The 102,104-nt window shown below is 36.8% G+C and overlaps 3 protein-coding genes across 6 annotated transcripts; all 3 read left to right on the forward strand.

Annotated features, from left to right (window-relative positions):
- The first annotated feature begins 10,043 nt into the window (after positions 1-10,043).
- oafa (OAF homolog a (Drosophila)) lies at positions 10,044-29,770 on the forward strand. Its single transcript, XM_048160837.1, has 4 exons — positions 10,044-10,798; positions 25,296-25,430; positions 25,753-25,933; positions 28,039-29,770. Exons 1-4 carry the CDS (start codon positions 10,568-10,570, stop codon positions 28,305-28,307), a joined length of 816 nt encoding a protein of 271 aa, XP_048016794.1. The 5' UTR covers positions 10,044-10,567; the 3' UTR covers positions 28,308-29,770.
- A 1,302-nt stretch (positions 29,771-31,072) lies between these two features.
- tlcd5a (TLC domain containing 5a) lies at positions 31,073-37,416 on the forward strand. Of its 2 annotated transcripts, none has more exons than XM_048161786.1 (3): positions 31,073-31,661; positions 34,262-34,472; positions 36,234-37,416. In XM_048161786.1, exons 2-3 carry the CDS (start codon positions 34,277-34,279, stop codon positions 36,764-36,766), a joined length of 729 nt encoding a protein of 242 aa, XP_048017743.1. In that variant the 5' UTR covers positions 31,073-31,661; positions 34,262-34,276; the 3' UTR covers positions 36,767-37,416. The 2 variants fall into 2 exon arrangements, with proteins under 2 accessions (XP_048017743.1, XP_048017742.1); XM_048161785.1 differs by having other exon boundaries at positions 31,076-31,677.
- Positions 37,417-40,524: 3,108 nt separating this feature from the next.
- Positions 40,525-99,541, forward strand: arhgef12a (Rho guanine nucleotide exchange factor (GEF) 12a). 3 transcript variants are annotated; one of them, XM_048160080.1, is made up of 41 exons: positions 40,525-41,265; positions 41,782-41,947; positions 61,624-61,718; positions 65,081-65,137; positions 67,910-68,008; positions 69,318-69,367; positions 69,572-69,629; positions 69,710-69,882; positions 70,034-70,108; positions 70,601-70,711; positions 71,262-71,369; positions 71,509-71,637; positions 71,720-71,818; positions 71,899-72,009; positions 72,941-73,039; positions 73,517-73,559; positions 75,506-75,611; positions 75,729-75,854; positions 76,408-76,440; positions 77,026-77,143; positions 77,849-77,948; positions 80,398-80,613; positions 80,708-80,843; positions 82,386-82,421; positions 82,810-82,952; positions 83,109-83,255; positions 83,338-83,423; positions 83,533-83,658; positions 86,653-86,767; positions 89,195-89,295; positions 89,725-89,802; positions 91,037-91,112; positions 91,192-91,359; positions 91,446-91,533; positions 91,627-91,704; positions 94,029-94,108; positions 94,196-94,381; positions 95,891-96,091; positions 96,269-96,486; positions 98,549-98,624; positions 98,735-99,541. In XM_048160080.1, the coding sequence occupies exons 2-41, from the start codon at positions 41,916-41,918 to the stop codon at positions 98,743-98,745; spliced, it is 4,188 nt and encodes a 1,395-aa protein (XP_048016037.1). In that variant the 5' UTR covers positions 40,525-41,265; positions 41,782-41,915; the 3' UTR covers positions 98,746-99,541. The 3 variants fall into 3 exon arrangements, with proteins under 3 accessions (XP_048016037.1, XP_048016036.1, XP_048016038.1); XM_048160079.1 differs by having other exon boundaries at positions 40,527-41,265; positions 96,266-96,486; XM_048160081.1 differs by lacking the exon at positions 65,081-65,137 and having other exon boundaries at positions 40,528-41,265; positions 96,266-96,486.
- The last annotated feature ends 2,563 nt before the right edge of the window (positions 99,542-102,104 follow it).

The raw sequence follows: 102,104 nt of genomic DNA on the forward strand, positions 1-102,104 counted from the left end.
CGAACCACTGATTCGATTTGTAAAGCTCCGAAGCTTCACAAAGCAGTGTTTTGAAATCGACCATCACCAGATATTGTTAAAAAGTTGTTATTTTGGTTTTTTTGGCGCACAAAAAATATTCTTGTCGCTTTATGATATTAATATTGAACCACTGTACTCACATGAACTGATTTAAATATGTTTTTAGTACCTTTATGGATCTTGAGAGAGGAAGTACCATTGATGGAGGCCTCGCTGAGCCATCAGATTTAATCAAAAATATCTTAATTTGTGTTCTGAAGATGAACAAAGGTCTTATGGGTGTAGAACGATATGAGGGTGAGTAATAAATGACAGAATTTTCATTTTTGGGTGAACTAACCCTTTAATTACTGAATAAAAGTGTTAATTTCTTAAAACAAAAATCGTATACTGACCCCAAATGTTTTTATATTGTTACTGTTTTATAATATATATAAAATATCAAATTAATTATTTTATAATGTAATATTATATATGCATATATGTATGTATTTGTATTTGTACGTATACACACACACACACACACACACACATAAATACATATGTGTTTAATATTATAAATGAAAATATAAAATTATTTAAATCTTTTTTGTTTGGTCTCAGTGAAAACTGTGAGACTTCAGCTTTAGCTACAGTATTAATGTTCCTGAGCTTTGAAACCCATGGAAAAGTCCTTGGGATAGAGTTTCGTCTCTGTTTTGAAGGCCTAACACAGTTGTCACGGTGTGCTGAAACAGGGAATGTGACGTGCATGTGCGGTGCAGATGTTGGATTCTTGGTGGAGATGAAAGTGAGGTGGCATTGGATATTCTGTGCCCACTCAGACCTCCCTGAGCTGTTTACTCACACGCCCACACGACGGATCCAATCCTCATTATAGTATGACACAATGAGAGTGGGTCTACAGACATTGCTTATGGTCTGGATTGAGTCCTGTTCTCCATTTGTGCTTTTACTCCAGGGGGTGAAGTGCTCTCACAGAAGCACACATGTAAGGGGATACCCCTCCATCCAGGATCCACAGACCAAAGCTGTGCAGACAGATATTTCCACCATATGGAAGTGACTCAAACCAAGCCAAAATAACTTTTTTATATATAAATCCCTCTTTATGTTGCTCTGAAATAATGATCAAGCTCCAGAATTCAAATCTCATCCATGCTGCATGTGGAATGAGCTGTCATACAAATATTCTTTTTCAATTTTTCTGCCAAGTTCTGTAAATGGAGTTTGTGAATCATGTTAATTCAGTGATTTCACATATAATCCAATGAAAAGTTATCCAAAGAACATGATTTATCATCAAGGGACATCTTTTGTTTATCCGAAACAGATTTGCTGATGTCTGAAACAGGAGTATGTGTTTTTAAGAGCTGGAGAGTAGTTCCATGTGCAGCTCTTATCTCCATCAATGTCAATACTTTAATTATAAATCTTCCCAGCACCAGTGAGAGGATTTGAATGCCAGCACAAGTTTTGTTTGCAATTTTATGCTGGGCCAACTGAAGAAATCCTTACTGTTGAGCCTTATTAAATAATTACATTAAAGCGTATGACACTATTTGCTCTCAGTATGGCACTTGTTAACCTTAAACCTCCCTGATCCAATGCAAAAATCTCCTTTGTGGTGTAACTCCTCTGTGTGAGGAATTCTGCATTAGAAATCTTCAGACACAAGCACAAGTTTAACCCAAATACCACACAAAAATTCTTGCCAAGCATCACATTCTCAGGACATTTTCTTAAGACAAGCATTTCTTTGTTGTTACTTTAAAAGAAAAGGAAATAGGTGGCAGAATGCCTTATTTTTATATTGTTTCCTAAGTTATTATGTCATTGCAACACCTCTTTGTGGATGTTTAGAGGAATTCAGTTTGAATGAATGCACCTGCAGACCTTTCAGTCTTTACAGGCTCATTAGACAGAGCATATCCGTTAAGAGACAGTCTGGGTGAAAACATACAAGAAGTCTTTTATGTGAAGGGTTACCTGGTTGTCACCTCATTATGGGCTATGCCTACACAGGCCTTTATTACATACATGTGCATGTGTGAGCTCTAAATCTTTGAATAGGGACGAATGCACACAGCAGGGAATGATGATTCTAAGGTGGTATAGATGACGATTACAATGGAACAAAAACAGTGGCTAGACTCGTCAGTGCATGTCCTACTCATCGTATTTCTGTCATTGCTCTACGTATTGAGGCAACAAAAACCTCACACTCATGATCAAACACACCAAACGCCTGGCACGCAAAAGCATTGGTATTGATAGGGACAATGTTGGGGAACTACTTTGAAACTGCAGTTTTTGAAGTAGAAAAAGTAAAGCTAACCTTTTGAAAAAGTGAGAATATTTCAGAAATAACTCAAAATCTATTGATCAGAGTAGCCTATTTGTCTGGCACATGAGAATCTCAATTAGGGTTACTCCATTGTACATGAATTGAAAAATGTAAACTAAACACATCTAATAATAAACACCCTAAAGACAAAACATGATGAACATCAGAATTTAAAGGTGCCCTAGAATTAAAAATTGAATATACCTTGGCATAGTTGAATAACAAGAGTTCAGTACATGGAAATGACATACAGTGAGTCTCGAACACCATTATTTCCTCCTTCTTATATAAATCTCATTTGTTTAAAAGACCTCTGAAGAACAGGCGAATCTCAACATAACACCGACTGTTACGTAACAGTCGGGATCATTAATATGTACGCCCCCAATATTTGCATATGCCAGACCATGTTCAAGGCATTAGACAAGGGCAGGACATCTGGATATGCACAGCTGAATCATCAGACCAGGTAAGCAAGCAAGGACAATAGCGAAAAATGGCAGATGGAGCAATAATAACTGACATGATCCATGATTACATGATATTTTTAGTGATATTTGTGAATTGTCTTTCTAAATGTTTCGTTAGCATGTTGCTAATGTACTGTTAAATGTGGTTAAAGTTACCATCGTTTCTTACTGTATTCATGGAGACAAGAGCCGTCATTATTTTCATTTTTAAACACTTGCAGTCTGTATTATGCATAAACTTCATTCTTTATAAATCTCTCCAACAGTGTGTAATGTTAGCTTTAGCCACGGAGCACTATCAAACTCATTCAGAATCAAATGTAAACATCCAAATAAATACTATACTCACATGATCCGACGCATGCATGCAGTATGCATGACGAACATCTTGTAAAGATCCATTTGAGGGTTATATTAGCTGTGTGAACTTTGTAAATGCACTGTATTATAGACGAGAGCTCGGGGGGGCAGGGAGCACACGATTTAAAGGGGCCGCAGCCTGAATCGGTGCATAGTTAATGATGCCCCAAAATAGGCAGTTAAAAAAATGAATTAAAAAAAATCTATGGGGTATTTTGAGCTGAAACTTCACAGACACATTCAGGGGACACCTTAGACTTATATTACATCTTGTAAAAACTGGTTCTAGGGCACCTTAAACTAAATATATATTTTTACAAAAAAGATGTAAATACCACACAGGTACTTTTGGGTAGGGACTCAAGTGAACTTGTGAATTGTTTTGTTTAATTAATTGTACTTCCCACTGCTACAAATGAATCAATGATTCGTTTATGAACCGAACTGTAAGGTGCAGTTACATTTACCTTTATAGCAAAATTCCATGTGTGAAACGCATCCATCTCAATAGGAATCTACACGACTGAGAATTTCGAATGAGGGATGCATGAGGCGAAACATTTCCAACACTCGGATTTCACACTGGATTCAAGTTTGTTGAACTTTGAACATGCAAATTCACCATGTTTACCAATTTAAAGATGCTTCGTTTGGAAATGATCTCTAAGTAAGTGGTGCTTCATGCATCGCTACACTATTGACAATGGAACTACTAATTTTCGTCTAAATGAGCGTAAAAATTGTTTGCGTAATCCACAACAAGAATCCATGCGATTGGGAATTTTGTGTAAAAAAAGTTTTTCATGTGGATTCACTGCACTGACAAACAGAAAGGTGTTTGGTTTGAAAGTGACTTCTGTGTGAGCTGTGCTTCATACATTGCTACTCTTTTAACAATAAGTGTTGGGAAAAGTTACTTTTAAAAGTAATGTGTTACAATATTGCATTATATTGAAAAAATAACTAATTGTGTTACTTTTTAATGGAAAGTAATACATTGTGTTTCTTTTACCTTACTTTTTCTCACCTGGGCTGTGCTTGCTTGTTTGATGAAATTCCATTATGGCAAATGTAAAGACCCTTTCACACCAAAAGTGACATGAATAAGCCTCCGGCTTAAGGAAGTGCAACCTTACTCTCAAGATGGGGACAGTAGAGGTGTCAAATGGGAAAACAAAGTAACTTGCATTACTTTTTTGAAAAAGTATGGGTGAAGTCAGCTAAAATGCGCCACGTTTTGGTAAATGACTTATAATCAAATATCAAATAAATCAAATCAAATAAGCTATGCATGAGATCTAATGATATTTTTACAAATTAGCTTGGGTCCCTTCTTGAGCCATGGCACAACTTTCAGGTAAAATGGGCCAATATAAAAAAATGAGATCACAGGTAATTTTGGCTGAAATCATTTTATTTTTAACAGTAAATTGACACTATTGTCTTTAGTGTGCCATAGCAACAACACTATAAATGCATTTAATTAAATATTTTCATTAAAAAATGCAATTAAAAATGAACTGATCATGTTGTACAGGTGTGTTTCAGTGCATTGGTCTTTTATGCGCATGTATGTGTGTACGCTTGTCAAATATCTGTCAAACGTTAGAACATCTTTGACACACACACACACACACACACACACACACAAAAAATCACTTTAACATTTCCTGTAGCTATAGGTCTTAACATTGTACTGTACTGACATCTTCCTTTCTTTCCCTTTCTCTTCTCTCTTCTTATCTCTCTGTTTCCTTTCTTTGCTTGTCCTCCTGCCACACTGTCTGCAATGCAATTTTGTTTTTAAAGCCTGTTAAGATTTTATATGGATACTTCTAGGCCTATAAACCTATTTTCACCTTCAATTTCTGTGTAAAAGTGTGTGTGTGTGTGTGTGTGTGTGTGTGTGTGTGTGTGTGTGTGTGTGTGTGTGTATGCAGCCCATTTTAGCTGAAAATTGTGGCCCATTTTAGCTTAACCAGCCATTTCTAACTAAAATGACCTTTTTCACAAAAATTGAAGTTTCTTTTTTAAATTAAACTTTTTTATTTGAAAGAGCATGTCAAAACATTGTCCATAAACCTTTGCTTTGTTGGTAAGCTTACTTATAATTGCTTTAGTACCCTTATTAGTGATGAATGAAATTGACTATGTCAGGCTCACTTTCCTTACAATTTCTCTGACAAGCTTCATGTAACACTCTGCCCTGCCCGCCTTAAAAAACAAGTGTTGAAGCAACAATACAAGATCAGTTATTGTGATTGGCTGTAAAAATGTAAAGAACTAACTCAGATATTTTGTTGTAAATCTAAGAGTAATGTGTTACTTTACTAGTTACTTGAAAAAAGTAATCTGATTACATAACTTGTGTTACTTGTAATGTATCCCAACACTTAACAATAGACAATTGACCTTTTTTTTACCATACGTGGCCTTCACATTTCACTTTCACTTCATTTTCAACAAAAGTTGAGCATGACATATTTTTCTGTATTTTTATTACATGCTTTAGTGGTGCCAATGTACCCAGTGAACAAAGGCCTGTTCCAGTGTATGCAATGCTGTATGTGTGTATGCGTCTGATAGCTAAACTAGCAAATGTCTTGTTAATCATTCACATAAGTATATAAACTATAACCTTACCACAAGATGCCAAATGACACTTTGTACCAACTTGGAAAGATTATAGACGCATGATTTGCTTTCCAAAAAAAGTAAAAAAATAAAATAAAATAAAAAATATGTAAAGCAAGAACATTTAAAAAAAAATATATATTTTTATTGAACTGTCTGGTGGCAGATACAAAGATGTTCTAATTCTAATTTAAATTAGTGCTAAACACATTTTTTGTTCCAGCCAATGTTGATGCAAACATACAAAACAAAGTGAAGTAACAGCTGGTCAAACGGCAGTGACTATAATATCCGTTCTCTCTTTTACCTCCTCCAAAGCTGTAAATGCTTTAGTTTAGCCAGTCACAAAAGGACATGTTTACCTGAACTTCACTCCAATATATCACCTGTATTGACCAGTGTCCTGACCCAGCTGACAGTGTTTACTCAAGACCACAGGCTGTCTATTTGCTTTCTCCACCAGTGCAGCTCTCCAGCACATGTGCCCAGTGGCGATGTGCTCCCTGAGGAGGTCACATACTTGGGCCACCCAGCAAGAAACACATCACCTGGAAATAAGAGCTCTGATGAGCCACAGCTGGAGGATCTTCTCCTCGAGAGGTTCTTCACTGTGTAATATGCCACTTCTAGCACTGTAAACATTTCCAGGTCTGGTGTATGGAAACCATTACTCTAATTTTGTTAGAGCTCCTCTTCAGATCATCAGTGTGAAATAAAAATTCACTACATGTGATTTATGCAGGACTTCTCCAATCATTTAGTCCACTTAAACCCCTCCCCTGCAAGTTCACATTCATCTGCCTCCTCTTTTAAATGCAATGCCCACATCGCAAAATCCAGTCATAGTATTTCAAGATGAACATTTAAAGGACTGAAGCAACTTGATTACTTAATTAATATCCATACATCATTTTATTAAAATCATGTTAAAATGTAAGTATCATATATGATAAAACAGACTTTTGAGGAACGTTTATTTTCTTTTATTATCTTTTAATTATTGTTATATTGCATTGCATTACTGTATATGTTTTGAACCCCACAATTAAAACGACAGAGTTTTGATCATAAAACTCACTACTCTTGGCACCGCTATATAAAAATTTGCATTTTGGATCATAACTTTGGAACCCCAAGGGCAAGAAATGAAATTTTTCCCCCTGAATCCCTGAGTCAAGCCCTACAAATATATTTTTTCATTTCTGTCTATAAAATTTCTTCCCACCATATTAGATTTGATTAAAAATGCCCTAGAATTAAAAATTGAATTTATCTTGGCATAGTTAAATAACAAGAGTTCAGTACATGGAAATGACATACAGTGAGTCTCAAACACCATTGTTTCCCCCTTCTTATGTAAATTTGATTTGATTAAAAGACCTCTGAAGAACAGGCGAATCTCAACATAACACCGACTGTTACGTAACAGTCGGGATCATTAATATGTACGCCCCCAATATTTGCATATGCCAGCTCATGTTCAAGCATTAGACAAGGGCAGCCAGTATTAACGTCTGGATCTGTGCACAGATGAAGCATCAGACTAGGTAAGCAAGCAAGGACAACAGCGAAAAATGGCAGATGGAGCAATAATAACTGACATGATCCATGATATCATGATATTTTTAGTGATATTTGTAAATTGTCTTTCTAAATGTTTTGTTAGCCTGTTGCTAATGTACTGTTAAATGTACTGTTAAATGTGGTTAAAGTTACCATCGTTTCTTACTGTATTCACGGAGACAAGACTGTTGTTATTTTCATTTTTTTAAATACTTGCTGTCTGTATAATTTATAAACACAACTTCATTTTTTATAAATCTCTCCAACAGTGTGTAATGTTAGCTTTAGCCACGGAGCACTATCAAACTCATTCAGAATCAAATGTAAACATCTAAATAAATACTATACTTACGCGATTAGGCATGCTGCATGACGAACACTTTGTACAGAACAATTTTGAGGGTTATATTAGCTGTGTGAACTTTGTTTATGCACTGTTTAAGGCAAGCGCGAGCTCTGTGGGCAGGGAGCGTGAGCATTTAAAGGGGCCGCAGCCTAAATCGGCTCATATTTTAATGATGCCCCAAAATAGGCAGTTAAAAAAATTAATAAAAAAAAAATCTATGGGGTATTTTGAGCTGAAACTTCACAGACACATTCAGGGGACACCTTAGACTTATATTACATCTTTTAAAAAGACGTTCTACGGCACCTTTAACTCCTCTTAGGCCACTTGTCTGATTTTCACCAATACTGAAGGTACAAAGCAGCTAGAGACAGTGCTGAAAAACAGTTATCAAAAGAACTTTGATTCATTGAAGCTTTGTAAAGATGTAAGTTAATTAATTGGAGAGGCAATGCCCCTTTTTACAGGTTTTAAATGCCCAAGCTTAACAAAACTTGACAAAGACAACAGGACATTCTGAGGATGCAAACCTAGTTTCATACAATTCTGCCAATAGTGCTACAACTAAAAACAATTATAACTCCATAACCGTATGATCCATGAAGTCGAAAATTGGTATAATGCATCTTATTTGGTGTATGTCCTAAAATATCCTCCAATATGACTTGGATACTTCAAAAAACATGGAAATTAACAATCAAAATTAACAATCAAAAATAACAGCAAATCTGAATAGAATACAGTTACAAAAATTTATATATTTGTACATTGTGTGAAAATCAATATATGTACCAAATTTTGTGAAAATCAGCCTCAAGGTGGCGCTATAAGTAACATTACAATTTAACAATTAAAGGATTAGTTTACTTTCAAATGAAAATTAGCCCAAGCTTTACTCACCCTCAAGCCATAGGTGTATATGACTTTCTTCTTTCTGATGAACACAATCAGAGATATATTAATAAATATCCTGATGCATCCGAGCTTTATAATGGCAGTGAGCAGGATCAACGAGTATGAGCTGAAGAAAATGCATCCATCCAAAGCAGAACGTACTCCACACGGCTCCGGGGGGTTAATAAAGGCCTTCTGAATTAAGTGAAGCGATGCGTTTGTCTAAAAAAATATCCATATTTAACAAGTTATGAAGTAAAATATCTAGCTTCCGCCAGACCGCCTTCCATATTCAAGTAACGAAGAAAGTGTAAACTGGCGTCGTGTCAATTACACTTTTTCCATAAGTTGAATAGGGAAAGCGTAGGACGTATAGCGTAAGCTTTTTGAACTGCAAGAGTTTTACATTTTCTTCGTTAGCTGAATACGGAAGGCGGTCTGGTGGAAGCTAGATATTTTACTTCATAACTTGTTAAATATGGATATTTTTCTTACACAAATGCATCGCTTCGCTTTCAGAAGGCCTTTATTAAACCCCTGGATCCCTGTGGAGTGCACTTTTATGATGGATAGATGTGAATGGAAACACTTTCTTCAACTCATACTCGTTGATCCCATTCACTGCCATCATAAAGCTTGGATGTGTCAGGATATTTATTAAATCATATACATATGATGGCTTGAGGAGCTTGGGCTAATTTTCATTTGAAAGTGAACTAATCCTTTAAAGGGATAGTTCACCCAAAAAGTGAGAATTCTGTCATTTACTCACCCTCAAGTTTTTCCAAACATGTATGAATTTCTTTCTTCTGCTTAACACAAAAGAAGATATTTTGAAGAATGTTCAGAAACCAGTTGATGGGCTCCATTGACTTCTATTTTTTTTTTTCCAAAGGAAGGCAATGTGTGAAATATTCCTTAAACTCCACAAAATAATCAAAATTCTTCTGAATTATTACTTATAAGCCCTAACTATAGAAAATCAAATTTTTATGATTATCTAAAATCTGCCATTTTAATTTATTAAAAAACCTACACCTTTTCAAACTCCTAGGCTTTCTGTCAAACTCTCACCAAACTTTAAACACATCATCTTTAGACCATGCTGGCAAAAAGCTATCAAATAAGCTATTTTAATAATAATAATAATAATAATAATCAACATTCTCATGACTCAATATGACCAAAATGTCATTCTGAGCAAACATGCTTAGTTTCATGAATTTCTTGAACAGCAAATTCTAAAGTGACCATATAAAAAAAAAATTATAAAAATATACAAGCATATTTTCTAATTTGTTAATGAATATGATCTATAAATCACATGAAGAGTTTAGGAATATATCTGTGAGTTGTGTATTAATCAGACGGTTATTTAAGAGGGCGCTACGCCTTTAAGAGTTTTCGAGCGCTGCCTGCGAAACTTTGGGAGCCCGTTGGACTGCTGCACTTTGGATAATGAAGGAAGTGACGAATCCGCAAGACTAGTAGAGAGAGGCAAAACTCCAGAGGAGAAAAACAGAAACCAAGATTGAAGTCAGCGTGAAGCGCAGTGTACTGAATGAACGCGAGCGTCAGCGGCAGGAGCACGAGTCGGCAAGAGATCCCGAATCAAAGTTCCCTCAATGAGAGAGAGGCGCGAGACGAGTGCAAACACCAGATTGATCCGTGTGTGACGCGGCTCTCTTAAATGTTTATTTACCAAACGTGAAAAGTCTCTGGACCTGTTTTAAAAGACTTTATGAATTCATTTGTATATCCAGCTTCCAAAAAATATGGATGAAGTTGTGAAAGTGGAGCGGCTGTGATGTTTTGAGGAGATAGCGGAGTCTTTCTGAAGAGTCTTGTGGAATGAGGCGAACCGCATCAGCGACTGTTACTCCAGTGGATTCTCCTTCTGAGCTCGGAGTTTGAGTTTTAGGATTATCTGGAATGTTTGCGAGGTGGATTTCACCGGGTTCAGTTCGGTTAACTGTGTTGGTTTGGCTGCTCACGCTGTCAGTAACTCTCGGGTCTGCTTCTGAGCTGAAGGTTAGGGTTCGTTTGGCCGATGGACAGATCACTGATGAACTTCTGGAAGCGGACAGTGAGAAAGACTCCATCACTGTGGAGTTTAAACAAGGAGATGGGACTCTTATAACTTTTGTGGCCGATTTCAAACAGGTAAGTTGAAAACTGTGGCCGGGATGTGTTTGTATAATCAGATTGTCACGTAATGTCACAGAAGTGTGTTGGAATGCTGGACTTTTTTCATGATTATTTTTCCCCCTCCATTCACAGTGGGTGAATGTCAATTCCTGCATTTAACATTTACATTTAACAGGCCTAAGTCTTATTATATTTAATGTTAAGAAACACTCTGAAAGACAAATTCTCTATTAATTGACAAACTTGGTAAACAAAAATGCTGTGTTCAATATCTTAAAATACTCTTAAAATTATTTTAAGAAGAAGTTGTGAATGTGATTTTGGAGTTCCTCAAAACTTTTGCACTTTTTTATACAGTTAAATTAATATTTGTTTAGTTGGCTGGCACTCTAATCCAAAGCAAATTACAGTGCGTTCAAGGTCGGCTATCTCCTTGACCTATTAGTTTGGATGATTTTACCTAATTTTCTAGCTTTACTAGAAACATTTTTAGTAAACGGTTACATTTAATTAGTTGGTTGGCGCTTCATTCCAAAGCAAATTACCGTCTATTCAAGGTGTCTCCACAAAACCCATGAGATTTGGATCCTTTTACCTACATTTCTAGCTTTACTACATTTGTCATTTACCAGATCATCTACAGTGATAAAGCCTCAAATTTTGGTGATAAACTTGTAATTTGAGAAGTGGTTACTTTTCCTTCCTCGTGCCATTAAAGACAGTGTCTCTGTGTTAAATCATCCACATTAGTGATGAACTTCTGACCTGAGGTCAGATTCTTTCACTGGTGATCATACCATCAGGATTAGCCGTGGCACTGTCACTGCCCTCATCCGCCTCAGTTCAGTCACGTCAGCAGCCCTCTGCCCCTCGCGTCCCCTGATCCTGCACAGACGTGGTCAGCGTGGGGGTTTGGATCACATTTGGGAAGGCTTGAACTTTTCCTTTCCTTCTTTTTATCAGTTCCACTGGCGGGCCTGTCTCCATTCTTCTCGCATGTGGTTCTCATCTTGTGTTTCCCCTGTATCTCAGGGATTTATGGAAAGTTGAATTAATGATGACTTCCAGCTGCTGTACTGGATTTACTACACTGAAAGGGCTTTAACAGGATGGAGGAAGACAAATATTCATTCATTAGGAATATTACTGAATGAAGTATGGTTATTCTGGCACCCTCCTAATCAGGTGCTAAGTGAACCCTCTGGATTTGATTTCCAAAGCTGTAGTGTTTTTCTTTTATTATCTTTTCTTTTCTACAAAGGCATTTGATGGCAGATTTGGCGTAGCATAGCTCTTTGTTTCTTTCATTTATCAGATTGAATGCTGCTTTGGTTTAGTTTTCTGTTGTTGCGGAATTTACATGGATGAAATGCCAACCTTGGCATATTTTAGACCAGATTCAGCAAATGAGTATTGTATTATTTATTTTTTACTTGCTTCTTTCTTACTTGGCTACACTTCATAATAATAATAAAAATGTTTCATTTGTTAAAGGGTTAGTTCACCCAAAAATGAAAATTCTTTCATTTATTACTCACTCTCATGCCGTTCCACACCCGTAAGACCTTCATTCATCTTCAGAACACAAATTAAGATATTTTTTGATAAAATCCAATGGCTCAGTGAGGCCTCCATTGACAGCAAATTAATTTACACTTTCAAACGCCCAGAAAGCTACTAAAGACATATTTAAAACAGGTCATGTGGCTACAGTGGTTCAACCTTAATGTTATGAAGTGATGAGAATACTTTTTGTGTGGCAAAAAAACAAAATAACGACTTTATTCAACAATATCTAGTGATGGGTGATTTCAAAACACTGATTCATGAAGCTCCGAAGCTTTACGAATCTTTTGTTTCGTATCAGTGGTTCGGAGCGTGTATCAAACTGCCAAAGTCACACGAACCATTGAAATTTTGAAACACTTATGATGTAACGAAGCCTCGTTTACTGAAATCACGTGACTTTAATGCTCTGAACCACTGATTCGAAATCAAAAAAAGATGTGACTTTGATGGCATAACTGGACCAACTAGTGGACTGATCTCGTTGCACAGCATCTGAAATCCTGTTTTGGTCATTCTGAAATGTCTGAGCAAAGTCTTTCGCATAAAAATAAGTCTACAGGCTTTCATAGACAACTTAGGAAGTCGAAGAAGGTCTTGTTTTTTTAAGTTTCATTACAAGCTCTTCGCACATTGGCAATGAAAAGTCGATTAATGCATGAAAATCCTGACATATAGGCCCTTTAATGGACCCGAGCTTATATGAACTAACAATGAACAGTTGTATTTTTATTAACTAACATTAACAAAGATTAATGAATACTGCAACAAATATATCGCTCATTTTTAGTTAATGTTATTTTATTTTATGCATTAACCCTTTTTTTTCCACTTATTGTACCACTTTTTTTTTTTTTAAGTATATATAAGTGTTTGTTTACATGGCATCATTAAGGGGTACTTTTAAGAATGGAAAGCTTCTGACAATTGCAAGTTATAATGTCAGAATTGCGGGATATAGCCCTAAACTCACAATTGCAAGAAAAAAAGTCAGAATTGTCACAAAGTCGCAATCACCTTTTTTTTTTTCTTTTTTTTATTCAGTTGCGGAAACAAGCTTTCCTACTCAGATACAGTTTACCCATCTCCACAGGTTATATAACAGTGTGTTGTTTTGTTAGTGTTCAGTTCCAGTTTCAATGGAAATCAGATGAGATGGGAATATCACGCAGATCTACAAGGAAATATGTCAGTGGTTGTGGCCATTTTTTTTTAAGCATACATTTTCATAATATAAAAAAAAGTATATCTAAATAACAGACTGGCCTTTTTTCCAGTTTGTGTGGAAAAAGTGTGGGCTCTATGAGGCTCTTTTACCATTTGGCCTACTTTGACTGTTTCAAGCTGCAGTAATTAGAGTAACACATCACAATCCAGCGGTGGCTGTTATGTGGAAGAGAAATCCTATGTGTGATCACATGAATCTTTCATCTCTAACACAAGCTTTTCTATTAAACAGTTCCGTTGTCTTTCTAGTTGTATTGTGTTTCTCAGCGCTCTGCCTCTGCCCATCGACAGCATATGCAATGGAGAAGATGAATTTCATATCAACTCGCATCTGATGCCAACCGAGGAGCCTCGCGGTCTGCTTTTATGCTCATCTCCCTATTGGGATATCTTTGACCTGCTTGGACACAAGCCAACCCTCCTCTTTACTTTGAAATGTTATCAGCCCATAACGTTTGAGCTAGCTGGAAACTTTATTGTGTTAGATTCAACTTTAGGGCAATCGTTTATTGTCACTTGTGTCAAGAACGTGTTGTGTTGGCTCTTGTATTAGCAACTCATCATAAGTTCAGTGGAATTTTGAAGTTGTTTCGCTTTTAAATTTGTCGTTTTGTCACTTGTGGGAACTTGTCTGTCTTTTATGTCCAAGTTTTTCAATCAGCGTGCTGGGTCTTTGGATGCCATCCAGTTGTGTGAACCTGCCCAGTCCAACCTGTTTCAAAATGTCCCACTGATTCTGAGACATGTGAAATGGAGGAAGTGACCTTAACTACACGCCGCACAGGCTTGAACAACCACTCTCATGATGACACAATATATGTCTAAAAGATTTATGTCAATATGAATGACAGACCACACCCGTTGTGTAGACTTTGCTGTTTTACATTACAATAAAGGAACTAATACGTTGCATGACTGGTGCAGTATAAATATTGCATTGCAGTGTTCTGGATTTAGAGATGATTTTATTCATCAGAACAACACATTTAAGAAAATGGGGGTTCTCACTGCACAAAAGAGGCTGCTTACAAAACTGTGTGTCGTGTATCTGATAACTACAGTTCAGTTCATGTTTTCATGATCAAGTGTGTCTGCAACAGGCAGGACATCTTTGGCGGCCCCTTGGCTAAAAGCTGATGTCTTTATTCAGGCAGATGTTGACCTTTTGAATGCTGCTGAGAAAGAAGAGGCCTCATTTACCCACAGACACTGTTATGCAAAGTGCTGAACCGTTCAATCAGTTGATCCAGAGCACATTCGAGCAGTGTTAATGTTAAAATATTTTGAGCACTGGGAAACAGAAATATGCTGATTTTTTTTTTTTTTAACCTTAATTTTCTTGCGCTTTCAAGTACAGCAGTCTTCTTTTAGCACAGCAGTCTTTTACTGTGTGTTGCGATTTGGTAAAACTCTTGATTGCAGAGCACAGATTGCATTAAAAAATCCCTGTGTGGACTGTCTTCATGTTTCATAAATCATCACAAGCAAATTTCATATCACTTTGATTGCTGAAGATTGCTTTCTTTGTAGCTTAGCTGCATATAGTGTACGTACATAATCAACGTGGTAATTTCTTCCTCAGTCACTGGTTTGAATGATACACAGGTTTACAACTTTTTGCCAGTGGCGGAAGAATTCAAACCATAAATATGTTATGTAATTTAAATATATATTATTTCTTTCGCTAAAAACATGAAGATGTGATTTTGTTCCTCATATTTCCATTTTGGTGGCTTATTGCAAGCAATATTCCATATTTTCCATTCTGAATGAACTTCTGGTTGCACATTTTTCACTGACTAAAAAGTGAGAGAACGTGAGCATCTCGACATATGTTTTACCATTTATATCACTTTGTTTTGAATCACTATTGAAGCATTAATCTTTCATTAATCATGTTATGTTCATAATAAAGTATGGGGAACAATTATCAGTTTTTAACTAGTTGCTTATTAGCCTGCATATTGGCTGTTTATTACTACTTATAAAGCACATATTAATGCCTTATTCTGCATGACCATATTCTATAAACCTTAATCCTACCCAATATCTGAACTTGAAGGATTAGTTTGGGTAAAAAATTACCCAAAACTCTCTCGTCCTTCACTGTCGTCGCTCCTCCTTTTATGCTTCCGGAGCTCCTCCGTGAGAAATTCGAGGCCGGTGCACCTCCCAGGTGAAGCTCATTAACTCTCGCGCCACCGGCCTCACGCCGTTCCCTCACGGCTCTCGCCCGCCCTGGTCGCCACATGTAGTTTCTGCCAGACCGCCTTCCATATTCAACTTACGAAGAAAGTGTAATGCCTCTCGCAGTTCAAAACACTTATGCTGTGTCCTACGCCTAAGAAAAATATCCATATTTAACAAGTTATAAAGTAAAATATCTAGCTTCCATATTCAACTTAGGAAGAAAGCGTAACTGATGTCGTGTCAGTTGAATACGGAAGCTAGATATTTTACTTTATAACTTGTTAAATATTGATATTTTTCTTACACAAATGCATTGCTTCACTTCAGAAGGCCTTTATTAACCCCCAGGAGCCGTGTGGAAGTATGTTTATGAAGGATGGAAGCACTTTCTTCAGCTCATACTCGTTGATCCTGCTCACTGCCATTATAAAGCTCGAATGCGTCAGGATATTTATTAATATAATTAAGTAAAGCTTGTGGCAATTTTCATTTTAAAGTGAACTAATCCTTTAACCACTTCAACAACTACCTATTAATAAGCAGTAAATTAGGAGTTTATTGAGGGAAAAGTCATAGTTAATAGTGAATATGTTCCCCACACTAAAGTGTTACCATACTCACCAAAGCTGTTTTTTTATTTGCCTTAGGCACTTGGTGAGTGTTATTTTGGACCCTGCTACCAGAATTAGTTTGCATAGTTAAACATCCTTTTTATCATTCAGGAAGAGCTGTTAAATCCACTCCAAAGTGACAGCCACATGAGAATAAATAACCCATGATCTGTTTGATTCATTGCTTTATGAATCAAGCCTTGGGTTACATCAGTTCTTCCTAAGTCAAACTTTCCGGTGAAAGACATTGTATAACCCAGGGTTGCATTTTTGTTTTCTTGATGAGGCATATCTTCATGGAAATGAGATGTACTTCCTCTTATAGTTTAAAGGAACAGCATGAATCGTCCCTGCTACGTTTGGGTCTTGTCTTTTCTTCTCCCACGCTCTGACGTCTCCCTCTGGGTCTTGTGCAATACCTTTGACTTGGTATGGGGTGTTGAAATATTGGCGTAATGTTTGTAAAGAGGCATCAGCTTCAAGATCTTGATTTATTATTAAACTCTTAAGCTTTTGTACCAAATCCAGATGTTTGGTTAGTTTTACGATGGTTGTGGAAGAAGTTAACAGCCAGTAGGAGGTAACGCCATGATCTTGACTAGAGCAGATGCCAGATGAGCATAAATCAGTGAGTGTGAAGCACAATCAGACAGCTGAAACAGGGTAAAGACGTCCCTACCCCGCTCAAGTTAGCCACATGCCAAATAGGAGTCAAAGGTCACACGGAGACAACCCGGTGGAAGCAATGGTCTTCCATTACCATAAGAGCCAAGTGCCTCTATTTTTGCTATGCTGTTTGGGTTTTGGTGTCATATTAAGAGGAAATCTACTTTAAGATGTTGCCAAAACAGAATTGCTTGTTTCCTTCTTCATTGACTTTTTAGTGCAATACATGTAATGTTTTTGTTCTTAAGTGTGTAAGACCTCAAATTCCTCTTGTACTTAACCACCACAGGCATTTCTCCCACGCTCTGTCTTTTGTCCGAGGTTGCTGTTCATCAGAGCGAAAGGTTAAATGCTGGCATGCACCTGTGCCTTTTCACCAGCCTTCTTATAAAACCAATTAAACATCTCTGCCGTCACATAACGAGCTGTAATCCAGCTAAACTGAAATTCTAGATAATAGCGTTTCCGTAATTTCTCCTTGAAGAGGAACCACATTTACCATAAACATTTTGCATATCTGTTTCTTCTGGAACATGTCTGCGTGCCTTGTTATTTGTTTGTATTAATCTTAGGCTAAATCTTTCCCCTAGTTACCTTTAACTGCTCGGGATGTTTGGTTATATGCAAAACCGTTGATCTTTGAAGTCTTGCCAATCTGGAATTTTGTTTCACAAGGGAAATTTCAAAGCATGCATACCTGCATTCTGACTCAGCCTTGATTATTTCTGTCTAGTGACTTGGCTTAAGGGAAAAGTCACCAAAAAATGAAAATTGTCACCACTTATGTCTCACCTCTCATGTCGTTCCAAACCTGTATGACTTAATTTCTTCTATGGAACAAAAAAGAAGATATTTTGAAGAGTGTTTCAACTGTTTTTGTCTATACAATGAAAGACAATGTGGTCCAAAACAACTTTGTTATTACTCATGCCTTGGAAATGTCTTGGAAACGTACTTTACTCAGTTCAGTACTGGCGAACATGCAGTTATGTGGTATTAAAAGGTTCTCAAGGGAGCTTTAAAGTTACCTTCAAATGTCTTTGCTATTAATACAGATATGTTGTGACTCAGGTAGCAGCAATAAACATGTCAACAGTTGAATGTGTGCTGTTGAATTTACTAAACTGCTGGTCCTCCAGAAAACTGTTTTAAAAAAGAGTGTTTATCACTAATATAGCACATAATGAATTGCATTAAGACAGATTTTCAAATATATGGTGCGTGAAACCTTGCATTTACCTACCCATGTTTCGGGCCTAAGGGTAAATGTTGTGGAATTTGGAGAAGGATCTCTAATATCTTTCATCTAATCAAATTAGTTCATAGATCTGTCTGTAGTTTACACACATTTTGAAATGCGAGTCAAAAGCTGCTAAGGGGTTATTGGATGTAATAAATCATGTAAAAATGTATCATCTTTTATTGGAAAATTAAACATTTTATCAAACTTTGATAATTGCCTTAATCTTTTAAACAACTGAGAAAATAGTATTCAGACTACATTTTATAAAAATCACCTATCTGTTTTATAATATATATTACATCAGCATACGAGAGTCAAATTAGACGACTACAGAGACTCACGATAACTCATTTAACAGTTAACAAAAAAAATAAAATAAAAAATGTAAATTTATTGAAAATATTCAAATCAGAATATGTCAGAATCAGAATGCGGAGTTTTTGCATAAAAATTGTCCGTCAAAACCAATACATGTTGAACGAAGTTCCTGATCATTCTGATTCAATTTCAGTAAGTGAAGAACAAATTTGTACTCATGTGAGTTATGTATTATGCACATTATCATCTCTGACAGACAGCAAGTTGAAGTCGCTCAGACCGCCATTTTCTCGGAAAGTGATGACGCATCCGGTAGTGTTTTCCAGGAAATGCATGTACTTGCTGGACCTCTGCTTCTGTTAAATACTACCGTGTATTGTGCACGTTATTTTTGATGGACGTATAAGGTCCGTGAGGGGTGAACTATGAGACTTTCGAAATTATTTTTGCGTAGTTCATTACACATATTTTACGGAATGAAGTTTATTTTGTGGCTTAAATAAATTGCATTTTACTCAGAGACATGTTTGGCTTGTCAAAAATGATACATTTAGCTGTTGCTTTTCAAAGTTAAGTTCATTTTTTACCAGGAAAGGAGTGGTTTTGATGCACAAGTTGTTTTTATTGTCTCTTAAAGGTGCCATCGAATTGAAAATTGAATTTACCTCGGCATAGTTGAATAACAAGAGTTCAGTACATGGAGATGACATACAGTGAGTCTCAAACACCGTTGTTTCCTCCTTCTTATATAAATCTCATTTGTTTAAAAGACCTCCGAAGAACAGACGAATCTCAACATAACACCGACTGTTACGTAACAGTTGGGGTGAACGCCCCAATATTTGCATAATGCCAGCCCATGTTCCCAACATTATGAAAGGCATTACGCAAGGGCAGCCAGTATTAACGTCTGGATGTGCACAGCTGGATCATCAGACTAGGTAAGCAAGCAAGGACAACAGAAAAAAAAAAGGCAGATGGAGCAATAATAACTGACATGATTCATGATAACATGAAATTTTTAGTGATATTTGTAAATTGTCTTTCTAAATGTTTCGTTAGCATGTTGCTAATGTACTGTTAAATGTGGTTAAAGTTACCATCGTTTATTACTGTATTCACGGAGACAAGAGCCGTCGCTATTTTCATTTTTAAACACTTGCAGTCTGTATAATGCATAAACACAACTTCATTCTTTATAAATCTCTCCAACAGTGTAGCATTAGCCGTTAGCCACGGATCACAGCCTCAAACTCATTCAGAATCAATGTAAACATCAAAATAAACACTGTACTTACACGATTAGACATGCTGCATGACGAACACTTTGTAAAGATCCATTTTGAGGGTTATATTAGCTGTGTGAACTTTATGCAGTGATAGAGTCGAGAGCTTGGGAGGGGGCAGAGAGTGTGCGATTTAAAGGGTCCGCAGCATGAATCGGCGCATTTCTAATGATGCCTCAAAATAGGCAGTTAAAAAAATGAATTAAAAAAAATCTATGGGGTATTTTGAGCTGCAACTTCACAGACACATTCAGGGGACACCTTAGACTTATATTACATCTTGTAAAAAAACGTTTGATGCCACCTTTAAAACAAAAATCTTTTATTTAAACCCATGAAAATGCTGATCCTGTTTTAAATAGTGAAAAATAAACTTTTTTAAACTGTTGTTCCATTATTTCCCCTTAGAAGATTTTTGACTTTGAGATGGTAATGCAGATGTTAATAATGCATGTAATGTGAAATCTTAAAGTAGATACCCTCTTGTTTTGCACAACATTTAGTTTTCTCATTTCTCTTGTGTAATTCGTGTTTATGTTTTGTGCAGAACAAAGTTTTTTTTAATGACAACGTGCATTATATTGCAAACAGGGATCTTAAGCAATTCCACTTAAGACCTCTTGGGTAGATAATATTCATGCCAGTTGTTACAGAAGAAAGCACTCGCAAACATAAAGCAACCATCTTTATTGTGGCAGAACAAAGAGCATGTTTTTGACATGTTTTTTAAAATCATTCATCAATGTCATTGCATAGTAGTGTGGCACAATTAACAAAAATACATTTTATTGCTTCTGTCGTATAGTTGCTCGTCTCTAGAGATGAATTTAGAGGGTGTTTTATGTTTGAGACACAAACAAACATGAAGTTGGAAGGCTAGTGTTATATAAACTACCACAATTTCAAATCCAAGCAGCGATCGCTTGAGTTCAAAAACTTCCAAAACAAAGCATAAAGCAACGAGAAATTATGAGCTTCCCGTCTTGTAGTGTGCACTTGGCTTTAGTTATGTTAAAGAGACCATTCACCCAATCACATAAATTCATTATGTACTCACCCTTATGTCATTCCAATTCTGTTTGACTTTATTCTGTGGAACACAAAGCAAGATATTTCTAAAAAGAAAAATGTTGTTTTGGACTCCACTGACTTTCATAGGATGGAAAAAGTTTCAAAATATCTTTGGTACAGCAAGAACACAAGCCAACCTTTCATCTATGACTTTATTGTTCTTGATAATAAATCAACATCGGCTACGTCTGATTTTTATGGCATAAGCAACATTTGGAACTGACTGTGAAAGCATTGCCAGACTTTGCGATGATGCCACTGTCAGACGTCAACAGCATAGACCAAACAAACACGCCATGATCCTGCAGCAGGAAGCAGGACCAGGAGCAGAAGCTAATGTTTGCTTTGACTTCAGAGATATATTTCTTCAGGACTGTCAAAATAAACTCTTCTGCACTAAGATTTATGTTTAGTCTCTAATCTGGTCATTTGGCGGACCTGGGCAAGGTTGGAGGTTGAATGAATGAAGAACTGAGCTGAGGATCTACATGACTGAAGTATTTACTCACAAACCCGGCTTAGACATGTTCCTGCATGGAGGGGGTCAAACAGAGAATTGTAACAGGACCCCAGAGGAAAGCGAAAGAGATACTCACCTCAGATAATGAAAGAGGAAATTGCAGAGCAAAGAAGATAAAGAATAGTTGTGAAGAGAAATCAATGATTGAGCTACTGATATCATCAGCTTGCATCAGAAGATGTGAGTGGTTTACCTGTACAGTGTCAGCTCGCAGGGTTTCTCCCTGTCGTCATCAAGGTGTTTGCAAAGCAGTGACGCCAGCACTTCCCTGTAATTAAATTGAGTGCCTAGAGCAGTTGCCCCCCCTCACCCCTCTCTCAATTCCTTAAACCAAACCGACTTTCTGCCGACTGGGAGGTCCTTCTAGTGCCAGAGCTTAAAATAACAACTGCCGGCTCACTCCCCCCCTCTTGTGTTTGCTGATTGTTCTGTCACCCATGCGGTAATTCCACCAGGTCTGCCTCCTCCGTCAGTTTAATTACGTTCCTGCTGCTTCGTCCTCTGAAGAGCTTCCATGCTGAACAGTTCTTCATTGCGCTATAGTCTTAAGTTATTATTGGATGTCTGTCATTACATGTACTGATTTACAGATTGGGATTTGTGTACTTATTACTTGTTCATTTTGTAAAGTGTCTATGTAAACGTAGTCTCACGTAGCCAGAACTTCAGACTGACGGCGGATGGTCTGGACTCTATCGCACATTGCATTGGCCAAGGATTACCCAAGAGGACGTTTGACTGACATGTAACGCAACCAATCATAGTTCGTTTGGTTCCACGTCATTTTAGGGGGCGTGAAAATAATATAAAGTCGATGTCCCTACAATAACAGACCGGTGTGCATCAAATAAATTATATATTTTAAGAACGTTGTGCAAGTTTACTGCAACAATGGAGTCGTGAACTTTACATACTTTTGAAAATTCAGCGTTAAGTTGATCCTGGTAAGCGCTCATTGTTACAGTTGTAAACACAACGGCGTTCTTCTTCCACGAGGGGGTTTGGCGTCAAGGCATTTGTTTCCAGGTGGACCATTAAAGAACATGACACACACGTCTCCCGGACATCCTCCAGAATTCAGCCAACCAGGTGACGACTTCGAAAATCCTGAAGTGTTTCATATGCATCAGACGTTCAGCCAACGGTCCGTGGGTGTGACGTCTGAGGCTGAGACTAATGTAAATGTAATGTAATGTCTATTGTGAACATAAATAAGAGATGCTAGTACATAGTAGTTGCTAGTACCTAGCATTTTGAGCACTGTTGAGCGGATTCTTTAACACCTCTGATTGGCCATTGTGTTTATGCACTCAACAGATATGTCTGTGATTTGCTATAATGATCAACGCTTCAAAAACTTGTAAATAGACATCTTTTATGCTCTTCATTGAGCACTTACACAGATACACATGGGAGCGTTTGAAAGCGGGCATCTATCATCGGATCCCTGTTGAACGCGTGAATGCAATGGCCAATCAGAGGTGTTTAAGAATCTGCTCAACAGTGCTCAAAGGAAATGCTTGGGGCAAATGTTGGTATCGTCACATTTTTTTAAATTTTAGTACCAACTTGGTACCGAAGTCAGTACTTTTGACAACTCTAGTACATATTATATATGGTAGTACTTGAACCACTTATTGTTACTTTTCCTAGAAAAGTCTTAGCCTAAATGAGGTGAAGCATTGGGAAAATACACTACCGATTTTTTTGTAATGTCTCTTATGTCCAAACATTTGCTTTGATGCTTTGAACAAAAATACAGTTAAAACAGTAATATTGTGAGATGTTGTAATTTACATGGCACCAGTGTTACTGGCCCCAAATGTTCTTGTATTTATTTGTCAATATGTAAAGTGATTTATTTATACTTTTTTTTGTCTTTCTTTTATTTTTAAATACCACTCCTAGTCCTCCATTAAAATCAGTTAATTTCTTCTCAAATTTTTACAATGTTTTTGTAAGAAAAACGCTTTTCATTTGGATTGGAAAGAAATCACAAAAGGCAATCACAAAAACATTAATCCGGACACATTTGAAAATGGCATTTTCATTTTAAAATGCTAAATTCGCCTTGAGATGATACAGATGGAACAGACAATCAAGTTCTCATTATTCTTCTGGCAGGATTTTTTTTAGTTTAGTATCTCACCATTCACTGATGCATTCAGGTCGCACTCAATTACCATTATATGTTTGGTCTAAAACTCCGCTGCCCTCATGTTTTCAGCAAATCTGAATATATTTATTCATCTTTACAGGACTGTGATATGAAGAGTGTACAAAATAACAATGTGAAAGTGAATAGCACATAACGGGCACAATACTGGGTAAAAACAGATATCGGTACAATATGCGTTACATGACTAAACCTGTCATCATTTTTGAAAGCTTCTGTTTTCACAGAAGGCCAAAAGGGAGAGAAAAAGATGCGTTTTCAAACTAAAAAGTATTAGTGTGGACAAGATCGAAGTTTGTCTGCAGAACTGAATTGACCTCCTCAGGGAAAACTATACAAATAAGAGAGCATTGTAATTCAAGTAGAATATTAGAGGAGGTGAATGATTCTTGGCTGTCTATCTGTCACAGGCTCAGTGAGACTGCAGTTTGGGGGTTGACCAACTCTGGAAACCAGATGGAAGGTTCTAGAAAGAGAATGAGATGAGAGCTCCAAAGCTAACAAAGACAGCTTTGGCTTGTTTATTTTGATTGTTTGAGAAAACCTCCTACTTTGCAAATGAAACCCTGAAAGCTTGCTCCCTTCTGTCTGCTCGGTGCTCGATACCTTACTGTGAAAAACAAGAGGAGGAGGAGGAGGGAGTGAGGAGAATGTGTGTGTCTTCTGCTGGCAGAGTCATGAGGATGCCAGAGCAAGGAGAAGCTGATGAATGGGTACACAGGTTAATGGCCCTGCTCTCCTCTCTGGGGTTTCCCATAATGCCTTTACATGGAAGTCTTTATGGGCACGGGGGCACTGCCAGATATTTGGTCTGGTTGCTAACAGCAACTCAGTCATGTGCTGAAATATACAGTGTGTCTCTGTTGTTCTGGGCTGAAACGCTATAAAATGTTGTAATGAGGATCTGACTATAAGCTTGAAGGTTGACGGCTGACATTCAAATACTAAAAAGCCAGAATTTAGGAGCCCAAATGAATAAAATTGATGTGTATTTGATAGGGCTGGGATCTCATATGAGTGACAGGGTGTCCCGCCCTCGTGCTAGTAAACGTCGTCAGAGAAGAGATGTCACCGCAAGAGGGAGGGGAAGTTATTTTGATTAAAGGTTACAAGGGCAGTTGAATTTTTTTTAAAAATAATTGTGTGCACGAAGAAATCATTTATAATATACACTGAAGTATTCCATAAAAAATAAGAGTTGTACATTTTGATTTCGTGGTCACTTTAATAATCCCAATTATTTTATTTTATTAAAAAAAATTATAATCGGAATTATTATTCACAATTGTTTTCATTTGCAAATTATTATTTTTTTTTATAATTTCTTTTATAATTAGTAGAGATGCACCGATGCTACATTTCTCCACCGATACAACAGCCGATTATTCAAAATATCTACCGATAATTTGATTTTTATTAAGGAAAAAAATCTCTCCCAAATGATTCAGATGATTATGCTTAAATAATCGAGAGAATCAGAAATCGTGATCACAATTCATATATGATTAATCATGCAGCCCTAGTATTTGATGCCATACAAGTCTCCAACTCAAAGAGTTCAGTATTTGTAGTTATAATGTAACATTATGTCTTAAGGAGTGGCACAATTTAACGATGACTGCATGTTTTTCTTCTCAGGATGTGAAGATCTTCCGGGCGCTGATCCTGGGAGAACTGGAGAGAGGGCAGAGCCAGTACCAGGCGCTCTGCTTCATCACAAGACTCAACCACAATGAGATCATCCCCAGCGAGTCCATGGCCAGACTGCGACAGGTCAGTCTGCTGCTCCCAGGCTCCCTCGGTGGCTGATGACGGGGCAGGGAGAAGTCATTGGGGTGGAAAGTTTGGGAGTGAGGGAGCAGATCCGGGGTGTTAGAGTTGAGCTCATGGGTTAACTGTGTTGCATAGGAGTGTGATGTTTTAAATTTGAGATCTCCGAGGAAAAAGGCTGTAAAAGGCCTTTGATGAGTAGTTCCTGGGAGGGCGGCCAAGGTCCTAAATGTGTGAAAATTAAAGGTGCGATAAAAGACTGGAAACATCTAGCTTTAAAGAATGACAGAAGTAATACTAAAAATCTTTCTTTTATATTTTGCAGAAAAATCCCCAGGCCATCCGCACAGCAGAAGAGAAGAGAAGCACGGAGATGCTGAGCATGAACGTAGCGGTCAATTTGACACGAACGTGGCAGCTGAGTGCCCACATCCATAACATGTGCAGTGTGGCCCGGGAGGCCGTGTACACGCGTGAGGCTGATGTCAGACACTGGCTGGACAGAGGCAAGCATGCTTACTGAGATCCCTTAATTACACCCTTCCAAACCCAGCACACTTAAATATAACGCTGACATTGTGTTCTTCACATCTTAACCCTCTATAGCCTGATTGGGAACACTTTACAATAAGGTTCATTTATTAATGTTAGTTAATGTATTAACTAACATGAACTAACCATGAGCAATATCCCATATATATATATATATATATATATATATATATATATATAAAATATACCAGTGCTTCCCACACATAGACTTTACTTGGGCGGGCCGTCCACGTATAATAACGGCCGCCCAAGTATATTCGGAGACACATTTTTGCTTTTATTATTTTTATCCTCTTATACTTTTATATCCGCCCAAGATAATGAAACCATCCGCGATCGATAAACTAGTTGTTTCGTACCTGCTCTTTATGTGTGCGTCAGAACTGTTTACTCCCGCTAGCATTCCCACGGGTGCTGCATGTTGCAAAGTCACAAGGCGGCGCTGTTGCGAGTTCTACAAGCTCGCGCAACAGTGCCTCAGACTGCTTCAAAGTGATTCTCAATCAATGAAAAGTGCAGATTTATGCCAAGCGATTGCTAATGAACTCAAGTTGATGAATTATTACAAAGTCTACTTCATGGCCTTTATATAAAATATTTTAGACGATTGTAAGAATCTGAAGGATCAGCCTGCAATAGATCAGACATTTCAAAATAAGAGTCCCGGTGTATTTCGGGCTTGTTTATAATTAAAAGTCACACGCTAAGTTTTTTCTTTTTCTTTTGGGCATTATTGGTATTTTGGTTACACAATAAATTGTATTTAATTTGATTTCCATTTAATTCATAGTAAATTATTGTAGTCTCCCCCACAGGAAGAAAAGACTAAGAACATTATTTGACACATATATTATTCATTTTATAAATTTTACTAGTAAAATCTGTGTCCCATTCACTGAGAGAGACACTATATGACAGCAAGGAGAACATACGAAAAGGTGAACCATTTAAATGCTGTAATTTTGCATAATTTACAATGCATAATAATGCATAATATTAGTATGTAATTAAATGTAATATGCCATGTAATTAAAATTAATTTCAATAAATAAAAATACTGTTAAAAATCACACATTATTTGTTTGTCACATGTAGAAGACGATTTTTTTGCTGTGGGTAATAGGAGGATTTTTCGCCCGGCTAGTATATTTCAAACCTGTGGGAAGCACTATATATATATATATATATATATATATATATATATATATATATATATATATATATCTGTATTTATACAACCGTTCTTTCTAGTTTTTGAATCTGATTGGCTGAGAGCTGTGCGATATTCTCCCAGTATCAGTGCTGGTACCGTTTCACCATTTGTATCACTCTGCTTGAAGCGACTGTCATGACAGTCAAGCAAATCCACCATATTTTTTTTAATAATATTTGATTCATATGTGACTGTGGGAAATCCCCTTAACTTTAAAAGGACAAAGATATCGCTTTCCTCAGTGGATATTCAAACGGATTTTTTAAATAATAGATTTAATATTATGGACAATATTATACACTTGTTCAGATGATCTCTCTCTCATAATTCCATAATACTCTACATAATACAGTAGGCTTCAGTGAAACGACTCAACGTTCCTTCGTTACTAGTTCTAAAGTGGCGTTTTAGAATGAGTAACAGAGGCTTGGGCTCAACTGTTAAACTGTCAACTTGAGATTTGAATCCATGGCGGAAGGAAGTAGTTCTGCACAAAATAGGGTTTTTAAAGACACTCTGTTGTTGTTATTATTTATTCATACACTTGTGCCGTCGAACTGTTGTATAAACACAATGTCACACTCGTAGCCATGCGATACGGTTGTATATCAGCATGACTGTGACTACCTACTGCCCTCTGCCGCCAGATATTGCTCATATATAGACTGGGAACTGTTCCACATCAAATGTGAACATTTTGGGGAGAAGGATCTGTAGTAAATCTAGTTTATTGTAGTCAGAACTTGTACAGATGCATTACTGTTTTAACTGGAACACCTCACTGACCTACATTGCTTGAAGCACAATGATCGTTAACTATAATAAACGATTTTTCCGATTCTTCAGGCGTCGAGGGTTCCATGTTCGAGCCTCAAGCAGTGGAGGCGCCAGGTCTGCAGAGCTGCGGGACAGTGAAGGACCTGTGGCAGCCTTGCTCCTGTAGCTACAACCTCAGACTGGAATGGTACCCCTGCCTGCTAAAGTACTGTCGCAACAGGGACGTCTCCGGCAGGGGCAGCCCGTATAAATGTGGCATCAAAAGCTGCAGCAAAGGCTACCAGTTTACTTACTATGTACCGCACAAACAGCTGTGCCTGTGGGAGGAAGAGACCTAGAACCACATATGCTTCTACAAAAACATATTTAATGTGAGCTTTGAGGTTTCGCTCACCTCCAAGCCTTTAGACTCGTGCCTTCTGCGCAGAAGAAGTTATGCTGGATGGGTGTGGATGGAGTGTGATTTGAGCTAATTTAGTTTTTCCAGAGCAGTTGGCCACATCTTTGAGCTGTCGACTGTGCATTTAAGCTGGTCAGTAGTTTTAAAGCTCTTACCAGCACTGTGGAATGAGTATCTTTTGAGTCTTCACATGCAGACCCAAGTGAGCAACCTGTGAATTAGTCAGAGTATAACAAAATCTTAAAATTAGCTGGATCTCGTCAGGTTGCCAATTTTCATTTTTTTCTGAAGCTGGTATTATTTATTTTGCAGTGGGAAATGATTAAAAACACTTAAGCACAGCGCACATATTCAGAGAAAATGCCTTTTTCTCTCTTTTTTTTTAAGTTTTTTTTTTTTTTCAAGTTCTGTATTTTGACTGTTAGATTTAAAGCACTGTATTAAGTTAATGGTGGACGTAGACATGCTTTGATTAATGTTGGTACAGACAAAAAACGATACAGAGTCATTCTCCAAATGATTCAAACAGATTCAATCATGTGAATTTGCTCACCTCAAGTCTTAATGCTGGCAACAATTTGGGTTTATCATCTTCATAAGGATGGAATTGTATTTTATTGCATTGCACAACAGTATCATTTAAGGTCCAGTTGGATCATTATTAACTTATAGTTTGAAGTATGGACATAAGTTGGGAGCAGTCAACGCTGCAAAAGTAACATGGGAAACCAAAGTAATGTATTTTCTGAAAACAGAGGGAGAGAAAGTGAGAGAACAGACTGATGAAATCCTGCTCAGATTGTTGCTACTGTCCATCCAACACTGCCATCTTCTGGTTATGGAACATTACTGTCACTCAGGCGCCTCCTATCAATATGACCTCAGTACATCAACAGAGCTGTGAAACCATTACAAATATGGATTCACATCCTTTTGTGTGGTATCAAATGTCCTTGAAGATTTCAGCGCTTCAGAAGTCACTTCAGTTTTCAATAGGACCAAATCCACAGACTAAGCTCTAATCATGAAGAAGAGAAACAGTTATTGTTTCACATTTTACTACATTCACCTTCAACTCATTACTCTTACTATGCGAATGTTCACTTTTAATATACACATCTGACTCTGTTGTAGTTCATTGTACTAAAATGTTTATACTGATTTATTTAATTTTGTTTTGTTTTTTTCAGAGAGTTAAAGTGTTATGTTAAAAGTGTTGTTTGAGATTACACCTCCCCAACCGACAGCTTTTGTCTGGGATTCAAGTGCCTTGGTGATTCAGTGTTTACTGATTCTTTTTGAGGATAAAGCTGTTATGAATAAAGTACAAAAACTATTTTCCTATGAAAATGAATATGAACATTATATGAAGTAACTTTAAATAAAAGCTCTTTTAGCAAAGTGTCATATAACCTGTCGCTTTTTACTTTTAGAAAAGCAAAATTGTTTTTAAATGCGTAATTCAGCCAAACAGTTATAATATTTCGCAATATTGCTGTTTCTACTGTATTTTTACTGTAAAAAAAAAAAAACAGCAGCCTTGGTGAGCATAAAAAAAAATCGTACCAATTTTTGAACGGAAGTGTACTTGAATCAAGGTTTCTTAATATTTATATGGTATTATTGTGTCAATTTAATGATTAAACATTATTTAATGGAGATAATGTTATTGAATAAATTGATAGCTATTCACAATGAAAGGAACACCCATATAGTTTAAAACTTGTTTTCAACCTTTTCTAAGGAAAAACTACAAAAACTACGGCTGTTTTTCTGATGCCACAGACATTTGTACCGTCTTTATTACTTGCTACTTTGGTCAACTAGCGCTTTTAAAAGGGAAAAAAGTAAATAGGCTATCGCTGATATATTGTTTTTTAGATAATTTGTCAAAAAAATCCAGCTAAAACTAGCCTAAGCTGGTCAGGCTGGTTTTAGCTGGTCTCCCAGCCTGGTCATAGCTGGTTTTAGAGGGGTTTTGGTTAGCTAGGAGACTGGGAGACCAGCTAAAACCAGCTACTTCCAGCCTAAAGGATTAGTCCAATTTCAAATTAAATTTTCCTGATAATTTACTCATCCAAGATGTTCATGTCTTTCTTTCTTCAGTCGAAAAGAAATGAAGGTTTTTGATGAAAACATTCCAGGATCTTTCTCCTTATAGTGGACTTCAATGGCCTCCAGACGGTTGAAGGACAAAATTCGTTCCGCCGCGTTTGTTCCGTAAGTAGAATAGGGAAAGCTTTTTGAAGAATACGTAAAGCGGAAGCACGTGTAAGACAATCATTTGGGTTTATAAAGCATATACGGTTGTATTTTTTCCGAAAATGACCGATCGTTTCTCTAGATAAGACCCTTATTCCTCATCTGGTATCGTTTAAAGCCCTTTGAAGTTGCACTGAAACTGTAATTTTGACCTTCAACCGTTTGGAGGTCATTGAAGTCCACTATATGGAGAATAATCCTGGAATGTTAATTTCTTTTCGACTGAAGAAAGAAAGACATGAACATCTTGGATGACATGGGATGAGTAAATTATCAGGAAAATTTTATTTGAAACTGGACTAATCCTTTAAACCAGCTAAAACCAGTCAGCCAGTTTAGGCGGGATTTTTCAGCAGGGTTTTGTTTGGTTTTACTTTACATGTTGCACTATATAGGCTATTATAATTTGTTTGTTTTTGCAGATTTAGCGACATTTTGTAATCCCCTTGAAAATAACTGAGGCCCTCCTGTATTTTAAGGTCAAAGTAACCATAGTTACCGCCAAGTTCATTGTTATTATAATCAAACTGTGGAAATTTTGTTATCAGCCACTTCATAAAAATGAAAAAGACTGTTTGAATTAAATCCAATGCTGTTTTTTTAACGGCTCTGCTGCTGTACCCAAGTACGCGACGACGTTTTGTTTCGGGTGCTGGGATTGAACTGACAACATGGAGTTGGTTTCCATTCCGTCGTCAACGGCTCTGGTTGTGAGGGACGCTTCTCTTTCGCGTTCCGTACCAACAGAGGTCGCCCTGCTGTAAGGATGTGTCTTCCTCTTTGTTGTCATCCTCGCTGTTGACCAGTCGCTGAGTGACTGGGTGTCTGAAATGTGGCTTTTGTTTGTGTGGTGATTTGCGTACCATCTCCAAGACGATGCCGGAGCTGAACACTGAGATCCCTCAAGGCCTCGTGTCGGCTCCATTGCTGCTTTTCTGTACGTGATGCTGAAGCGGGAGGCACGGAGGAAGACAGCATCCATGCTGAGCACTCAATAACTGTCCGGCCTGTCAATGAACATGCTATTGAGGTGACTATTTTAAGAGGTATATACCTTTTTCCTTTTTTAAGAACGGATTTAATTTCATGGCTACACGTTTAACCTGCTCGTCTTAATTTAATTAACCTCAGCCAACCCACAGCTCAGAAGATTAGCTTAAGACTGGATCCATCAGTATCTGCGAGCCAAGAATCTTAAGATATTTGATTATTCCATTTTATGTTTATTAATTCATTTATTTTACATTTAAAAAGGTCATTTACATTGCAAATTTCTATTTTATGAACTGACTTTTTAGTACCATAACTGTAGGGATGGGAATTGTAAGAAATTTAACTCTTCTTTTAACAATTCTTCTAATACGTTTGAGGACAACATTTGGAAATAAGAAAAGTCTGTTGCTAAATAGAGCTAATTTTATATTCAAACACAAGATATAGTGGGCAGTGTTGAACACAGGATCAGTTGTAACACTGTAAAGTTCAACAAGTTAGAAAAGAGCTGTGGTGATGTCCTCAATATCATACACTCCCATCAGCTTTTTGAACTCACAGGAGAAGTGACATGTGACTGTGAACAACACTGTAGATTTTATTACCAAAAAACAAACAAAACTTATTTTCATGAAGGAAAGTAACATTTTTTTTTGTCAAGATTATTTTTTTGCCTAGCAATCATTGTATTATAGATACAATTATTTTACTTCCATAACCTAGCGTAGCTGTTGATGTTTTACATTCATGCTGACTTCAAAACCACATGCTAAAACAGTTACCAACGTTATGGCTGTTTGGGGTAGGGATAGATGTAACAGTTCATTAAAAATATTACAACTAACCCCTTATGATGAGTCCAACTAACAAAGTATACCTTTATTATCCATTCTGTTTGTCACAGAGTGGAAATTTGTCTCTGACACTGGTGTCATACATATATGCACAAGTACATCCACATGAGTGCTTATAACAACACAAAGACAGATTTAAACAGAGTTACACTATCCACATCAGCATTCCTAACATATTTCCAAGCATCCCACAATAATATCATCAAGGGATTTATGTGGTAAACATGTTTTCAGCATAGTTCATGTCAAAAATGAAAATAATGTCATTTATTACTCACCCTCATGTCGTTCTACACCGGTAAAATCTTCGTTCATCTTCAGAACACAAATTAAGATATTGTTGATGAAATCCGATGGCTCAGTGAGAACAAAGCCATTCAAACTCTCAAGATCCATAAAGGTACTAAAAACATGTGAAACAGTTCATGTGAGTTCAGTGGTTCTATCTTAATATTATAAAACGACGAGAATACTTTTTGTGCGCCAAAAAACCCCACAATAACTACTTTTCAGCAATATCCATATGGGCCGATTTCAAAACACTGCTTCATGAAGCTTCTGAGCTTTATGAATCTTTTGTTTCAAATTAGTGATTTGGATCTCCTATCAAACGGCTAAACTGCTGAAATCACGTGACTTTGGCGCTCCAGTTCACTGATTCGATTTGTAAAGCTCTGAAGCAGTGTTTTGAAATTGGCCCATCACTATATTGTTGAAAAGTTGTTATTTAGGTTTTTTTGGCGCACAAAAAGTATTCTTGTTGCTTTATAATATTGAGATTGAACCACTGAACTCACATGAACTGTTTCAAATGTGTTTTTAGTACCTTTATGGATCTTGAGAGTTTTAATGGCTTTGCTCTCAATAGAGGCCTCACTGAGCCATCGGATTTCATCAAAAATATCTTAATTTGTGTTCCGAAGATCAACAAAGGTCTTACGGCTGTAGAACGACATGAGGGTGGGTAATAAATGACATTATTTTCATTTTTGGGTGAACTAACCCTTTAAATTTACTTTTTTTAATTAAAAAAATACTATTTTATAAAAAAATTTTATTGTATTTTTTTTATTGAACCTGTTACGAATAAGAATAAAGGCCCGTTCACACCGATGATGATAACTATAACGGTAATGATAAAGATATAGTTATAAGAATTGTTCTAAATATAAAAGAATAGCATAGTCACACCACAACTATAACGATAACAGCTTAGAGGAACAATATTGTTGGAATCACTTTCAGAACGAAAATTGACAGCCATTCAAAATCCATCCTGCTTTAAAGAGCTTGAGCATTTAAAATGACAGACGACAAAACTGCAGGGTGCGCTCAGAATAAAAAGAAACGTTATCGTTCTTGGTGTGAACGGGCCTTAAGAACCCTTTCTCATTTCTCAAACCCTTCATACATATCAATATCCTGATAAAATAACCTAATATTGACATAGTTCAACAGGTTCACATCCGAGGTTTGGACAAAATTAGGATAAAGAGCTGTGGATAAGGTTGCCACAGTTACTTTTGGTCTAGTTTTGACACACCCAGATACAAGCCAGACTTTAGTATTTCTCAACTGTTAATGTGAAATCCACTGATACCCCTTCAGACATACTCGAGTGGTTTTAGCGCTTATTCCACATCAGAATCAAAGGGAAAATACCATTTTTATTTCAGTCACTCAAGCGTTGTGGTGCTTCAAGTAAGTACTTTCATGAATGCATGCATCCAATCTAACATAGTAAAGTGTTTTCTGAATGTGACAGCTCATTTTGTTTGATTAGGTTTACAGAATAAAGATGTCGCCGTTGGTGCTGGCAGTTGGAGTATGCTTAGCTGGGTGGATTGCTCTATATGCTTTGCTGTGCTATACAAATGGGACTTGTGGCTATGAATGGAACTGTCGGCTAGTTACACTATTCCATGGCATCCTTGCAGTCTGTATAACTGCTTACCTTGGATACATAGATGGACCGTGGCCTTTCACCAACCCAGGCAAGATGTACCAAATGTAAATATATGGGTGTGCGACTGTTTAATGTAGCTAAGAGGTGCAATTACAATTGCATAAATAATTCTATGGGATTCATATTTTAAATACAGAATATTCAAAATGAAAATATATACTATGATTAAAAAAACGTATTAAACATTAAATATGAAACTTAAACCATCAATAGTTGCTGGCAAGTCATTCTCTGTGACTGAAATCGCATACTAAGTAGATAATGAATTTGAACTTACTTCACGATCGCTAAAGTCGGCATGTTGCGATGATCTTTTCTTCTCTATCGTGATGCATATCCGAGTGAAACAGCTTCTCGAACAAGAAAAGTAGGGCGGGACTTGATTTTGAATATCAGGAATTGATTGGATGGTTGGCTTGCTATTGGTCGATCTCATGTGAGTGACAGGTTGTCCCGTCCTCACGCCAGTAAACACGTCATCAGAGAAGAGATGTCACTGCAAAAGGGAGGGGAAGTTATTTTGATTAAAAAATAAAAAGTCAGATGTGCACTTTAGAATCTCTGTGGAAGTCATCTGGGTACTTTGCACCTACTGTTTTATGAATAGGGGTGGGAAAAAATATCCATATGATATCGTTATCCTTCTCTGTGCGATGCGAGAATTGATATGCTGGCACCAAATATAGATATTTTAATTAATAAAATAAAGCGCTCTAAATAGATTTCCCTGCTCCCAGCGTCGCTACTTCATGGCTCCTCGAGGTGGCGCTCAACACATGAATGAAGGAAACGTGGACATAAGACATAACTAGCCTAAGACAAAGATGTTTTTAACGGGATGGCATACAACAGTGTGAGTAAAATTACAGATGCCCCGGCCACATTTAAATCCAAAGTCTGGAAAACTTGCACTTAACATTTTCACAGGCATTTTGTTTTCATAGCAATATATTGATTATCGCAGAATTGCTGTTTTGTGATATTATCGGTATCATGAGCCATGTATCGTATTGTGAGGTACCCTGTGATTCCCACCCCAAGTTATGAATACTATGAATTTGGACATTCTATTCTTTTCACGTACTGTTTTTCGACTACACTGTAAACCCAAATAAGTTGGGCTAACTCAAAAAATTTGAGGTAATCAGTTACATCAGTTATCAAGTTTCGAGTTTGTAGTACTGACAGTTAATTTAACTGAACTAATTTGTTCAATTTAAGTTTGTCCTACTCAAACCAATTGAGTATTTTGAGCATTAGGGTTTACAGTGTAGGGAAGTAGGTATATTCACTCTTAATGAGTGAGCCATTGAGTCATTCATTCAACTGATTCGTTCAAACGGCTGATTCATTACAAAACAAAGTTTATGAATGGGTCACTGAATCATTTACTCAACCGATTTGTTCAAAAACACTGATTTAGTAACAAAATAGCTTGCAGCAGTTCTGCTGTGGCTTATTTGACATTATTTACATTGGTGAATTATAACAAAAATAGACAATATTGTGTATAAAATGTAACTCACTTAATATTAACATCTTATTTATTGAATTGTTGAATAAAATCAATATCACATTTGCAATCGTGCTGATATTCTGCTTGGTTTTGTTTGATTGACATACTCAATAATGTCAGCTCACACATTGTTAAAACAACAATTACGATATTATTATAGACAATATATATCGCACACCCCTAATATGCAGGATATATAATTTTTTTTATTAGCATTGCCATATTGCCTTTTTTCATGACAAATTCTCATATTTTCCTATATATCATCTGCAGGTACAAAAAACACCCCTCTGCAGATCACTGCTATGGTGGTCAGTCTGGGCTACTTTATCTTTGACATGGGCTGGTGTGTGTACTTCCGCACCGAAGGCCTGGTGATGCTCGCTCACCACACCATGAGCATCCTGGGTATTATGCTCACACTGTGGCTGGGGGAGTCAGGCATCGAGTCTTGCGCTGTGTTGTTTGGTAGCGAGATCACGAACCCCCTCCTCCAGACACGCTGGTTCTTGAAACACTCCGGCCGCTACGACAGCTTCCTCGGAGACCTGGTGGATGTTCTGTTCGTTCTGCTGTTTGTATTCATGCGCATTTTCGTCGGCGGCAACATGCTGTACTGCGAGCTGACCTCTCCGAGACCCAAGTTCATCATCAAGTGTGGCGGTGTGGCCATGTATGCACTGTCCTGGGTGTTCATGGCTGACATTGCCCGTTTCGCATACCGCAAATCCCATGTCAAATACCAGCACTGGATGAATCGTCACAGGATGGCAGAGGTCAACGGGCAGCACATGAAGAGAGACTGAAAGATCTCTTTGATGCAGCCAGCAGATTTGCCTCTCGTTTCTAACCCTGGAGAGAAGAATGAGAATCAGCTTTACAGCTAATAAAGCTCTGCCGCTAATAGATGTTTACATTTTTTAAAAAAGGATATCAGCCATTAAAGTTCACTTCTGGCTGGTAATAATATAGCCTGCACATGGGAAAATATCCATGCTGTATTAGAGCCTTTAAAAAGTCTTGATTGTTTTTTTTTTTATTATTTGCCATTATGATTAACTCAAAATTCTTACAATCAAATCTAATGTGATATATTTGTACTCATAATAAGGAATTAAGTGTTTAAACTGTTAAGCACTGGAAATATTTGATATTTTTGTAATTAGGAATACTACTTGTGATAAATTTTAATTAGTTATATTTTAATTAGACATGTTTCCCATTAAGCTTTTAGTATGTGAAATATTCAGAAATGATCATGAAACTCTACTAAATGTTTCTGGAAGATTACTGAATGATTTGTGTGTGATTAATGACTTGAATGAAAAAGTAAATCCAGAAGTCTTGTTAATGAAATGTAACTATTTTCAAATTGTGAAGTTGAGTGATGACTTATGGTGAATTGACCACACCAATTGATAAAATCAATAAACATCATCATTATCATTGCCATAAATCAGTTATTAATGTATTTTGGGTGTTATCTCATTCCACGTGTCAGATGTTTGTTGAGGTAGAAATCTTTTTAAGCCAAGTAACCCAAATAACATTTGGTTCATCCAGAAGTGGTGCTGTTTACAAAAAAAATGAAACCTATACTGTTTATAAAACCAAAAAACAGTAGCAATACTTACTCTACATCGAATATAAGTGCAGTTAATATGTATAAAACATACTAAATATGTTCTGTATATACAAAAAAGCATTATCTTGTTAGGTTTAACAGTAGGCTATAGCAAGTCGGGAGGCTTGTACAGCTCAGGTCAGTAATGGAGGAGGGAAAAGGGACTGAAAGATCTATTAGATGCAGCCAGCAGATTGGCCTCTCGTTTCTAACACTGGAGAGAAGAATGTTTTTTTTTGCTTGAGCCTTATATTTACGTGTATTTTAAACAGTGATGGATTTAAAAATCCATATCCTCCTGGGACCCAGGAATAGACTTCTGTCCTCTGTAGTGGACATTATATTTTAGTGATTTTCTCTGATATCATACATGTCACAGTTTTAAAGAGCACATTCACAGCCACAACCTGTAAAGAGCACATTCAGGGCTTTGCAGAGATACCAAATTTTTTAGAGGTTTCACCATGACAACAACAACAACTCCTTGGTCTTTAAATATGACTGAAAATGAAAATTAGCACTCTTACGTTATTTTATTACGTTAAATTATCATTTAAATCGGATTAATTTTCAAATTGTTTGTTATAAATGAACATCTCAGGAAAATGTTATGGGTTTCAAATCAAAATATGACTTTCTGTTACGAAACAGGGCATTGATTTCATACATGACCTCTGTAGAGGACACCAGGACTTAAATCATGTTTATCAGGCATTTTAGGAGACACAACAAGTGAATAGGGAAAGAAATTATATATCAATATTCCTATTAATTATTAGATATTATTATGAAAATTTTGCCAATTATTACTCTCATTATTACACTTCTTTTTTCATTGCATGTTGCTCCAAAAACATTAATATTAGATACAGTGTATAGATGCATTGTATTGAATGTAAAAAACAATGTATGACTATTTTACCCACATATTGCATAAAGTAAAATGGTATATTAAATAATTCATAACATAATTGAGAATCATCTTTATACAAAGTTTGGTTAAAAACAATCATGAAGCCTAAAAATTGATTGGTGATTTAAAAAAAAAAAAAAAATATATATATATATATATATATATATATATATATATATATATATATATATATATATATATATACTGCCGTTCAAAAGTTTGGGGTCAGTAAGATTTTTTAATGTTTTAAAAGAAGTATCTTCTGCTCACCAAGCCTACATTTATTTGATTAAAAATACAAACAAAAACAGTAATATTGTGAAATATTATTCCAATTTAAAACAGCTGTTTTCTATGTCAATATACAGTAAAGTGTAATTTATTTCTGTGATCAAAGCTGAATTTTCAGCATCATTACTCCAGTCTTCAGTGTCACATGATCCTTCAGAAATCAATCTAATATGATGAATTGATGCTCAAGAAACATTTATGATTATTATCAATGTTGAAACAGTCATTTACATTTTTATTTCATGATGCTATGATGAATAGAAAGTTCAAAAGAACAGCATTTGTCTGAAATCTAAATCTTTTGTAACATTAAACACTACTGTTCAAAAGTTTGGGGTCAGTAAGAATTTTAATTTTATTTTTGGGGGATAGAAATAAAATTAATCAATACTTTTATTCATCAAGGATGAGTTAAACTGATCAAAAGTTACAGTATAAGACAATTATAATGCTAGAAAATATTCTATTTTAAATAAAAGCTGTTCTTTTTAACTTTCTATTCATCGAAGAATTTTGAAAAAAAAATGTACACAACTGTTTTCAACACTGATAATAATAATGAATGTTTCTTGAGCATCAAATCATCATATTAGAATGATTTCTGAAGGATCATGTGACACTGAAGACTGGAGTAATGATGCTGAAAATTCAGCTTTGATCACAGAAATAAATTACACTTTACTGTATATTGACATAGAAAACAGCTGTTTTAAATTGGAATAATATTTCACAATATTACTGTTTTTGTTTGTATTTTTAATCAAATAAATGTAGCCTTGGTGAGCAGAAGATACTTCTTTTAAAACATTAAAAAATCTTACTGACCCCAAACTTTTGAACGGTAGTGTATATATATATATATATATATATATATATATATATATATATATATATATATATATATATATATATATATATATATATGTGTGTAATTTCATGTAATTTTATTTTTTAAACAACATTAGTCCTGGTGTCCACTACAGAGGACATAGCATAACATATGAATAAAATATAATTTTTCAAAAATGTTATTTTTCATTTGTTTCTTATGCTCTAAACAATATAATGACGTGAAAAAATACTAAATTCAAAAACTTATATAGCCATATATAAGCCATATATAGGATATAGCCATTGACTTTTCCACTTATAATGCTTTATAAACACAAATGATTGTCTTGCACGAGTTAAGGTTTTTGATGAAAACATTTTAGGAGATGTGAATAGGGAAAGAAATTATATATCAATATTCCTATGAATTATTATATATTATATATTATTATGAGGTCCAACTCGTTAACGCGTTGCAGTTTTGCGAACGTCCACTATGAGGCAAACTAACATAATAGTTGAAAAATTTCGCACTATTGGGCTTGAAGTTAATTTAATTTAATACCAGTGACTGGCTCACATTTTTCAACTAAATAATATCTTTTAGCCAGCTGTAAATCTTAAAATTCAAGACTTTTACTAAAAAAAAACATAATATCACTGAAAAATGGACGAAAAGTGAACGCCTTGTCCAAATACTGTTTCATTCAAAATATGTATGTTTTAGCGTCTTTATGAACAAAATACTAAAGCGTCTACACTCAAAGCCATCTAAGAAACTGCATTAAGAAGTAATTTATTTGTCACCGACTCTATTTTTTAAATGTCCTAATAATGTATTCTCCCTTGGGCGCGTTTCCACAGTTTAAGTGAACCTTCGGCTTCTCGAAGAAGCAACTTTGAATCACCATCATCACCCAAACACTGACTGTTTGTCAGATTCCAGTGAGCGTGTCTACTTGTACAACATTTTTGTGTCCGTCCCGAATCAGCTCAGCAGAGAGAGCGCGTGTGAGCTCGGTTGAATAGGAAATGCTGTCCATGAAGGCGGCTCACTAGGTTTTGAGACGCAGCCCCGCGGGAGACACGGCAGCAGTCCGGCACATCTAAACTTTCCCCAGTTTGATGGACCCGAACCTACAACCTCTAAACTGATTTTAACGTGGACCGTCGCTTTCATACGAGCTCGGTTTCATTTCTAAAAGCATTCGGGCAGACCTATGCGAACTTTTTCGAGTGGTTTTGTTTATTTTGATGCTGGAGTGACTTCGTCGCCGCTCCATGGAAACTCTCCGCGGGGTGACACGTGTATGAGCGCGTGCATTTTCCCCTGTCTGGACGATTGTGGGATTGGTGTGGATGCACCCGGCTGTTTATTACTGTTGTCGGGAAAATAGAGCGTCTCAATTTTGGAGTAGACGTTATTAGGCTGCTGTTAGCTTTAGCATAGCAAAGGCCTTGTCTGCAGTCTCGGTTGCGGTGGGTAACGTTATCAAACTGCTGCTGCTGCTGCTGCTGTGTTGGCTGTGGACAGACACACAGATTCAGCATTGGGAAACTCAAAAGTGTTTTAATGCCAAAGGAGTGCAACTTCGAGCGGTAGGAAGTGTTTTGACTTCACCTGGGAGCTGCTGCGGAATACGAAGGTAAATTTCCAGCTGCACAATAACAAAAAAATCACCAATTTCGAGAGTTATTTTGGTTAAATTACTACAAGCCTTCTGACTTGCTATAGCTTACTGTTAAACCTAACAAGAAAACAATTTTGTATATACAGAACATATTTAGTATGTTTTATACATACTTTAGATGTAGAGTTAGTATTGTTATTGTTTTTATAAACAGTAACGTTAGGTTTATTTGTATACAGCACCACTTCTGGATGAACCAAATGTTATTTGGATTACTTCAGGATGCTTGGCTTAAAAAACATAGTGATGTTGGAAAATATCATGCATAAGAGCTTTATCTGCTTTATTTATTTATTTATTTTTATTTAACATCAAATGCTTTTATTTGTCTAATATATAATGTCATCAGCTTATGCACTTTTGGGTGTGTTTTGAATGTATGATTGTCTGGAATATTTGGATTTAATTGCGGTTTTGATGAACTGTATGGAGTCATTTATAATACATTTTCTGTTTTTTTTTCTTTCTTAGAGAACCTCTCCGGGTCAACACAACTGAATACGGATGCAACAGCCTCATGCAACATCAGAAACCGATGCTTCTCCTGATGCATCTGAAAATGACTATAGGATATAAAAGGAATAACAGCTAAAAACAAAAGCCCAATGAGCGACACACGGTCCACAGTCACTGACAGGTATGTATGAGTTATGTTCGTGTTATGTGGACAAACTTGCTTTTGGTCTGATCCTACCATATACTTAAGCAGACACCTTTTATGTTTTTATGAAATCTCTGAATAATGAACTGTGTTGGTCAGCATTGAGCTTTTATTGGGTCTAGTCTTGTTTTTATTTGTGTTCGATGTAGGTTTACGGTCATCAAGTCCATTTCTTGACCAGTTTTTTGCAAGCTAATGAATGTATGAGAATTTGGAAGCAAATGTTACTTAGGTTTTCAGATGTGTAGTGTAAATACATTCACAGACGTGTTGCATCTGCCATGTTGACATTGTTTTTTGACCCCATTCGTCTTTTGACCTATCAGCACAGCAGTGAATATTCAAGTTAAAAAGTACAATTACACCATGATGCACAGCTTTCATAGTACTTACAGCACTTGGAAAAGAGATCCATTTACTGTAGCTTACAGTTCTCTGAGTGTCAGCTCTTTTGACATTGACAGTTCCTGTGGCATTATGGGAAAGTTTCCACTGGTTGAAGACTTTTGTATCTCAGCAGATACAATAGATCTGTGTTTTTCTCCTACTCTTTTTCTGAATACCTAATATTCAGACATATTACTCATTTGAGGTACTGCTGTTTGGATACTGTATAGTAGGAAACTCCACATACTATTATCTGTGTTATTTTAGTATATATATATATATATATATATATATATATATATATATATATATATATATATGCTTTTTATAGGTATTTCTTAAAGGGTTAATTCATCCAAAAATGAAAATTATGTCATTAATGACTCACCCTCATGTCGTTCCAAACCCGTAAGACCTCCGTTCATCTTCGGAACACAGTTTAAGATATTTTAGATTTAGTCCCAGAGCTTTCTGTCCATCCATTGAAAATGTATGTACGGTATACTGTTCATGTCCAGAAAGGTAATAAAAACATCATCAAAGTAGTCCATGTGACATCAGTGGGTTAGTTAGAATTTGTTGAAGCATCGAAAATACATTTTGGTCCAAAAATAATAAAAACTACGACTTTATTCAGCATTGTATTCTCTTCCGGAATCCTTTCCATTGAATTGATTCCATTGAATTGAATCAATTCAATGGAAAACAATTCCAATTCAATTCAATCGCCAAAAACAACCACGACGATGGAAAAGTGCATTACCAACGGCGAAAGATGAAAGGATTCAATGGAATCAGTTCAATGGAATCAATTCAATGGAAAGGATTCCGGAAGAGAATACAATGCTGAATAAAGTCATAGTTTTTGTTATTTTTGGACCAAAATGTATTTTCGATGCTTCAAAAAATTATAACTAACCCACCGATATCACATGGACTACTTTGATGGTGTTTTTATTACCTTTCTGGACATGGACAGTCTACTGTACATACATTTTCAATGGATGGACAGAAAGCTCTTGGACTAAATCTAAAATATCTTAAACTGTGTTCCGAAGATGAACGGAGGTCTTACTGGTTTAGAACGACATGAGGGTGAGTCATTAATGACATAATTTTCGGGTGAACTAACCCTTTAAGATTTTGAATTACCTTTTTGTTTTTGTATTTTCAGTTTTCATTCTAATTTCAGTTTAAGTTATAGTAATTGTTTATTTAATTTGGTTTTTGTAATTTAGTACTTATTTCATTTAGTTGCAAAGGCAACATTTATAATGTTCATTTAGGCTAATTTTTTAAAGTTTGAGTTTTTCAACTAATATTAGCCTAGTATTATATAGTAATATTAACCTAATATTATATTGTACAGTTAACAATAATGACACTGACCTGAACTGCTTTTTTGTGCGTGTCATTTTTCTGTACAAAACCATCAGACATCAGATATTGGATTACATTTTTTTTAGTACTACCATTTTTTGTTGATTGTTCTGTCATGGTTTGCTTCAAATGCTTGTTGAGCTATGCTGCCATTTTGAATTGTCCATCAACCAATAACATGCTTATGTTTGGTTTTGTTTGGTATAATCCTGTCATATTGTTGTTGCTCACAGCTTATTTTGCAATTCTTATCTCAAATTCAAATGGTCTCTTATCTCATTTTAGAGGCCAAATGGCCACTCAACAATAAGCCTAAAACATTTTCAGTTAGTGGCAGGGTCGATAATTTAATATAGACGAGTTTTAGGAGAAAACCATTGTAACATTGCATTGTATTTCCTTCGATCATTTCATTATCGCAAAACTCACGACTGGTTCACAGCATTAGTTATTACTTAATCCTTTTTAGACCATAACACCAATCAAGTGAGAAGACTTGTCTAACTTCATCATACTGTCATTTGCTATTGATTATATTCAGACTTTTAATAACAAATGAGTAGTGGAAACCAAGCCATGGGAAAGTTCAATACATGTATCAATAACCTCTCTTTGTTCAGTTCTCGCATACTATTCGCTCATGATGGTTTAAAAAATGTCAGTCAGAGAATGTTTTCTAATGGTAAACTAGGCCATTCGAGCAGCTCTCACAGGTCTTTGCCACTGACGTCACTGTGGAACAGCAGACTGGTTGTCTGTCTGGTCATCTCCATGATGACAGATGTGCTTTCATTGTTGCAGGGATTGAAACACGAGCAATAGACGGTAACTCTGAGGGAGAGGCTCGCTTGTATGGTTTTGTTGATACCTTTCCATCGGGTAGAGTACAAATATCAGGATTGAAGATGATTGGTTTTCCTCTCATCTGTTGTCACTGCAGGTTATTCATTGTACAGCACAATATTGTATGTGGCTAATAGAACATTTGGGAGTAGACGAGACGTCACAGTTAGGTCACTGCAGCTGTGCGAGCATTGTGGTGGCAGAAAAACAGTGGTAACAAGTGGAGGAAAACAGGCGAGATCCACGGAATAAGAGGAAAAATGTCATCTTGTGTCTTTGGATGTCAGAATCAGAATGTAAAAAAAAAAATCTTCATCGTTGAAGATGCCCTTTGAAGCTTAAGGTTGCAAGCCATTAAAACGAACAGGCTGGACTGATGAAACCTGCAACGATTACCCTACTATTAAAGCATAAATTTGATGTAAACAATAGAATTATGTAATATTCACATATGCAGTTCATAGGGGACTTAATGTATTAGCCCTACAGTTACAGAGTGAAATATTATTCAAACCTATAACACTTTTTTTTTCTCACAATTCTGACTTTAAAACTCGCAGTTGTGAGTTTATATCACAATTCTGAGGAAAAATGTCAGAATATCGAGTTTACATCTGACTTTTTCTTATCAGAATTGTGATATAAACTAGGGCTGTTAAACGATTAATCGCGATTAATCGCATACAAAATAAAAGTTTGAGTTTGCCTAATATATGTGGTTGTACTGTGTGTAATTATTATGTATATATAAATACAAACACATTCATGTATATATTTGAGAAATATTTACAAGTATATGTATTTATTTATATTTTTATATAATTTATATTATATATAAATAAAAATATTTTGTACATAAATAACATATTTCTCTTAAATATATACATTAATTACACAGTACACCCACATATATTATGCAAACTCAAACTTTTATTTTGTATACGATTAATCGCGATTAATCGTTTGACAGCCCTAATATAAACTCAAAAATTACCTTTTTTATATACTTTAATTCCGTGGCTGCAGAATTGTCACTTTCTGCTACCCGGTAGGCTCCGTCCACAAAACATGTCATTGCTGTTTGCAGACACCCAAATGGTCTATGCATCTTTTGTTGCCATCAACCTTGTGCTGTTTTGTTTTAATCCTGAGGTTATGCCAGTACAATATCATTTGTTGTTTCTTTGAATCTTGACATCATTCGCTTTCACCTATACACTGGCACTGCAGAATGACATGTAAGCCATAACAGGATATCCTGTAAGCAGATTGGTTAACAGCTTTTCAAGCCTGTAAGCAGATTGTTTTACCTAGACATTGTCTTGTATAGCATATAGCATTGAGAGTTTATTGTAAATCACTATGTCATAGTAAAGCTTTATAGCACATTGAAGGTAGGTGCCCTCAAGTTTGTTTAATGTAAAAAAAAAAAAAAAAAAATCAACCATATTAGCATTCATTAATTTGCAATATCATTCTTTACAACATTTCATACCAGGTAAAAAAAAAAAAATCATATTTAATATATCATTATAGATGGCAATGGTAATGTATATTATTGTATCATAAGTTAAAATTTTTTAGAGGAAAAACAAAAAAGTAAATATATATTGAATGAAACACTGCTGACACTTGCGTGACAGAATTAATTTTGTGTTCCTCTTTTTCACATTGAAACGTGTTTCCTGTTCATCTGTGATAAGCAGAAAGCAGCTTAATATCCAAGTTGCTTAAAATAGCTGTGCTGCTGAGCTGTGATGCATTGAAAATGATATTTTTACACTCTAATATTTGAAACTTTACCATCATTAATACATTCTGAAATGAAATGCGTTTTATGTTCGTTAGGACTGTTGCTCTGGTAATAATGTAATCTTAGTTGACATCAGTTACCCTTGATACAGTAATATTTGCCATGACGAGCAACTTTTTTGGTATCTAAAGCACATTTTAAATTAGTGTTACTGTAATGTGTAATAAATCTCGTTCTCATTACTGTAATTCATAGTTTTTCCTGCACCACTGTTCAGGAGTGATGCTGCACTATTGGTTAATCTGCAGTATCGTGGCCAAGGGTATTTATAGTCTATATATTTTTGCTCAAAGTTGTGAATTTGTGATTTTTGCATGGAGAGAAAGAAAGACTTTTGCAAATTATAATTTCATCTTTGGACAATAAACAATCAGCCCAGTTTTCAGTTGTATTGTGCTGGCTTCATGCAACGTTAATCATACAACAGAACATGCTGTCCAGTTCCCTAATGAACCGCTCGATTGGGCTGGTTCTTTTTAATGAACAAGAGGAACCAATCAGACTAATTGAACACAGGCCTTGTCAGTCTGAATCAACTAAATTGGTCACTGGGGTTGTCACTATGCCAAAAGTTCAGTAGTTTGTAGTACCAGTACCAGTAAAATCTCATGGTTCTTTGTACCAATTTCGGTACCATAGCAAAAACCTTTGGAACTATTTAATTTAAAACATTAAGTTAAATGAGTTTATTATTTATGATGATAATTATTAGTAAATGATACATTTAAACAGAATGTCACACGTTTATAAGTACAAACATTGTTATCGTCCTTCGGATAAGACGTTAAACTGAGGTTCTGACTCTCTGTGGTCTTTAAAAATCCCAGGATGTCTTTCAAAAAGAGTAGGGGTGCCCAATGGCCTCTGTCCATCATGGCCTCCTAATCAAACCCATATACTAATTGGCTTCATCACTCCGTTTCCTCTCCGCCAATAAGCTGGTGTGTGTGGGGGGGTTCTGGCGCAATATGGCAGCCGTCACATCATCCAGGTGGATGCTGCACATTGGTGGTGGTTGAGGAGATTCCCCCTTCCTTATGTAAAGCGCTTTGAGTACCCAGAAAAGTGCTATATAAATGTAACAAATGATTATTAAGTGAAAAATGAATGAAACGAAGGACAAAGAAATATACCTGTGCAAAATAACATAAAACAATTGGCAGGTCTATTAGTTTGCATTTACACTCATCATCTAAGGCACATCTATTTTGACTATCAATCATTTAGGCTACGTTCAGCACCTGCTCACTGAGATCTACACTTCTGTGAAAACTCCCACTATAATCAAAAAAGCTGTCTACACTCCACAATGAATCTCTTATTTACATCATGTTTAAACATTGTCGGTAATAATGAAAGGATTCGCTAGCGTGCAGATCTCTAAAGCGCGTGGTGAATGAAACCTCCGTTCTGAGCGGTGTTGAGTGGATTCTGAATAACTTGAACACCTCCGATTGGCCATTGCATTCACACGCTCAACACGTCTATGATTGGCTACAATGATCAAAACGCGTTGTAAATAGAAACCTTTGACACTCTTCACAGAGTGCTTACACAGATACACAGAGGAGCTTTTGAAAGCAACCTTTGACCACCCTATTGGTCACACTTCCTGGTTTTTCTGACTGTCTGGCACAATTGAAATCAAACACAGATATATTTATTTATTTATACTTTTATTGTAAATTAATCTGACATTGCAGAGCTCCCTTAAATCTCAGATTTTCAGTCCATTATTTCTAAGCATAGAACCGGTTGGCCCACTCTAGGTTTAGATCATAGTGTCAACACGAGGGTTGTGTTCTCCTGACACACGCCCAGTTCTTTCTGCTTTCTGCAAGACTTTGATTCACTTTTAGGTTTTATGAAGCCGTTTGCTGATGTTTTGAGCGTGATATTGTTCTGTGCTCATCCTTGTGGCCTGAGCGGCTGACAGACGCTCTCACTGGAGTGTAAATGAAGAGCGGAGTGGGCCGGCCTCGCACCCTGCTGCCACTTTGGCATGCACACAACAGCTACTCCTCCTCCTCTCCGGTGCTCTTTCTGCACCAGATCTGTCTCAGTAAAGATCAGCAGCCCCTGCGGAGTCACAACAATGTCTGACACCCCCGTTCTACCCCCCTTCCACTCTGTTCTCCCCTGCCCCCTCCAGCTCCAGACAAATGGGCCTTTCACTGCAGCACCGGGCCACACCTATACTCACCTTTACCTTGGGTGAAGCAGCTGAAAGTCTCAGAAACACACCCAGTTACTCCGTTGTCAGACGTAAATATGAGCACGTAAGCTTAGCAGCAGGTGAGTCATCCGTTTTGTCAAAGCACTCATTGTGATTTTGGCTGTGCTGCCTCGTGTCTTGCGCCTTCCTGAGCGGAAATAGGGAAATTGGTTTCTTTTAGTCTTGATGGATTGCATGGAAATCCTGAAGTTTGCAGATTGACAGATTTTTGAGTATTTGAAGTTGGATTTGGACAAGTATACCAGTTTTGCCCAATGGAAACTCATTTAAAAATGCACAAAATCATAGTTGGGAGGAAGGCTAGTCTGTGCGGGGCAGATATTCTGGTTTCTCTGGCAGAAAATCTCAGTTGACAGTTGTGAAGCCCAGACCGCACTGTGAAATCAACTGAAAGTCTATGAATAGAAGTAACTCAGAAATCACAGTCTCACTGCATGAAGATAGCCATGAATGCACATTTTGTTACACAAAACGAGTCCCTTTGAGAGTAACGTATATTGCGTCAACTGGCAAGAAATGCATTTCACATGGCCATTAATGTAATTGCTAATAAGTATAGGCAAGTTATCTCTAAGGTTCAGGTATGGTGTTTTCTTAATTTGTTTTCAACACCCAATTACAGTCAACACCCTTGAAATTTAAGTCAGGTGTTTTTCAGCTTAAACCCACGTTTGGTTGTTGTTGTCATCAGTTAATGATCATATGGCAGTCGCATGATTACAGGAACGGCCTGATGATGGGTCTTGTTTTGAATTTGCTGTTAGCATATAACTTAGCATAACTGCTTTGACAGTGAAATCATGTGCTGCAAATGCTTTGCATCCCACAAGGCTCAAATGTCATGAAAGAAAGCAAATATTTTGTCACTTTGGGCAGATATTTTGAGTGTTGGCATGTAATTATTGGGCGGACACATGGAAATGGATGTGTGGTGCTATTGTGGCAACTTTTGCTTACTTTTTTTGTTGTAGACTCAGAAAGTACTTTGGGCAGTAAGAATAAAATCAGGTGCACATTGCCTCTCATTCTGGCCAAGAGCTGCCAGGGGATTTGAATTTGGGGTCTAGAGAATGGAGGATCTTTAGAAAACTATAGAAGTTTTAGGACTATCAAAGTTAACATAGTAACTTGACATATTTGTTAAACATGGTTAGATTAATCATTTTTAACAGTAAAAACAAGTGTGCATATAGTTTTATGAGAAACAAAAATCTATTTTAATTCATCAAGACTCTTCATCTTATATTTTCAAGAATAGTTTATATTTGTTTTGTGTATGTTTCTACAGAGCTATTCCATGCAGTCACCACCTTGGGTTTGTAAGCAATATTGGCTGTAACATTTTTGGGATTGTTGTGAAAAGTGCTGTACAAAGACATCTGAATTTAATCAAAAATGTTTCTTTTGAGATTAAACAGTGTTCAAATAGAATGTAATAATGCTTTGAATGTTAAAAATGTACATATTTGCCAGATAAATTTAGATGTCTTTATAATATGCTTATTTTCACACATGTTATAGTAGTATGTAGTTGCCATTGCCACACTATTTTAAGAATGGTTAATTTAGACAGGAAGTGGCTGTCTGGCTGACATCAAACAACAACAAAAAAAATTTCTTTGTAATGTTTCGTAATACGAAATTTACACTAAAGCTACCACAATAATAGACCGATGTGTTGCTTAAACACTACATATTTCATAAGCAAATATGATACCTTGGTTATGGCTTCAAAATATTGAATATCTTTTAAAGATTCACTGTTATTAACCTTGTAAACTTTGCCAAATTGATTCTGTTAACTGGTAAACAAACTTTGTTTCCTGACAGATTGTTATAAACTTGTAATTAAACTATACACCCTGACTCCTAAAAGATGTGAAATAGCCAGCCAATTAGATGAATGCATTTTACAGTTTAACATGCTTTAAATGTTCCAGGAAAGGGAGACTGACACTATATTACCAAGAGTGTTTTTGTAACCTTAACAGATGTCAATAAATACAGCGTTTTAAAATGTGTTTTTCCGAGCACAGCAAATGGCAGCCGAGTTTGGAGAGCTCTTTCACAGGGTTTGTTTGAACATAGATTCCCCTATACGACAGTGAGTGGGAAATGTGGAGCTGCAGCCAAAAGCCCCCTGGCTGATGAGAAGGGGAGGGACATTGACCCTGGGGTTGCAGTGTTGTGATGTTCATGTTAATGCTTACGAACGCTTTCCGATACCAAAGCGTATAGTAAAAGTGCAAGTCTATACCAATGGTATGATCCAAGAGGAGTTTTGTGGCAGCTCACATGACACTGAAGCATCCTGCTAGTGTTATTTTCAACATAACCATTTTCAAAATGAACATCTATTCTCTATTCCCTATGCCATATTGTTTAGTCTTACATATTCCTTTTCCCTTTGCAGTCTTGGCTTATGCAATCCCTGGCCTTCTGTGCCAAGTGGAGACCAGACTGCTGTGCTGTATTTTCTCCGGTGCATTAAGCTGTGACTGAAAAGTGTGGGGAGAGAGAGACGACTGCCTCTCTGCAGAAGGCGATTGGATATGATTTATTCGCCTGTCCTTTTCTCCCTCACGCTGTGTGGATGCTTAAATCTTATATAGTTTCTGGGGCAGTGTGGAAAGGCGGGCACACTGGGCCGAGATTAATCCTGTGTGCTGCGTGCTTCACTGCTGTGAGATGGTATGACAGTTGGCTGCAGGATTAACATGGCTCTGATGCACTAAAATACGAATTTTCTATATGGAAATAAATCGGACATTTAGAAGTATTAAAGGAAATACAAGCTAAATACAAATTAAACGGATTGTCCACCAAAAAAAAATTAAATTCTGTCATTGACTGTCAACTTTTTTTCATCATTCTGTTCTTAACACATTATAACTTCCTTCTGTGGAATACAAAAGAAGATATTTTGAAAAATGTCCCTTCTGGAAAGTATTTCATCTTATTTTATTGATCGATACAGATTGCCTGTAGCAAGGACCATTTTAAAATTTCTTTTTAATAAAAAAAAATTATTTATTTATAGAGATGCACCGATTGCAATTTTCTTGGCCGATTCCGATTTTTTTTTTTTTTGTTAGTGTGATGATCTGCCGATACCGATTTTTGCCAATTCTGATTTTCTTTCTAAGAACTATAATACAAAAATCTATTTTTCTTCAACGCAGTTTTATTTCCATAAAAAAAGTAAAAAGTCAGTAATAAAATAAGAACAAATAAAAAAATTGCAAACAACAGCACAAATAAATGCAATAGAATAAAGAGAGCTATGAAACTAAGTAGATTTTTATTCAGGTAGGAAATACTACAGAAATTAAAGTAATCAAATGAAAAATAGCATATCCAGTGTTATTTTACATGTTTACCTTAATTTCTGTAGTCTTTATTATTAAAGGTGCCCTAGAACGTTCTTTCACAAGATGTAATATAAGTCTAAGGTGTCCCCTGAATGTGTCCTTGAAGTTTCAGCTCAAAATACCCCATAGATTTTTTTTTTTTTAATTAATTTTTTTAACTGCCTATTTCGAGGCATCATTAACTATGCACCGATTCAGGCTGCGGCCCCTTTAAATCTCGCGCTCCCTGCCCCCCTGAGCTCGCGACTGCCTTAAACAGCATAAACAAAGTTCACACAGCTAATATAACCCTCAAATGGATCTTTACAAGATGTTCGTCATGCATGCTGCATGCATGCTTCGGATCGTGTGAGTATAGTATTTATTTGGATGTTTACATTTGATTCTGAATGAGTTTGATAGTGCTCCGTGGCTAACGGGCTAATGCTACACTGTTGGAGAGATTTATAAAGAATGAAGTTGTTTATGCTTTATACAGACTGCAAGTGTTTAAAAATGAAAATAGCGGTGACTCTTGTCTCCGTGAATACAGTAATAAACGATGGTAACTTTAACCACATTTAACAGTACATTAGCAACATGCTAACGAAACATTTAGAAAGACAATTTACAAATATCACTAAAAATATCATGTTATCATGGATCATGTCAGTTATTATCGCTCCATCTGCCTTTTTTCGCTATTGTTCTTGCTTGCTTACCTAGTCTGATGATTCAGCTGTGCACAGATCCAGATGTTAATACTGGCTGCCCTTGTGTAATGCCTTGAACATGAGCTGGCATATGCAAATATTGGGGGCGTACATATTAATGACATATTGGAATATTGGAATATTGGACTGCTGTCCCTTTTAAAAGTTTTTATGAGCGGACCCAATACTGTTACACAACATGCTTTCTCTTTCTAAACTATAACGATGTAAAACTGACTTGTGTTTATCTGAATAATCACCAAGGCATTTTGACAATTTTCTTATGTATTTGACCGTTTAAGCGCAGTAAGCCACTCATTTTGGTACTTGTTGTGACTCTGTTTGAGACTGAGCGTGGCTTGTTCGCTCCACCTATTATATAGATCAGTGGTGCACGCGCTTTTGATGTGAGCACGAAACCTGCGGGAATGACTAAAATTATGCGTAATACAAGCACTATTTAACTGGCGCGAATGAGACGAGAGAGAGAGAGAGAGAGAGAGAGAGAGAGAGAGAGAGAGGAGGCGCCCACGCGAGTGTGTGTCACTTCACCGGAGAGAAGAGAGCGAGAATGCGCAGCTGACGTTATTGCCTGTGCCGCTGGTAACAAAACGGATGGCTCAGAATCGGTAAGAAGTGAGACTGATCGGCCGATCACCGATCCGGGCCGATCATGAGGAAAATCGTCCGATTCCGATTCCTGGCCGATCGATCGGTGCATCTCTATTTATTTAGTGTTTCCATTTTCACAATGCTGCCTGGAGCAAAGACCATTTACAAAATTCATTTTAAAAAAATGTTTATTTATTTATTTTCTGGGAAAGTCTGTTTCAGTACTGCTTCTTCATGAGCATAACACATTAAATCACTGTTGCCCTACTAACATACTCTAGCCAACAGAAGGTTTGCAGCTAGAATGAAGAATATCTAATATATAATAAATCTCTATGAATATGAAGTCAGAGGCTAGGGCTCTGCAGTGTCTTGTTTGGGGTGCTTGGCATAAACATTGCCAACTTGGCTGCCCGAAACTCTCTAAGTAGCAGAGCATGAAGCTTCTTTAGCAACTTCTTCTTCTAATTAACAGACTGTCTGTCTTTAATTTTTAACAGAGTAGGACCTGTGTCGATTGTGATCTTTTGTTTTGGGAGGTATGGATCGTTACGAGTTCTGACTGCCTTTCGGCGTCAGCTTGTCCTCTTGACCTTGGTGGCAACAAAGTGTGTTGTGAACTTGGCTTACTCTCTGCTTTCCCACCTCCTCCTGCAATATCAAAGAATTTAAACGGACAATCTAGCGTGAAGAAATGCACATCCTCCAGCCCTGTCAGGACGGGTGATTGAGTTTATTGGAGCAGAAAAGGAAAATCTCCCCAGGCCGCTGCCGCTCAGCCCCCCCCCCCCCCCCCCCCCGTTCCTCTTTGTGATGTCACACGGGGGAGGGGCTGGTTATTTCAGAGGCCCAACTCGACCCATGTCATCTGACATTACCTCAAATGCCATTTCCACTTCCACTTACCTTTTCATTTATTTTCTCTTTTGCTCTCGCTTCCCATTATTACCCTGCCTGTATCTGTGTGTGCGTGTGCATGCTCGCAAGCACACTTGTTTGATCATGTCATTACTCAGTCATCACTGTTTAATGGGTTTTAACAGCTGATGTTTGAAGCAAATGCGGGCTCCTGTTAGAGCCAGTTGGTGCGCTTGGGGCCATAAAGACTCTGCCTCTTCCATCCGCAAAGCATTTGTCCTCTTCTTATTTGCTTAGATGCTTCCTGAATTTGCTAATTCATTTTGGTTCATAATGGCCATAGATGCAGCCTTTTATTTATTAAATGACTTTATTGTTATTCTGTGAAGAGACATCTGCAGTGTTTATTTTTCTGTTGGCTTCCGCTTCACTAATTTCCACTGACACAAGCAGCCAAAATTTGACAGATCTGCAAATGAAACCATACCCCCCTGGAGTGGGTTGTTTTGTCCCTTATAGTTTAAAGGCAAGTTCCCCATTTGGCATTTTAAGGAGAAGTGAAAGGCTACAGTGTACATTTACCAGGTTAATATGTGTGTCCATGTGATTTTATTTCTTGGGTAGAGTAGACTTTCTTATAACACTGCATGTGAATCAGTTCAAGAAATGTTTTTATATTTATCTCTGCGGACAGCGCTTGTGACATGACATCACTTACCACATTAAGTAGTTTTAGAAATTTGGTAATTTGTAAATCTAAGATTTTTCTTTTATGGTTCAAAATTAAAAAAAAAAAAAAAAAAATCTGCTGGCTCGGTCAGTCTAGTTTTACCCATAACAGAAAATATTTAGGTTTTAGCAACATATTTTTAGTATCATAAAAGAATATATTTTCATTAAATGTAAATGATTGCAAATAATCAAATATGATTAAAATTATTTTCATTAAACTTTAGATTTTTTTATTATTATTTGAAAATCAAGTTCTAACAAGTAATTTGTTGGGTTTTAATGTAATAAAATAAGCATATATATATATATATATATATATATATATATATATATATATATATATATATATATATATTTATTTTTTTTTTTTTAATGACAGATATGAATTCCAAAAAAAAAGAAAATCATGACATAAAATGGCATCCTAAAATTTGTTTATATTTTTTGACCCATTTTTGTGACCCAGATGACTTTACTTTTGTGACAAATATAATTATAGTTAAATAATAAAGATAAATGATAAAAAGAGTAAAATAGCATAAATCAAAAATAGCAATTCAACCCTACTACAATGTTAACATAAGATGCTTATATTAATGCATATAATGCAAAGATATGTACTTAAGTGATCTTCTGTGATAAATGAAATCATTCTACGTATATCAGTCGAAAAATTACTTTATTACAAGGCTATATTTTGAGTCCTAGTCCTGTGGTGTGTCTTGAGTATTGCCGTCTGTCCCTTATGTCGGGTCACTGGTCTGACGCACAACAGACTTCTGCTGAAACACATACATGACCATTTGGAGCAGTGTGGCCGTATTCATGGTGGTGATGTCATGAGTTGGAGCACAGAGTTCCTCTGGACCGCACTGGATACAAACAGCATGTGCTTTTTCTCCTGCACAGTCACTGTTCCTTCTCTCTCTCTCTCTCTGCCAGCCCAGCACTCACTTGTTTTTTCCTCCACTGCTCTAGCCAGCGCTGATATCATCCTCCAGCTCTCTTCACCCCTATCTTCCTGCCAGCCTGCTCACCACGACCTGAGCATGACACCATCACATGCATGCACATAATGCATGCACTCAAGAAATCTGTGAGCTAAAAAGTGTGGAAAAGATGGGACGACATAGCAAAAGAGCCATGTTGTTTTTCACCCCACTATTCCTTTTGAGTGGTTTCTGACAAACACGTCTTTCAGAGTTGAGTAACTGGAGTGTCCCTCATCCAGGCCTTTCTGGCTTCTTGTGGATAGGTTTTCCATTATTACACAAAACCTCATTTGAGCAGAGAACCCACCCCCTTCGCCCCACCAAACCCATCTTCCCCTGCCATTCTTGCACTTCCTTTAGCTTTCCAACTTCTTTGCGTTATCACCTCCTCCTTCAGGAGTGTCCTTCAGACATTGCCCTCATACATTTTCAAACTTTGCCTAACTCTACAGAGGCTAGACCAGTTGGAGACAAACTAAAAAAAATTCTGTATTAACACTTTTTGTGCATAAGCATTAATGTAACTGATGTGGTCGTAAGCACAAATAGCAGTATTCGTATGTGTACTATCAGCATGCATGATACATTATGGAGAGGATAACATGTAAAAGGTATGATTATTAGCTGGTTTGGTTGTTTGGATTTACTTTTCCATTCCTCCTCTTTAGCGGGAGGTTTTTAGCCGAGTAGACCATGGAACGTTTTACAAGCACTTTCATAAATGGCCCATTCAGTTCCCTCAAACTGCTCTCAAAAGGATCCTGTGTCGCTACAGTGAGCTCTGATACAAGCAAGAACAGTGTGCTACATTACAGCCCCTGCTAGAAGACTTAAGAACTATATGATTGTTTTGACCATTTTCATAGAGATAATTCACCTGGAAATGAACATTCTGTCACTTACTCACATTCAGGTTGTTCTGAAGGTCCTGTATCAGGGTTTTTCCAGGGTCAGAAATGGTCTTTAGAGGTGGCAGATGAACGTGGTCATCCACAAACACAGTACAAAGTACCCTACCCATGTGAACTGCTAGCCTAGTACTGACAATAAATCCAAAATTAATGCAAAGAAACCATTTGTAATATTAACTTCTATTTATTCATTAAATAGTGAATATTATCACTGTCAGGACAGATCATAAAAAGTGCTTATTTTATATTTTAAAATCTGTAAATTTTATATGTAAAAAGTCACTGAAAAATTTGTTTGAAAAGTTAGTAATAAAATGAACAGCACATTACATAGAAAAAGTGGCAGGTCCATTATTTTGCATTTACACTCCAGGACTTAATGCACGGATCATTTGATATACCGTTTGTTTTGTTCCATACGTTGTTATGATTATCACTGTTAATCGGATTCAATCACACATTTAAATGAGGCTGTCAATCCATAAACTTTGCAATGTGTAGCTAGCAGCATGAAAACTATATATTATATACAGAAAGCGAGCAAAGGTCGCTGCAATTATTATAAACTAAGCTGTTAATTACTTCAGTTCAATGCAAGGTACACAAAGTTGCACTTTCATGAAAACTCCCTTTATAATCTAATGAAGCATGTTTCAAACTTTGTTGGTTATAATGAAAGGAGTCACAAGTGTGAACAAAAATTCTGCCATTTTGAGCAGTGTTGTGTGGATTCTGACTAACAAAGTTTACCCAGCTAATATAACCCTCAAAATGGATCTTTACAAAGTGTTCGTCATGCAGCATGCATGCGTCGGATCATGTGAGTATAGTATTTATTTGGATGTTTACATTTGATTCTGAATGAGTTTGAGGCTGTGATCCGTGGCTAACGGCTAATGCTACACTGTTGGAGAGATTTATAAAGAATGAAGTTGTGTTTATGAATTATACAGACTGCAAGTGTTTAATAATGAAAATAGCGACAGCTCTTGTCTCCGTGAATACAGTAAGAAACAATGGTAACTTTAACCACATTTAACAGTACATTAGCAACATGCTAATGAAACATTTAGAAAGACAATTTACAAATATCACTAAAAATATCATGTTATCATGGATCATGTCAGTTATTATTGCTCCATCTGCCATTTTTCGCTATTGTCCTTGCTTGCTTACCTAGTCTGATGATTCAGCTGTGCACATCCAGACGTTAATACTGGCTGCCCTTGTCTAATGCCTTTCATAATGTTGGGAACATGGGCTGCCATTATGCAAATATTGGAGGCGTACACCCCGACTGTTACGTAACAGTTGGTGTTATGTTGAGATTCGCCTATTCTGGAGGTCTTTTAAACAAATGAGATTTATATAAGAAGGAGGAGACAATGGTGTTTGAGACTCACTGTATGTGTTTTCCATGTACTGAACTCTTGTTATTTAATTATGCCAAGATAAATTCAATTTTTAATTCTAGGGCACCTTTAAACACATCTGATTGGCCATTGCGTTCATGCACTCAACAGGTATGTCTGTGATCGGTTACAAAGCTCAACGCTGCAAAAGCATATTGTAAATAGAAATCTTTGATGCTCTTCACAGAGTGCTTACACAAATACTCTCTGGAGCATTTTAAAGCAGCTGGCTGTCAGTGGGTACTGGCACTGTAGAACGACAGGTATCATCATATTAAATGATTGAATAAATCTTTGCCGGGACACAACTGTTGATCCGGTTCACAAACTGAACAGATTCGTTCACAAATCCAACTCTCTGACTCAATGATCCATGCTCAGCAGTTAGAGATAGCTCACTTGAGGGGAAGATTATCAGTGAATAATGACTTAATTCTTCAAAATATAATTTTTTTTTTTGTTCCAAGGAAGAAGGTAATGGAAGTTTGGAACAACATGATGGTGAATAAATTATCCATTTTCAGTTTATAGAAAGAACAGTCCTTTTAAGTGGGTTCAGGCATTCTGATTTGGGTCTCAGTCATTCTAATCTCCTTCTAGGTTTTTGGCTGGTAATTCAAACTTGTAATTTCAGTTGTTATTAGCTCTCATGTTAAATTTAACCCATTTTAGCCCACCGGCAACTATAGTTGCCGCAGTGTATGGTTGTCATTTTCCTTTTGTAAGTTTTTTTCTAGATGTTTTCCATGTTTTATTTCTCAATGACATGCAAGAAAACATCCAAATAAAGGATTTCAAGAACAAAAAAAAAGGTATTGACTTCCTTCCTGTGACATGAGGCTGTCAACTTCCTACCCCTTCTTCCAGGAAGCATAGCGAAGGCAAACCCTCCCAAAGAAAAGTAATTTTAATGTTAATATTAGAATTTTTTTGTTGACATATATATATCTACGTAATCATGAGGGTCTCTAGAATCATCCAAACAAAACAAATCTTACAAGAGATCTATAGTTTTTTGTATACTTAGTCAAAAGTCCAAGCGGCAACTATAGTTGCCGGTGGGCAAATGACTTGTAAGTACATATATCATGGGGAAATGGGGTATACTGTGTTTAATGGGTTAATAAATCAAGGTTATTTGTCTTGTTTAGTGCTTTTTGCTTTCATAATGTTTTATATTGTTATATATTATATATTGTTATTTGTTAACTTATTTATTTTTTAATTTATTTATTTTTTGTTTGTTTGTTGTATGTGACCCTGGACTACAAAACCAGTAATAATGGTCAATTTTTTTAAATTAAGATTTATACATCATCTGAAAGCTGAATATATATATAAGATTTCCATTGATGTATGGTTTGTTATGATATGACATTTGGCCGAGATACAACTATTTGAAAATCTGGAATCTGAAGGTGCAAAAAAAAAATCGAAATATTGAGAAAATTGCCTTAAAGTTGACCAAATGAAGTCCTTAACAATGTATATCCACTCACAAAAATAATTTTTTATATATTTACAGTAGAAAATTTACAAAATATCTTAATTAGGATATTAAGTAAAGATCATGTTTAATGATTTTTGTTATTAAAGAAAAAAAAATTTATGACTGGGTTTGTGGTCCAGGGTCACATATAGATGTAATTTTTTCTAATGAACAATGTAATTTAACTTTTTAATTCACAATGCTCTGTTGGAGCAACTTAATGGCTGCACTTTGTTCTGCACTATGTTCCACCACTTTAAAACAAACGGATTTGTTGTTTGTTTTGTTTTCAAATTCAAGAGATTATAAGTTAGATGCAGCTTTTTTGTGTTCACTCCGAATGATCTTCAACTTTGATTGATCTGTTGAAAGCAGTTATTTTGAGTTAGATGCATAAATGTTCTCCTCCTATTCAAATTTTACATTGAGGGGTGCATACAACATATTTGCCCACCGGCAACTATAGTTGCCGCACATTCAAACACGTTTTTTAAGAAAAAAAACAAAAACCTGGGGAAAATAAATGCAGAACATGTTCACATAGGACACTATTAACAGGACTATATGCATGAAACCCTTCAGAAAAATTTGGGCACAAATGGGTTAAGATGGGTTGTTCTTTGTGAAACAGTGGATATTTTTATTTGACGTTATTTTGATTTACACGTGACAGCTGGCGTAAATGTGGAAATTGTGACCCCTGTGGGGAGTGGAATCAGGATTGCCAGGATTGAATGCCTGTGCCGGCATTCAAGGTTCATTTTATTAATTGAGTTTAAATTGAAAAAGTCAGTGATTGACGGCTGTTCTCTCATTAGACTTATCTAGTTTACCAGCGGTGACAAATTGCCTTGCGTAATCTACCATCCTCATAAAGGGTGGGCTAATCCCAGCGAGTCCTTTCTATTACTTCGCTGCAGTGTTAATTTCACAGTTAGCTGACCTCTGAAGCAATCTTAGAAAAGTTAGTTAAGCATTCATACTATTATTCCCAGTGTTCAGAGCAACCCTGCAAATGTCTTACACTTCACTTTAAGGGTATAGATTCAACTCTCTCGTATACTGTCCTGTAATTAACCGGCTGTTTGGCTGACCCGCAGGTTGAGTTCAAAATCGATGAGCTGTCAGGCTGACAGACAAATGTGATGTTTAGCTGATCCTCCATCGTTTAAAATGCTGAAGTGATTGTTTTGTGTGGATGTTTCTCATTGAGCACATTATTTTCAGTCAGTTTGGTGGTCCACGGGTCAAGCGTGTGAGCCCAGGTGAAGGAAATGGCAGCGAGCTGTTAGTACAGTGACTCTTAGTCAGACAGGCCTACAAAGGGCTTCTTCAGCACTGTGTCCCATCACTGGCTGGCCTAGAGAACAGAGAGGTTTCTCACACGGCCTGTGAGCGGGAAGCAGAGCACTGTTAAACACACTCACCCCACCTTACTTCACCTTACTGCCGAGGCTACTTTTAGACCTGGAGTCATACTGCTGTATGCAGGCTTTTCCACTTGCTCTTTTGATAAAAATCCAGGAGGACTCATGTGGAGCCTCTTAATTGATGTGTGTAATGAATAGGGCTACATTAGCGCCGTGTGGCACATCTGTTGTCCTAGCAGGAAGTTAACAAAGCAAAAGCACACAGCAAGATAAAACTACTCAACGCTACACAATACACACTCCCATCAGTCATAGAACTTAAAGCTGGTCTGAATTAATAGTTGATGATATGAGTTCTTTAATGTTGTTACTGATATCTAGAGAGCAGTGCTGATAAATACATATTACATTTTTATGATGGCATATGAGACATGTATAATCGCTGAAAGTAAATGAGCAATTGTTTTGCAACTGGTGTATTGTTATATTTTTGTTGCAGGTGTTAATGCGTTTCATTGAATTTGTACGTTGATTTCTCTTGTTTGTGTTTGCAGAACCAGTAGCATTCTCAGCAGAGACCACCCTCCCGACAAGAGGCCCAAAAGCGATAAGCTGCCCGGTACCCCAACACATGAGTTTGACCCTACAGGCAAGTGACGACGGGCACTTTCTTTCATACTTGCCTTTCACACTCACACTTTCTTTCTCTACTCATACAGAATAGTAGTGTTTAGCTGCACTTAGGAGTGTCCTAACTGCTTGTGTGGTGTGGACCGAAGCACACTGCTTCTCTCACACGGTCTCTTCAGACTCTAAAATGGAAACAGTTTCCTCCGCACACAGCACAGATGGAAGGCTGTGCCTGTCCACTAACTGCAGTGGAACGGCTTTAAACAGCGGCATGATTCATACTTGCTGACCATAAACGATGCACATGTTCCTGGCCCCGGTTTTGGCAGTTGAAAGACATTGTCAGTGTGTTTTTCTTTCAAGTTTTGCCTCTGTTTTTCCTCTCAGCTGCTGGTGAGAGTAGAGAAGGAAAAGCAGTCCTGTGCATGGCCGTTAATGTGAGGTTTATGGTGAAGAACAATGCGATAATCGTATCGATTAAAATACGATTCGCATCGTTTGGGATGAGAGATGTTTTCCTGTTCGTCTGAAAGTCGGTTGTGTGCCTGAATGAGATAATGGCAGAATTTTCTCAGGGGTCTTTTCAAAGATTTCTGAGCTATTCTGAAGCAGTTTTCACAAGTGCATAGTGTTTTTTTTTTTATTGCGTTTTGACCTAACGTAAATGTCTCACTTTCACATATGAGTTAGAGGGAATAGTGGTGAATAGAGGATGTGATGCATGTTTATTGTGGATGTTCCTCTGGTGTTAGACTCTCCTCATCTGATGCATGACTAAACCACCTTAACCACGGTGTCCTCTAGGGCTGGGCGATATAGCTAAAAATATGAAGTATTTTTTCATTCTTTTGACAATATCTGATGTTTGTTCTGAATAATTTTTTCTCTTATTTTTTTCAGTCAGAGGAACCATAATTTTGACCAAACAGTCATTGTTGTCAAGTACAAAGTGTTTAATGCAAAAAAGTAATATGACATTATATAACATAAAATAATAATAAACAGTAGTATTTACATACATAAATTGTAAAATTTAAAAATTCCAGTTAGAAAATGCAAGTGTCTGAGTTCAATCAGCATTTTTGCACATCCGGTTGCATGTCCAGAAGTCATTGTTTTTTTTTTTTGTTTTTTTTTTAAAGATTTATTTTTTGGCGTTTTTGCCTTTATTATAATAGGACAGTGATTAGACAGGAAGCGAAGTGGGAGAGAGAGAGGGGAAAGGACCACGAGCCGGGACTCGAACTCGGGTCGCCCAAAGCACATTGGCGCTACATGTCGGCACGTTGCCCATGAGGCCATCGGCGTGGACAACTGGGGTTTTTTTAATGGGTTTTTGGTTAAATGCCTGAAATAAGGTTTGCAGTTAACTCAAGCTCAAGATATTTTGACGTTTTATTCTAAAACATAAAATCTATCAGTAATACCCTACTCATAATTTTTTTTTACAGCTTTTACTTGTCTTGAAAAAGGTAGTTGCTAACAAGTGGCTTAATGAGACGATGGAAATTGTCAGAATCGGGGACATTAAGTGCCATCGGACCGAAACGGGAAAACTCATCTAATCACTAGTCCGTTTTTACAGCCTCGTGCTCTTGCAAACTATTCTAACTCAAACTTTCCAACTTGTAGATTTTAAATAAAGACTGAAAGAGGTGTCGAAGCTTAATTGTTGTGAAATTGAAGTCATTCAACTGTGGTGTTCTTTTTTTATAGCCTAACTTTAGCCTTTTACTTCTGGGAAATTGTTTAGGCTACAAAATTTATAGAAGTTATTTATATGTGAAGATTATCTTGCAGAGCAAAACGTGGAAGAATTTGAAACTTTTGTTGGTCACAGGGCTAATTTGCAGCAATAAGCCAAAAATAAGGGAAATCCTATTGGGTTTTTGTCAAGGGACCCAGGGCGATGCCAACTTCTGGGTTGGCCTGAAAAAAATACATCATCGCTGCAACACTATTGCAGTGGACATTTTGAAATGTTTAATGGAAATGAATTGAACTTACAAACATAAAGACATGTCAACATTAAAGGATTAGTCCACTTTTAAATAAACTTTTCCTGATAAATTTACTCACCCCCATGTCATACAAGATGTTCATGTCTTTCTTTCATCAGTCGAAAAGATTTTTTCATGATTTTTCTCCTTACAGTGGATTTCAATGGCTACCAACAGATTGAAGGTCAAAATTACAGTTTCAGTGCAGCTTCAAGGGCTTTAAACGATACCAGATGAGTAATAAGGGTCTTATCTAGTGAATCGATCGGTCATTTTTGAAAAAAAATACAACCGTTTATGCTTTATAAACAAAATATCGCCTTGAACGTACTTTCCGCTTCCGCATTCTTCATAACGCTTACGCTGAATGTCCTACGCCTTCCCTATTCAAGTTACGGAAAAAAACGAAACTGGCGCCGCGTTCGTTCCGTAAGTCGACCCTTATTACTCATCTGGGATCGTTTAAAGCCCTTGAAGCTGCACTGAAACTGTAATTTTGACCTTCAACCTGTTGGTAGCCATTGAAATCCACTGTAAGGAGAATAATCCTGGAATGTTTTCCTCAAAAACCTTCATTTCTTTTCGACTGACGAAAGAAAGACATGAACATCTTGGATGACATGGGGGTGAGTACATTTATCAGGAAAAGTGTATTTAAAAGTGGACTAATCCTTTAAGACGATGTCAAATTTCAAGGCCAAACAAAATTATTTTAGTAAATAAAAATTACATTAAAATCAATGGAGTATTTACAATGTTACTTAATTTTAAATTTCCAGCAAATATAATTTAAGAATATAGTAGCCTATGATATATCGCCCAACCCTAATATCTTTCCAATATTCCTTTAGGAGTGTCTGAGAAGTGTGGCTCTTTTGCGTGATAAATTTCAGCCCAGTTGTATATCCTTACTTAAAGATGTCATAAATCTTATATATCCTGTTAAACAATATCACTGATTACATTTTTTGTGAGAAATTTGAGTAGGTCTGGCTAATCAGATCCACAATTTGCTCTCGTGTTATAAGTAACTATGATTAACCATATTTTAAGATGCATCATTGCGTAACCACTTTAGAGAATGTTATCTCTCGTTAAAGCACTTTTCACCCCAAACTGGGTTGGTTATATCTGCATGTGTGCCGATCATTGATTTCTGGGTTAACACCTGGGGACCTTAATACCTGAACACCTTATTAATCATTTCAGGGGGAGACACTTTGTTAATATGTAAGACCTTTGGGAATTCACTGCTTATCAATAGACAATGACCCACTCCAAAACAGCCACACTTTGTGTATTTGTGCCATTGCTCATTTTTTTCATTTGAGTCCTTTTTCTGTGTCCTCTGTGTCATGTATCATGATGTTGTGTTGCTCAGACGTGCTGGTGCAGAAGAGTGGATTTGTAGTGGCTGACAGGAGACCTGAGTCTTGTGGTAAGATGATCGCACTGTTGCTGTGTTTCTAGCTCTCTTTCCTCCTGATAGGGGGAATCTTCTCCTGCACTGTGAAGTTCAAGTGTTATCAGCATTTATTTAAGTTCAGCTTTTCTGCTGAGTGTATTTTGGGCTGTGTGTGTATTATTGGACAATAACAGATAACATTATTCTTGATGGCTCAGAGAGAGTCTGAATGCTCAGTTTAAAGACCTGATAACTATTTATACTTAAAGGGTTAGTTTACCCAAAAATGAAAATTATGTCATTAATTACTCACCCACTGTGTTCCACACCTGTAAGACCTTCATCTCCAACCTTAGTATTATAAAGCGACGAGAATACTTTTTGTGTGCCTAAAATAATAAAATAGCGGCTTTATTCCTCTGAGCTTTGAAGCTTTATGAATCATGAAGCAGGGTTTTGAAATCACCCATCACTAGATATTGTGGAATAAAGTCACTATTTTGTTATTTTTGGCGCACAAAAAGTATTCTCGTTGCTTTATAATATTAAGGTTGAACCACTTTAGTCACATGAACTGTTTTATGTTTTTAGTAGCTTTCTGGGCATTGAAAAGGGGAGTGTTAATGCTGGCGATGCAGGCCTCACTGACCCATCGGATTTTATCAAAAATATCTTAATTTGTGTTTGAGGATGAACAGAGGTTTTATGGGTGTGAAATGACATGAGGGTGAGTAATTAATGACTGAATTTTCATTTTTGGGTGAACTAATCCTTTAATTCAGTTTCAAATGCTTCACAGAAAATGCTTGTTTCAGTGATACAGTTAGGAGGTATTGTTTCTGTTATTTGCCACTTGGTGATTGACTTTTACTTCAATTACATTGCACTATTTCATATTTATATATGTCCTTTTTATAAGTGAACAAAGTGAAAAAATGGTACTCTTCTTTGTGCTACTGTTTGACTGATCAAAAATTATTCATAAGTCAAAAAAGTATTAAAAATACATTAAAACTGTAATATTGTGAAATATCATTATATACCCTTTCTATTTTAATATTTTAAAATGCATTTATTCCTGTGATGTCAAAGCTGAATTTCAGCATCATTACTCCAGTCTTCAGTGTCACATGATCCTTCAGAAATCATTCTAATATGCTGATTTGGTGCTCAAGAAACACATTTCCTTTTTATTATCATGAAAATGGTTGTGTTTGTTAATATTTTTGTGGAAACCATTATGTTTTTTTTCACGATTCTTGGAATAGAAAGTTCAGAACAGCATTAATTTGAAATAGAAATCTTTTGTAATGTTATAAATGTCTTTTACTATCACTTTTGATCATTTTTAATGCATCCTTGCTGAATAAAAGTATTATTCTTTAACAAATATCATACTGACACCAAACTTTTTATAACAATACATAATATACAATTATGTAAATTAAGTTAACAGTTAATTTAACATTGAAACCATTATTTAAAACCTTTGGGCAGAATGTAATTTTGTTTCATTTAATTCTCATAAATGAGAAACTATTATGTGTTAAAATTGAATGCCAATAAAAATGTGTTTAGAGGACAATTCAGCACATTTTCTTTCATTAACTCAAGAAAATGTGTATTTATTTTTAAAATTTAATTAATTAATTTATTTGATATATCAATAATTTATTTTATTTATTGACAGCTCCAATTAATTTTTGAGGGTTAAATCTGATAGACAGCATCTGTATGGTGTCCATTTAACAAAAGCCAAACTTACCAAGCCAGAATAACTTTTTGTAGAAAACATACAATACGCTTGCAATTACAATGGTTAGCATGTAAAAGGATCACTTATCACTTTGTTCAAAGTTAAATTCAGTATTTCAACTTAAGTCATGACAATGTAAATCCGGTAACTTTCACATGACACATGCAAGGATACCAGGAAGATAAATGGCATGACGATACATAAACCACAGTTTATAAGGAGAAAACTCAGTTAATTTAGAAAAACTATTTTTACTGAATAATTTGTGAAAAGCTTTACAGAAGCTTCATATTTCTGCTTTAAACCCTTCAGTCATCCAACAGACATCCATTGCAAGTTCATTACTGAGCTGTTTTTACAAATGAGGGACTACATTTTTTTTTTCCCTGTGATAATCAACAGCCTACTGCAGACACTGACGATAGAGCTCAAGTCATATTTTTTACTTTTTTTCCCCTTTTTTTAATAATTGAAGGTATTTCACAAAGGACATCTTGAAGACGGATGTAGATTTGTCCCTGTGTGACTTTTTGATCGGTTTACATTGCTCATTTCTGTGATTTTTAGTACTGCGGATGAGCTATCAATTTTAAAAGCAGGCCCATCACTCAAGCTAGCAGTATTAGATGACCGTGATAACCCACACCTCCATAGCGCTATCATTTCCTATAGCTGTCCATTATTCTGGGTTACTGGCTAGATTTTAATTGGATTGTGAGATTGATGCATACATTTAACAACTCTGCTCTCTCTGATATATATATATATATATATATATATATATATATATATATATATATATATATATATATATATATATATATAATATATATATTTTTTTTTTTTTTAATGTTGCCAAGTACTTTGTCTTTGACTGTCTGCACTTACTTGCAGTCATTTCAATCAGGTATTGGAGTCATTGTTACTGTAATTTACTTTGATAGGCCTCTCCTGGTGAATATTTAATAAAGACATTGACAGTCAAGTAAAATCAGTTTTGTAGCTCCCTTCTTATAATGCTTTCTCTCTTGTTCTCTCCCTCCCTCCAGGGCTGGTTCAGAGATGCGTGATCATTCAGAAAGATGAGAATGGCTTTGGGCTGACCGTCAGTGGGGACAACCCTGTTTTCGTGCAACTCGTCAAACAGGGTAATACCCCAGTCTAAGATGCCTATCTTTCTTTCTCCGCCCCCATCAGGTCCTGTGGGCATCTGTCGCAGAGACTCTCCCCTCCCCAGGCTGATATGACTTGGCTGCAGGTCAGAAATGGAGCTAATGTGCTCTGACCAGGGCCAATTAGAGAACACATAAAGCATCGTAAAGGAGGCTGCATACTCATTGAATAAAGTAGAAGGAACTATAAACAATCCCATAGACCTTAGTCAGGGTCTATGGGATTTTTAAATTTGAGCAAAATGAAAATGAGGCTGTGAGGGACTGAAGTACAGTCTTTTCAGTGGACTGTACTATTGTTTAACAACAAGACAATTGTTCAGCTTTTTCCACAAAAATGTCAGTAGACAAAACTCCATAAAATAGTTTTGAGAGTTGTGAAAATTAATTGTGAAAATGACCGAATGCATGTAAATCATACAAGTAAATTTCAATATGATGCCTACCCTGACTAAGGTATTTTATTTTATTTTATTTTATTTTATTTTATTTTGTTTTGTTTTGTTTTGTTTTGTTTTGTTTTATTTTATTTTATTTTATTTTATTTTATTTTATTTTATTTTATTTTATTTTATTTTATTTTATTTTATTTTATTTTATTTTATTTTATTTTATTTTATTTTTTTTTTTTGTTTTGTTTTGTTTTGTTTTGTTTTGTTTTGTTTTGTTTTGTTTTGTTTTGTTTTGTTTTGTTTTGTTTTGTTTTGTTTTGTTTTATTTTATTTTGTTTTATTTTTTTATTTTTTTATTTTATTTTATTTTATTTTATTTTATTTTATTTTGGTTTGTTTTGTTTTGTTTTGTTTTATTATTTTATTTTGTTTTGTTTTGTTTTGTTTTGTTTTATGTTGTTTGTTTTGTGTTTTGTTTTATTATTATCATTTTGTTGTTTGTTTTGTTTGATTTTATTTATTATCTCAGTCTGTATGGTGCTCCTTTAGGACGCAATGTACAATATTCTCTGGAACTGTGTCCTAATACACTCATAATTGTCTTCTAAAAGTTTACCACTTTGTTCACATTGTAGTGAACGAGTCAACAAGTCTGTAAGAGACAGTGAATGCTCGAATGCACAAAATGGATGTTTCATCATTTGCAAAATGACAGTAAAAACCAATTTGTGTGCAGTGTAAATGGAGCACATAAACCACATAGCAATTTGCTAAAAACCACCCAGAAACCCCTTTAGCAACCTTGTAGCAGTGCTCTGGCAACCACCTACCACACTAGATAACACTTTCATACTCATTGTAAAACTTCATAATCACCTTCTGTCTTTCGGTAGATGGAGCTGCCATGCGTGCAGGTGTTCAGACGGGGGACAGGATTATTAAGGTGAGACACTTGCAGATACAAGGTTATTATATGGAGCTGCCCACCCCTTCTCTCTTTTCACCACTGCATTTCTGCATCTGTCTATTCTGCCACCTGCTGGTCACAAAATGACCTCATGTTTGTGTCGGTGTAGGAGAACTTGCATGCATATGTTTGTATAGTTAGAGTTTAATGCAATTTGAATGCTTTTCTCCTCTGCTTTAGGTGAATGGGACCTTGGTGACACAGTCAAACCATGTGGAAGTGGTGAATTTAATCAAATGTGAGTATAAACCATATGCTTAGTTAAAGATGGACACCTCATGGTTCCACTGCTGACCCAAATTAATTTGTTCTTCACAGCCGGTTCATATGTGGCCCTCACAGTATTAGGCCGACCTCCGGGGTTGCCCCAGATCCCCCTCTCTGAGGTAAATGTGGGGCTCGGGTCACCGGGGTGTTTCGGGGACCCTTTTATTACATCTCCCAATTCTTACAATGCAGTGGAACGCACCTCCTCTCCTCTTGTACCATGGGTAAGCACCCAATACCTTCTTTGTTGTCTTGTTTTTCATTTGTGTTTATTTGTTGTCAGTTTACTTCCTCATATCTCTCCTCCAATTAAATTACGTATTCAATATTTATCATTTGCTCCTCCTTGTCATATCTCAACCCAACCCTACGTAGGAAGAGAACAGTGCTTCGCACAACCAAAGATTGGACAACAAGAGGATGGTGTCCAAGGAGCAACAGGACATGCAGGTCAGAATCTAAATATCAGACTTAAAAATACTGGTTTAAAGTAGACACATAGGCTCTTTTCAATGTCTGTCAGTAAAGTGTTACAGTTACAGAGCTGTATTGTTGCAGTATGACTTAAGTTGATAAGAATGAGGCCTTTCCTGTTGGGAGGTAATTTCGGTTCCAGTATAGCTGATAAGTAAGAGGGCAGACCTAAGTCCCTCCCACTATGTTTCGACACAGTGTAGTTTTACCACCTTCGTAGTGCTTGTAAACACAGATCTGTCATTCTGATTTTCTTGGAGAGCGACATAGAAGTAGACCTTTATAATATAATAAATAGAATCATTGGGTACAGAGTAGAGCAGCATGTCAGAGCGGTTGTTAGATTGCCTTTTGCCTTTTGACTGGAGTGTAAGAGGTCTGATTATATGGTATATGAAAATGTATGAAAATTTAACTGGAATGTAAGAGGCCTGATTATACAGTATATGAAAATTTCTCATTCTTTAGGGACTAAGGGAGGACTACAGCAGAACTCCTACAGCCAAACCACTACGGGACATCCAGGAAGCCAAGAAGCACATTCCACATCAGCAGGGCCAGCTCAACAGGGCTATACAAGTATGACATTTCTGACCAGTTGCAATGATATTCACATTCTAAACATCACCAACACACTGTTTGGAGTTGTGGGTGACCAATATAAATATAGATATATATTCATATTTATTTGAAATTGAAGCTTGAACTTACTAAAAAACAACTATTTGTAAACATTTTACAAGAGAGGTGCTGCAGTAATGTAAAATATGTGAAGATTTTATATATATATATATATATATATATATATATATATATATATATATATATATATATATATATATATATAACATTCTAGCATGAAAGCCTATTCTAGGAGGCCCCCATAAAACAAATTTGGAAAAAAAAAAAAAAACTTTGAAAATTGGCTCAATAGCTCCACTTAAAAAAATTATAGTTCCCATTATAGTAATTTGTTACTAGAATATAGGTTGTCAAAAGGCTGGATGGTGATAGTTAATGGCCAGTAGTGTGGTGATGCTAATCTATTGGTCTGATCGATATATCACCTTTTAGAAGACAATGATAAAATATGAATATTGTTGAATAATGCCATTGATCTGTGCTTTAGGAGGGTCTGTGTCTCAGGAACAGTGAAGATGGCTGTTGGGTGGATGAGAATCAATATAAGGGAGATTTCAGCCCGGAGGGTTTCTGGAGTGGAAGTTCAGTATCAGCTGTAAGTGTACTATGCGCTCTCTTTCTTTGAGATATCTACACTGATCTCAGTTAAACAGTGGCACTTATCATGAGTATACTCAATAGCACTTGTTCCTTTCTTCCCTGTGGTGTAATTAATTGTGTATATGGTGTGACAGGTTCAGCGCCAGTTCTATCCGGCCTCTCCAGAGAGCCAAAGGGACTCCAACTGTTCCAGTCCGAAGAGCACCCCTAGAGACAGCCTCAACTCCTGCCCATCCCCTGAGGTCGAGGATGGCTCTGACCTGGTGAGAACCATTGCTTTTGACAGACCTCACCATCTGATTTCAGATCAGCACAATTGTCAACCCTCTCTGCTTCCTGCCGTAGGATTCTCGTTTCCAATCCTCCATAGGGAGCCCACCCTCCCGCCTGGCTTCAGAAATCATTGCTGCTGAAGATGATGACTTTGACACAGAGCAAGAGCAGGTATTCTCAGTTCCTTTCCCTCAGTGTAGAAACCTTGATCTTGGTCACCTGACTCTCTAAACTGATCTGATGTGTTCCAGGTGAATGGCCAGTGCAGCTGCTTCCAGAGTATTGAGCTCCTCAAGACTCGCCCCGCTCATCTTGCTGCCTTCCTGCACCATGTGATCTCCCAGTTTGACCCTGCGCCTCTGGTGAGTTCCAGCAGTAATTAGCAGTGCTTGCTAAAGCAGGCAAGACTATTGCTATCGGTCATGATTTATGGTATCACCTTACAGACAATAAAATGGATGAAGAATCTAGGGCTGCCCCCGACTAAAGTTTTTTTCTAGTCGAGTAGTAGTCGTTCATTTAAGCCATTAGTTGACTGATTGCACGTTATTACTTAAATGTGTACTGAGAATACTAAACCGTAATGAGCCTTTAACATATATGCTTAAAATAGCCTATTCCACACTCAGTTGCGCACACAAAGCTTGCCGCAAAGCACCAGCAAAAGTAATGATTGTTTTGATAAATGTTTTGAGGGAAAAAAATAACAAGGAGACACTTTAATTATTTATAAACTAGTGTTTTCTGAATCAATGTCAGCTGCAAAAATGAAGTTGAAGATGCTGCCTCGCCATCTTCGCAGTATAGTGAACGTGACTATAGAGAGAAATGCACCTTTCATACGGATTACGTAAGCAGAGTGTATTTCTGTTTGATTTGAATTGATTCATTTAAAAGTAGACATTTCAAGCTTTCTATATATATTTCTTAGCTCTGTGAGGTAAGTAGCCTATACGCCGAGTTTCGGTTCATTTTTGAGATGTGCATCCTTTTTTTCTTTATTTTACAAAGGCACAATGTTTTATTGTTATTATGATTTTAAATAAAAGTAGACCATTGCAGTTTTGAATGATGAATGATGATTACTCTTATCTGTATGACCAAAAATGAGGGAGTATTTCAAGTTGTTTCCGCTGTTATCAGGAAAAATGCAAGTGATTGCGCCTCCATGTCGTGCAGTACTTTAGCTTCCACTCTCTGCACAAACACTTGGATATGCGCCTAATAAATGGCGCACATTTAAGGTTAACATTTAACGTTATGAATCCCGCTGAATCCCTCTTCCCTCCACAGCTCTGCTACCTGTACGCTGACCTCTACAAACAGACCAACTCCAAAGAAATGCGCCGCATCTTCACGGACTTCTTGACGTTCTTCATAGACCGGGGGGCAGTAAGTGGAGCTTTTCACACCTCATCCCTTCTCGCTCTAACCCGTCATTATCTACACTGTCTTGGTGTCATTTGGTCTGTGGGCATGTTGAGGCAAAAGCCTGGATCCACCCAGATCAACCGTGCCTTTTGTCCCGAGAGGTGTGTGGAGGGTTACTCCTTTCCCAGCACCCTCAGGGTCAGGAAGCAAACGCTCTCTCAGACAACCTTTTACCTCCACGGTCATCGCATGTTGTTGTTCTCAAACTCAGTGTTAGACTATGAGTGGGTGCAAGTCTTCCCTGCAGCAAACTTTGTTCTCTTTCTGCCAGATGGACGGGTAGTTCATTTGGAAAATCGTACATATATTTTTTCCCAGAGCTCAGCTGTTTTGTTACCTTGTTATTTTAGTGTTTGTAGTTGTTTTGCAGGCAAAAAAATAAATAAAACTTCTTCTTTTGTCAGAAACCCTTTTTAATTTTTTATTTTCGTTCAACAGAATCTGAAGGTCGCTGTGCCTGAATCCATCTCCACTGAGCTCGGTAAGCACAGTTAATTTTAGAAGCGTCTTAATGGAAGCACAAAACTCATTCTCACCCTCGCATTGTTGTTTCAACAGTCGTGTTTCTGTGTTCATTTCAACATCCAACCACATAATCATTTCTCAGCCCTCTGTGGGAAACCTGCAGTTGTTCTGAAGGCACAAATCCTGTTTAACATTCATGTTGACTCTCCATGTAATTATGGATTTAGCATCTGAAGCACTTGGTCACTCTGACCGTGTGTCATGTTGACATTGCTTGAAGAGACAACATGTTTAGCGACGACTACCCTCTGTATGGCCCAAATGAGCCGTTTCCTGTTGTTTACTGATCATAAACGGTTGCGTTCGTGTGCCGTGTCATTTGACCCCATTTAGATTGCTTAGTAAATGTGTATGTGGGCTGATTTGTCCTTTAAAAGACTGTAAAAACCTGACATTGCCTAGATTGTTGGATAAGCTAAGGGTCTACATGAGTACAATGACTCAATTAACTTGCTATATGATGCTTTGATTAAAATGTAAAAAATGCGAAACTAAAAACAGTAAACGTGTAAAGGTGATGATACGTGGGGCAACTTTTTGAGCAATGTTGCTGGGCAATGTTGCCGTCAACCTGGTGAGAGACAGAGCAACTAATTAGGGCATTGGAAAGTTGGCAGCAACCAATCTAATGGATCAAATCTATTGCCAACCCAATAAATACTTTATTATTAAACACTAGTTATTTTAACTTTTCAAATATTTTCTTCATTTTTATTAAATATAAATGCCTTTCCAATCGATACGTGATGGGAAAAGGGAGAAGAGCGAGTTTGGCAAAAGGTGAATATGAACCCAGGTCAAAACATCACGTCAAAAACTACTTTCTTATGCCGTACTCCCTTCAGCTTACGCCACTGCAGACGTTAATTGAAGCTCGTCTTTTTAGCATTTAACTAAAAAACCAAATAAACTTTTCCTGATAATTTACTCACCCCCATGTCATCCAAGATGTTCATGTTTTTCTTTCTTCAGTCGAAAAGAAATTAAGGTTTTCGATGAAAACATTCCAGGATTTTTCTCCTTATAGTGGACTTCAGTGGAGCCCAAACGGTTGAAGGTCAAAATTAACGTACTTCCCGTTTCCGCATTCTTCAAAAAGCTTACGCTGTATGTCCTACGCCTTCCCTATACTTACGGAAAAAACGAAACTGGCGCTGCATTCGTTCCGTAAGTAGAATAGGAAAGGTGTAGGACATTCAGCGTAAGCGTTTTGAAGAATACGGAAACGGGAAGTACGTTCAAGGCAATATTTTGTGTTTATAGAGCATAAACGGTTGTATTTTAGTAGAAAATGACTGATTGTTTCTCTAGATAAGACCCTTATTCCTCGTCTGGTATCGTTTAAAGCCCTTTGAAGCTGCACTGAAACTAATTTTGACCTTCAACCTGTTGGTAGCCATTGAAATCCACTATAAGGAGAAAAAACCTGGAATATTTTCATCAAAAACCTTAATTTCTTTTCGACTGAAGAAAGAAAGACATGAACATCTTGGATGACATGGGGGTGAGTAAATTATAAGGAAAAGTTTATTTAAAAGTGGACTAATCCTTTAAATTGGACATCTGTTAGTATTTTAAGCATTAAATGATGTAAATTCCTTGTTTTGGTTTGACACATGACAACTTACCAGCATAAAAAGATAAAGTTCACGCTCCTTTTCTTCGCTCCACTGCCGCTGAAAGGCCGCCATCTTGTTTGAAATTTTCCTGAAATCTCCAAGCCGGTCACATGATCGGCTGCTAGCATTCTAATTGGAGGATCTCAAAAAAAAATCTAAAGTACCCAGATAGAAATTTGTTGCTCATTCTTAATGGGAAAATGCCCACGCAACATTGCTCAAAAAGTTGCCCTGTGTATCATCACATTAAGATTACTCGTTATTTTTGCGTATGTGTTGTCAGAGCGGCGGAGACCAGAACTGATTCCTGAGGAATTACACAGGCAGTATATACAGACAATGCAGGAAATGCTCCTTCCTGATGTTCAGAGAAACTTGGAGGACTTCAGGTCAGGAGTATAGACATTCACCATCAGAGCTATCCTGTGATCCACATTGTTCTCATTCAGATTGACAGTAACACATTGACAGTAACACCTTCAAAACATCCGCATCCACTCTTACAGGCAGAAGCGCAGTATGGGTTTGACCCTGGCTGATGTAGAACTGTCTCGCCTGGACTCTGAACAGCTGGCTGCAGAGAGAGAGAGATCCTGTGCTGAAAACATCCTCTCCAAGATAGATGACATTCTGTGAGAATCTCACACACTCCATATTAGGGCTGGGTGATTATGTTGAATAGTAATGATAAATGTCCAGTGATTTTACTGACAATATTCAACAAGTATACTTTTTATTTGACCATAAAGTTTCCTTAAGATCATGACATTAGATTAGTTTTGTGATCTTTCATAGTATTGATGGGACAGCTGTTAAAAATATGTCTGATTAAATCTCGCAAAAAGGCTAATTTGAACCAATAACATTTATTCATAAATATGTTAAATAGCAAATATTATATGCATGTCAAATTAATATTTTGTGTTCAGTTTACGTGACAAGTTGCCACATAATAAGTGGGATAATTTCACAGTGAGGCCTGCTGACTATACCCTTTCCTGTAGCATTGCCGCACCCCCCTTTTTATAACTCCAGGCCCCCCAGTTTTGAACCACTGCTTTAGCCCTTTTATTTATTAATTTCAGAGCAAATGCATAAATATAAATATCATCCAGCCCTACTTCACATACTCAAGATTGCCTCCTCAATGGCTATCCTCCATCTTTACACGTGTCTCTCTTTCAGGTCGACTTCACAACCCACAGAAGAGGAGAAATGGTGAGGCTTTTTCATGTTTTCCTCTGGCAAACCGCATCCATAATGATCGACAATAAAGACATTAAAGATGAGGGTTATTTGATCGTGCGTAAAGACGTTGCATTGGATTTGTTTGTAAATTGTCAGCCTGGGGTGCCAGCGCACTGACACTTGACACAAATGCAAGATGCTGCAGAACAGAGCGACTTAATGAGATTTCTAATCTTCATGCATTTCCTAGTCCTCATTTACCATAATGTAGGCAAACATATTTGAGATGCCATATGGAAACACCACAAGCCTGTATGATTTATGAATGTACAGCACATATGTGAGAAGATAGATGGGGAACTCGTGTGCGTGTCCATGTGAGTTTTGTGACATATGGCAGAAGGCACAATAAGATAGGAGTCATGTGGAACAGAAGGAGTTGGCCACATGGAGCCAACAGCACTCAACAGGCACAACACAACCCTCAGAGACTCAAATCTAAATTAGGAATTTAAAATACTTTGATACTCAACGCTGTGCTCTAGTTACTGAAGTTGGACAAGGAGTGAGAAAAGAGTCAAATTCATCCCTAAAACTGAGTTTTGTCTCTTCCAGCACCACGATACAGTATGTGATCTTCATGTACATGAAGCATCTGGGAGTGCGGGTGAAAGAGCAACGAAACCTGGAGTCCAAACGAGTTCGAATTAATTTCCTTCCTTCCAAACTGAGGGTATATGCTCGAACCATTTCCATCTGCCTCAAATTTTTTCACATTTCAACCACATAACTTTGTTCCAAAACCTAGTCAGCTGCCTTGCTATCTACATACAGTATGCAATTATGTGCAAAGGATACAGCGAAACAAAACCCCAGTCACGAATTAGAAGTCTAAAACGTTTAAACTGCGAGGGGCGTCTAAGCTTACGCTACTCCTACATCCTGCATCATGCTTGCACAGTATACATACGGTTGCCTGCCAGAAGCTATTTATTTTAGATTTTAAAGTTTTAAATATGGATATTTTTCTTACAAAAACCCATCGTTTCATTTCAGAAGGCCTTTATTAACCCCCTGGAGCCGTAAGAATTATTTTTGTGATGGATGGATGCATTTTTTGGGCTTTAAAATCTTGCCTCCATTCACTACCATTATAAAGCTTGGAAGAGTCAGGATATTTTTAATATATATTCAGATTGTGTTAATCTGAAAGAAGATAGTCGTATACACCTAGGATGGAGAGTAAATCATAGGATCATTTTAATTTTTGGTGAACTAACCCTTTAAGTTGCCTTCGTGTCCAGAGCACACTTATGATGTCTTGAAATGCTTCCCCTGTAGGCACTTTACTAGGTTTTGGAACAGAGCAATTATCTTCTCAGTCTTTCCATGGCAAAGCCGTTACCCTGAGGGTAGTTGTTTTATCCTTCCTGAACAGAAAAGCAAAACAGAAAAGGAAGGGGAGGAGAAACTGAAAAGACCTCGCTTCCCCATCCGGGTTCCCCCGCGGTGGCCCAGTCGCATCGATTCAGTACCGTGTAAGTCTAAAGAAAAATTATACAACCCGCAGCTATTTAAGACACTTTTTTTTCCCATAAGGCTTTGAACTTTTTTTTTTTTTTTTTTTTTTTTTTTTTTTTTAATCCATCATTAATTAATAGCTGGTTTGAGAAAATGTACCAGACATATCATACATTGTTTACCAGCCACAAAACTATCCATATATTATTGAATTAAAAACAGGCATTTTAGTTTATTTAACACATTAACATGTTGAAACTGTCTACATTTGTTTAATATGTTCAAGCTATACAGGTAAACTGAATTAAACTAAAATGAGGACACATGAATGTCAGTCATATTTGTTGGGTCCCTTTGTGAATATTCATATTTCACATTTTACAATATAATGTTGTAATGCATAAATGTACTTACAGAGTTTAAAGTGAATGATTTTAGTTTTTAGTGCTTTACTTTTGATGTATTTACAAAAAATTGACAACTTGAATTTTAATATCTGCCACATATATACAGTGCTCAGCGTAAATGAGTACACCCCCTTTGAAAAGTAACATTTTAAACAGTATCTCAATGAACACAAAACAATTTCCAAAATGTTAACAAGACTAAGTTTAATATAACATCTGTTTAACTTATAAACATGAAAGTAAGGTTAATAATATAACTTAGATGACTTATTTTTCAGTTTTACTCAAATTAGGGTGATGCAAAAATGAGTTCACCCCACAACAAAAACTACTACATCTAGTACTTTGTATGGCCTCCATGATTTTTAATGACAGACTGTCGTTTTTAATGACCGTCTTCTAGGCATGGAATGAAATGAATGGAGTTCTCATGGAATGAAGTTGGGGACATTTTGCAACATCCATCTTTTTCCATTCTTCAAGAATGACCTCTTTTAGAGACTGGATGCTGGATGGAGAGTGATGCTCAACTTGTCTCTTCAGAATTCCCCAGTTGGTGTTCGATTGGGTTCAGATCAGGAGCCACTGAATCACTTTCACCCTGTTCTTCTTCAGAAATCCAACAGTGGCCTTAGATGTGTGTTTAGGATCATTGTCATGTTCGGAAAAGTGCACGACGACCAAGGGCACAGAGTGATGGTAGCATCTTCTCTTTCAGTATAGAGCAGTACACCTGTGAATTCATGATGCCATCAATGAATTGCAGCTCCCCCGACACCAGCAGCACTCATGCAGCCCCGCATAAGGACACTCCCATGGTGCCACCACCATGTTTCACTGTAGGCACCATGCATTTTTCTTTGTATTCCTCACCTTTGTGACGCCATACAGTTTTGAAACCATCTGTTCCAAAGACATTTATCTTGGTCTCATCACTCCAGAGTATAGAGTCCCAGTAGTCTTCATCTTTGTCAGCATGGGCCCTGGCAAACTCTAGATGGGCTTTTTTGTGCCTGGGCTTTAGGAGAGGCTTCTTTCGTGGACGGCACCCATGCATGCCATTCCTCTGCAGTGTACGCCGTATTGTGTCACGGGAAATAGTCACCCCAGTTTGGCTTTCTACTTTAGATAACTGCAGCGAACTTGCATGCCGATTTTCTTCAACCCTTCTCATCAGAAGATGCTCCTGTCGAGGTGTTAACTTCCGTGGACGACCTGGACGTCTCTTTGAGATGGTTGCAGTTCCATCTTTCCATCACTTCCATTTTTTTTTAATTTTTGTACCCCTTTTGCTACAGTATTCTGACTGATAAGTAAAGCTTTGCTGATCTTCTTGTAGCCTTCACCTTTCTGGTGTAAAGAAATTATTTTCTTTCTTGTGACATTTCTCTTCCATGTTGTGCCATTGCTGACAGCATGAAATGGGAAGGGGTTTTAACACACTTTTAATAGTCAACTGTCTGCTGGACACCTGTGTAATGAATAATTACTCACCTGTGGTTGAATTCTTGTTAAATTAGACATTTGTAGTCTAAAAGTTAGCTTTGCTCCAGAGACTTTCAGTGGGGTGTACTCATTTATGCATCACCCTAATTTGAGTAAAACTTAAAATTTTGTTCTCTAAGTTATATTATTAACCTTACTTTCCTGTCAAGTTTAACAGATGTTATAGAAAACTTAGTCTTGTCAACATTTTGGAAATTGTTTTTGTGTTCATTGAGATATTGTTTAAAATGTTGCTTTTCAAAGGGAGAGTACTCATTTACGCTGAGCACTGTATATTGTTTTATTTTAAATTGTAATAGTATTTCACAATATTTTATCAAAGATTTTGATCAAATACATGCAGCCTTGGTGAGCATAAGTGATTTTCAAAAACATAAAAACATCTTACTGACCACAAACTTTTGAACAGTAGTGTTGTTAATGCCAGGCCTGAAAGCTTGCGATTTCTGGCTGTTTTTAAACGCTGAAGACCTGTCCTCATTTTGCTTTCCTTCCTCTGGGTGGTGAAAGATTCATATTGATGCTGAATCTTGTTTGGTGTGTGTTTGAGCAGCTGGGAGGGCCGGGGACAACATCAAGCAAAGGCCTCAGAAGCAGATGTCTCAGCCATCGATGGGCGGGTCAGACCTGATAGAGGGTGGACGTTTGCGGGGCAGTCAGTCGAGTGAGGGCTCAGACCTCTTACAGAGCCCAGGATTGATCACCTCTCCCCCCTTCAGCGCCTCTTATAGCTCACCAACAGACCCCTCTCTCAGGGACCCAGAGTTTAGTGAGTACAGCATCTCCATCTCATTCATCAGAGCAATCTTTCCTTTCATTTCCCGGGCATGCTGTCTGAGACTGAGACTGTTCTGTGTCCTCAGATATGAGCCCATCTGCAGTGGTTCCCCGGCTCAGTGATGGGGTGCAGTCAGGAGATGTGCTGGACAGCATCTACCCGCCCTGTGACTACATCCCATACAACATGGACCAGCTAGATGAAGACAGAGATGGAGACAGGTGCATACTTTAAAGCTTTGCAGCAAACAATATCCGTTTCTTTTATCATTTCAGATTTATTTGTAACATAGTATCTCTACGCGCAGTCACATTTATCATTGCTTAGTAAAATTCAAAAAGTCCAGCCATTTTAGTAGCTATTGCATAAGGGCGAAAAAGTTCCTCAGATTTTGCTCGTTGCTAATGTGACCACTCCTTTAGTGTTTGATGCTAAAGCACGAGTAATTCAGCTTCTGTTCTCACTGTGTTAAAGGCCGGGACACACCAACCCGTCATCAAAGATCTAGTGGCAACTGAAGCCGACGGTGTTGTCGCCTCACGTCGGCTGCTTCGGGGAAAAAAATATGTGCTTGAACACACCGAAAGAACTTCAGCCGACTGTCAAATAACACATGCACTCTGCGCTTGCGTATAAAGGAGATAACTGTCTATTTAAGCAGATATATTTGTTTATATTCGTCATTCAAAAAGGGAAAGCGAAACTAAGACTGTGTGTATACAAACCATAAACAAAGCAGCGCTTGCTGTCTGTGCCGTCATGACTTATTTGCTTGCTTTCATAACTTTTGCTTATATTCTTGTGAACTGTCTCGTTTGCTATACTGAACAGCCAATCAGAGCTCTCTCTGTCTCTCCGACGGGCCGACGCCGATTCGACACGTTAAAAAAGGCCGACAAGGACCAAATTCAGCTAAGAAAACTTAGTCAGCCGACGCACAAAAACTGCCCGACGGCCGACCGTCGGCTTGGTGTGTTCCGGGCTTGAGGATGCATGGTATATCAGTACCATATCGATTATTGGCAGATTATTTATTTATTTTTATTTTTATCGGTATCTGCTGATATTGGATATTTAATTATGCATGCTCTTTTCCACTATTTTTACATTTTGAATACATTTGCCACTCATCTCTTGAAGAGGTCCTATTATTCTTTTTTACATTTTCAACTTTCTTTAGTGTGTATTGTTATTGTTTGATTATGAAAAACATCTGCAAAGTCACAAAACACCAAGTCCGCTCCATAAGGAGTTATTTTCTATATCAGTAAACACTGTTTCTGAAGTCCCTAAAATGCCTTAATTGTAGCCTTGAGTTTTCTTCCAGGTTTCCAATATTCCTCGTTTAACCCTTATATGGTGTATGGGGTCAACATGACCCCCAATCTACTTTTCCTTATTTAAAAAACATGGTTCCCTTCATCTCAGTTGCATAAAGTTTTGTGATTCCCAAACACCAAGACAGTAAACAGGAAAATGTGTGATGAAACTTACGGTTATTGTAAGTGCATCCATTTGACATCCAAAACATGCTCAAAGCAATTTGTCAAAGTCAAAACACACTGCTCACAACACACTGCTACATTTACTAGTAGCATTTAAAAATGAATGATTTTAGTTTTCAGTGTTTATTTTTAATTTAATTTGACACAATATAGTAATATCCGTCATTTATTGGCTATTAGCCATAACATATTGGCCAGGATTTTTATATCAGTCACTTTTTGTCATTGAAGTGGGCATGTGTGTGTACTGTTTTCCAGACTCCTTGATGTGGGCACACCTAAACTCAGTAGAAGGTACTGGTCACTAGCTACTGTCACTCACATCACTCTATACACTGTATCCTAACCAGAAGCAACACAATAATGCGACTAATTCACTCATTTTCTCCACCGCCTGGTTTCTATTTTGTGATAGATTGTGAAATCTTGTTTGTCCAAACTGTATACCAACATAAATATATATTAAACATCAAATATCTACTGATTGACAGAGGTTATACCACAACGCACAGTTTTTTCAGTCCCATAACTTTTTCCATAAAACCTGGTTAGAATACAGTGTTATTCCTCTTTTTTATGTGCTCTTTTTGTGTATGCCCTTTTATTGTGCACCAACTTCACATTCAGATACACATTGAGCTTAATGAGAGAGTAAATTTATGTACGATCTCCTCCTTCCCAGATTTGAGGAGCTGCAGAGTGAGGATGATCAGGGGAGTGATGTTTACTCTGATGTGGATCCTCCCAACTGGCAGCAGCTGGTCGGGCGTGATGTTTTAGCTGGCCTGACACCCCATGAGATCAAGAGACAAGAAGTCATTAATGGTACGATCTTGTTCGTTTTTTTACTACATGAATCAGGCAGGTGCACTATAGATCTGTAGGTTTAATATGCACAAAGTATTCTGTTAGAGGTGGTGTTTTGGTACAGTAGTAGTTGTGGTGTTTAAGCATTTTGAAGTAACCCTCTGATGCTCTTAGAACTGTTCTACACGGAGCGAGCCCATGTACGCATGTTGAAGGTCCTAGACAGTGTCTTCTACAAGAAACTCACCCGAGACAACATACTGCCCTCTGCTGACATCAAGAACATATTCACCAACCTGGACGAAATCATCCAATTGCACAGTACGTTTTCTTCCAAAATACTTTTTCTTCAGATAAATCGCCACATATGTCTAATCGTGGCATCTGATCTTTTAAATTTCAGTGAGGATAGCGGATCAAATGACAGCGATACGCAAGAAGAACGAGTCATCGGTCATCGACCACATAGGAGATGAGTTGCTGTGTTGGGTAAGGCCTTGTGTTTTGCTTGTATCCTGTGGCTGTTGTAGTAGGTCTTCTCTGGGTGATAAGACTCTCAACCACCCACCCACAAATCCTCTGGCTTGCTGTTTTGTAGTTCAGTGGTGGAGAGGAGGAAAAGATCAAGCAAGCAGTGGGCACTTTCTGCAGTAACCAGCCCTTCGCCCTGGAGCTCATCAAATCCCGGCAGAAGAAGGACCAACGTTTCACCACCTTCATGCAGGTGGGTCAAGACTCCTTTCTCGCCACAGGGCCACAAGAGCTGTGAATTATGCAAATGTTTGGAGCATTCCAAGCATACATCAGTGTTGTTTTATGATATTCTAATATTTGTTATAATTACTAGTTATTTATTAGTTATTTATCTAATTAATAGTATAATTATTAATTAATATGTATTAATTAATGTTAATATCAGTTATGTAAAATATATATTTTATAACATTAATTAAAAAAATCTTTTAGGAGGAACAAAATGCATTAATTTATGATTTCACTTGCATTAAAATTAAGAATTTTACAACAAATAGCTATTATTATTCTATAATATAAATAAATTGTTAATATTAAAGGTGCCCTAGAACTTTTTTTTAAAAGATGTAATATAAGTCTAAGGTGTCCCCTGAATGTGTCTGTGAAGTTTCAGCTCAAAATACCCCATAGATTTTTTTAATTCATTTTTTTAACTGCCTATTTTGGGGCATAATTAGAAATGAGCCGATTCAGGGTGTGTGGCCCTTTAAATCCCGTGCTCCACCCCCCAAGAGCTCGCGCTTGCCTTAAACAACATAAAAAAAAGTTCAAACATCTAATATAACCCTCAAAATGGATCTTTACAAAGTGTTCGTCATGCAGCATGTCTAATCACGTAAGTACAGTGTTTATTTGAATGTTTACATTGATTCTGAATGAGTTTGAGGCTATGCTCCGTGGCTAACGGCTAATGCTACACTGTTGGAGAGATTTATAAAGAACGAAGTTGTGTTTATGCATTATACAGACTGCAAGTGTTTAATAATGAAAATAGCGACGGCTCTTGTCTCCGTGAATACAGTAATAAACGATGGTAACTTTAACCACATTTAACAGTACATTAGCAACATGCTAACGAAACATTTAGAAAGACAATTTACAAATATCACTAAAAATATCATGTTATCATGAATCATGTCAGTTATTATTGCTCCATCTGCCGTTTTTTGCTATTGTTCTTGCTTGCTTACCTAGTCTGATGATTCATCTGTGCACATCCAGACGTTCTGCCCTTGTCTAATGCCTTTTATCCAGACTTTAATACTGGCTGCCCTTGTCTAATGCCTCGATCATGGGCTGGCATATGCAAATATTGCGGGCATACACCCCGACTGTTACGTAACAGTCGGTGTTATGTTGAGATTCGCCTGTTCTTCGGAGGTCTTTTAAACAAATGAGATCCATATAAGAAGGAGGAAACAATGGAGTTTGATACTCACTATATGTCTTTTCCATGTACTGAACTCTTGTTATTCAACTATGCCGAGGTAAATTCAATTTTTGAATCTAGGGCACCTTTAATTATGTAATATTTTAATGTATATTATTATATATTATAATATTAGTATGTATTTTTTCTTTTGGGGAACAGAATGCATTAGCTGAAATTACATTTTTGAAATCCCTACTAATTTCACAACAAATAGCAGGTTCGCTCATTTGATGCAGTGTTACAGCAGGAGAGATGCTTTATCTAAAGTAATCTCTGAATTGTTAATAGTATCAGCTTTGCCTGGCAGCCAAACATCAGAGAAAACGGAAGACAAAAGACATTTTGTTTAATTGGAGCTATATTTGTAGGATATACTGTAGGATTTGCTTATCTTGAAGATAAGAGTTTATTAACCTTAGGCAAATGTAGTTGTTCGGAGTCTTGAGCATGTTGAGAGCTTGTGTTTTTCTCTGCAATGTTTTTATCATGTGGCAGAAGTGGATGCAGGGAACACGGAGAGGAAGACTTGAGATTTAACAACCTTTCCACATACGCTGCGTTTTCTGAAATCAACCGCACTTATCTCTCCATTGAGAAGACTAGTGTGTAAGCACTAGAACATAAAGGTGTAATAAAAATGTCAAATCTGTGCTTTTGAGATGTATATTAGAGAAAATACAGCTTTTTCACATTTTAAAGAAGCAGTTCACCCAATATTGTCATGTTGTTCCAAATCCATTTGACTGACTGACTTCTGTGGAACAGAAAAGGAGATAGTTTAGAGAATGTTCACGCTGCTCTTTTTCATACAATGAAAATGAATGGTGACCGATGAGCAATGAGAGTGTAGGGGAATATTTTCAGTGGATAACAACATATTTTGGTCTGTTCCTCAAACAAAGCTAGTGTATGACCTCAACAGACACATGTATACTGCACTTCTATGTTGGCCTTAGTCACTATTAACTAATTGTCTGGAACAGTGTTATTTTAGCATTATTTCTATACTATTACAGTATTTATTAATATTTTTAATTAACTTTAGATTGTATTTTTTGTTTTAATTTTAAAATTAGTTTTAGTAATTTTTGTGATGTTTTATTAGTTTATTTGTATATTTCTATGTTTTTAGTTTCAGTAATTATAGTACTTAAAATGAAACGCATTTCAGTTAGTTACAAATGCAATGTATTTCTCATTTTTGTTTAAATGAAAATTTTCCATCTTATATTTATGTTTTGTTATATTTCAGCTTTATTTTAATTAAAACTATTAATAGCGTTAGTGGAATCTATTTTTAATTGCTTTAGTTAACAATAACAACACTGGAATGGAAAACAGCAGCATGAACCTTGCCTAACATCTCCTTTTGCCACCTACAGAAGAAAGTTAAGACAGGTTTAAAAAAATAGATTGAATAAATGATGACAGTATATTCATTTTTTATTAAACTATGTTGTGAGTGATGATGTTTGTGAGTGAAAAGACATTTCAGAGATGTTTTTTATGCTTAACAAAACCATCAGTGATTCAACTTATATACCTTGCTGACAGATCACAGTATTGTGGCTTGCAGAGGATTACTTTTCTTTCTTGAGTGAAGGGTAAAATCCACACTGAAGTGTATTATTCATGAAGTTGGAGACTCTTGATAACAAGGAAATATGCATAAGATTAGGGAGGATTTTGTTGTGAATTTGCATGTACTGTTGTCCTCAATTTCTTGTTTGATTGTCTCTGCACCATTTGCAGGAGGCTGAAAGCAATCGCCTGTGTCGACGACTACAACTAAAGGACATCATCCCTGCAGAGATGCAGAGGTTCACAAAGTACCCCCTATTGATGGACAACATTGCCAAGTACACAGGTATCCTCTTCCTTCATACACCCACATCTCCATTAGCCTCCAATAGTCTATTTGATATAAATTAAAGTTAAATGAACACTTATTTTACATGATACTTAATTGAAATTGACATAAATATTTTAAAACTAAATTAACAAAGCTGTTGGATCGATCAGCCTGGCCAGTATATCGTCTTAATGGCTACGTTTGGGATTGACATCCATGTTTACTAACGAGTAACTCAGGTTGTCCTGTGCACTTAACAGGTTTCTCATTCTCATCAACTCTTGTTTTCTTAATTTTCCATAACCTGAGAGACGTTGTCAGTCCTAACAGTAGTGATTGACAGCAAAGAATTATTCATGACGCTTTCACCTCATGCCATACTAGGTATGTCAGTGATGTGACAGACAGCTAGTTGTAGACCGGATCAATGGAACTCACTCAAAATTCAGTTGTGAGTTCTTAAAATTTTAAGGAAGTCACTTCCGTTATTAAATGCAGTTGGCCATCTCTTTCAAAGCGCTGTATAAACCCTGAAACACACCAAGCTGAGGTTTGGATGTCGGGCAGTTTTTGTTTGCAGGGCCGACTAAATTTTCTCAGTGTGTTCCGCACCATCAGCTGAAGTTGGTACTCGTCTGCTTTTTTGCAGCCGATTCGACATGTTGAATCTGATCATTTTGATTGGCTGTTCAGCTACTGCCACCTGCTGGCACAGAAAGGCAGAACGGACGTGCTTCTTGTCCATCGGGTGTCGAGCATCACAGTCTGCTTTCGTCGCCACTAGTTCGTCGGCTTGGTGTGTTTCGGGCTTAAGACCTCAAGACAACCATTATTATCAACATTGATGATTATAAGAAATGCAAAATTCAGCATATTAGAATGAATTCTGAATGATAATGTGACACTGATGACTGGAGTGACATACAACATACAAATTAAAGGTGCCCTAGAATCAAAAATTGAATTTACCTTGGCATAGTTGAATAACAAGAGTTCAGTACATGGAAATGACATACAGTGAGTCTCAAACACCATCGATTCCTCCTTCTTGTGTAAATCTCATTTGTTTAAAAGACCTCCGAAGAACAGGCGAATCTCAACATAACACCGACTGTTACGTAACCGTCGGGATCATTAATATGTACGCCCCCAATATTTGCATATGCCAGCCCATGTTCAAGGCATTAGACAAGGGCAGCCAGTAACGTCTGGATCTGCACAGCTGAATCATCAGACTAGGTAAGCAAGCAAGGACAATAGCGAAAAATGTCAGATGAAGCAATAATAACTGACATGATCCATGATTACATGATATTTTTAGTGATATTTGTAAATTGTCTTTCTAAATGTTTCGTTAGCATGTTGTTAATGTACTGTTAAATGTGGTTAAAGTTACCATTGTTTCTTACTGTATTCACGGAGACAAGAGCCATCGCTATTTTCACTTTTAAACACTTGCAGTCTGTATAATGCATAAACACATCTTCATTCTTTATAAATCTCTCCAACAGTGTGTAATGTTAGCTTTAGCCACGAAGCATAGCCTCAAACTCATTCAGAATCAAATGTAAACATCCAAATAAATACTATACTCACATGATCCAATGCATGCATGCAGCATGCATGATAAACATCTTGTAAAGATCCATTTGACGGTTATATTAGCTGTGTGAACTTTGTAAATGCACTGTATTATAGACGAGAGCTCGGGGGGGCAGGGAGCACGAGATTTAAAGGGGCCCGCAGCCTGAATCGGTGCATAGTTAATGATGCCCCAAAATAGGCAGTTAAAAAAATTAATAAAAAAAAATCTATGGGGTATTTTGAGCTGAAACTTCACAGACACATTCAGGGGACACCTTAGACTTATATTACATCTTGTAAAAACTGGTTCTAGGGCACCTTTAATTATGAACATATTTGCTGTAAGGAAGCAGAGATGTTTTTTTGTTGTTGTTAACAAAACTATATGATGATTTGTTTGTTTTTTTTCCTTACGGTACATTTCGTCATTTTCTAAGATCTTTTTATTTTCCATAAAATTTTCCACAGTCTCTTTTGCGGTCCCTACGCATCTGCGTTTCCTGCCTGGACACAAACCATTAGTAAATTAGAGCTATGCCAGCTCTTAAATCCCTATTATTATTCTGAAATGTTCTGAAGGAGGAACTGAACACTTTCAAAGCGTCTCTCAGATTATTTGGCAGCCGTGTTAAATTTTGGCTCTCTTGGCATTGTCAGAGGAAGGCAATAAAAGTAAAGTATAACTAGCTATTAAGAAGGAGGTGATTCTCCTTATATTCATCTGAGCTTGACAGTAGTCTCAGTGTTGGGCACTAGAGGAAATAGAGGGCACTTGGCTGGCTAGGATGTCTTAAAGAGTTGATTAGTATCTTCTTGAAATATGTGTGCATGTACGTTATGTATCTTCTTTACTGACAGATGAGTCAGAGGAGAAAGACAAAGTGAGACGAGCTGCCGAATGCTGTCGACAAATTCTCAACCACGTCAACCAGTCTGTGAAGGAGTCTGAGAATAAACAGGTAAGCAGTGCATCTCGATCGAACTGCCACTCTCTCTCTCTCGCTCAGCAGACAGCCCAAGGATGGCAGATTTTATAGCCTGAGGTCAGCTTAAAGGAAGGACTGGAAAACCAAAACTTAATGATTGTCAATACTCATCTATAGGTTGAAAGCATCTGAGTCCTCTTACGTCAGCCCAGAAACTGCTTTTAGAGTAGAAACAGGGATGATCCAACCTGTATACTGCTGGAGATTATTAATAAGGAAATTCATTAAAAAGAGGCCAGCTTGGAAAATCTAATCTTTTCCCTTGTCTACAGTGTATTTCTTAAAAGATTGCAGCTCTCAATGTTTTTTTTTTTTTTTTGTTGTTGTCTAAAAACAGTATCATAAAAGGTTGGCAAATGTTAATGGATTCTGCAGCATAAATATATTGTTTATGTCCCACAGAGACTGGAAGACTACCAGAGACGGCTGGACCTCTCTTCCCTCAAGCAAAGCGAGAACCCCATGATCTCAGAGTTTAAGGTTAGTACTAATCATACAAATTATTCTAGGATCTTTCCCGGAAAACTGTATTTGAGGAGCAGAGAATAGTAGGTTATTCCACCTGTTTTAGCTGTCATGTGGATCGGCATCAAACACATTCCATGTGTCTAAAATTCATTTTTACTAAAACAGCATCTTGAGGAGCTGAAATCAAGTTATTAATTTATTCAGACAGACACAAATGATTTTTCTTGGCATGTCTGATCCATTTAATAGCAAAAACAAAAATAAAATCCAAACCCCATCCATAGTTTGAAATGACATTAACAATATAATTTAAGTGTTACTACTATTATAGTGTTTAGTAATATTTTGAATTTCAGTTTTCATTCTAATTTTAGTTTTAGTAAATGTATGTGCTTCTGTTATTTTTGTTTGCTTCAGTTTTAGTACTTATTTTATTTAATCTAATATTTATATTTTATTCTATTTATTCTATTATTCTAGCTTTAATTCAATTTACAAAAAAAATATTTTAAATAGATTAACTGCACGTTTACATGACAGCAATGTACTAAAAATGGAAACGTTTTTCCTTTATGTTTTTCGGTTACAGACGACAACGTTGTCAAAATGATCCCCGTTCACACTGATCTGTGAAAATTACAAAAAATGCTGTATTATGCTGCCAGGCCAGTAGTTGGCGATGTCACTTTGTAAAGAAACACTACACCTCAATAGACTGAACATGTAATACGTATTCACATGATGTCACCGCTTTCACAAATTTGCGTTTTTGTAGTTTACATGGGATCATTTTCAAAAACTTGTACTTTCAAAAATTTTGCGTTTTCAGGCCCCCAAAATGCAGTTGTTGTGTAAATGAACTGGCAAAACACATACATTTTTCTGTTTTTAGTTGAAAACGGTGTTGTGTAAACGACCCCTTAGTTGAACAATAAAAACATTTAGTTTACAATAAAAACACTGGATACAGTCCACAAAAAGCGTTGCCATGTCCACAGCTATCTAAATTTACCCATTAATGCTCTCATGTGGCTTTCACTATTATGTAGTAACCAATCTAGATATGGTCTGAAAATATGGATTCATTTTTATTATTTGCAAAAAGTCTGTGTAAACAATCAGTCAGTCCACATAAGGATCAGAATTGAAAAGAAAATCTAAATTGTGTGCTTTGTGAACAAAACTAGTGAGTCCTTTCTAGTTACAACTATTTTAAGGATGCAAGTTGATGTTTATTGTCTCACAGAATCTGGATCTCACTAAAAGAAAGATGGTTCATGAGGGTCCTCTGTCCTGGAAGATTAACAAAGACAAAACTATTGGTAAGTCACTGCTCTCAAACTTCCCAAGGGCTGGTTTCTGATGATTATATAATAACTCTGGTGTCTGTTTTTGTGTCAGAGCTATATACTTTACTCCTGGAAGACATCCTGGTGCTGTTGCAGAAGCAGGACGAGCGTCTTATTCTCAGGTGTCACAGTAAGAACCTCGCAGGAACAGCTGACACGAAACACATATTCAGTCCCATCATCAAGCTCAGCACTGTGCTGGTGCGCTCGGTGGCGACAGGTGAGCGTCTGCCATCTCATTTGTCAAACCCTCTCCCCACGTTTATTTGAAGAATGAATCCTTATAGGTTTCCTTTATTTCCCCAGATAACAGATCATTTTTTGTGATCTCCATGTCCAAAAATGGAGCTCAGATCTATGAGCTGATGGCCCAAACAGTGTCCGAGCAGAGAATGTAAGTTTTGGACATTTCTCTCCTTCTGATGTTTCTGCAAGCCACGACTTTCTCGTTTATAGAGATGTGTTTATTCTCTGTCTTTTATATCAGGTGGCAACGACAGATCGCTCAGAGGGCAGAAGTTATGAACGCCAAACCCCACAGCATCATTCCTTTGCCTCAGCACGAGTGAGTCCCTTACTTCCTACTACTGATCACAGCTTACTTAAAGGTGCCCTTGATTCAAAAATTGAATTTACCTCGGGATAGTTAAATAACAAGAGTTCAGTACATGGAAATGACATACAGTGAGTCTCAAACTCCATTGTTTCCTCCTTCTTATATAAATCTCATTTGTTTAAACGACCTCCGAAGAACAGGCGAATCTCAACATAACACCGACTATTACGTAACAGTCGGGGTGTACGCCCCAATATTTGTATATACCAGCCCATGTTCCCAACATTATGAAAGGCATTAGACAAGGGCAGCCAATATTAACGTCTGGATGTGCACAGCCGAATCAACAGACTAGGTAAGCAAGCAAGGACAATAGCGAAAAATGGCAGATGGAGCAATAATAACTGACATGATTCATGATAACATGATATTTTTTGTGATATTTGTAAACGGTCTTTCTACATGTTTCGTTAGCATGTTGCTAATGTACTGTTAAATGTGGTTAAAGTTACCATTGTTTCTTACTGTATTCACGGAGACAAGAGCCGTCGCTATTTTCATTTTTAAAAACTTGCAGTCTGTATAATTCATAAACACAACTTCATTCTTTATAAATCTCTCCAACAGTGTAGCATTAGCCGTTAGCCACGGAGCATAGCCTCAAACTCATTCAGAATCAAATGTAAACATCCAAATAAATACCATAATTACACGATTAGACATGCTGCATGACGAACACTTTGTAAAGATCCATTTTGAGGGTTACATTAGCTATTATATTGAACGTTCTTTATGTTGTTTAAGGCAAGCGCGAGCTCCGTGGGCGGAGAGCACGAGCAATTAAAGGGCCAGCAGTCCTGAATCGGCTCATTTATAATGATGCCTCAAAATAGGCAGTTAAAAAAATTTATTAAAAAAAATCTATGGGGTATTTTGAGCTGAAACTTCAGACACATTCAGGGGACACCTTAGACTTATATTACATCTTTAAAAAAAAAAGGGCACCTTTAACATTATTTTTTTGTTCGTTTGTTCCTACTGACCTGTGACCTACATTGTGAGTTGTGTCGCTACACTGCCATTCACAATTCCTCTTCCGCAGCCTCATAGGATTGTAAAGTGTCCATTGGACTACTGTTTTTTTAGATAAACAATGATTTCGTGGATTGGTGATAGCCAGAGATATCGACAAAACCGTCAGCTATCTGCGATATCAAGATGATTTGGCATTTCCAATTAATGTATTAATAATGATATTAATAATAATAACTATTATTATTATTATTATTATTAAATATTACAATTCATTTGCCGCAGCATAATTTCATAACGCATTACCCTGCGAGGATAATAAAAGATTAGATAATTTGGCTTACTCCTCAAAACATTAAGGTCTGTTATACAATGAATTATATAATTAAAACTATATAATAACAGTCTATGATAGCTCGAAAAACGCTGTAATCAACGAAAATTAAAAGCAGCTTTTTTTCAAACACTGACTTTCAAAAACAACTTGTTTAATATGAAATACTTCTCATTTTTTCACTAAGTTTGGGCCACGAGAAATATAGAAAATAAATTAAGACAAGTTATATACCGTTATCTATGGAACCTTGTTTCTGCCACAGAATAAAAAATAAAAAGGTAATTGCGAGTTTATATCTCACATTTCTGACTTTTTTTCTTACAATTGTGATATAAACTCTCAATTTTGAGTTATAAAGTCAGAATTTCGTGATATAAACTCACAGTACTGACTTTTTTCACAGAATATTGATATAAACACAATTGCGAGTTGTGATTATGAACTTGCAGTTCTGACTTTTTTCTCAGAATGTTGAGATATGAACTCACAGTTGTGAGATATAAAGTCAGAATGGCGTGATATAAACTCGCATTTGCAACACCTTGATAACCAAGTACACCTATATATAGGTTTTATTGTTACTCTTGTCCCAGTCCCAGACTTTAAATGTTACAAACATAAAAATGTTCTCAATCTTTTGAGAACTTTCTTGGGGGCAAAACTGTTCATCATTGTTGAAATTACATAACTTGATTTTGTATTTTTTTTTAAATTGATACATTTTCACACCAATATTAAAATGGTTTATGATAATTATTGATAATTCTTTGTTTAGATTATAGTTATATCGATATAAATGGTAATATATAATGGAATTATGTACCACATTTTTATGTTTGTAACATTTAAAGTCTTGGACTGGGACAAGAGTATCAATAAAACCTATATATTAAGGGCATTTGAAAAGTAGCAAATATAAATGACAAAGGAATGTAACTTACATAACTGTTCAACTCTATTCTAGCGGCGACAGAGACGGTGTCGAGTTAAGCAAGTTCAGCAAAGGCTCTGAACGGATCTCCACAGGAAGCATCCAGTCCGCAGGTAGCTGTGCATGTACAAACGCTTCTCTGATTGTAAAAGTGTTGATTGCCACCATACTCAACTCGAGCCTTCATCATCTGTCCTCAGAGAAAGACAGTGAATTTTCGCCCTCGGCAGCCCTGCGGGACTGTGTCCCAGACTCCAACCCTGGGGAAGAGGAACAGGTCCCGAGAGCTGGCAGGGATGGCTCGTATCTGGACTCCGAACTCTTGAACGGCAGGGACGCAGACTCTCTATCCTGTTCATCTAAAGCAGATGAGGCCCTTAAAACCTGTAAGACTTTGTTTGAACTGCATTAGCTTACGTACATATCACTTTCATATCCTGTTTTATCTTTGGTAACTTGAAATAACAAACATAAAATAATAATTTACATTATAATAAATTGTGCTTGCCAAACATCTTAACAATGCCAGATACCATGAGTTAAGGCTACTGTGGCTTTGTTTTGGCTGCTTCTCAGCACTGGGAGGCAGTTGTCTGTGTGCCTGCCAACTCAAGAAAATGACAATTCAGCCTCTATTGATTAAAACAACTCCAGAAAAGGCTTATTTATTTTCCAAGTGTCTTTTAATTGGTTTAGTATCTAACAATAAAAGATCTATTGTACTTGTGCTTCTAATGGGAATTACTTCTGCTGAAAACAACAAATATGTGAACTCTGAACAGTTTGTTTCAGTGAATCATGGGCTAAAAAAATGAGCAATAAATTCATAAATCATATATTAATTTGTTAATGTTAGTTCATGTTTGTTCACAGTGCATTAACTAATTTAAACAGGACTTTTGATCTTAAAAATGTATTATTAAATGTTGAGATTATCTAAGATTAATAAATGCTTTTTAAGTATTAATGTAGTTAACTAACGTTAACAAATGACATATATATATATATATATATATATATATATATATATATATATATATATATATATATAAAGAGTTTCGTTGCAAAACGAGATAAAAAAAAAAATCTTGTTTTTTGTTGTGCATTCCAATTAATATCAATTCAACTGCAGTTGGTTCGTTTTGATTTAAACCTTCATAACTTAAAAAATACAGCTAAGTAGCACCATAAAACAAAATAATAACATGATAACATAATAATAAACATGTTTTGACAAAAATGTTAAAAACAGAGTTATCTCGTTTTGCAACAAAACTCTTCATATATATATATATATATATATATATATATATATATATATATAATATCCTCTAATATTTTCCAATCAAGTCATACTTAGATGTGTATTGCTGTTTATTATGTTTTTTTAGTTAAGGATAGTCCACTCCAAAATGTTGATAACCAAACAGTTTTAGTTCCCATTAACTTTTATTGGATGGACAAAAAATACAATGAAACTGGAAACTGAAACCGTTTGGTTACCAAAATTCTTCAAAATATCATTGTGTACCTCAGAAGAAAGGTTTAAAATGACATGAGGTAAATGATGAGAGATTTTTCATTTTTGGGTGAACTATCCCTTAAATGAGCGTATTTATTATAATTCCTATTGTCAAAGTTTGTTGCTGCACAGATTCAACTACATATTTTTTTCTGATTCCGTTAGATTCATGAACAAATAATTTAGACATGTTTTGTGAAGCAGTTTAAAAGACTGATTTGTTATTTTCTCAGACATTTCAGTATCTTGTTAACATCAGTTATAAAAGGGCTCTCAAAATCACACTCGTCTTGTATGTTGTGTTAGCGTCGGGTTGTTTTGTAGCAGTGTATCATTTTATTAAGGTCTGTGTACATGTGATCATGTTTTTCAGTGGCGGCGCTGAAGCAGGTGTTGGTGACTCAGCTGATGGCTCAGGATGAGGGTGAGCGATTGGGCCGATCGGCCGGCAGTCGTCTCCTCAGGACCACCTCTCTACGCACACCGGTGGAGCACAGCTCTGCTCGCACCCCCAGTCGAGCTCAGGACTACACTTCTGGAGATACGGGTTTCTACGAGTGCCCAGAAGACTACGGTGAGTGCTTGACCAAGAAACTTTGCTGTCTTGAGGAAATTCCGGCTTGTACAGAGAGTTAGATGCATGTACCAAGATCATCATTAAATGACGAAAAAAGAATTGTAAAGCGGTGTGGCAGTGCACCTGCTCTGACATCCAGGTGACCCAGCTAATTGTAGTTGTGCTTTTCAGCAGCCTACCTGGTTCTGGAGGGGTACGGCGGCTCAGGCGAGAGCAGTACGGATGACGATATTCAGGTCGGGAGAAAGGAGCCGAGTTTGGCACACAGCTGTGCTGCCGACTCGGGCATCAGTCTGAAGTTCTCCTCGCCCTCCTCAGGCAGCACGTCTCGCCTCAGCAGACAGGTCCTCTCGCATCTTCGCTGCCTGCAGGCCAACCTCAACCACCTCAAGGTCTGTCTGCTCTCTGAATTTTTAAGGCTTCATCATATATCAAATATTCACATTATTGTTTTGCGATATAAAACATTGCGATCCTGATGATGATTTGCACTTTTTTAAGACCATTAAGTTTCTTAAAGTCTGGGTCATTAGACTAGTTTAGTGATCATTGTCTTGCGACTTGCTAATATGCGAGTGTTTTTTTTTTTTTGTGCTTTTATTTTTTATGGTCAGTTATTAAAGAGCCCCTGTGGTGAAAATCAAGTTTTTAATGTTGTTTATATGTCTATGTGCACAATATATATAGTATATAATACATCAAAATAATATACAATAATATAGCAAGTCTTTTACGATGTCATGATGAACTATAAGCCTTTGCACTGACGTTCTGAGTTGTTCAAAGCGTTTGTAAGGATACTTATTGTTAGAAGGCAGCTGTCTGACTCTGACATGAAGAACAGGAATGGTGTATGTAACATTAGCAACACATTATTAGCTGTTTGATAATGTAGTCAAGCAAAAGGCTATCTATATTAATCCATATTAATTAATGACAGAACCGTCGCAAGGGCTGTGCCAAGTGTGCGAGCGCATAGGGGCTCGCGCCAAAGTAAAGTGACAGCTAATTTGAAGTAAAGCCAATAAAGTTCATGTTTTTGTCCTTTTAAATATTTTAATACTATAAAACTTAGCTAAAACAATATTGCTCTGAGCGTGTGACCGTGATTCATGTGCATATTCATTCAGTGTGGAATCGCACGTCAAGTTCTGAGAGAGCTATTCAGCCCATTATAAATTCTGATTTTGGCCGCCATCAAACCATAGATATTAGCCTACCTGATAAGTTCAAGTAAATACGCTGGAAATCCGCGCTCATTCAAGGATGTGCATTTATTTCATGTACGGAGAAGGCACGGGCGCCTGCAGGATTTCATCTGAATGTTTTTTTTAAATCTGAACTTCAAAAAGCAACGGAATTGTCAAACATCCATTTAGCACATGTTCACAGAGGAAAATGGCTGCTTGTTCTCTCGATACTGTCTGTTTTCCTGAGAAATCGCTTCAGGTGATTCAGTGAGAGAGCAGTCCAAACAAATGCAAGTGGATTCAGACCATTTGCAAAGGCGTTTTACCAATTCATAATTTAAAACACAATTTAAAGCTGCTGTCCGCGATTTTTGGCCCTCTAGTGGTTAATGAACAGAACTGCACGCAAACATTCTAGCCGGAGCTACTTTTCTCAGTGTATGTCTATGGTGAGTCACGCAGTTACTGTGATACTCTGCGGCGAGTCCTACCAGTCCGGTCTGAAATAGTCCGAATTTAAACACTTATTATAAGTGTACCATAATGATTCAGGTTAAGACAAAAACACGGTTTGGAAAATGGATTCATGTTGTATATTATCATTATATAATTTTTGTAAATTTTTAACACAAAAAAGTTGCGGACTGCAGCTTTAAGCATCAGAAATTAAACTGAATATACAAAGCGAAGCAAGATTTTTTCTTAAATATCCACAACACAAACAACAAATTGCTCGTCACTATAGCAACAGTAGACTCTCCGAGCTGGCGTGAGCGAGTGGAGGCGGGGCTAATTTGCATATTCATTGATCTGTGTATATTAAATGAGGCAAGGTTGTAGAGTTACATTCAAACTATTTTAAGGCATGAAGAAATTTTTTTTCACTTGAAATTTTTTTTAAAATGTCATTTTGGTGATCAAAGATGAGTTTTAAGGGATAAAATAATTGACGACAGGGGGACTTTAAATGTTTTGATCCACCATTACCGCATTGCTGATATTTTTTGTCTAAAACGGATAAGAATTGATCTTAAATAATTTATTTTATTCTGTTATATATTAACAAAGTATAATATTTTTGTGTAATAATATATATTAAATGGTTAAACATCATTAAAAATAATAATAATTTTTATTATCTTTGTTAATGATTTATTAATAGTAATTAACAGTGATATATATAACAGTATAAATTATACATAGGGGACTTTTCTGTGGTTGAGTCGGTAACAGTTTGACTAATATCTTGGTAATGTTTTTTCAGGAGATGGAAACAAAGTATTATAATCTACTTCGCCAAAGGCCTGTTGGGTCATCCGCAGATGGCGACGAGAGTAGAGGTACCGTCAGCACACTGACTGCTAAACATTTTTAAATCAAACCGTCATTGGCATTGCATTCCTGTTTCAGGATTATTCCATCATTCCTCTCTGTCTTATTCCTCCCACAGATAAGAAATAGAGTGACAGAAGTTCCCGGCTCCTGTGATGACGGGGGCATCGCTTCTATCCGTAACATGCTCCGCACAAGCCTGTCTTCCTCACTGCTGAACACCTCCATCCAAAAATGAGGGGAATATTCTAACAAGGCCTCTTGCTTCTGTCAGCATTCGTCAATTAGGGAAGACGGACTGTCTCCTCGCAGCCTTACCTGTCCCGAGTACATGTCCTCATTCCAGCGAACGTGGGCAGCCCAGTCCTCTCCTTCCCCTGCAGCTAGAGAACGGAGAACTTTACCAAATTGTACAAAGCTGTGTGTTTAAAATATATATGTAAGAAACACAAGTCAAGAAAGGATTTTTTTTAAACTAATGTATTAAGGTTTTTTTTTCCTTTTTTAAATCCCAAGATGTATTTATTTTTCATTTTAGTGTTTTCCATGTTTCTCGCATGCTTTTGGCTGTTGAAACTCTTAAGCCGTCTGTTGCTGTAGGCTTCAGTATGACTGAACAGGGCGAATGCTTCAGAATTCAGACTCTTTTCTCCCCCCACAATTTTTTTGCGTGGAAACCCATGTCTGTGCAGTACATGAAGAGAAGTTTTTGCTCAAGGCCTCTCTGTTCCTTCAGCCAGCTGACATTCCTCCCAGAGCCCTGGACTCATTCATTTGCCCCTGAGACCCTCCTGCTGAGATGAAGAGTGGATGGAGCTCAGGCTCTCCTGGTCTGCAGCTACATTTTGATGACTGCAAAAAGAGAAGAATTGCCATCCAAATGGAAAGTGATGCAAAACCAGGAAATAAAGTTGGAATGACAAAATGTCTGTATTGATCAATTTGGCTTCATTTTTGGCATTTTTCACTGGTTGAGTATAATGAGAACAGGTGCTGGAATGTTCATGACCCAGAATGGTAATTCTAGCAGCTTGTTAATCAAAACTACATCTGCATATTATTTAAAACCGAAAGCCCTGCACTCTTAAAAATAATAGTTCCAAAAGGGTTTTTTTGCAGCGATGCCATAGAGAAACCATTTTGGAACCTTTCAGTGAACAGATCTTAAAAGAACCATTTTTCTTTTTAGACACAGTCACGTTAGTGAAAGTAGGCAATTTTGTGGGCAAAAAGCATCTTTTGTTCATTACCAGTAGTGCAGTGATGCATAAAATGCAGCTTACTCGAGTCAAAAGTGAAGAAAAGTGTCAAGAAATTGACATGACGTACGGCCAAGTATGGTATCCCATCTATATTTATAGACTTTGCCCATTATTTATAGTCTTTGTTCTCTGCATTTCACCCATCCAAGTGCACACCCACCCACCCAGAGCAGTGGGCAGCCATTTTTGCCGCAGAGCCCAGGGAGTGATTGGGGGTTAGGTGCTTTGCTCAAGGGCACCTCAGTTCTGGGTAATGAGCAGGGATGCAAACAGGTAAGCGGGAAAAAAGGTCAGAACATTGCGTGGGGCGGGGGCATGCTCTGCATGGATTTTTTTTAAAGATATTTGCTTTACATGCTCATTTGTAGTTACTTTAAGGGATTTTTAAATTTATTTATCATCACCTAAACCCTTGGTTTCACAGACAAGGCTTAAGCTAGTCCTAGACTAAAGTGCATGTTTGAGACACGTCAGTGAAACTTGTACTGACAGATCTAAAAATATGTCTCTGCCATTGTTTTATCATTTCATGCACACTAGTAATGTTTTTGTCTAGTGTACGTTTATAAAAGCTACTTAAATATCCTAATTGAACTAAGACCTTATCCTGGTTTAGGCTAAGCCCTGTCTGTGAAATCGGGCCTATATGTCCAAAACTAAACAGTGACAACTCCAAAAAGGTGAGTTGTCACTGAAAGATGAGGAGTTTCAATCTATGAATGAGAGCAGAGGAGAACTTTTTTTTATACTGTAAAGAACCTTTAATGTCAACTTTGATGAATGCTAAAGGTTTTTATTGGAATTATAGATCCCAGTAAAGAACCTTTCCTAAAAATGTATTTTCATTGACATTGATAACCTCAATGCCTACTCTGATGCTGTTAATCGCTGTTGTGATTGTCATTTAACATGGGCAAAAAGTGCCCTGTTGAAAAAAACAGCATGCTGGTTAGGTATGTTTTGAAGCATGGAAACTTGTTTAAACTGGTCCTGATCTAGGACCAGCACTTAGCTTAAACCAGTTCAAACCAGCTTCAAAACATACCTAACCAGCATATGCTCTGGAAAGTTCCTCCCTAAGAGTTCAGAATTGTGAATGTCGAGCAGTTTTTCCCTCAACAAGACAGGAAAGCTTTTTAGCATTAGTGCTACTAAATGGATAGCAAAGAATGTGAGCATAATTAATGCTCTAATTATGTGCTGCCACAGAGAATGATTTGAAATTTTGTTTGCTTTTTGAAGTGCAAGGCAAGCCTGTCTCATAAACCAGCTAAATGAGTTGTGATTTCTGCCAAGCTTTATCGTTATTCCTCACCAAGAGTACATAAAATACAAACTAAATTGTACAGTCATCATTCACACTTACAACGTTTTGTAATCAATACCAATTTGCTTGCGCTATGATTCTTTACTTGACACGCCCACTGTGTAAATTATACACAGACTTTCAGTGTGGAGAAACTTTAAAGGACTTATGAGTGATTTTGTGTTGCGGTTTGCTTTGTCACCGCTAAAACGCTTCTATTTTGTATAATTATTCTTTGTGTAAGTAAGTCTGTAATTATGTGACTGTGATATATTATGAGAGAACATAACTTTCGATATTTAATGTAGGGTACTGATCTAAACGAGTGGGCTGCTTACTGTTACTATGGTTACATCTTCAGGTGATATGTAGCACTATATGAAAATAGGTGAGTAAGCTTAAACAGCTTGTCCTTTGGGTAATTTCGAGTCACACCAGCAACAAAATTTGTTCTCAATAAAAAAATCGCGAGTTCTCCACTAGTACGACATGGGGTGGTGATCATGCGTTCCTAATTATTTCATAAACAACCATTCCGACACAGTTGCTAATGTTAATGAAATCGTTTTTATGCTGTAAACATCAAGATGAGATGAGCAGAACTCATTTATTCCATGCATTTATTTTTGACACATTCAGCCTCATGATATAAATAACCAAGTATGCACCAGTTGTTGATTATACAGTGACAGGCCAGTAGAGGGCAGATAGTGCTTGTTGTCTGTCTGGAGACTCTGTGAATGCCCACAGGGCTGCAATGACATCAATGCAATGGGTTTAACTGGCTTCTAGAGCCATGCAGATACAGAGCAGAGCAAGTGTTTAAAACTACAACTCCTGTTATCAGTCAGTCCTCCTCAGGCATTGCTCATTATCCTGACACTTGTTGCCAATCGTTAAAAAAGAACAAGAAAAAAGCT

Source organism: Megalobrama amblycephala, linkage group LG16, assembly GCF_018812025.1.
Source record: "Megalobrama amblycephala isolate DHTTF-2021 linkage group LG16, ASM1881202v1, whole genome shotgun sequence".
NCBI classification, from domain to species: domain Eukaryota; kingdom Metazoa; phylum Chordata; class Actinopteri; order Cypriniformes; family Xenocyprididae; genus Megalobrama; species Megalobrama amblycephala.

Excerpts from the sequence above, each read along its gene's own strand:
- tlcd5a (XM_048161786.1), top strand. The coding sequence starts at position 34,277 with ATGTCGCCGTTGGTGCTGGCAGTTGGAGTATGCTTAGCTGGGTGGATT. Across the intron at positions 34,473-36,233 it reads GTGGCCTTTCACCAACCCAG|GTACAAAAAACACCCCTCTG; the intron begins GCAAGATGTACC and ends TATCATCTGCAG.
- arhgef12a (XM_048160079.1), top strand. The coding sequence starts at position 41,916 with ATGAGCGACACACGGTCCACAGTCACTGACAG. Across the intron at positions 69,883-70,033 it reads CCTCTCCTCTTGTACCATGG|GAAGAGAACAGTGCTTCGCA; the intron begins GTAAGCACCCAA and ends AACCCTACGTAG. Across the intron at positions 91,113-91,191 it reads TAACAAAGACAAAACTATTG|AGCTATATACTTTACTCCTG; the intron begins GTAAGTCACTGC and ends TTTTTGTGTCAG.
- oafa (XM_048160837.1), top strand. The coding sequence starts at position 10,568 with ATGTTTGCGAGGTGGATTTCACCGGGTTCAGTTCGGTTAACTGTGTTG. Across the intron at positions 10,799-25,295 it reads TTGTGGCCGATTTCAAACAG|GATGTGAAGATCTTCCGGGC; the intron begins GTAAGTTGAAAA and ends TTTTCTTCTCAG. Across the intron at positions 25,431-25,752 it reads CCATGGCCAGACTGCGACAG|AAAAATCCCCAGGCCATCCG; the intron begins GTCAGTCTGCTG and ends TATATTTTGCAG.